The 144,179-nt window shown below is 43.9% G+C and overlaps 6 protein-coding genes and 1 long non-coding RNA gene across 8 annotated transcripts; 4 read left to right on the forward strand and 3 right to left on the reverse strand.

Annotated features, from left to right (window-relative positions):
- Nucleotides 1-4,317: 4,317 nt before the first annotated feature.
- Nucleotides 4,318-12,509, reverse strand: rgrb (retinal G protein coupled receptor b). Its single transcript, XM_067430079.1, has 7 exons — nt 12,229-12,509; nt 11,458-11,614; nt 9,226-9,347; nt 8,745-8,904; nt 5,100-5,217; nt 4,876-4,989; nt 4,318-4,793 (listed from the first exon to the last, which is right to left on the reverse strand). Exons 1-7 carry the CDS (start codon nt 12,302-12,304, stop codon nt 4,665-4,667), a joined length of 876 nt encoding a protein of 291 aa, XP_067286180.1. The 5' UTR covers nt 12,305-12,509; the 3' UTR covers nt 4,318-4,664.
- Nucleotides 12,212-20,162, forward strand: lrit1b (leucine-rich repeat, immunoglobulin-like and transmembrane domains 1b). The gene is made up of 5 exons (XM_067430078.1): nt 12,212-12,349; nt 14,885-15,069; nt 15,768-16,228; nt 16,887-17,192; nt 18,970-20,162. Exons 2-5 carry the CDS (start codon nt 14,960-14,962, stop codon nt 20,043-20,045), a joined length of 1,953 nt encoding a protein of 650 aa, XP_067286179.1. The 5' UTR covers nt 12,212-12,349; nt 14,885-14,959; the 3' UTR covers nt 20,046-20,162.
- A 3,093-nt stretch (nt 20,163-23,255) lies between these two features.
- LOC137055520 (cadherin-related family member 1a) lies at nt 23,256-33,960 on the reverse strand. 2 transcript variants are annotated; one of them, XM_067429333.1, is made up of 17 exons: nt 33,724-33,960; nt 33,208-33,303; nt 32,767-32,912; nt 32,622-32,672; nt 31,348-31,437; nt 31,146-31,232; nt 29,448-29,558; nt 29,133-29,276; nt 28,976-29,054; nt 28,734-28,834; nt 28,432-28,635; nt 27,443-27,595; nt 27,195-27,359; nt 26,666-26,733; nt 25,437-25,665; nt 25,019-25,273; nt 23,256-24,553 (listed from the first exon to the last, which is right to left on the reverse strand). In XM_067429333.1, exons 1-17 carry the CDS (start codon nt 33,842-33,844, stop codon nt 23,957-23,959), a joined length of 2,697 nt encoding a protein of 898 aa, XP_067285434.1. In that variant the 5' UTR covers nt 33,845-33,960; the 3' UTR covers nt 23,256-23,956. The 2 variants fall into 2 exon arrangements, with proteins under 2 accessions (XP_067285434.1, XP_067285433.1); XM_067429332.1 differs by having other exon boundaries at nt 29,448-29,594.
- On the forward strand, nt 29,912-43,738 carry LOC137055521 (uncharacterized). The gene is made up of 3 exons (XR_010900020.1): nt 29,912-30,314; nt 30,713-30,807; nt 43,458-43,738. It is a non-coding gene; the product is annotated as an uncharacterized lncRNA (long non-coding RNA).
- An 8,161-nt stretch (nt 43,739-51,899) lies between these two features.
- Nucleotides 51,900-62,703, reverse strand: ghitm (growth hormone inducible transmembrane protein). Its single transcript, XM_067429345.1, has 9 exons — nt 62,569-62,703; nt 62,047-62,180; nt 61,827-61,929; nt 56,871-56,982; nt 56,329-56,470; nt 56,001-56,109; nt 52,624-52,812; nt 52,374-52,545; nt 51,900-52,275 (listed from the first exon to the last, which is right to left on the reverse strand). The coding sequence occupies exons 2-9, from the start codon at nt 62,176-62,178 to the stop codon at nt 52,188-52,190; spliced, it is 1,047 nt and encodes a 348-aa protein (XP_067285446.1). The 5' UTR covers nt 62,179-62,180; nt 62,569-62,703; the 3' UTR covers nt 51,900-52,187.
- Nucleotides 62,704-63,382: 679 nt separating this feature from the next.
- chst3b (carbohydrate (chondroitin 6) sulfotransferase 3b) lies at nt 63,383-81,937 on the forward strand. Its single transcript, XM_067429983.1, has 3 exons — nt 63,383-63,677; nt 72,705-72,847; nt 73,829-81,937. Exons 2-3 carry the CDS (start codon nt 72,768-72,770, stop codon nt 75,045-75,047), a joined length of 1,299 nt encoding a protein of 432 aa, XP_067286084.1. The 5' UTR covers nt 63,383-63,677; nt 72,705-72,767; the 3' UTR covers nt 75,048-81,937.
- Nucleotides 76,410-85,881, forward strand: LOC137055726 (mucin-2-like). The gene is made up of 2 exons (XM_067429604.1): nt 76,410-76,460; nt 83,107-85,881. Exons 1-2 carry the CDS (start codon nt 76,410-76,412, stop codon nt 85,879-85,881), a joined length of 2,826 nt encoding a protein of 941 aa, XP_067285705.1.
- The last annotated feature ends 58,298 nt before the right edge of the window (nt 85,882-144,179 follow it).

Consider the following 144,179-nt stretch of genomic DNA (forward strand, 5'->3'; position numbering starts at 1 on the left):
ACCAGAGCACATTACAAGCGTAACAGAGTACATGTGCTATAGTGTGGCAGGAGACAGTTAATGATCACACACACACACACACACACACACACACACACACACACACAACCTTTATCCTCAGATCCTGAATGGACTCTTTACGCAACGTCTCATTTTCTTTTAGATCTCACATTTGAACAATTATAAGACACTGAACTAAATCATTATCATTATGAGGGAAACCACATCAATCCTGCAGAGGTCGAGCAGAGCTTGTCCCCAACCCTTGACCCATTAACACACACACACACACACACACACACACACACACACACACACACACACACACACACACACACACACACACACACACACACACACACACACACACACAGACAGACAGCTCTGGCACATTATTGCGCTTTGGTTTGTTTCAACAGCGTCTATTAAGTGGCTTAAATGTAAAAGAGTTAAATCCTCCCCATGACAGGAAGTGTGTGTGAGGCTGGCTCCGATCTTCAGCACTGTGATGTAATCTTCAGGAGTGTGTGAAAGTTTCTCACTCTACTCATCTATTCAGAGACAGTTTCAGAGAAGAGCTGATCCTGCTTACTGACAGAGAGAGAGAGAGAGAGAGAGAGAGAGAGAGAGAGAGAGAGAGAGAGAGAGAGAGGGAGAGTGTGTGTGAGAGAGAGAGAGAGAGAGAGAGAGGGAGAGAGTGTGTGTGTGTGTGTGAGAGAGAGAGAGAGAGAGAGAGAGAGGGAGAGAGTGTGTGTGTGTGTGAGAGAGAGAGAGAGGGAGAGAGAGAGAGTGTCTGTGTGCTGCTTACGAAGTCAGACAGACAGAGATAAAAAGTGTGTGTGTGTGTGTGTGTTTGTGTGAATGAGAGTGCGTGATTGTGTGTGAGCTGCTTATGGGGTCAAAGATAGAGTGACCCACAGCCGTGTGAATGAGTGTGTGTGTGTGTGTGTGTGTGTGTGTGTGTGAGAGAGAGAGTTTGTGTGTGTGTGATTTTGTGTGTGAGAGAGTGTGTGTATGTGTTTGTGTGACTTTGTGTGTGAGAGAGTGTGTGTGTTTGTGTGTATGTGTTTGTGTGACTTTGTGTGTGAGAGAGTGTGTGTGTGTTTCTGTGGGTGAGAGTGCGTGAGTGCGCGTGTGCTGCTTATGGGGTCAAAGATAGAGTGACCCAATGCCGTGTGAATGAGTGTGTGTGTGTGTGTGTGTGTGTGAGAGAGAGAGTTTGTGTGTGTGATTTTGTGTGTGAGAGAGTGTGTGTATGTTTGTTTGTATGTGTGTTTGTGTGATTTTGTGTGTGAGAGTGTGTGAGTGTTTGTGTGAGTGAGAGTGCGTGAGTGTGTGTGCGCTGCTTATGGGGTCAAAGATAGAGTGACCCACAGCCGTGAACGAGTGTGTGTGTAAGAGTGTGTGTGTGAGTGTGTGTTGTCCCTCCACAAATAGAGCTCAAGGTGTTATTTAATCTGCTTGAGCTTAATCAGAGCTGACAAAACCAGTGTTTTGAAAACCTTTAAATATCTTTAGAACAGCTTAAAGAGCAAATATCAGGAAAAAAGACAAAGCATTCCTAACCCAGACCCAGATTAGCTGCGTCCGCTTTATCTGCAGTTAGGGTCAAACGTTCCTTATATTCGTTAGGGTTAGGGTTAAACGTTCCTTATATTCGTTAGGGTTAGGGTCAAACGTTCCTTATATTCGTTAGGGTTAGGGTTAAACGTTCCTTATATTCGTTAGGGTTAGGGTTAAACGTTCCTTATGTTCGTTAGGGTTAGGGTTAAACGTTCCTTATATTCGTTAGGGTTAGGGTCAAACGTTCCTTATATTCGTTAGGGTTAGGGTTAAACGTTCCTTATATTCGTTAGGGTTAGGGTTAAACGTTCCTTATGTTCGTTAGGGTTAGGGTTAAACGTTCCTTATGTTCGTTAGGGTTAGGGTTAAACGTTCCTTATATTCGTTAGGGTTAGGGTTAAACGTTCCTTATATTCGTTAGGGTTAGGGTTAAACGTTCCTTATATTCGTTAGGGTTAGGGTTAAACGTTCCTTATATTCGTTAGGGTTAGGGTTAAACGTTCCTTATATTCGTTAGGGTCAGGGTTAAACGTTCCTTATGTTCGTTAGGGTCAGGGTTAAACGTTCCTTATATTCGTTAGGGTTAGGGTTAAACGTTCCTTATATTCGTTAGGGTTAGGGTTAAACGTTCCTTATGTTCGTTAGGGTTAGGGTTAAACGTTCCTTATGTTCGTTAGGGTTAGGGTTAAACGTTCCTTATATTCGTTAGGGTTAGGGTTAAACGTTCCTTATATTCGTTAGGGTTAGGGTTAAACATTCCTTATGTTCGTTAGGGTTAGGGTCAAACGTTCCTTATATTCGTTAGGGTTAGGGTTAAACGTTCCTTATATTCGTTAGGGTTAGGGTTAAACGTTCCTTATATTCGTTAGGGTTAGGGTTAAACGTTCCTTATATTCGTTAGGGTTAGGGTTAAACGTTCCTTATATTCGTTAGGGTTAGGGTCAAACGTTCCTTATATTCATTAGGGTCAGGGTTAAACGTTCCTTATATTCGTTAGGGTTAGGGTTAAACGTTCCTTATATTCGTTAGGGTTAGGGTTAAACGTTCCTTATATTTGTTAGGGTCAGGGTTAAACGTTCCTTATATTCGTTAGGGTTAGGGTTAAACGTTCCTTATATTTGTTAGGGTCAGGGTTAAACGTTCCTTATATTCGTTAGGGTTAGGGTTAAACGTTCCTTATGTTCGTTAGGGTTAGGGTTAAACGTTCCTTATGTTCGTTAGGGTCAGGGTTAAACGTTCCTTATATTCGTTAGGGTTAGGGTTAAACGTTCCTTATATTCGTTAGGGTTAGGGTTAAACGTTCCTTATATTCGTTTAGCCAATGTTCAGTGTTAAATAAACCAGGGGTCTCATTTATAAACTGCTGCTACATTTGATCTTTGATCATTTCTCACGTGTGTGTGTGTGTGTGTGTGTTTAACAGGCAGCTCTTCCAGATGTGAAGTTCATAAATCGCCAGTGATCTGGCAATAGTGTGTGTGCGTGTGTTTAACACTTTAGTGTTGGGGACACTAAAATTATGATCAAAGTTATTCAACTAGTTATACAGATAAAATTAATGAATTAGGTCTTATTTAATTCTATAAACTCTAATCCTGATCTGCCAACATTGTCTCTCTATGATAAATTAAAATAAGCTGATAACATCACTGTTTACTCCAGAACGACTGTACAGCCAAATCTAATTCTGCGTCAGTATTGTCCTGTTTAACACTGAAGCTGCTCTGACACAATCGGCGCTGGAGAAGAGCGATAGAAATAAAGATGACTGATTGATTGATTTAACGGGCAGCTCTTCCAGATGTGAAGTTCATCAATCGCCAGTGATCTGGCAATAGTGTGTGTGTGTGTGTGTGTGTGTGTTTAACGTGCGGCTCTTCCAGATGTGAAGTTCATCAATCGCCAGTGATCTGGCAATAGTGTGTGTGTGTGTGTGTGTTTAACGGGCAGCTCTTCCAGATGTGAAGTTCATCAATCGCCAGTGATCTGGCAATAGTGTGTGTGTGTGTGTGTTTAACGGGCGGCTCTTCCAGATGTGAAGTTCATCAATCGCCAGTGATCTGGCAATAGTGTGTGTGTGTGTGTTTAACGGGCGGCTCTTCCAGATGTGAAGTTCATCAATCGCCAGTGATCTGGCAATCGTGTGCAGCTGAAAGCTTTCGGAGCTCGCCTTGTGAACCCAGCCTAATCAATGTCATAAACGATCGCAGATCATGATGACCATCCAGGAGCCGCTGAGATCTCCAAACACCGTCTGTCAGAGCCTGACGTGGCGCTCAGCACTTCACCTAAGATGGTTTCTATGAATATGAACATTGGTGTATTTAGCGTAGCTTAACTCTGCACTTGTCTAGTATTTGAGAGAGCTGCAGGGTCAGCGGGTCTTAGAGTCACCCCATGACCGGACGCATTAATGCGGTCCTGATCCGCTTTGGGCTCCAAACATACGTCACAAACCCAAATCTACTGATATGAGAGCAGCTCCTTGTGCAGAGGAATTACTGAAGATTACAAAAGCCTCCAGAACTCTTAATCCTACATGTGCATGTTGGTTATTAGCCCAGAGCTGAGCCATGAAGATCTCGCTGCATAATTAGCCATTGGGACTAACCTAACCCAAACCCAAACTAACACACACATAGAGCAGCGTTTCGGGAGTCAGCTGACTGATTATGGAGGAAACCGGAGCAGAAGAAAGGACTCTTCAGTTAAACTAGTTGAGTTACTGTGCCCCACAAGAATCTGTGACAACCGTCTTATGCCTCACATTTATTCTGCGGATTAACAAAGAAAGACCCTTTTGTTATCAGAGGTTCATTCACTGGATTCAAGTTTTGTTTATGAAAATCCTCTTTCTTCATAATTCACACATGAACACTCATTAGTCTACTGAGACAGTAAGGCAACAGCAATGCAATCGCTAAACGACATTAGTCCGGAATGAATTGTGGGAACGGTAAGTCATCTCTCACTCTTAATAAGGCTTCGCACTGAATGTCAGTCTTCAATTAATAATACATGGAAATTCTGGACAAACATCTCCAAATGTGTTAGGCACTGATTGGACATAAACATCTGAATATAAGGTTACACTTTCACTCTTATTTCTTCTTGTCCACAGGTTTCTGTCCGGTGAGGAACTGCCAGATCCCTCCGCGGTAGAACTCGTTCCCGTACGCGTACAGCACGGCGTGGAAGATTGGAGACGTTTTAGCGAGCACCGGCAGGACCTGAGGATTGAAGATTAGAGACTGAGCGGCTGAGCTAATGTTCCTCAAGACAACATCGATCAGTGTTTTATTATTCTCTCACCATTCTGAGTTTGGGTGACAGGAGACTGGCGTTCTCGAAGCAGGCGTATGTGCACATCAGAACATATGGACCCCAGCAGAACAGCAGAGCCTTCAGCGGCAGACCTGTGTTAAACTACAGCACAGACAGAAAGAGACGTGAGATCCTGGGCCTGATCTAGGGCCGAGAGAGACTAACAGTCCCTTTATAACTAGAATGAGTATTAGGAGAGAGTGTGTGACTACCTTAAAGTGGTGTGTCTTTTTAAAGTATGCATAGATGGCACTATAGGAGGACTGCAAGATGAGAACAGGGAAGGCTAAATACAGCACAGTGATGGTCACCATGTAGGTGATGTAATTCCTGAAGATGACAACAGATAAGAGTCAGGTGTGTGTGGTGATGAGTCAGGTGTGTGTGGTGATGAGTCAGGTGTGTGTGGTGATGAGTCAGGTGTGTGTGGTGATGAGTCAGGTGTGTGAGGTGATGAGTCAGGTGTGTGTGGTGATGAATCAGGTGTGTGTAGTGATGGGTCAGGTGTGTGTGGTGATGAGTCAGGTGTGTGTAGTGATGGGTCAGGTGTGTGTGGTGATGAATCAGGTGTGTGTAGTGATGAGTCAGGTGTGTGTAGTGATGGGTCAGGTGTATGTGGTGATGGGTCAGGTGTGTGTGGTGATGGGTCAGGTGTGTGTGGTGATGAGTCAGGTGTGTGAGGTGATGAGTCAGGTGTGTGTGGTGATGAATCAGGTGTGTGTAGTGATGGGTCAGGTGTGTGTGGTGATGAGTCAGGTGTGTGTAGTGATGGGTCAGGTGTGTGTGGTGATGAATCAGGTGTGTGTAGTGATGGGTCAGGTGTGTGTGGTGATGGGTCAGGTGTATGTGGTGATGGGTCAGGTGTGTGTGGTGATGAGTCAGGTGTGTGAGGTGATGGGTCAGGTGTGTGTGGTGATGAGTCAGGTGTGTGTGGTGATGGGTCAGGTGTGTGTGGTGATGAATCAGGTGTGTGTAGTGATGGGTCAGGTGTGTGTGGTGATGGGTCAGGTGTATGTGGTGATGGGTCAGGTGTGTGTGGTGATGGGTCAGGTGTGTGAGGTGATGGGTCAGGTGTGTGTGGTGATGAGTCAGGTGTGTGTGGTGATGGGTCAGGTGTGTGTGGTGATGAGTCAGGTGTGTGTAGTGATGGGTCAGGTGTATGTGGTGATGGGTCAGGTGTGTGTGGTGATGGGTCAGGTGTGTGTGGTGATGAGTCAGGTGTGTGTAGTGATGAGTCAGGTGTGTGTAGTGATGGGTCAGGTGTGTGTGGTGATGGGTCAGGTGTGTGTAGTGATGAATCCGGTGTGTGAGGTGATGAGTCAGGTGTGTGTGGTGATGGATCAGGTGTGTGTAGTGATGAATCCGGTGTGTGAGGTGATGGGTCAGGTGTGTGTGGTGATGAGTCAGGTGTGTGTGGTGATGAGTCAGGTGTGTGTGGTGATGAGTCAGGTGTGTGTGGTGATGAGTCAGGTGTGTGAGGTGATGAGTCAGGTGTGTGAGGTGATGAATCAGGTGTGTGTGGTGATGAGTCAGGTGTGTGTGGTGATGAGTCAGGTGTGTGTGGTGATGGGTCAGGTGTGTGAGGTGATGGGTCAGGTGTGTGTGGTGATGAGTCAGGTGTGTGAGGTGATGAATCAGGTGTGTGTGGTGATGGGTCAGGTGTGTAAGGTGATGAATCAGGTGTGTGTGGTGATGAATCCGGTGTGTGTGGTGATGGGTCAGGTGTGTGAGGTGATGGGTCAGGTGTGTGTGGTGATGAATCCGGTGTGTGTGGTGATGGGTCAGGTGTGTGTGGTGATGAATCAGGTGTGTGGTGATGAGTCAGGTGTGTGTGGTGATGAGTCAGGTGTGTGTGGTGATGGGTCAGGTGTGTGTGGTGATGGGTCAGGTGTGTGTGGTGATGGGTCAGGTGTGTGTGGTGATGAGTCAGGTGTGTGTGGTGATGGGTCAGGTGTGTGAGGTGATGAATCAGGTGTGCGGTGATGAGTCAGGTGTGTGTGGTGATGAGTCAGGTGTGTGTGGTGATGAATCCGGTGTGTGAGGTGATGGGTCAGGTGTGTGTGGTGATGAGTCAGGTGTGTGTGGTGATGAGTCAGGTGTGTGGTGATGGGTCAGGTGTGTGTGGTGATGGGTCAGGTGTGTGTGGTGATGAGTCAGGTGTGTGTGGTGATGGGTCAGGTGTGTGAGGTGATGGGTCAGGTGTGTGAGGTGATGGGTCAGGTGTGTGTGGTGATGAGTCAGGTGTGTGAGGTGATGGGTCAGGTGTGTGTGGTGATGGGTCAAGTGTGTGAGGTGATGAGTCAGGTGTGTGTGGTGATGAGTCAGGTGTGTGTGGTGATGGGTCAAGTGTGTGAGGTGATGAGTCAGGTGTGTGAGGTGATGAGTCAGGTGTGTGAGGTGATGGGTCAGGTGTGTGTGGTGATGGGTCAGGTGTGTGTGGTGATGGGTCAGGTGTGTGTGGTGATGAGTCAGGTGTGTGTGTTGATGAGTCAGGTGTGTGTGGTGATGAGTCAGGTGTGTGTGGTGATGAGTCAGGTGTGTGTGGTGATGGGTCAGGTGTGTGTGGTGATGAGTCAGGTGTGTGAGGTGGTGAGTCAGGTGTGTGAGGTGGTGAGTCAGGTGTGTGAGGTGATGGGTCAGGTGTGTGGTGATGAGTCAGGTGTGTGTGGTGATGAGTCAGGTGTGTGTGGTGATGAGTCAGGTGTGTGTGGTGATGGGTCAGGTGTGTGTGGTGATGGGTCAGGTGTGTGTGGTGATGGGTCAGGTGTGTGAGGTGATGGGTCAGGTGTGTGTGGTGATGAGTCAGGTGTGTGTGGTGATGGGTCAGGTGTGTGTGGTGATGGGTCAGGTGTGTGAGGTGATGGGTCAGGTGTGTGTGGTGATGAGTCAGGTGTGTGTGGTGATGAGTCAGGTGTGTGTGGTGATGAGTCAGGTGTGTGTGGTGATGGGTCAGGTGTGTGAGGTGATGGGTCAGGTGTGTGAGGTGATGAGTCAGGTGTGTGTAGTGATGGGTCAGGTGTATGTGGTGATGGGTCAGGTGTGTGTGGTGATGGGTCAGGTGTGTGTGGTGATGAGTCAGGTGTGTGTGGTGATGAGTCAGGTGTGTGTAGTGATGAGTCAGGTGTGTGTAGTGATGGGTCAGGTGTGTGTGGTGATGGGTCAGGTGTGTGTGGTGATGAGTCAGGTGTGTGTGGTGATGAGTCAGGTGTGTGTAGTGATGAATCCGGTGTGTGAGGTGATGAGTCAGGTGTGTGTGGTGATGGGTCAGGTGTGTGTAGTGATGAATCCGGTGTGTGAGGTGATGAGTCAGGTGTGTGTGGTGATGGGTCAGGTGTGTGTAGTGATGAATCCGGTGTGTGAGGTGATGGGTCAGGTGTGTGAGGTGATGGGTCAGGTGTGTGGTGATGAGTCAGGTGTGTGTGGTGATGAGTCAGGTGTGTGTGGTGATGAGTCAGGTGTGTGAGGTGATGGGTCAGGTGTGTGTAGTGATGGGTCAGGTGTGTGTGGTGATGAGTCAGGTGTGTGTGGTGATGGGTCAGGTGTGTGAGGTGATGAGTCAGGTGTGTGTGGTGATGAGTCAGGTGTGTGTAGTGATGAATCCGGTGTGTGAGGTGATGGGTCAGATGTGTGTAGTGATGGGTCAGGTGTGTGTGGTGATGAGTCAGGTGTGTGTGGTGATGGGTCAGGTGTGTGAGGTGATGAGTCAGGTGTGTGTGGTGATGGGTCAGGTGTGTGTGGTGATGGGTCAGGTGTGTGTGATGATGAGTCAGGTGTGTGAGGTCAGGTGTGTGAGGTGATGGGTCAAGTGTTTGAGGTGATGAGTCAGGTTGTGTGAGGTCAGGTGTGTGAGGTGATACCTGTCTCCGAGAGTGTAGTCGAGTGTGCAGCAGGTTCTCATTGGCTCAAAGTCAAATACTCCCCAGCCAATGGCAGGCAGGGGTAGAGCCGCCCAGAACACAGCCAGGATCCAGATGAGGGCGCTCATGGTGCCAGATGTGCTCCAGAACATCTTCTGCTCTGGAAATAAACTCCACTAACTCATCATTAACTCAAACTCTATTAACTCCACTAACTCATCATTAACTCAAACTCTATTAACTCCACTAACTCATCATTAACTCAAACTCTATTAACTCCACTAACTCATCATTAACTCAAACTCTATTAACTCCCATAACTCACCTGGCGATTAACATCTGGGCACTGAACACATTAACCCATTATAAACACTGAATGCAAGGGTTAAAGAGATGAAGGCACCATTAATACCTGCTGTGTGAACCCTGAAGGGTAGTTCAGTAATATTGTGTGGATGGAAGATGTTCTGTTTGTACTCACTGGTGCAGTACTGATGATATCTGTCCCAAGCAATGGCCCCCAGAAAACTGATGCCGGCGAGAATCGACACCATTCCCTGAAACGCGTGAATCTGACAGCCTTCTGACCCGAACGGCCAATATCTTACAGAGGTCAGAGTTCAGAAAACACACAAACACACAATGGCATTTCAATATAATATATATATGCAGAGGTGGACAAAATACACAACTTCACTACTTGAGTAAAAGTAACAGTACTGCTGGTCAAAGTACAGCAGTACTGTTACTTAAGTACAGCACTCAAGTAAAGCACAGATACTCAAAAAGTGTGCTTAAGTACAGCACTCAAGTAAAGCACAGATACTCAAAAAGTGTGCTTAAGTACAGCACTCAAGTAAAGCACAGATACTCAAAAAGTGTGCTTAAGTACAGTACTCAAGTAAAGGACAGATACTCAAAAAGTGTGCTTAAGTACAGCACTCAAGTAAAGCACAGATACTCAAAAAGTGTGCTTAAGTACAGTACTCAAGTAAAGCACAGATACTCAAAAAGTGTGCTTAAGTACAGCACTCAAGTAAAGCACAGATACTCAAAAAGTGTGCTTAAGTACAGCACTCAAGTAAAGCACAGATACTCAAAAAGTGTGCTTAAGTACAGTACTCAAGTAAAGGACAGACACTCAAAAAGTGTGCTTAAGTACAGTACTCAAGTAAAGCACAGATACTCAAAAAGTGTGCTTAAGTACAGCACTCAAGTAAAGAGCACAGATACTCAAAAAGTGTGCTTAAGTACAGCACTCAAGTAAAGGACAGACACTCAAAAAGTGTGCTTAAGTACAGTACTCAAGTAAAGCACAGATACTCAAAAAGTGTGCTTAAGTACAGTACTCAAGTAAAGGACAGACACTCAAAAAGTGTGCTTAAGTACAGCACTAAAGTAAAGCACAGACAGTCAAAAAGTGTGCTTAAGTACAGTACTCAAGTAAAGCACAGACACTCAAAAAGTGTGCTTAAGTACAGTACTCAAGTAAAGCACAGACACTCAAAAAGTGTGCTTAAGTACAGCACTCAAGTAAAGCACAGACACTCAAAAAGTGTGCTTAAGTACAGTACTCAAGTGAAGTACAGACACTCAAAAAGTGTGCTTAAGTACAGTACTCAAGTAAAGCACAGACACTCAAAATGTGTGCTTAAGTACAGCACTCAAGTAAAGCACAGACACTCAAAAGACACTGTGCTTAAGTACAGTACTCAAGTAAAGCACAGACACTCAAAAAGTGTGCTTAAGTACAGCACTCAAGTTAATGCACAGACACTCAAAAAGTGTGCTTAAGTACAGTACTCAAGTAAAGCACAGACACTCAAAAGACACTGTGCTTAAGTACAGTACTCAAGTAAAGCACAGACACTCAAAAGACACTGTGCTTAAGTACAGCACTCAAGTAATGCACAGACACTCAAAAAGTGTGCTTAAGTACAGTACTCAAGTAAAGCACAGACAGTCAAAAAGTGTGCTTAAGTACAGTACTCAAGTAAAGCACAGACACTCAAAAAGTGTGCTTAAGTACAGTACTCAAGTAAAGCACAGACACTCAAAAAGTGTGCTTAAGTACAGCACTCAAGTAAAGGACAGACACTCAAAAAGTGTGCTTAAGTACAGCACTCAATTAAAGCACAGCTACTCAAAAAGTGTGCTTAAGTACAGCACTCAAGTAAAGCACAGACACTCAAAAAGTGTGCTTAAGTACAGTACTCAAGTAAAGCACAGACACTCAAAAAGTGTGCTTAAGTACAGTACTCAAGTAAAGCACAGACACTCAAAAAGTGTGCTTAAGTACAGTACTCAAGTAAAGCACAGCTACTCAAAAAGTGTGCTTAAGTACAGTACTCAAGTAAAGCACAGACACTCAAAAAGTGTGCTTAAGTACAGCACTCAAGTAAAGCACAGACACTCAAAAAGTGTGCTTAAGTACAGTACTCAAGTAAAGCACAGACACTCAAAAAGTGTGCTTAAGTACAGTACTCAAGTAAAGCACAGACACTCAAAAAGTGTGCTTAAGTACAGTACTCAAGTAAAGCACAGACACTCAAAAAGTGTGCTTAAGTACAGCACTCAAGTAAAGGACAGACACTCAAAAAGTGTGCTTAAGTACAGGACTCAAGTTAATGCACTTAGTTACTGTCCAGCTCTGAATATATTTGTAGCGAGAGTTCTGTCTGATATCCTGAGATGTTTTGCGGGTCAGTCTTACCTCATGTAACTGGCGTACGCAGCCACCAGCCCGTTGATATTGAGGCTCAGGTCAGCCACTGCCAGGTTAAAGATGAAGAAGTTATTGGGCGTCTGCATCTCTCGCACTCGCAGGAACGCCATGACTGAGATAATATTAAGGAAGAAGCCGAGAAGGCCTAAAAGAACATATTAAGATATTCAGAATGTATGGAATTCATAAAGCTGTGCACAGCAATACACAGACTGAAATAACATAAAGCGCTTTTATAAGAGTTAGAAGTCCAGACTAATAAAGTTCTGATAATCACCACATCAGATCAAGTCTTTATTTCTGATGCGCATTATACAATACAGAGAGTTTCAAAGCAGCCTCACAGAGATAAACCGGAACATATTCAGGCTGAAGTCAGTTCAGATTATTGATCATCAGTTATTAAATGAGTTAATGTAATCTATACAGCAGTTCTGCAGAAGCAGTGTCATCAACAGCTGATCAGACACATCACTGATCCAATCTAACGCAGAGACTCCGTTTATTTATGTAACTTTCTTTTTAAAATAAGTTATCCTTTTGCGAACTCTATAAACAAACAATAAACAAGCAGAGAACTACAGATCCCGTCATTAATCGATAAATCAGCCTTCACTGATCAATCAAACACAATGGCAATCCTGAACCGCACCATGCAGTTATGATTGTGAATACATTCATCGTTGAAGGACTATCCCCCCTGGATGAATTTATCGATGGATTGATTGATTGATGGACTGATCGATCAGCTTCACTCACCGCCGACCAGCAGCGCCGACCCGAAGGCGAACATGTCGAAGTCGCTGAACCCGTCCGGTAACGCGTATGAAGCCATCTCTGCGGTTTCTCTGCGGCTGCTTTACACGGACAGGCTTTATATGTGAGTGTTTCTTTCACCGAGAAAGCGCGTGTGAGATTTAAAGCCTCTGAAATCCCCGCAGGAATGTTTTAATGTTTTAATACCGCAGAAGTTTGAGAAATAAGAGCAGCTGCGCTCATTCGCCTCAGTCATGCGTCCGAACTGCGCAGGAAGAAGAACAAACAATCACAATCTAATGCTAATAACAGCCATTAAACACACAACACCACAGCTAACCTGTGTTTTAGATCTCCAGCAAGAAGGGTTATTTTAGTTTAGTTGTTTAGGTTATTTTTTGTTATTTAAGGTTAGTTGTTTAGGTAAGCTGTTTAGATTAGTTTATGTTATTTTAGGTTAGTTATGTTATCTGTATTGTTTTGTGAAGACACTTTTAAACGAGACTGTTGAACAGTTTGCTGCTGAATTTAAAATGTTGCAATTAGGAAACAAATTCTTTGTTCTCAGATTTCAGATGTTAATGCCATTGGGAAATAATGCAGGCCCACATTGTACAAAACTTGACTAAAATGGGTTCACTGTAATCTCTAAAGTCCTTTAGCTGACACACTCTTCAGAGAACAAGTGCGTTTCAGTGCAGCGTTTGCAGTTATTTTCCTCTGCTCGGGAAAAGGGTTTCTTCTAAATTAATACATTTAAATTTACAATTCTGAGAGCACATCAGAAACTAGCTCACTACACTCAGATCTGTTTAATAAAGGCAGTTTATTCAAAGATTAATTATGTCTTTACAGGAAAGAATGAGGAACAAATATAGGCTATACTGTACACATATGTTTGTAGATAATGTATAAAATATAATATTTTCTGAAGAAATGTGCACATGAATGTCTGTAAAGAAGACTCTTTACTGCCACCAGCTGTTCCACATGACGTATACACTCGCTTTTAATATTGTACAATATCACCATCTGCATGTTTTAGTTATGTAAGCATTATAGGCCAAACAGATTGCTAACCATTATAACAACATTTAGAAAAATGCATCTTTCATATTATCCTCAAGTTCACGCACCACTAACACTTTTGCTAAAGTGAAAAGTCCTGCTGATCATTGAATTCGACTGCAGTCAAAGCTCAAAATAACAACACTGATCATTTAGGCCAGGGGTTTTCAAACTGGGGTCCGGGGCCCCCAGGGGTCCTCCAGAGGGTTCTAAGGGGCCCCCAGGGGTCCTCCAGAAGGTTCTAAGGGGCCCCCAGGGGTCCTCCAGAAGGTTCTAAGGGGTCCCCAGGGGTCCTCCAGAAGGTTCTAAGGGGTCCCCAGGGGTCCTCCAGAAGGTTCTAAGGGGCCCCCAGGGGTCCTCCAGAAGGTTCTAAGGGGCCCACAGGGGTCCTCCAGAAGGTTCTAAGGGGTCCCCCAGGGGTCCTCCAGAAGGTTCTAAGGGGCCCCCAGGGGTCCTCCAGAAGGTTCTAAGGGGCCCCCAGGGGTCCTCCAGAAGGTTCTAAGGGGTCCCCAGGGGTCCTCCAGAAGGTTCTAAGGGGTCCCCCAGGGGTCCTCCAGAAGGTTCTAAGGGGTCCCCCAGGGGTCCTCCAGAAGGTTCTAAGGGGTCCCCCAGGGGTCCTCCAGAAGGTTCTAAGGGGTCCCCAGGGGTCCTCCAGAAGGTTCTAAGGGGCCCCCAGGGGTCCTCCAGAAGGTTCTAAGGGGTCCCCAGGGGTCCTCCAGAAGGTTCTAAGGGGCCCCCAGGGGTCCTCCAGAAGGTTCTAAGGGGCCCCCAGAAAAATGTTTGATAATTAAAAGATAAAGCTAAAATTGATAAAGTCTCCTGGCCAATCTAACTGTTTAATTTCTAAACGTTTCTCACCTTGTTCACCTTTCAGAATTGTATATGTTTGCTTTGTATCTTGCTAGTGAATTTTTCTCACTATAGTCCCCTTTATCTCGCTCACTGGGTTCGTAGAGCAGAACGCTTAATGCGGTACACAATCTGCTTACAAGTACATACATTTATTGTGAAAGTTGCTTATACAAGCCATTTTTAATTGAACACCTACGTCAGGTTTATACGTCCAACATTAAGTACATCCAATTTAAATTAGGAAACAATGTTGTATTTAAAATGTCATACTTACTATTTATCTAACAGTTTAAATGTTTTTCAATAAAGCTATATCGGTGGATTTAAGGGGGTCCCCCATAAAGGGGCATCATATATGGCGGTCCTTGGCATGGTAAAGTTCGAAAACCCCTGATTTAGGCTACATGTATCATATTTTTTCATTTATATATCTATTACAAAATATTTTCACTTTAAGTCGTCTCTAAAAACGCAACAAAAATACAGAATTGTGTCCCCACTGTATGGGTTACTCAGCATGTGTGATGAAAATAAAATAATAAAAGAAAGCCGTTCACTAAACCGAAAACTTCTGTCCAATCCCACGTCTAAAATTAACCCTCCAATCAAAAGAAGAAGTGTCTGTTCTGTATATATACAAAAGGCAAGCTCACAGCCTATGGGCTTCCAGGAAGGAATAATCGTGTGAATGAAAATACCCAAGTCCTTCCTCTAATCTGCTCTATCCCTCTTATCTGAGGATTGGGAGCCGAGCGAGCAGAGCCTCAGAGATGCAGCAGGAGTGAGAGCTTCAGGATCTGCTGGAGAACTGAAGATGTTTTGGGCTTCGGCGCTGGTTCTGGCGGTGCTTCCCTCGCTCTGCAGCTCCTGTCCGGCTCAGTGCAGCTGCTTCTACCACAAGCTGAGCGACGGATCCAGGTCCAGGTATGAGTTCACACACACTCCGATCTGTGCTTAACTCCAGTGATGTGACTGTAGGGTTCGGGTTCATATGGACCGCTGTCTGCAGAATACTGACCCGCCAGATTGACCCGCTCTTTATTTAGTCTTTGGATTAGCGCGTGTGTGCTTTTTAATCTTCTCTGCAGTTTGTCGCAGTGTTTCAGGCACACAGTGGAATAATAATACACAATAAAAGTAAACCCAGAATAGTGCACTGCAACAATCAATCAGTCATCTTTATTTCTATCGCTCTTCTCAAGCGGCGATTGTGTCAGAGCAGCTTCAGTGTTAAACAGGACAATACTGCAGCAGAATTAGATTTGGCTGTACAGTCGTTCTGGAGTAAACAGTGATGTTATCAGCTTATTTTAATTTATCATAGAGAGATAATGCTGGCAGATCAGGATTATAGTTTATAGAATTAAATAAGACCTCATTAATTATTTTTATTGTTATATTTAGGATCATAATGTTAGTGTCCCCAACTGAGCAAGCCAAGCCAAAGGCGACCAAAGGAACCGAAACTCCATCAGGGCATGATGGAGAAAAATAAACCTTAGAGAAACCAGACTCAGTTCTCCTCTGGCCTATTAACACACCGTGGAGGATTATTATATATAGGATTATTTGTGTTTGATCATAGTGATTGTCCTGATCATATCTGTGCTGTGTTGTTATAGGAGCGTCCTGTGCAATGGCCCCGATCTCACTGCCATCCCAGAAAACTTCCCCTCAGACACGTCCAAACTGCGCATCGAGAAGACGAGCATCAGCCGCGTGTCCAGCGAAGCCTTCCTTTACCTCAGCAGCCTGGAGTATCTCTGGGTCTCCTTCAACTCGCTCTCCTCCCTCAGCGCCGACAGCTTCAGGGGACTTTATGCCTTGGATGAACTGCGGATGGATGGGAATGTTCTCACTTCCTTCCCATGGGAGTGCTTGACGGACATGCCCAGCCTTCGGCTTCTGGATCTGCACAATAATAAAATCAGCAGCATCCCATCCGAAGCAACGCTTTACATCAGAAACTTGACTTATCTGGACCTGTCCAGCAACAGTCTGGCCACTGTTCCGGCCGAGGTTCTGACTTCATGGTTCTCTCTAAAACCTCCTCAGGAGACAGAGAACGCCAAAATGATCCTCGGTGAGTTTCTTTCTTAAAGCGATAGTTCAGCCAGTAATGTAAATTGTGTGATTAATTCCTCCTGTGGTTGGCCAGCCGTCAGACCTCCACTCATCTTCACACACAGATGAAGATATTAGTGTTGAAATCCACGAGGATAGTTAATGTGCACAAAAAAACAAAATAACGACTTGTATAGTAATGGGCTGATTTCAAAACAAAGATTTGAACCGTTATGAATCAGTGAATCGGTTCATGATTCAAATCACCAAAGTCTCGAGATTTCAGCAGGTTCGAAGCTTTGTTCTGAAATCGGCCATCACTATATAAGTCGTTATTTAGTGTTTTTGCGCACTAACTCTATTCTGGCCTCTTCATCAATGATTGTAGAGCCGCTGTAGTGAGATGGGCTTTGTAACGACGTCTTTAGTGCCTTTATGGGTCTTGAGAGAGGAAATGACATTGGTGTCAATGAAGGCCTTTCTGAGCCATCGGATTTCAACACTAATATCTTCATCTGTGTGTGAAGATGAGCGGAGGACTGACGGCTGGCCAACCACAGGAGGAATTAATCACACAATTTACATTACTGGGTCAACTTACCCTTTAAACCATTTCAATCGGCCATAGAGTTTTAGTCATTATCCATTAGATGATGAAGTGTGTTTTGTTTGCGCAGGTCTTCATGATAACCCGTGGCAGTGTGACTGTCGTCTGTTCGATCTGGTGCAGTTCCAGAAGTTTCCTTCTTCTTCTGTGGCGTTTATTGACACGCGTCTGCGGTGCTCCGAGCCGGAGAGCCTGTCCGGAGTCCTGTTCTCCGACGCTGAGCTCCGCAAGTGTCAGACTCCTCGAGTGCACACGGCGGTGGCCAGAGTCCGCAGCTCCATCGGGAATAATGTGCTGCTGCGCTGCGGCACCATCGGTGTTCCCGTTCCGGAGCTCAGCTGGGCCAGGGCCGACGGAAAGCCCATGAACGGCACCGGTGAGCTTAGAAATATTCTCATCTCTGCTAAACAAATAAATAAATGCAATCTGCTGCTTGTGCAACAGGAAAGATGCAAAATATGCAAGCATGCAAGTTAAAATTTGTAATGTGATTTGTCTTGTTTCTAGTCCAAACATCTAAAAATTCTTAAAACAAGAAGTATTTACTAGACAAGCAAAAGTAATTGTCTCTCTTCAAAATAACTCAAAATGAAGAGAGTTTTTGCTTAAAATAAGATAAATAATCTGCCAATGGGGTGAGAAAAATAATCTTAATTCAAACAGAAAACAAAATTATTTTTCTTACACCAGAATAATTTTCCCCCCAAACAACACATTTTGTACTTTTCTAATGTAATGTAATTCTATTCTAATGTAATTCTTAATGTAAGATATTTTGACTGGAAACAAGACTATACTAAGCAAGGAAATATTTTTTGCAGTGTGTGTGTAATTGCACAGCTAGATTGATTAATTGATTTATTTTTTTATATTTTATTTTGGGCAATTGAACATTTTTATACAATGAAACATAAATAGCATCTTTTTTGAAAGTTTGTGTGGTAATCCACACATGCAGTAACAAAAAAACTTGCATGTAATGTGCAAGGTTATTTTCCCATTTCCCAAAAAGGAGTGGGAAGAACTTCTTTTAATCCCACCCCCATTTCACATAAATCACATAACATAACACATAACATATAACATAACATAACACAACACAACACAACACAACACAACACAACACAACACAACACAACACAACACAACACATAACATATAACATATAACATATAACATAACACATAACATAACATATAACATATAACATAACACATAACATATAACATAACATAACATAACAACATAACATAACATAACATAACATAACATAACATAACATAACATAACATAACATAACATATAACATAACATAACATAACATAACATAACATAACATAACATAACAACATAACATAACATATAACACATAACATATAACACATAACATATAACACATAACATATAACATAACATAACATAACATAACATAACATAACATAACATAACATAACATAACATAACAACATAACATAACATATAACACATAACATATAACACATAACATATAACACATAACATATAACATAACATAACATAACATAACATAACATAACACATAACATAACATAACATAACATAACATAACATAACATAACACATAACATATAACATAACATAACATAACATAACATAACATAACATAACATAAAATAACATAACATAACATAACATAACATTAACATAACATAACATAACAACACACAACACACAACATAACATAACATAACATAACATAACATAACATAACATAACATAACATAACATAACACATAACATATAACATAACATAACATAACATAACATAAAATAACATAACATAACATAACATAACATTAACATAACATAACATAACAACACACAACACACAACATAACATAACATAACATAACATAACATAACATAACATAACATAACATAACATAACATAACATATAACATATAACATAACAAATTTCCTTTTTGTTTTCAAAATATTACTTCATATCATTCACACTTGAGGACAATAACTAACTGTAATATCTTTGGTAACCTAATCAATACATTGCAATAATAATTATAAGAAACCAACAATGGTAAGGACATTTTTTCAGATACCGACACATAACATCAGAACTCATACTAAAGTAAATGTTTTTTATTTTATCTTACAGTTCAACAGGAAGTCTCTAAAGAGGGCATCATCTGGTCCATTCTCAGTGTTCCTGCTGTTTCATACCGAGATTCAGGAAAATATGTTTGCAGAGCCACTAACTTTGTGGGGAGTGCCGATGCCATCATCTCGCTGGTCATTTCTGATACATGGCAAATCGATGAAGCGGTCGCCAAAAGAAGCCACGGAAAGAAGAATGCTGGATTTGGTCGCGCGGCATATCAGGAGAAGCTGATTGCCAGATACGTGCCGCCTGCCACATCCGCCGCGGTGCCCATTATCGAGCCTCTAAACGGGCCCAAGAACTCGCCCTCCATCCAGATCGAAAGCTACAGCGTTTCTGACGGAGCTTCTAAAGCGAAGGCCACAGCGGCTCCTGCACCCCGCGCTGAAACGGACAGCGGCGTCGGCGAGCTTCAGAAAGACGTGCTGAGTAACCTGGAGGCGAACGCTTCGTCCCAACAGCAGGGCCCCGAGCGGAGAGTTGTGCGGTCAGTAAAGGTCATCGGAGACACCGACCACACCGTCTCCCTGAACTGGAGAGCCCCCTCCGCCTCCAACACCACGGCATTCAGCGTACTCTACGCTGTCTTCGGGGAGCGAGACATGCGCCGCATTAACGTTGGGCCGGGCAAGAACCGCATCACGATTGAAGGCCTCGTGCCCAAGACCAAGTACATCGCGTGTGTGTGTGTGAAAGGCCTCATCCCTAAGAAAGAGCAGTGTGTGATTTTCTCCACGGACGAGGCGGCCAGCGCCAGCGGAACGCAGAAGCTCATTAATGTGGTGGTGATCACGGTGGCCTGTGTCATCGCGGTTCCTCTGACCCTGATCGTGTGCTGCGGGGCGCTGAAGAGGAGGCTGCAGAAGCTGCTGGGCCGCAAGTCCAAAGACATTCAGGACTCATATGTGACGTTTGAGACTCTGTCTCCTGGCACCAAAGCTAAAGGCATGGAGGGAGAATACCTCAGCAGACTCAACCCAGATGAGTCAAACCGTCTGCTGTCGGCCCGCTCCAGCGTGGACTCGGAGGCCACAGCCCGGACCGAAGGACAGCCCAATGAGTACTTCTGCTGACCAACGAGTACTTCTGCTGACTAATGAATATGAGTACTTCTGCTGACCAATGAGCACTTCTGCTGACCAATGAGTATGAGCACTTCTGCTGACCAATGAGCACTTCTGCTGACCAATGAGTATGAGCACTTCTGCTGACCAATGAGTATGAGCACTTCTGCTGACCAATGAGTATGAGCACTTCTGCTGACCAATGAGTATGATCACTTCTGCTGACCAATGAGTATGAGCACTTCTGCTGACCAATAAGCACTTCTGCTGACCAATGAGTACTTCTACTGACCAACAAGTACTTCTGCTGACCAATGAGCACTTCTACTGACCAACGAGTACTTCTGCTGACCAATGAGTACGAGTACTTCTGCTGAACAACGAGTACTTCTGCTGACCAACGAGTACTTCTGTTGATCAGTGAGCACTTCTACTGACCAATGAGTACTTCTGCTGACCAATGAGTACTTCTGCTGAACAACGAGTACTTCTGCTGACCAACGAGTACATCTGTTGATCAGTGAGCACTTCTACTGACCAATGAGTACTTCTGCTGACCAATGAGTACTTCTGCTGAACAACGAGTACTTCTGCTGACCAACGAGTACTTCTGTTGATCAATGAGCACTTCTACTGACCAACGAGTACTTCTGCTGACCAATGAGTACTTCTGCTGACCAATGAGTACTTCTGCTGACCAATGAGTACTTCTGCTGAACAACGAGTACTTCTGCTGACCAACAAGTACTTCGGCTGACCAACGTGTACTTCTGCTGACCAACGAGTACTTCTGTTGATCAATGAGCACTTCTACTGACCAACGAGTACTTCTGCTGACCAATGAGTACTTCTGCTGACCAATGAGTACTTCTGCTGACCAATGAGTACTTCTGCTGACCAACAAGTACTTCTGCTGACCAATAAGTACTTCTGTTGATCAATGAGCACTTCTGCTGACCAACAAGTACTTCTGTTGATCAATGAGCACTTCTGCTGACCAATGAGTACTTCTGCTGACCAATGAGTACTTCTGCTGACCAATGAGTACTTCTGCTGAACAACGAGTACTTCTGCTGACCAACAAGTACTTCTGTTGATCAATGAGCACTTCTGCTGACCAATGAGTACTTCTGCTGACCAATGAGTACTTCTGCTGAACAACGAGTACTTCTGCTGACCAACAAGTACTTCTGCTGACCAATAAGTACTTCTGTTGATCAATGAGCACTTCTGCTGACCAATAAGTACTTCTGTTGATCAATGAGCACTTCTGCTGACCAACAAGTACTTCTGTTGATCAATGAGCACTTCTGCTGACCAATGAGTACTTCTGCTGACCAATGAGTACTTCTGCTGAACAATGAGTACTTCTGCTGACCAACGAGTACTTCTGCTGACCAATGAGTACTTCTGCTGAACAATGAGTACTTCTACTGACCAACAAGTACTTCTGTTGACCAATGACCAACGAGTACTTCTACTGACCAACAAGTACTTCTGTTGACCAATGACCAATGAGTACTTCTGCTGACCAACGAGTACTTCTGCTGACCAATGACTAACGAGTATTTCTGCTGGCTGGTCAAAGAGTACTTCTGCTGACCAATGAGCACTTCTGTTGACCAATGAGTACTTTAGCTGACCATTGAGTACTTCTGTTGACCGATACTCACAGCTTAGTGTGCGGTGGAGCATATCAACTGCTCGCAGCCCCGAAAGGGAACAAACCACATCGGCGAAAGCTCAGTTTTCAAAAAGGGAAAATATGCACACAAGAATTAAATAATAATGTCTTTATTTTTTATTTTTGTCATGTACTTTTCCAATGAAATGTTTATTATTGGTGCATTTGTCATGCATATCGAATACAGTGAAAATGCAACACGTAATACCCATCTGTCTAATAGAGAAAGGGTGAGCATAAGACTTTCTGTTCGGAGCGCCAGGGATGTTGCAGAAAGAGATGGTTAGTGACGCACATGCTTAATCTTTTCTTTTTTTACTTGTTTTTCTTTATACTGTTATCTTGGGTGAGTTTTTTCCACTTCATCTCCAAACTGTACTTATAATCTGTCACATCAGAATATGTTGATGTCTGTATGTACTAAAATATTTGTGTTTAAGAAAATTACTGAATAAAAACATTTTTTATATAGTTCTTGATTTCTGAGTGCTAAGTGAACATGTAGAAGCACATTATCTGTTCTATTCATAGTTTGTCTGAATGCTCAGAGTATTATTTAGAGACTTTAGTTTGCTCTTTAAGGATAATAGGATTGTCGGAACCAGTGATGCGGAGCTGCCATGTGTTTAATGTCTGAGATCCCAAATGTAATTCTTTATTAAAGCTATTTACATGATTGAGAAAGGGACTTAGAGAATTAGTATTTCTTGTTTTATCTTGTTTTCTTAAAACTGTTTTTAATTCATTACTTCACAGCAACTGAACAAAAGTAAATAAGTTCATTATTTACTGCTGATTAGCACTGATCACTGTGTCAGGATAGATCGAGTGTAACGAGCTCATGTGGAGCAGGACCACAGATAAAGGCTCTTCCTGCGGATCTGACCGGATGCTCCTGCACGGACCAGCCCTTATCACCATAACTCAATGTGTAGCTCCAGCTTATCTAGGGTAAGATCCAGAAGTAAAGTCTTTTATGTGTATTGATGCGTTCTGATAAACACAGACCATAATGTTTATTTTTCTGCTAATGTACAGGGCACCTAATGCATTCAGTACCATGGACTGCTCCGGACCTTGACATTTGGGATCTGAAGCACAAGCAGATAAACGTGGTTGGCGCGGAGCACAGGCGTCAAAAAGAACTAAAGACATGCTTAAAGCCAGAAAACTTCAGGCCTCACCAAACATCGCCCTCCCTCTGGGGTCAAATGTCACCCTCAGAAGTAGCCGTCCGCCGGCGCTACAGTCCCAAACGCAGCAGATTTTGACAGGTAAGCACTTTTCTGGTCTGCAGGTCTGACGGTCTGCATTGTTTTAAATGTCTGAATAAATCACACATTAAAGCGCTGAAGACTATTATTCCTATTATTCCATTTCCTGCAGTGTGCAATATCGCTCTCTGTCAATGTAAATGTTCTGCAAAGTTGTACATTTAAAAGTGCTTGATAAATAATGATATTGTCTCCCAAAAAAACAGTTTAGTTTAATAACATTGTTCATGTAATTGTAACAGTAGGATTTGATTAATTGAAAAATGGATTGTTTTTCTTTTTTTAAATAACACTTTAAAAATGTTTTATTTCTACATGGATTTATAGCACATAGTTTACATGATAAACACACCTGACATTTTGATATTTTGTACAAATAGCACATGGGTTTTCATCTGCTCTTAAATCACTTTCAAAATATCAGTGAAAAACAGTCTTTACAAAACAATACAAATAATAATGATAATAAAAAGGTTTGACAGTAATAACTACAGATGAGAGTCTGGTTTCAGATGTCCGTAAAGTCAGACTTTCACTGAAGATCCTCAAGGCCAAAGTTCAAAGAAGAAATATAGTCAGACAGTAGGACATGCTGTTCATGTACATCTACACAGAGGGAAGTCTGAGGCGTTAATGACCGTTTAAGACCTAAAGGTGGCAGTGTGGGGCTAATTATGAGATTACAGTGAGCTGACTAAAGCTGGTGTAAGAAGCACAGACGCTGTACGCTACTCTCGGTTGACAGACACTGGCAACTTACGTAACATTCTTTATGTTTTTTTTGTAAGAATACAAGCCAGATCATATAATTATAATGACTGTACACCATGAAAAACAGAAACACTTTAGGTGAACCAGATGGCCACTTTAAAAACACTTTCACACAAACATTCTTCACCAAGAGCTGTTTGTAACATCAAATGTCTGGTCCATCTAAAACACACGTAAACATGTCGAGTGTGTCAGTAATAATAACCTTTATTTGCCTCAATGATTTTCTGTTCTATTCTCATCTTCAGCTCGGATACGAGAGCGGAGCTGATGCCGTCTTTATTTCGGCCTTCTGTGCTGGAGCTGCGACTGAGTGAGCCGGACACCGAGGGCACGGGCCGGGGACGCTCACTGGATCTGGATACTGAGGGCTCAGCCCGCCTGGACCCGGATACTGAGGGCTCGGTTCGGGGACGCTCGGCCGGTCTGGACCCAGCTGGAGGCGGAGGCGGGAGGGCCGGAGCGTTGGGTGTGGGGGGCTTGGCTCTGGAGCTCTGGATGTTTCCCTTGTCTTCTTCTTCTTCATCGATGAATCGGCCGGAGTCGCGGTCGCTCTGCCCAAATGCTGGCCTGAAGTTCCAGTTGCGCTGCTCTTTGGCCCTCCTGCGTATGATGCGCCGTGCTGGCGTGATCCTATTGGACTTTGTGTTGCGAAAGTACAGAACCGTGGAGATCACAACAGTCACCAAAACCATAACCGAGATGACGGCCGCCGTCAGGCCCAGAGCTTTCAGAGGATTGTCTCGACTCTGCATTAGAAAGGCAGCCATGGGTCCTTTGAATCCATTCTGCAAAAAAAGAAAGAAAGAAAATTACTATAAAGGGTTGAAAATAATGCACACATAATGAAGTAAAATGTACAGAACAAGAAGCACTGTGGCTGTACATGGTACAATAAAACAGGTGCTGGTCATATAATCAGAATATCATCAAAAGGTTGATTTATTTCACAAATTCTATTCAAAAAGTGAAACTTCTATATTATATTCATTCATTACACACAGACTGATATATTTGAAATGTTTATGTCTTTTAATTTTGATGATTATAAATGAAAACTAAGGAAAATCCAAAATTCAGAAAATTAGAATAATGTGAAAAGGTTTTGAATGGAATTAGTGAAATAAATCAACTTTTTGATGATATCCTAATTATATGACCAGCACCTGTATATACACACTCCCTATTCCTAACCCAAGGCATTGGCATCCAAACCCGAGTGCTGTAGATGCGAGTGATGTGGGATTGCTCACCGCCTCTGTGATGTCGATGTTCACGACCGCTGTGGTGCTAAAGGACGGAGAGCCGCGGTCTCGAGCCTGGACCAACACTGACCACCGGCAGTCCTTCTGTCGGGTGATGTTCTGCACAATCTCCAGAGACTTGATGTACGGCTTCAGCTTGATCTCGCCTGTGGATGTGTTAATGTCGAAGATGTTGTCTGGATCTGCTTTCATGATGGAATATTCAATGATGTTATTGGGTTCCTCTGCATCCTCATCCACAGCCTGAACACAAACCAGAATCAAGTCCAAATCATCTCATTCACAACATTAGTGACAATCTTGTTCAGTTGAAGAACTGTGGGGTCAGAGTTCATGAGAGATAATCTTTTTATCATTGGTCTAATCCACCATGGGGTGCCAATTTGGTAAAAGATCCAAAACAAACCTGTATTTGCACTGGTGCTCCAATGATCATGGTCTTCTCCAGGAAGTTCTGGTTGAACTCTGGCCGATGGTCATTTTGGTCTAGCACAGTGACAAAAACCTCCGCGAGGCTATATTTCCCCTCCGTGTCTTCAGCTTTTACATAAAAATTATACTTTGACTTCACTTCAGCATCTAGAGATGCCCAGGGCTGCGTGTAAATGATGCCAGACGTGGGGTGGATGAGAAACCTGAAACAGACAAATAGACTTTACTCAAGAGAAGTGTCCAAAATACCATCATGCAATGGACAAGACCCGTTTGACCGCGGTAATGACGGGTTCAAATAGAGAAGCTCCAGTCACTGGTCGCTTTAAGATCAAGATAAACATGCAAGCCTGATATTAGAAGAACTTGCCATGAAGTCTGGATTTTAAGCAGCTGCTTTTTTCTTGTCAGTGTGAAAGTTAACAGTCAGACAAAAACTTGTGATTTTTCACACCATTATAATTTGCCTCCTGCATTGAGGAAGAATCAAGGCATAAATTTACAGGTTTTGCATTACCCGTGTGCGCTCTACCTCCAGCTGTCAAATCGCTCGCTAATTGGGCCCTGACTCACTAGCGGGGTGTGGAGAGGCTATTTTTATTCCTCCAATCCCATAACAAGATTAGCCGGCTCCCTCGCTGGAGTCTGTCTGTAAGCTGTTTTGTGCTTGTCCTTTAGTCCTTTACAGACCTTATAAACACAGGCGAGAGTGAGGGCATCTGTGCCACCATAAACCAACATCACACACTAAATCACAGGCGTAGGCTTAGGGTTAGACTTGAGTCCATAATTTGATGTATCTTAAGTGAAAAAATAAAAAAATGTTTAGAGAGTGATATCTATTATTAATTAAAGCTTAATCCAAACAGAAGACTGAACCAAACGTTATGTGAAGGCAGAACATCTCTGTTATTGGAGCTCTGAATGTGTCTCAGCAGAAGGATCCAGTGTTCAGCTGCCGCAGTCGCCTTTGGCTTGCTCAGTTCGGGACGCTAAATATTCAACTTTATTACTGATCTGCCAGCATTATCTCTCTATGATAAATTAAAATAAGCTGATAACATCACTGTTTACTCCAGAACGACTGTACAGCCAAATCTAATTCTGCTGCAGTATTGTCCTGTTTAACACTGAAGCTGCTCTGACACAATCGGCGCTGGAGAAGAGCGATAGAAATAAAGATGACTTGACTTCAGGACTCACAGATCAGCTCCAGAGCCGTAGATGGAGTATTTCACTTCCCCCCAAAGCCCAGAGTCCGGGTCCGTGGCCTGTCAAAACACCAAAAATACGCATCAGTGCTCCAAACCTGACACAGAATACACAGATACAGCAAACCACTCAATATAAGACCTGGAGCTGGAACATATTCCCCTGCTGTAAGAGCACGAACCGGAGCTTTAGCTCGGGAAAGCTCATTTGTATACAGCTGTTAGCATCTGCCTAAATCTAGCTCCTGGGGCCTATGGCACAAAACTAGGATAAGGGATTAAGCCGGGATATCTTGGTGATCTTGTCATTTTTATGCAACATTTTGTACACCGCTGTCATGTAAACGTACCCTGAAGGCAAACTCATACCAAGAACGATAACGATAACGAAAGACAACTGTATATTAGCGGATAAATTGAGCCAGGATCACCAAAATATCCCGGCTCAATCCCTTATCCTAGTTTTGTGCAATAGGCCCCTGGTGTTTTTGGTAAAGGTTAGACATCATTTCATTGCTCACGGTCACGGAGACGACGTTGGAGCCTCCGGGGGAGTTTTCAGGGATCCTGGCGATGTAAAACTCGGAGGAAAACTTAGGAACGTTGTCGTTTGAGTCCAGAAGATTGATCACAATATCTGCGGTGGCACTGAAGCGTTCTGGAGTGTCGATCTCCACGGCTATGAGCTGGAAAACAGCACGAAACGCTCAACAATCTGAGACGACACACTGAAGGATCTTCAGGAGCAAAAACAGGACGAGGATCAGACCTTGAATGTTAAGAACTGGTATTTTTCGTAGTCGATGGCGGCTGAGTTTTCCACAATGATGGTGACTTGAGCTTCATTGAGAACCGTCTGAGGAACCACACGGAGAACTCGGGACGCTCCTGCCAGCAGAAGCCTGAATTTAGCATTAGCTCCCTGAATGAAACAGGAGAATAGAATACGGTACATTAGTAGAGAAAAAACACTAAAACATCAAGAAAACAGTTTCAAAGAAGACAACTAGAATAAGCTTAAAAATTTGAGACAGTAAGGTTAGGTTGCAATTGAAAAGACTTAAAAGATAAAAGTGAGTGTGTGTGTGAGTGCACACGCACACGCACACGCACACGAACACACACACACACGCACACGCACACGCACACACACACACACACACACACACACACACACACACACACACACACACGTATGTCACTGAGGAAACAAGCTTATAAATCACAGAATGAGGGTTATTTTGGTGAAAATGGAAAAAAATACCTGTAGTTTTGTAAAACTGCAGAAAGTTTTGTCTAATGTGTGTGTGTGTGTGTGTGTGTGTGTGTGTGCACAGATGAAACCTGATGGAAAAACCCAAATCAACCATTAGTGCAGATTATTGTTTTAAACTTTACAAAATGCCAAAAATCTGTTTAAATTAGACGTTGATTTCCAGTGTGATGTGTGTGTGAATGTTGTAGTTTTAGTGTCACGTCATTGGGATTTGTGTGTATAATGTGTACAACATTAGGAGTGGTAATTCAAGCAAAACCTGAATTGTGTGATTCACAGCGAAGTACAGCATCTGCTCTTTAATTATCACACTCTCTTAGTATTTATAGCTCTGCACCTAATATCAAAATGTGTATCCAGGGACGTGATCTAAATGAAGTACTCGTTTGTCTCCGCAGTAAATGTCCGCGTCCGCTATAAGGCGAAGGTTAGGTTAGGGTTAGATGACCTGAAACAAGGTGAAGGTTAGTGCTAATGTTGACCTGGTCGGAGTCGTTGACCGTGATCTTCAGGCCCCTGAGAATCTCTCCCTCCGCCGGGTGTTCGTATAGGGTCATCTCGAACCGGTTCTGCGGGCCGTTCTCGCCGTAGAAAGTTGGCGGATGGTTGTTCAGGTCCACCACGCGAATACTGACGGAGGTCACGGCGGTGTCAATAACACGACTGTCAGGTCCAATCTCAGAAGCCTTGAGGTAAAGTGAAAAAAGCCTTATTACACCATGCAACACTACTTATAAATACATACTCGATCTTTACTGATACTCATATTATAGCCACAGCCCACCTTGACGTTTAACTCGTATAACTCATTCCTCAGCTGCACAGGGAAGGATGTCAAGCTGATACAGCCGCTGCTGCTGTTGATGCTGAAGAAGCCGTCGCTGTCTTTAATGAACAGAGGACGAGAGGATGTGTGAAGCTCTTAGTTTAGCACAATATAACATTATTAAGATCCTGATAACTAGATAACAGGCATGCAGATGTTCTGGTGTTAAAGTGAGCACTGAAGTAATAAACACAGCTGACCGTTCAGAATGGAGTAATGGATGGGATTGGGGCTGTTCTGGTCCCCGTCCTTGGCAAAAACTGTGAATATCTCTGAACCCTGGACACAACACAGACCATCATCATGAAAGCTCATGGATTTCAGAAATGTAGAAATGTGAAATAGTGTCACACTTACTGGTACAGAGACTTCATAGACAAATCCAAAATAGGGAGTACCAACAAACACTGGAGGAGAGTCCTGAGTGTCCAGGACGTTGATGGTCACGATGGCTGTTGAGGTCATTACCTGATATTTCCCATGAAATCTCCCGCCTCCATCCTGACATACACACACACACACACACACACACACACACACACACACACACACACACACACACACACACACACACACACACACACACACACACACACACACACACATATGGACTTTAATGAGGCATTGATGAAAGCTGAAAGCAAGCACCCAAACGAGGATGTTTCTGCTCACCTTTGCTACAACAGTGACGTAATGAGTCCTGGCGAGCTCGTAATCGAGCGATTCTCCGGGTCTGATGCGCAGAACGCCACTGTGGCCGTCGATGCTGAACTTACTGCTGGACTGCAAACGAAACGACAACGGATGAAGGTTTCTTTCCTGAAATATATAACACGTCTCTCATAATTACAATCACTTCTCTCCACAACTCGACCATTTCAGACCAGTCTGCTCCAAAAGATGACCAAATAAAACTCTCCAACGACACACACCGCCAATCCAGCAAGAATGAGATGTGTGAGGAGAATACATTATTTACCACAGGCTTTAATGAACACAGAGAGCTATATAACCACTGCATCTTTTACTGCAGGAAACAGTTTGTGTTAGAAGAAAACCGAAGGCGTAAATAACCTAAACGAATTAGGAACAATGGTAACGAATTCAGGTGACCGGGACGCTGACACTAACCCGAATGTGACACTGTCATATGTCTGTTTTGTGTTGTTGAGCACATGTGGTGCTGTTGTTGTTTTCCACCATGTGCTCTGGTCTGTTGTCCTGACTCCGCCCCTCTTGTTATCTCATTATTGATTATTTGCCTCACCTGTTCTCCCTCTTCACCTGCCTGATTTGTCACCCCTTTAATCCTCGTGTTTGCAGTCCTGTGCTGGGTTGTTGTCTGATGTTTCTCTTCCTGTTTTCTTCACGAGTCCCTACGCCTATGCTTTTTAAGTTTTAGTTTAGTTTCCCCCTCATGGGTTGTTTCTGTTTATATTATTATTTATTAACATACCATTTCTTCATGCATTTGATTCCTCGCTGCTTTTCACGTGACAGACACTGGATGATCTGAAGCAATGTGATCATGAAGTTTGGGTTAGCATCAGGGGCGTGGGACTGGGGGGATAAAGGGTACTGAGTAACCAGGGCCCAAGGCAGGGAAGTCCGTTTTCTATACATACACATACATGGTACGGGGGCCCAGCAAGATGGTTTGTACCCAGGGCCCAAAATTTGGTGCTACGCCCCTGGTTAGCATGATGAAGGTTTCTCAACACTGCCTCCAGATCCTGTGTGTGTGTGTGTGTGTGTGTGTGTGTGTGTGTGTGTGTGTGTGTGTGTGTGTGTGTGTGTGTTCTATCACTGGCTCATGGTAATGTCCTGTATTGAAGCACTCCTTGTATTCTTTCTATTAATGTAAGCTCATAAAAGCTTCATGTAGAATAATAATATCAGGAATGATGAAAGAGTTTTAATAGACGTCCCTTTTGTAGTTTTTCCTGTGAGGAACCAGTCGGTGTGGGACGTGCTGAGAATCGTCTGACCGCTCATAAACCCACGGCTGTGCGACATGTGGCCGAGCGCAGAGGTAAGCCACGCTAAGCCCCAAACCTGCCTAAATGTAATTGAAATTTAATCCAGAAGCAGCACATTTTCTGCTGGTGTCACGGTCTGTTCGACAGCGTCCCACATGACCTCTACAGACACAGTTTACACTGGCATTAGCACATCTGATCCTCACCGGCCATCAGTTAAACCCATTCCCTGGAGAAAGGGACTAAAGCCATCTTTTAGAAGAATGACCACCGGCAGGAAGTAGTTTAGTCTGACCTGCAGGAAGTAGTTTAGTCTGACCTGCAGGAAGTAGTTTAGTCTGACCTGCAGGAAGTAGTTTAGTCTGACCTGCAGGAAGTAGTTTAGTCTGACCTGCAGGAAGTAGGTGACACTTCCTCCGGAGCCGATGTCTCTGTCGACGGCCTGGACTCTGTAGATGCTGCTGCCTGAGGCGGTGTCCTTCAACACAGATCACAGACGCTTCACACATGGCCTTCAGGAGAGCTTGGCCAATAATGCTCACACTATATTAGGACACGTATAGAGTCATTTCCAGACTGATTTTCATTCTTACCTCTGGGACGTCCACTATGAATGGGCGATTCAAAAACTCTGGCTTTTCATCATTAGCATCTGTGATGAATACTCGAACATTTTCTACAACCTGGAGAAACGAGGTATAAAATGAATTTAACCTGACAAAATGCATATACATAGTCAAAACTGTACACTAAAGCACATTAAAGACAGTAATACACATAACACGCAGAAGACTAAATAATAATTAATGAAGAATTATAATTGTAGTCTAGCATCAGGCTAGTTATACCACTTCTTAAAGGGGAAATGTGTAATTTTGGCACCAATAGCAGAATTAAAAAAATCCTAAAATAATGTTTATTTTCTTAATTTATAAACATGAAGTTTACCAGAGGCCTATTACACAAAACAAGGATAAGGAACTAAGCCCGAATATCTTGGTGATCTTGTCATCTGTATGCGAAATTGAGTTCACCGCTGTTGTGTAAACGTAGCCTGAAGGCACACTCACCAAGAACGATAATCATAAAAAAAGATAACTGTATATTAGCTGATAAATAGAGCCAGGATCACCAGGATAACCGATTAATAGAGGGCAAAAGGCGGTTTAATACTAAAGATGTGCCGATATTAAGTCAAAGAAGGAGATAACAGAGTGTGTTAGCAGAAACAGCGAGCTAGCTTTAGCTCTGTTCTTGCAATGTCTGCAAAATCCCCTATTTTGATGCTCAATGTACGTGCTTCTGTCTCTGTTTGATAGCTGTGCTTTACTGGAAGTTTTACTCTAAAATATCTTTAATGTAATATAAAACAAAGTGTTCACTGGGTGGATGAGATATTTCATGGATTGGAAATGGATTCACTGTATAACCTGACCCTTTTAGGACTGGCCTTTCTGCTGGGAGTCATGCTTTCTTTGGACTATTGTGGATTATTACCGAGAATTAGTGTCGGATCAAACTCAAACCTAACCAGGCTACAGAGAGATGTTCTGTGGTCAGGGTTAAACTGCGTCCAGTGGTGAAACTGCTGTGGTCATTGCAGACTGAGATTCGCCACAGTGACGGGAACACACACACACACACACACACACACACACACACGCGCGCACACCGATCGGTCTGCGCAGCAGTCGAACATGATCGTACTTTACTTTACGAGCTATCTTTACAAGACTGCACGACTGACTGACAATGACTGAACATCGAACGGACTCGGCCACTAACTCGCTGAACATACTAACAATGACACACGTCGCTTTAAGAAGTAAGCCTGTTATTGAAACGTATTGTAATCATGTTTTATCACCTTGTTTCTGCCATCTGTGATGGTCACACATGCAACGATCTCATCCTGAAACTTAACAATCAAAACAAGTTTAATAGTTAACACAAATCTCAGACAGCAGGAATTCGTCCTTATATTGTGCCATTTTAATAACATGTACACTCACCTCTCTGTCCAGACTTTCAATGAGAGTCACATTCCCTGATTTGGGCTCAACACTGAAACATTCTTTGGAGCCCTTATCAAAGGTCATGCCGTAGGTCACGGGTTCCCCTTCCGGGTCGGAGCCGTTCAGAGTGTACACATGAGTCCCTGCGAAAGGGAGAGGAAGAACAAATTATTATCTCAGTCCAAGTATGGGTTCATCCAGCTAACATAAAGCCCTAAAGCAATTGCCAGAAATTCTCTGTCACTCATATTGCATTATAATTAGCTAAATATCTGATTTCATAAAAATGATTTGGAAAAATGTTTTTCTGCACACAACAAATATGAATTCAGCATGATGAGAGATTTGGCAGATTATATCTCTGCATATGGTACTCCAGCATGTACATTATTTGATGTTCTGACAGCTTGTGTTAGAGAAGTGCGCTTCAACACTGACCAACAGCTGTGTCTTCAGCGAGACTGAAAAGAGCCATGTTTCCGTTGCTGCTGCCAGATCCATTATCATAGAAATACGGTGCGAAATCAGATTTCCCTGAAAACACAGATTCAAACACGGCATCAAATAACACAGAAATACACATCAAACCCTTTGAACAATAAGCATCAGGATGTTCACACAAAAAAACCCGAGACTGTGGTGAGAAATAAAGTGTAGGTTGTGATGTCTTTGTTAGATTCAGAGAAATCACTGACACAGAAATCATTTCTGTTTCAATGAAACTCATAATTCAGTCTTAGTAAGTGAGAATCACATGCATTTTAGAAAACTACTCTAAAAATAAAACAATAGCTCTACTGCAAATGTTTAAAGGTAAAGGTTTATATTAAAGGACAAATAACCAAGTAGCACAGCTCTGCTCAGTCCTTAAAGGATTATTGAGACAATCACAGGTCTGAAGCTGATTACACAAACAGTCTCGTCTCTAAACCAGGCAAACACTCAGTAACTCACCCATAGACATGCACAGTGAGATGAGAAGAATTAAAGTCTGTTTTCTCCTCATACTCTTCATACTGCAGAAGAAGTGTGAGCGATGCATCCGCTGCCCATCTGAAGACGTCTTTAAGCGCATCTGAGTGCAGGAGCTGCAGTAATCCTGTGACTCAACCCACTGCAGCTCATGACTCAAAGCCCCAAACACAGACACAACCTGGAGTAACTCAAGCCCCAAACACAGACACAACCCGGAGTAACTCAAGCCCCAAACACAGACACAACCTGGAGTAACTCAAGCCCCAAACACAGACACAACCCGGAGTAACTCAAGCCCCAAACGCAGACACAACCTGGAGTAACTCAAGCCCCAAACACAGACGCGACCTGGAGTAACTCAAAGCCCCAAACGCAGACACAACCTGGAGTAACTCAAGCCCCAAACACAGACGCGACCTGGAGTAACTCAAGCCCCAAACACAGACACAACCTGGAGTAACTCAAGCCCCAAACACAGACACGACCTGGAGTAACTCAAGCCCCAAACACAGACGCGACCTGGAGTAACTCAAAGCCCCAAACACAGACACAACCCGGAGTAACTCAAGCCCCAAACACAGACACAACCTGGAGTAACTCAAGCCCCAAACACAGACGCGACCTGGAGTAACTCAAAGCCCCAAACACAGACACAACCTGGAGTAACTCAAGCCCCAAACACAGACACAACCTGGAGTAACTCAAGCCCCAAACACAGACACGACCTGGAGTAACTTAAGCCCCAAACACAGACACAACCCGGAGTAACTCAAGCCCCAAACACAGACACAACCTGGAGTAACTCAAGCCCCAAACACAGACACAACCTGGAGTAACTCAAGCCCCAAACGCAGACACGACCCGGAGTAACTCAAGCCCCAAACACAGACACAACCCGGAGTAACTCAAGCCCCAAACACAGACACGACCTGGAGTAACTCACGCCCCAAACACACACACAACCTGGAGTAACTTAAGCCCCAAACACAGACGCGACCTGGAGTAACTCAAAGCCCCAAACACAGACACAACCTGGAGTAACTCAAGCCCCAAACACAGACACGACCTGGAGTAACTCAAGCCCCAAACACAGACACGACCTGGAGTAACTCAAGCCCCAAACACAGACACGACCTGGAGTAACTCAAGCCCCAAACACAGACACGACCTGGAGTAACTCAAAGCCCCAAACACAGACACAACCTGGAGTAACTCAAGCCCCAAACACAGACACAACCTGGAGTAACTCAAGCCCCAAACACAGACACGACCTGGAGTAACTCAAGCCCCAAACACAGACACGACCTGGAGTAACTCAAGCTCCAAAAACAGACACGACCTGGAGTAACTCAAGCCCCAAAAACAGACACGACCTGGAGTAACTCAAGCCCCAAACGCAGACACGACCTGGAGTAACTCAAGCCCCAAACACAGACACAACCTGGAGTAACTCAAGCCCCAAACACAGACGCGACCTGGAGTAACTCAAAGCCCCAAACACAGACACAACCTGGAGTAACTCAAGCCCCAAACACAGACACAACCTGGAGTAACTCAAGCCCCAAACACAGACACAACCTGGAGTAACTCAAGCCCCAAACGCAGACACGACCCGGAGTAACTCAAGCCCCAAACACAGACACAACCCGGAGTAACTCAAGCCCCAAACACAGACACAACCTGGAGTAACTCAAGCCCCAAACACAGACACAACCTGGAGTAACTTAAGCCCCAAACACAGACACAACCTGGAGTAACTTAAGCCCCAAACACAGACACAACCTGGAGTAACTCAAGCCCCAAACGCAGACACGACCCAGAGTAACTCAAAGCCCCAAACGCAGACACAACCCGGAGTAACTCACGCCCCAAACACAGACACGACCCGGAGTAACTCAAGCTCCAAACGCAGTCACGACCTGGAGTAACTCAAAGCCCCAAACGCAGACACAACCCGGAGTAACTCAAAGCCCCAAACGCACACATAACCCGGAGTAACTCAAGCCCCAAACGCAGACAAAACCTGGAGTAACTCAAGCCCCAAACACAGACACGACCTGGAGTAACTCAAGCCCCAAACACAGACACGACCTGGAGTAACTCAAGCCCCAAACGCAGACACAACCCGGAGTAACTCAAGCCCCAAACACAGACACAACCCGGAGTAACTCAAGCCCCAAACGCAGACGCAACCTGGAGTAACTCAAGCCCCAAACACAGACACGACCTGGAGTAACTCAAGCCCCAAACGCAGACACGACCCCAAGTAACTCAAAGCCCCAAACAGAGACACGACCTGGAGTAACTCAAGCCCCAAACGCAGACACAACCCGGAGTAACTCAAGCCCCAAACACAGACACGACCTGGAGTAACTCAAAGCCCCAAACACAGACACAACCCTGAGTAACTCAAAGCCCCAAACAGAGACACGACCTGGAGTAACTCAAGCCCCAAACGCAGACACAACCCGGAGTAACTCAAGCCCCAAACACAGACACGACCTGGAGTAACTCAAAGCCCCAAACACAGACACAACCCTGAGTAACTCAAGCCCCAAACGCAGACACAACCTGGAGTAACTCAAGCCCCAAACACAGACACGACCCGGAGTAACTCAAGCCCCAAACGCAGACGCAACCTGGAGTAACTCAAGCCCCAAACACAGACACAACCTGGAGTAACTTAAGCCCCAAACACAGACACAACCTGGAGTAACTCAAGCCCCAAACGCAGACACGACCCAGAGTAACTCAAAGCCCCAAACGCAGACACAACCCGGAGTAACTCACGCCCCAAACACAGACACGACCCGGAGTAACTCAAGCTCCAAACGCAGTCACGACCTGGAGTAACTCAAAGCCCCAAACGCAGACACAACCCGGAGTAACTCAAAGCCCCAAACGCACACATAACCCGGAGTAACTCAAGCCCCAAACGCAGACAAAACCTGGAGTAACTCAAGCCCCAAACACAGACACGACCTGGAGTAACTCAAGCCCCAAACACAGACACGACCTGGAGTAACTCAAGCCCCAAACGCAGACACAACCCGGAGTAACTCAAGCCCCAAACACAGACACAACCCGGAGTAACTCAAGCCCCAAACGCAGACGCAACCTGGAGTAACTCAAGCCCCAAACACAGACACGACCTGGAGTAACTCAAGCCCCAAACGCAGACACGACCCCAAGTAACTCAAAGCCCCAAACAGAGACACGACCTGGAGTAACTCAAAGCCCCAAACGCAGACACAACCCGGAGTAACTCAAGCCCCAAACACAGACACGACCTGGAGTAACTCAAAGCCCCAAACACAGACACAACCCTGAGTAACTCAAAGCCCCAAACAGAGACACGACCTGGAGTAACTCAAGCCCCAAACGCAGACACAACCCGGAGTAACTCAAGCCCCAAACACAGACACGACCTGGAGTAACTCAAAGCCCCAAACACAGACACAACCCTGAGTAACTCAAGCCCCAAACGCAGACACAACCTGGAGTAACTCAAGCCCCAAACACAGACACGACCCGGAGTAACTCAAGCCCCAAACGCAGACGCAACCTGGAGTAACTCAAGCCCCAAACACAGACACGACCTGGAGTAACTCAAGCCCCAAACACAGACAAAACCTGGAGTAACTCAAGCCCCAAACGCAGACATGACCTGGAGTAACTCAAGCCCCAAACGCAGACACAACCCGGAGTAACTCAAGCCCCAAACGCAGACGCAACCTGGAGTAACTCAAGCTCCAAACACAGACGCAACCTGGAGTAACTCAAGCCCCAAACACAGACGCGACCTGGAGTAACTCAAAGCCCCAAACGCAGACACAACCTGGAGTAACTCAAGCCCCAAACACAGACACAACCTGGAGTAACTCAAGCCCCAAACGCAGACACAACCTGGAGTAACTCAAGCCCCAAACACAGACACAACCTGGAGTAACCCATGCCCCAAACACAGACACAACCTGGGGCCTGTACCATGAAGCTGGTTTAGCAGGTTATCCAGATAAGTTTAAGCTTAGTTTGTGCTAATCCTGGGTTTTAGGTACCATTAAAGTGGTTTGGCTTTTAGCTGTGTTCATCGCCATAGTAACTTACACTCCACGGCTAACCTGCTCCAGGGCAGGTTATGTTCTGGATAAGAGATCTCAACCTGAAATTGGGCCAATCAGCTGTGAGTAAATTGACGCACCTCTGATGCAATAAAGTCACTCCCCCTGTTTCTACTTCAAATTAAAGGTCACTACATAGCAAATGTTTTTAAAGACTAAAGCGTCTGGCTTTTACCCATGCTTATTTATAAAAATGATAATTTTTAATGATTTAGATATAATTTATGTAATTATTATACCCTTACTTAATTACACATTTATCATTTTAGTTAATCAATCATTAATAGGCACTTTGTTAAAATTAATATAAATAGCCTACATAAAGTCATACAAATATGATTAAAATCAATAAATAAAGCTATTTAAAAAAAGAAGTTTACTGAGCTTAAATGTTAAATTTTCTTTATCAACTAAACTAACTTCATAACTTTTTTATCAACTAAACTAACTTGTATTGACATATAATATTGTTTCTTTAGTTGTCCTCTTTCATAGACAGCTCTTTTCTTCTTGCTGTGTAATTTTTTTTTTAAATTCTTAATATTTTTCAATCATGTAATAATCTGCAGAAGAGAGAAATGAATCTCAGTTTCGCTGATCCACAGCGTGTGATTGGCTGTCCCCTGCTGATGTCACAGCTAAACTCCTGAACTCAGGATCAAAGCCTGACTTGACAGAGCGAGCTGATGATCAGCATCATGGGACCAACAAAGCCAGAATAGATTGGTTTGGTTTTGTCAACTCAAAACTAATCCTGTAACCCTGAGTTTGTTAAACTACCATCATGGTACAGGCCCCTGGAGTAACTCAAGCCCCAAACACAGACACAACCTGGAGTAACTCAAGCCCCAAACACAGACACGACCTGGAGTAACTCAAGCCCCAAACACAGACACAACCTGGAGTAACTCAAGCCCCAAACACAGACACGACCTGGAGTAACTCAAGCCCCAAACACAGACACAACCTGGAGTAACTCAAGCCCCAAACACAGACACAACCTGGAGTAACTCAAGCCCCAAACACAGACACAACCTGGAGTAACTCAAGCCCCAAACACAGACACAACCTGGAGTAACTCAAGCCCCAAACACAGACACGACCTGGGGCCTGTACCATGAAGCTGGTTTAGCTAGCTAGCCAGATTTGTTTAGGCTTAGTTTGTGCCAATCCTGGGTTTTAGGTACCATTAAAGTGGTTTGGCTTTTAGCTGTGTTCATCGCCATAGTAACTTACGCTCCACGGCTAACCTGCTCCAGGGCAGGTTATGTTCTGGATTAGAGATCTCAAACTGAAATTGGGCCAATCAGCTGTGAGTAAAGTGACACACCTCTGATGCAATAAAGTCACTCCCCCTGTTTCTACTTCAAATTAAAGGTCACTACATAGCAAATGTTTTTAAAGACTAAAGCGTCTGGCTTTTAACAATGCTTATTTATAGAAAATAATAATTTTGAAGGATTTAGATATAATTTATGTAATTATTATACCTTTAATCAATTACACATTTATCATTTTAGTTAATCAATCATTAATAGGCACTTTGTTAAAATTAATACATAAGTCATATAAATTACATCCACTGCATAAAGTCATATGGATAAGCTTTAAAATCAATAAATAAAACTAGCCTATTAAAAAAATGTTCAATTTTCTCTATATCAACTAAACTAACTTCATAACTTTTACTTGCATTGCCGTATACTATTTTTTCTTAAAGTTGTCCTTTTTCATAGACAGCTTTTCTTCTTGCTGTGTATTTTTTAAAATTTTAATTCTCAATATTTTTCAATCATGCAACATTCTGCAGAAGAGAGAAATTAATCTCACTGATTGTCTCGCGAGAAGTTCATCTCAGTTCCACAGCGTGTGATTGGCTGTTCACTACTGATGTCACAGCTAAACTCCTGAACTCAGGATCAAAGCCTGAGTTGACAAAGAAAGTTGATGATCAGCATCATGGGACCAACAAAGCCTTAATACTATGGTTTGGTTTTGTCAACTCAAAACTAATCCTTTAACCCTGAGTTTGTTAAACTACCATCATGGTACAGGCCCCCGGAGTAGTAGTATTACATTTGTTTAGTATGACCGAAGATGCAAAATCAAACAAAATATCTGCATTTGAAAAATATTGATCAAACCTTCATTAACCCTCAAGGTTAGGGTTCTCAACTTGGAGAGCTGATGTGGCTCTGAAGTTACTCATAAGTCATATAAGTTATGAAGTCATAACTTAGGGTTGGTGTTCTTCAACTCATTTGTATGATCTCTCCCAAAGCATGTAAAGCCATCATTTCACATTTAATACATGTACCCCATCATCTCACAAGAGATGAGAGCTCCAGAGGACAACAACCACAGTTTCCTTACAAATAGTTAATTAGACAGTATTCAAATGCCAATATAGCAGAAAGTTTAATTAGAAATGGCAATGAAACAAAACAAACAACTCACAATTTTAACCACAAGATTCCCCAAACATATAGAATGGCAAAGAAGTGCACACTCAATCACAAAAACAAAAAAAACAGACTACATTTCACTACAAACTCCAAAGCAAAACGATCACAAAAATAAACCACTACAAAGCCTTCCTCGCAGAGTTAACCATATTCAAAGAAAGGGGGATTTAAGAACAAACCCTCCTTAGTTCATCTCTGGGCTGCTATTAAACCTGGAACCCATGCTAACATATTGTGTATTATTCCCATATCTTTCTATGGCAGAAATAGTAGGAGTAGTATGTTAGTAAGCAGTTCCTATTCAGCAACAGCTTTAAACACCAAACGCTTCTACTCAAAGAGGAAGTTTGGTTTCCTCTCTATAGTGTCAGGAATGATGGGGTTTGTAGTCCAGCTCAATTGTAATCATACACCAGTTTAACCAGATTGTTAAATCCCTTAATTCTGATTGGATAAATAACGTTTGAAGCCTGTGACGCGCACAAACCCAACTGTGAACAGTCACAGCTAATGAAAGATATTACTAGACAGAATCGTTTCTCTAAATCATTTACATTAATTTAAATTAATCAGAATAATTTACTCCAAATATTGGTTATGTTGAGTAGGATATATTTTTATTAAATTGCTGTTTCTGCCATTTAAAAAAACAAATGAAACAAAAACTTTAAAAAAAAAGAAAAAGCAGCAGTCATTCTGCAAGAACACCGGCTGGCCTGTCTCTCACTTCCCTGAAATATATGGAAGATTGAGTTTGCCATGCCTTTCCTCATTGATCCTCTCCCTGTCCGGATACTCCTGCCCTGTTTCTGTGAGCTGTGTGGTTGAGCAGAGATCTGTGATCTGATTATGTTTTTATATTTTAGGGCATCAAAAAGCAGCTCCATCAATCCAACACTCGTTCTCACTGAACCAGTTCAAGTTTCAGATCCAGTTTTGTGCAGAAATCCAGTCTACTCTACTAAACGTCTAACACTGTGATCTAGTCAGAGTAAAGCTGTTGAGGTCATATCGTTCAGTTACTCGTTTGGTGTGTGTTCGCTCTGTGATGTGTCTGCAGTGGATATAAGCACAAGATTCTGCTCTTCCTGCAACACTCTTTATATAGCGGAGCGATTCTCGTGACGTGTGAACTACATAAAACCCCAATGTACGTCACACTCACCCCTTAAAATAGCCCAGCGACAGATGTGCTTTATCAGGAGCGGATGCAAATGTACACTTTATAGGAAAAGAATGAAAGAATTGAAGGTTCTGTCCTTCCATTTAATTTTGTCCTGAAGTTAAAGAACTAACTGTCTAAATCTACATAACCCTCAATAATATTAAAGTCTGGCCTTGAATGAATAACTTGAATGTTAAGTTTAAAAAAGAAAATGTCACTTTGTTACTTAACTCCTAAATTATTATATTAACCTTTCTTCTGTGAGATTAGGTGCTGTTACTCCAGTCAAGTCAAGTCAACTTTATTTATAAAGCGCTTTTACAAGGCCGACTGTTTCAAAACAGCTTCACAGTGTTAACAGGACAATACTGCAGGGGAATTTGCTTCGGCTGTCCAGCCGCTCTGGAGAAAACAGTGATGTTGTTTCAACTGGCCAGAGTTTAGACCGCAATAGACGTGATGGAGTATAATGTGTTAAGAGCTCGCTTAAGTACTGGAGCTAAACCATTAGTGCTTTGAGTAATTAGCAAGATTTTAAAATGTGTGCGATGTTTAATAGGGAGCCAGTGCAGTGTTGACAGAACTGGACTAATATGATCATACTTCCTGGTTCTAGAAGAACTCGAGCTGCTGCGGTTTGGACCAGCTGGAGTTTGTTTATTAAGCGAGCAGGGCAACCACCCAGTAGAGCATTACAATAATCAATCTATCTATCTATCTATCTATCTATCTATCTATCTATCTATCTATCTATCTATCTATCTATCTATCTATCTATCTATCTATCTATCTATCTATCTATCTATCTATCTATCTATCTATCTATCTATCTATCTATCTATCTATCATGGACCAGCTGGAGTTTGTTTATTAAGCGAGCAGGGCAACCACCCAGTAGAGCATTACAATAATCTAGCCTTGAGCTCATGAACGCATCGACTAACTGTTCAGCATTTGGCACTGAGAGCATGTGCCGTAATTTAGATATATTTTTAAGATGGTAGAATGCGGTTTTACAGATGCTAGAAACGTGGCTTTCAAATGAGAGGTTGGTATCAAAGAGCACACCCAGGTTCCTCACTGACGACGAGGGCTTGACAGAGCAGTCATCAAGTGTTAGACAGTATTCTAGGTTACTACTTATACTAAATATACAAATAAAATAAAATAAATTAAAATTAATGAATTAGATCATATTTAATTATATAACCTATCCAAATCAATCTAGCCAAATCAAATTTTGTTGCAATATTGTCCTGTTTAACACTGTGAAGCTGCTTTGAAACAATCAGCATTGTAAAAGCGTGATATAAATAAAGTTGATTGATTGATACTGGAGTTTAGTCCAATAATTAAAAATTCAGTTTTATCTGAATTAACTTGCAGGAAATTACTATTCATCCAGTGTTTTATATCAGCTCTGCATTCTGTTAATCTTGTGAATTGGTAGGTTTCGTCAGGGCGTGAAGAAATATAGAGCTGAGTATCGTCAGCATAACAATGAAAACTAACGCCATGCTTCCTAATGATATCTCCCAGTGGAGCAGATACAGGGTGAAGAGCAGCGGTCCTAACACTGAGCCTTGCGGTACCCCATACTGAACTCGTGATCGGTGTGACATCTCTTCATTTACTGCTACAAACTGATAACGGTCAGATAAGTACGATTTAAACCATGCCAAAGCAGTTCCACTAACGCCAACATAACTCGAGTCTATTCAGAAGAATATTGTGATCGATAGTATCGAATGCAGCCAATCACAGACGAGTGTTTCACTGATTGTTACAATATCACCGAACAGTCTAAATCTTATTTTTTGTTAATTTAGCTACTGTATTGAATAAATACCTAAGGGTTGCGTTTGTTTTCTTTTAAAAGAGTTGAGAAATAAGGCCTTTCTGTATGCAGTCATGCTCTCTTTCCATGAATTGAGAAAAACCTCCAGTTTTGTTTTCTTCCAGCTGCGCTCCATTTTTCTGGCTGCTGTTTAAAGGGCCCGAGTGTGCTCGTTATACCACGGCGTTGGACGAGAGAGAGTCAATAGTTTCTGTTGCAACATCAAGTTCCTCCAGGATGGAACTGATGAGGAAGATTATTTACAAAGCGTATGAAGCTCATTTGGACTTTATATTTTGGAATTATATTACAAATACAGTATCCTGAAAAAGGGTTGTTTGCTTATTTGAGTCTCTTCTGCTCACCAAGGCTGCGTTTATGTTATTAAAAATACAACCAAACTGTGAAATATTCCTCCAGTGTAAATCAGCTGTTCCTTATGTGATTATATATAAACTATCCTAATCCTTCACATAGAGAACAGATGATTTACTATTTTATTATTATTGCTATTATTATTTTAATAATATTACTTTTGTTGTATTTTTTATAACAAATTCAGCCTTGGTGAGCATAAGAGACTCTTCTAAAACATTAAAATCTCACTGATCAAAACCTTTTAAATGGCTGTGTGTGTGTGTGTGTGTGTGTGTGTGTGTGTGTGTGTGTTTTCCCCCTTTGAACTTCTATGTGTGTGTGTGTGTGTGTGTGTGTGTGTGTGTGTGTGTGTGTGTGTGTGTGTGTGTTTTCCCCCTCTGAACTTCTGAACGGCCGTTAAAAGTTAAGCAAACCGGCCAGGTTGCACATGAATAAACATGTAAATGGCAGATAAAAAAACAGACTTGCGGCTTGGAAGTTCCCGGTAAACTGGACATTAGTCATGCAGCTTCAGAGCTGGTGACGGGTTCAGTATACCTATATGCAAATGATATGCAAACTACGCTCTACTTACCCCTCCCCTCAGACCCCGCCCCTCTCCACGCCAAAACAGTGACAGAAAGTTGAAACTGAAAATCAGTGACATTGAAAAAAAACTGACATTGTAAAAAAAAACTGTCACTGAAAAAGAGTGACATGAAGAAAAAATCAGAAGATTGTCATTGAAAAATACAAATAAATCCCAATTCAATAAAAGAATACGATTGTAATATTTTAATAATTTAATTTTTTCAGTGCCAATACTTGTTTCAATGCCAATACAACTGTTTTCAATGCAAATGTTTCAATGCCAATGTTTCCTTTTTCAGTTCTGCTTTTGTTTTCAATGACAATTTTAATTTGTGATGCCAAATTTTAAAGTCACCATTCTGGCTCCATACTTGGTGAGCATAAGAGACTCTTCTAAAACATTAAAATCTCACTGATCAAAACCTTTTAAATGGCTGTGTGTGTGTGTGTGTGTGTGTGTGTGTGTGTGTGTGTGTGTGTGTGTTTTCCCCCTCTGAACTTCTATGTGTGTGTGTGTGTGTGTGTGTGTGTGTGTGTGTGTGTGTGTGTGTGTGTGTGTTTTCCCCCTCTGAACTTCTATGTGTGTGAGATTGTGTGTGTGTGTGTTTCCTCTGAGCTTTGGTATGAGAGAGAGATTGTGTGTGTGTGTGTGTGTGTGTGTGTGTGTGTGTGTGTGTGTGTGTGTGTGTGTGTGTGTGTGTGTGTGTGTGTGTGTGTTTCCTCTGAGCTTTGGTGTGAGAGAGAGAGATTGTGTGTGTGTGTGTGTGTGACTCCCTCTGCTGGCTGACAGCGGTCATGACTCTGATCACACTAACCCTGCCAGAGGAGCGTCATCTGTTTTTAAAACTAATCCTTTTTGTTTTTTGCAGACCTATGGATACTGACAATCACTTCATATGAATGGGGTTTAACTGCTGTGGGAGTGAATGTGACCGGTAATCATTATTGAATATTTCCTAATGTTAGAGTTTTTAAAGTAAGTTGCACCTGTGAGCAGTGCTGATGTTCCCAATGGCCTCCTTTCAGGATTTAATCAGAATACAGATGGCAGACACCAGGATTACTCGCTAATCTCACTGTCATCTGCCGCTGGTCAGAGCTCAGATAAAACATGCCTAGATCCTCCCATAACCACACAAACATCACGAACATGCTTTCACCCTCACAGCTGCTGCACGATCTGCCCAAAAATCACCATAATCTGGATCATAGGCTATAATCGATGTGAACACTGAAATCATCTCACAGAAAGCAGTTAAACTAAAATGTGAGTTTTTAATACCCTGTGAAATGTTAACCCTTTAGGCCAATATGTCTGCGCCATTAAATCTCCAGCGGCCAGTGTTTTCTCACACACATCTCCAGTTGTGTGTAACTTAGGTCCAGATCTTCTGGTTCCGGGTCAGGGTTCACTCCATCAAGGACAGCTGTGCTCCTTTTAAACCCAAGCCTCAGCCATGGATCAATCATGAAAGTGGCAGGTGTCTTATTAAAGAAGCTGTGATTAAATATCAGAAATCATTTAAGGTGCAAAGGTCAAATATTTCTGTGTTCTTATTAATAAGAATCCTAATGATCCTAAAGCGTTATTTAAGACAACAGACTCCTAAAAAATCCTGTCGTGATATCAACATGTGAACTTTTTAGTGTTATTCATAAATAAAATTGATGTTCTTCGAGCTGGTGTTTTATCTTCTGCTGATTTCCTGTCACTGTGAATGGGAGCCTAGAATTAATTTAATTTTAGCCCAAAAAAGTGCATCCATCCATCATAAAAGTCATCCCTATGGCTCCGGGAGTTAATTAAGGCTTTCTGAGGCGGTCTGGCAGGAGCTAGATATTTTACTTTATAAAGTTTTAAATATGGTTATTTCTAAACCCGTCTCAGGGTTTATGTTCTCTTTCATTTCAGTAAACATGCCAAAGTATGGGTCAGCCTCACTAAGGATGAGCTGTCCGGAGATAGTTTATCTAATTATACCCCGCTTTTATCTAATTATACCCCGCCTAATTAAGCCCCGCTTGCAATCACCTCCTAAAAATACAGGATTTAATCAGCCGGCCCTTTCTCTCTTATGCCTCTGGGCTATCGATTGGGTTGGTTAAAACGGTAAATTTAGCTTTATTTAATTAAAATAGCTGGCTGACGGCTATCTCACCTCTTTGCCTGTGAGGGTGAAAGTTAACCACATTGCCGTCTGTTGTTTGTGAATGAGCCTCTTAGCCGAGAGGGCTAAAGCTACCTCGTTAAGTTTGTTTGGGCCTGTTTAAAGAAAGGTAAGTATTATTAGTTAACACAGATTGTTCGGTAAGGGGGCCTCTTCACCGGAAAAGGTGAAAGCTACCAAGTTGAAGTACGTTGTTTGAAAACACAGCGGGAAGGTATTTCGTTTGTCTTTTTTTAGCAAAATAAGTAAATAAATAAATAAAAAGCCTCTTTGTATGTGAAGACAAAAACTATTTTTCATTTCCCTATCAGGGTGCAAGAGTAAGACAACATTTGTTTTCCAGCAGAGATCCTGCAGGACAAGGGCAACATCGGCCTGAGCAGGATCTTCAAGAGAAAGGTGTCAGGCTTAAGCAATCTCTCAAGCGCAAACATGTAGAAGGGGATGCGGATCATCTTCAGAGGCAAATGCAAGGAATGCAAGAGACTCTGAATAATTTGTTACAGGCACAACAGTGGCTGGTTGGGCTCCCCGGCCCTGGGGAACTGCTACAAAAACAGCCATGCCGCCACCCAGATAAGATATCTGTGATAGCATCCGGAGTGTTTGGAAGGGAAAGCAATTCTATGGTATCAGACCAAGAGGACATCTCTGATTCAGAAATTGAGGATTATTCTTCTCAGATCCTGTTCCTTTGGATCCATCAGATAAGGCAGCGATTGCTAGAGCAGCAGAGCGGGCAAGCCTGACTTCACAACCTGCCTCAACATCAACTTCAGTGTTTGATGGAGGCTCTCAGTGCCAAAAAACAGAAGGTTTGCCTATACTTCCAGACTTTGTGATGGAAGGCCCCAAGTTCCACTGCTCTCCCTAGGACACAGCTGGGCAACCTGGCAGGCGTGGCAGCTTACAGGCTTGCTTCAGCCCTTTAGATTGGGCCAACGTTTGCTATGATGGCGGGAGAAACCGCCAGGGCTGCCAAAGATGCTAAACACTCTAACAAGCATTGTAGGTTAGTTGACAGTCAGCTGAGAAAAACCTATCATGCCTTTGCCTTGTCTGCAAGACTGGCATGCACCAATTCCATCCTGCTGGTTTATTTAGAGGCTATACTGCAGGATTTGTCCTCTACCTTGATGACGGACGGCATTGCAGAGGCATTACGGGTGGTGGACATGCTGATCCGAGGCACAAGTGCACATGCCCAAGCTCTGGGACAATCAATGGCTTGTGTGTTGCGAGCACATCGTCAAGTATGGCTGTCTCAGGCCAATCTTTTAGACCAAGACTGCATGGTAGTCGTAGCAGCTCCATTAATACCTGGCGAGGTCTTTGGGGCTCCTTCAGAGGTAGAATTGGAGCAGTCCCGTAGGACAAGGGAGTAGACATGCTCTGTGCGTCGAGCACTAGTTATCCTTGGGCCTCGGACATCAGCGGGGAGCAGTAGCTGGACTCGCCCAGAATCGTTATTCCAGGCCTACCCAGGTCAGCGCAGAACTGCGGGCCAAGGGGCTCTATTAGGATCAGGCTAAAGAGTACGAAACAGTCCTTTCGTTAAGGCAGACAGGCAGAGACTTCCATCACACTGTTGCTGACGGTTATCAGCCTCCTGCCACACACTTCTCCAGTCAACAGCTCATCCACTGGCGCCAATGCACTCAATGTCCATGGGTGCTAAGCACCTTTGAGTTCGGATACAGGCTGATCCAAAACCACCTAAAATTTCAAGGGATTGTCCCTACTGTTTTGGGAGACGAAAAACAGTGCAAGTCTCTCACAGCAGAGAAATCGGTTCTTTTAGGAAAAGGAGCAAATACACACCTGCCTTTGGGAACAATAGACTAGGAGTTTTATTCCACCTATATTTCCTGATTCCGAAAAAGGATGGGGGTCTTCATCCCATCCTCAATCTCAAAGGATTCAACCGTCATTTAAAACGACTGCCTTTCCATATGCTCAACATATCAACTCTCTTAACCTTCATCAGACAAGGGGACTGGTTCACAACAGTAGACCTCCAGGATGCTTATTTTCATGTCCCAATTCACAAGGACCACAGTAAGTACCTAAGGTTCTATTTTCAGGGCAACGCATACGAGTACAATGTTATAATAAAAAATAATAATAATTCATTACATTTATATAGCGCTTTTCTAGGCACTCAAAGCGCTTTACATAAAAGGGGGAATCTCCTCAACCCACAATGTTCTCCCCTTCAGTCTGTCATTGGCCCCCGACACCTTTACAAAACGTATGGATGCAGAACTCATCCCCCTTCGTCGTCAGGGCATATGTATAGCGAATTACCTGGACAATTGGGTAATTTGTTCCCCTACAGAACAGCAAGCCAGGAATAACACAAAGCTGGTCCAAACCCATTTAAGCCTAATTCAGACTGTACGATTTTCAAACTCGTCGGGTCACTGCTCTTTTCACACTGCATGACTATCTGGGGTATCATTCAGTCACTGCTCTATTCACACTGCAGGACTATCTGGGGTATCATTCAGTCACTGCTCTATTCACACTGCAGGACTATCTGGGGTATCATTCATTCACTGCTCTATTCACACTGCATGACTATCTGGGGTATCATTCAGTCACTGCTGTGTTCACACTGACCGATGGTTTGACGACAGAGGAGTTCACACTGCATGACTGAACAAGAGGAAGAATCGCCTACAACTCTCTCTCTCTCTCCGGTGCGCAAACTACGTTTCCCAACTACACGTGTGATGTGACAAGTAAACAACGCGAGATCACACGTGCGTCAGACCAGAGTTCTCGAACGAGACTTGGAATTGTTATTAAAAATTATAAACTGCACAAAGTTTGTTTTAAATTGTATGTGCGCTGATTTGTGGAGAAAAAGAAAAAAGATTATGGCGGAAAAAATTGTTGGAGAGACAGAGGGAGCCAGGATTGTGTTCTGCAAAGACAGTTTGAGGTAAATAAACAATTGTGTAATGTGCTGCTGCTGTGGCTGGATGTGCAAATGTTTGGCCTTTGTTTCTCTTTGATAGATTTGTAAATATATCTATTAAAATACTGATATTCCGCTCTATAACTCCTCCCTGAACCTCCCGCTGCCCTGTATCTCACCCTTTCATTGGCTGTCGGTCATCATCAATGTAATTTTCAGTCAGAACGCAGTTCACACAGCAGGAGTTTGAATCGCCGACAGGTAGTTAGCATGCCAAATATCTCATGGGCATCGGCGACTCGTCGGCGATTCTCTTTGATTATTCACACTGCGGGATTGTCACTCGCGGGCACGAGCACCGAGTTGCCTATGATCTAGGCTTTACAGAGCTTGGGGCTGAAGCTGTACAGTGGGAAGAGTTGTATCATTCCCACCAGGGCAGAGACATACCTAGGTTTGACCTTGGATTCAACAACAATGAGAGCATCTCTGACTTCCCAGAGGCAATTGGTGTTGGCTGCTTGGTCTGTTGACAGCAGCCAGTCAGGTGGTACCATTGGGATTGCTTCACATGCGCCCACTGCAGCTATGGTTAGAGAAATACAAAGTGAGTCTGTGTGAGAATGGACAGCAACTGATTCCAAGGGATTGTCTTCCAACAGTTCAGTGTTGGTCCTAGCCAAGATACGGATCTTGAAGGCCAAAGTCCTGCTGGAGGCACCAGATTGGCCTCAGAAGCACAGTTGGTGTCCATCCTCTTGTGAAATGTTTTCTGAAAGGAGCTTATATATTATGCCCATCTCAAGCTCAGTTAGTTCCCTCATGTGACTTGGGCATCATCCTAAAAGCTCTGACAAGACGAAGTTAGAACTTCTTACGATGAAGATAGCCTTTCTCTTGTTTATTGCTTCAGTAGGGAGGGTAAACGAATTGCATGACTTGTCAGTACACCCGGCATGCTTGAGATCATGGGAAGAAGATTCATCTATTTCACTCCTTCCAAACTCATCCTTCCTGCCAAAAGTTTACCTCGTTCTTATGTCTCCAGACCATTGGTACTAGAACCCTTTCATCCCCCTCCTCATGATTCAGCAGAAGCAGCCAGATTGCATCTAACCTGCCCAGTCAGAGTACTGAAGCGATACATTGCTTGCACTCAACAGATAAGACAGACTAATCAGCTGTTTGTCTGTTTCAGGAACTCAGTGCGAGGCCAGGCGATGTCCAAGCAGCGGCGTGATAGAAAGGCTGTGGGTGGTAAGGCTGATAGAACTAGCCTACCACAGCATAGGAAGTCCTCTACCCAAAGGGGTGGTGGCCCACGCTACCAGAGGAGTGGGGGCCTCTTGGGCATTATTTAAAGGCCTCTCTGGATGAACTGTGTGCAGCAGCAGGTTGGTCAGGATAACAACTTTAACATTTGCCAAGTTCTATCGTCTGGATCTTGCAAAGACAGTTTCATCTATTATTCTGCAAACAGCAGAATGGGAATAAACTGCTTTATGTTAAGTTATGTCAAGGTATTATTACCTGTTGGTTTTGTTGTAAGTTATATGAAGAACTAATAAAAGGTTGAGTTGCATTAATCATTTCCTGGTTATTGCCTCACTAGATTTCCCCTCATAACCTTTATCTGGGACACAATTGACCCATACTGTGGCGTGTTGACTGAAATGATATAGAACCTAGGTTCTGTGAATGAAGTCAACACGCCACGAGGCGTGGTCACTCTAGGATTGCTTTGAGCCAGTCAGAAAAAGAGAAAGGGCCGGCTGATTAACACCTGTATTTATAGGTGATGATTGCAAGCCAGCGTGGTTAGTTTATTATACCATCTCCTGACACCCCATCCTTAGCAAGGCTAACCCATTATTTGGCGTGTTGACGTCATTCACAGAACCTAAGTTACCTGTGTAACGCTTTGTTCTCTAGCGTTAAAATGGTGTTGTGTAAGTGACCAAAAGTAAATAACTAATGATTATTCACAACTGAAATGAATTAATCAAAAACTTAAGATGGACAGTGACTTTCTAATCTCTCTTCATTAATCTCCTGTTGTCACTCTGAGACAATCCATATTGTAAGAGCGCTGTATAAAGGAAGGGGATGATGTTTTTGAGTTAATGTTAGACAAGCATTTAAAAGGAAACCTTTTGTGTCTTTTAATGATTTGGAAATTGCTATGCATTTTTTTTTTATTGTGCCCAGACTGGACTGCAGTAATCAGGAATGGCCTGCTGGGCTTCTGACAAGAACAAGGACATGTGCAAGTATTTCACCCCTTTCAGCTCCAGTTGGGTGAAATGTTCAGGTCCTGGTATGTTAGGCCAACACGTGTTGTTTTTAAATGGGCTATAGAAATAAATGTGATTTATTCAACATCAATCTGCTCTAAAGTTCAGTGATATTTCTAATGTCTTTAGCTATCACTGTACCAAAGATAAAAACAGTCCCACGTAATGTTGTTAAATTATCTTATAAAATGGCACTTGATGTCTGTTGAAAAGCAATAAATTGTACAATTAAGATGTAGTAAATGTAGATGCAAATAAAGTTTATTGAACCATGAGTGTCAAACTGTAAGAACACAAGAATCACAGCGACACAATCTCTGCTGTAAAATAAATAGACAAATGTTTGTTGTAATTACACCAAATGTGGAACTGATTAAGATCTGCATTCACCCTCATTTGATAAGAAACATTAACCTGCTGTCCTTTTACTGTCTGAAAATAATCCACACTTTTTTGTTTATAACAAATAAACCCTTTAAAGCAACCCTTTGAGCTACATCTTCTCGTCTTGTCTCTTCACAGCTACTTCCTTCTGTTTCCGCCGCCATTGGCCAGAATCATCACCAAGCGCATGAAGATGTTGAGCGTGTCCATGTAAATGCCCATGCATCTGTAAGAGCAGAGAAACGCATGTGAAGGAGGGTCATCTGTGCATGAAATCACGTCTCCTCACACTAATCACACTAAAAATGAACTATATTAACTTACGCATTAATGGGGTCATATTTCTGAACACCATAAAGAGGGTGCGTCTCGGCCCGCTTGACGACTTTCTGTGTGTCGTAGAGCAGAAACATGCTGAACAGAACCAGACCTCCATAAACGGCCACTGAGTACAGACCAGCCCCCAAGGCGGAGGAGGGCGGCAGGAACATGGAGCCTGTGGAGGCGAGAGGAAAACAGGTTAAACTCCTGCAGTCTGTGAGAAACCGTCCAGAAACCTTGCGAGCGATCTTACCCAGAGAGGAGGCGAACACCAGCCCAAAGCCCACGGCGAGCGGCCCGCCCATGCTGAGGAACTTCTCACTCGGAGCACACATGGCCACGGTCGACAAACCGCCCACTATTCCTGCAGTGTACCAGGCAGCCCGAACCATCAATGGCCCTCCTAGCAGAGTCAGTGGAGCGATCACAGCCCCCATTACTCCTGCAGACAGGGGATATAAAACTCTCAGTGAGTGTGTGTAAATGTGTGAAAGAGAGAGAGGACCTAACCCTAACCCTCAGCGGCCCACCTAGCAGAGTTATCGGAGCGATCACAGCTGGAGACTGGAGGAGCGGAGCTAACCCCAACTCCTGCACACGGAGAATATATGACTGGAGGAGCGGCGCTAACCCTAACTCCTGCAAACAGGGAATATAAGACTGGAGGAGCAGAGCTAACCCTAACTCCTGCACACAGGGAATATAAGACTGGAGGAGCGGCGCTAACCCTAACTCCTGCAAACAGGGAATATATGACTGGAGGAGCACAGCTAACCCTAACTCCTGCACACAGGGAATATAAGACTGGAGGAGCACAGCTAACCCTAACTCCTGTACGCAGGGAATATAAGACTGGAGGAGCGGAGCTAACCCTAACTCCTGTACGCAGGGAATATAAGACTGGAGGAGCGGAGCTAACCCTAACTCCTGCACACAGGGAATATAAGACTGGAGGAGCACAGCTAACCCTAACTCCTGTACGCAGGGAATATAAGACTGGAGGAGCGGAGCTAACCCTAACTCCTGTACGCAGGGAATATAAGACTGGAGGAGCGGAGCTAACCCTAACTCCTGCACACAGGGAATATAAGACTAGAGGAGCGGCGCTAACCCTAACTCCTGCAAACAGGGAATATAAGACTGGAGGAGCAGAGCTAACCCTAACTCCTGCACACAGGGAATATAAGACTGGAGGAGCAGAGCTAACCCTAACTCCTGCAAACAGGGAATATAAGACTGGAGGAGCAGAGCTAACCCTAACTCCTGCACACAGGGAATATGAGACTGGAGGAGCGGAGCTAACCCTAACTCCTGCACACAGGGAATATAAGACTGGAGGAGCGGCGCTAACCCTAACTCCTGCACACAGGGAATATAAGACTAGAGGAGCGGAGCTAACCCTAACTCCTGCACACAGGTAATATGAGACTGGAGGAGCGGCGCTAACCCGAACTCCTGCACACAGGGAATATGAGACTGGAGGAGCAGAGCTAACCCTAACTCCTGCACACAGGGAATATAAGACTAGAGGAGCGGAGCTAACCCTAACTCCTGCACACAGGGAATATAAGACTGGAGGAGCGGAGCTAACCCTAACTCCTGCACACAGGGAATATAAGACTGGAGGAGCACAGCTAACCCTAACTCCTGCACACAGGGAATATGAGACTGGAGGAGCGGCGCTAACCCTAACTCCTGCACACAGGGAATATAAGACTGGAGGAGCGGAGCTAACCCTAACTCCTGCACACAGGGAATATGAGACTGGAGGAGCGGCGCTAACCCTAACTCCTGCACACGGAATATAAGACTGGAGGAGCGGAGCTAACCCTAACTCCTGCACACAGGGAATATAACACTGGAGGAGCAGAGCTAACCCCAACTCCTGCACACAGGGAATATAACACTGGAGGAGCAGAGCTAACCCTAACTCCTGCACACAGGGAATATGAGACTGGAGGAGCGGAGCTAACCCTAACTCCTGCACACAGGGAATATAAGACTGGAGGAGCAGAGCTAACCCTAACTCCTGCACACAGGGAATATAAGACTGGAGAAGCGGAGCTAACCCTAACTCCTGCACGCAGGGAATATAAGACTGGAGGAGCGGAGCTAACCCTAACTCCTGCACACAGAGAATATAAGACTGGAGGAGCGGAGCTAACCCTAACTCCTGCACACAGGGAATATAAGACTAGAGGAGCGGAGCTAACCCTAACTCCTGCACACAGGGAATATAAGACTGGAGGAGCGGAGCTAACCCTAACTCCTGCACGCAGGGAATATAAGACTGGAGGAATGGAGCTAACCCTAACTCCTGCACGCAGGGAATATAAGACTGGAGGAGCGGAGCTAACCCTAACTCCTGCACACAGGGAATATAAGACTGGAGGAGCGGAGCTAACCCTAACTCCTGCACGCAGGGAATATAAGACTGGAGGAGCGGAGCTAACCCTAACTCCTGCACACAGGGAATATGAGACTGGAGGAGCGGAGCTAACCCTAACTCCTGCACACAGGGAATATAAGACTAGAGGAGCGGAGCTAACCCTAACTCCTCGCACAGAGAATATAAGACTGGAGGAATGGAGCTAACCCTAACTCCTGCACACAGGGAATATAAGACTAGAGGAGCGGAGCTAACCCTAACTCCTCGCACAGAGAATATAAGACTGGAGGAATGGAGCTAACCCTAACTCCTGCACACAGGGAATATAAGACTAGAGGAGCGGAGCTAACCCTAACTCCTCGCACAGGGAATATGAGACTGGAGGAGCGGAGCTAACCCTAACTCCTGCACGCAGGGAATATAAGACTGGAGGAGCGGCGCTAACCCTAACTCCTGCACACAGGGAATATAAGACTGGAGGAGCGGCGCTAACCCTAACTCCTGCACACAGGGAATATAAGACTGGAGGAGCGGCGCTAACCCTAACTCCTGCACACAGGGAATATGAGACTGGAGGAGCGGCGCTAACCCTAACTCCTGCACACAGGGAATATAAGACTGGAGAAGCAGAGCTAACCCTAACTCCTGCACACAGGGAATATAAGACTGGAGGAGCGGAGCTAACCCTAACTCCTGCACACAGGGAATATGAGACTGGAGGAGCGGCGCTAACCCTAACTCCTGCACACAGGGAATATAAGACTGGAGGAGCGGAGCTAACCCGAACTCCTGCACACAGGGAATATAAGACTGGAGGAGCGGCGCTAACCCTAACTCCTGCACACAGGGAATATAAGACTGGAGGAGCGGCGCTAACCCTAACTCCTGCACACAGGGAATATAAGACTGGAGGAGCGGCGCTAACCCTAACTCCTGCACACAGGGAATATAAGACTGGAGGAGCGGCGCTAACCCTAACTCCTGCACACAGGGAATATAAGACTGGAGGAGCAGAGCTAACCCTAACTTCTGCACACAGGGAATATAAGACTGGAGGAGCAGAGCTAACCCTAACTCCTGCACACAAGGAATGTAAGACTGGAGGAGCTACAGGGAATTCGGGAGCATGAGCAGGAGAGAGGGAGCCATAACTGCAGTGCTCCACTAAAGAGACAGAGTCCAGTGCCCTCTAGGGGTCAGCTCAAGCATTGGCACGTCCTGGCTCTGTGAAAGCTCTTTACCTGCGTGCAGCGCCCAGGCCAGGTGTTTCGGCAGGGGACTGTTCTCGTACGAGATCGACCTCACCAGCATTCCTGCGCCGATCATGGCAGCAAACGTCGCACCGATAGCCTGCGGACCAGTCATAGGGTTTTACAGCATTGATCAAAAAGTTCAGCAAAAAACAGGAAACACCACTTACATATCCAATCAGCCTCTCCATACGAGTATTAAACTAAAGGCTGGATTATTACATCAGATAAAGAGGTACAGTACACTTGCAGTCAGAATGTGGGATGTATTTACAGGGCCATGAATAGAAAGCATGTTTGTTAATTGCTGTGCTCGTACCATCCAGGATCCCCTCATCATGAGCCCCATGAGCACCGGCGTTCTGCTGACGGCCACAGCGGACAGCGCTGTCAGACCCACAGATCCGGAGAAATACAGGTACGTGGAGTGGATTCGGTCCTTCACGTACTGAGGCCAGATCCTGCAAAACACACAGCTTCAGTTTCTACTAATGGAGCACAAGTCACTGTTTCAAGAGATGTGATTCAAAGAGATCAGATCGAGCCGTTTACACAACATCATTTACAACTAGAAGCACAAAACTTTACAAAATCACTGACTTAAGTTTTCAAGTTTTTGTAAATAATACAGTTATCGCCTCCATATAAACTACAAAAACATGAATGTAATGTCATGCGTGTCACATGTTCAGTTTACAGGCATGTAGAGTTTCTTTATACAGCGCCACCTACTGGCCTGGCACAGAATACAGCGTTTATAGCCGCTTCCTGGATCAGTGTGTGTTGTCTGTAAGAGGAAATGCGAAGGAAAAGCTGTTCTTTCAGTACTTCGCTGTGGTGTGAACTGTATAAAACTCTTACACTGCTTTCTCGATCGCTCCCATCTCATTGGACATCCCGAAGCCGTAATAACACAAAGCTCCTAAACCCACGGCGGCGCCTCCGGCCAGGAAGATCCGGCCCATGTTGTCAACTGTGAAGGAGAAAATCCAGCAGGACACTCAAACATCTTTTCTCTTATTCATTCTTCTAACCCTAACCCCTAACCCTAATCCAGCAGGACACTCAAACATCTTTCCTCTTATTCATTCATCTAACCCCTAACCCCTAACCCTAATCTAGCAGGACACTCAAACATCTTTCCTCTTATTCATTCATCTAACCCCTAACCCCTAACCCTAATCCAGCAGGACACTCAAACATCTTTCCTCTTATTCATTCATCTAACCCCTAACCCCTAACCCTAATCCAGCAGGACACTCAAACATCTTTCCTCTTATTCATTCATCTAACCCCTAACCCCTAACCCTAATCCAGCAGGACACTCAAACATCTTTCCTCTTATTCATTCATCTAACCCCTAACCCCTAACCCTAACCCAGCAGGACACTCAAACATCTTTCCTCTTATTCATTCATCTAACCCCTAACCCCTAACCCTAATCCAGCAGGACACTCAAACATCTTTCCTCTTATTCATTCATCTAACCCCTAACCCCTAACCCAGCAGGACACTCAAACATCTTTCCTCTTATTCATTCATCTAACCCCTAACCCCTAACCCTAATCCAGCAGGACACTCAAACATCTTTCCTCTTATTCATTCATCTAACCCCTAACCCTAACCCAGCAGGACACTCAAACATCTTTCCTCTTATTCATTCATCTAACCCCTAACCCCTAACCCAGCAGGACACTCAAACATCTTTCCTCTTATTCATTCATCTAACCCCTAACCCCTAACCCTAATCCAGCAGGACACTCAAACATCTTTCCTCTTATTCATTCATCTAACCCCTAACCCCTAACCCAGCAGGACACTCAAACATCTTTCCTCTTATTCATTCTTCTAACCCCTAACCCTAATCCAGCAGGACACTCAAACATCTTTCCTCTTATTCATTCATCTAACCCCTAACCCCTAACCCTAATCCAGCAGGACACTCAAACATCTTTCCTCTTATTCATTCATCTAACCCCTAACCCCTAACCCTAATCCAGCAGGACACTCAAACATCTTTCCTCTTATTCATTCTTCTAACCCCTAACCCTAATCCAGCAGGACACTCAAACATCTTTCCTCTTATTCATTCATCTAACCCCTAACCCCTAACCCTAATCCAGCAGGACACTCAAACATCTTTCCTCTTATTCATTCATCTAACCCCTAACCCCTAACCCTAACCCAGCAGGACACTCAAACATCTTTCCTCTTATTCATTCATCTAACCCCTAACCCCTAACCCTAATCCAGCAGGACACTCAAACATCTTTCCTCTTATTCATTCATCTAAGCCTTGTTTCCCAAAAACATGGTGAGCGAAGCTGACCTACAGACTGAGCTTCCATGATCCACTTCCAATGCTTTTGGGAAACGCAGCCCAGACTGGCATTCACATCCGTCTCAGCCTCTAAAGCGTTTAGTGATTGGGTTACTCAGACCACAGGTTCTGCAGTCCAGGTCAAGGGTCAGAGGTCATTCTCCACAGCGCCACTCTAGCACACACACCTGTGGTTTTCAAGTAAGCCTGAAGCTAACTCTCCTGAACCAGCTAACCCGGGATCGCTTGGAGATCACAGGCCAGCTGAGCTGAAGCCTAACCCTCCCTGACCCTCTCTTACCCCTTTTCCACCAAGGCAGTGCTGGTGCTAGTTTGGAGCCAGCGCCTAGTTTTAAATTGGTTCTTTGTCTATCCACACCCAAAGCACCAACTCCAAGCCAGAAAAAGTGGTTCTTCAGTAGCACCAAAAAAATGCCGTGCTAGAAGTAAGAACCGATTGCGTGACTTGTGACTAGGGCTGTAACGATACACCAAACCCACGATTCGGTTCGTATCACGATTTTTGACCCACGGTACGATACAAACCTCGATATGGGGGGGGACAAAACAGTTTTATTCTGTACAGTATTCTGTAGCCTATTTTGCCGTCAATACCATATATCTGTATGGTCAATAGGCTACTGCCGACATTTTCTTTGCGGTACCAATAGGCAATATATATTTAACATGAAGTATAGGGCCTCCTGTACATCAATACCAACAGAAGCGCCGCGTCAGACACGCTTCTGGTGTGCAAAGAAAGAGAAAACGCCCCGCAGATGACACCCAACAGAAACGCCACGCTCACACCACGTTGCCAGCCGGTTGGGGAAGCTTCTTGAAACACTTACGGCAAATTGTGTGGGTCTTGTCAACTACACGATTGCCAGCCTTGTTCTCCACCGGGTAGCTGAAATGTTGCCATACTGCTGACTTAAAAGTTGGACCTGGACAGGAAGGATAATTCTGGGAGTTGAAAGGGGTGTGTCGCGATTTAGCCTCCTCACATCGCGATACAGGTTCGTGGACCTGCGTATTGCGATTTCGATTTCATATTGCATATCGTTACAGCCCTACTTGTGACTGCCATTTTTTAAATAGCAGCTAATCAAGCTAACAGCTGTTCGATTGTAATCTCCATCTATACAAATCACAGTCAGCTGCACGAATGCGTTGGATTCACGGCGTTTTGATGCCGATGTAGGATCATAAGCCATGAGACATTGTTGATGGAAGGGTTGTTCGAGATGCACCGGCGTTGTGCAGCCCGATCGCCGTATGACATCAAATTAGCGTTACAGCAAGATGCAAACGACTCCTTATGCTTTTGAACCGCTCCCGCGGTATTTTGATCTCATACGCGGACAGCGCCGATTCATCTCGAACAAGCCTGGTGTGTTTGTGTTTCCCGCTGCCTCGTTAGCGTTGCTGAGAAACATGAGACGTATACAGTGAGACCTAGCTCTGTGCTGGCTCTCAGCATGTGGCGGGCCAAACCGGTTCTTAAAGGCTAGTCAGTCAAACCAACTTAGAACTGACACTAGCACTGGCTCTGAACTAGGGCTGGGATAAACGATTATATCCTAAACGATTAATCTAGCGATTTTTTTTTTGGTGCATCGATTAATCTAATAGTTAATTTTTCCTTTCCGATTCGGTTACGATTCGATTATCGATTATCTCCCAATTAATTGCCTAATAGCAATTTATACATGTTGATTTAATTATCTGAATGAAAAAACTAATTCCTTAAAATTGCAATATATGTTTATTGCTCTTAAAATTCCAAAGTAAGACTACACAAGAGCAATGCATTCAATAAAACCTTAAAAACAAAAAGTACACGTGTACACACACACACACACACACACACACACACACACACACACACACACACAAATAAGTATAAACCAACAACAAAGAAACACAATATACGATTTTTCTATGTATGCTACTCAGCCTACAGGCTATGCCCATCGATTAAATATCAACAAGTTGGTTAATCAAATCCGGGGACACACTGCAAGCGTGAGCGTCTCGGCTGCGTGGCCTGTCCGTTTTTGTTTCGGCTCCCATGTTAACAGGTTCTGCACACTGCCTGTGAAGCGCGGAAAACGCGTGCATGCTAGAAATAGAAGAGCGCCTATTTTTCACGCGTGTTGGGAGCGTCTCCAGGCACAATAGAATAGGAAAAGATGTTTATATATCATTTTGACACGAATACATATTATTAAATTACATTTTCATGTTTGAAAGTCTGTAGGTTTACATAAATGCAGATATAGGCCTAATTGTAATAATAAAAAAACGACAATTATCGATTTTGAAATATTGCAACTGTCAATACAGAACTAAATATTCTGTAGCCTATTTTGCCGTCAATACCATAGATATGTGATCAATAGGCTACTGCTGACGTTGTCTTTGCTGTATCAGTAGGCTATTTAATGTTTAACATTAAGAACAGGTCTTCCCTCCGCATCAATAACCGCAGCAGTGCCGCGTCAGACACGCTTCCAGTGTGCAGAGGCAGAGAAAACGCCACGCATTCACTTGATGCAAACGTTTGTTTTTGTGATTAAAATACATAAAATATTACCAAAACATCTGTCTTCCTGTGTGCAGAAATGTGTTTATGTAGCCGTGACAACAAAACGAGTGCATGCGCGCCTGTGTTAAGAGTGCTCCGTGTGCGCCGCGCGCCAACCCGCAAGCCTTGACCTTCTGAAAGTCTGAGGAGCCACTCGTGTTGCTACCATAGATATACATATTACATAATATACTTAATTACATAATATACTTAATTACATAATATACTTAATTACACAATATACTTAATTACACAATATACTTAATTACACAATATACTTAATTACACAATATACTTAATTACACAATATACTTTATTACATAATATAAATTATGTATATCTATGGTTGCTACTACTCTCCGGCGCCGCCATCTTTATTTTGAGTCTGACGAATCGACGTGCATATTTTGCGTCAACGCCTTGTCCCAGCCCTACTCTGAACTGGCACCCGGCTCATTCTGGTGGAAAAGGGGTATCTGACCCTGACCCTCACCCTCTGACCCTCTCTGACCTCTCTCTGACCCTCACCCTCTCTGACCCTGACCCTCTCTGACCCTGACCCTCACCCTCTGACCCTCTCTGACCTCTCTCTGACCCTCACCCTCTCTGACCCTGACCCTCTCTGACCCTGACCCTCACCCTCTGACCCTCTCTGACCTCTCTCTGACCCTCACCCTCTCTGACCCTGACCCTCACCCTCTCTGACCCTGACCCTCACCCTCTCTGACCCTGACCTCTCTCTGACCCTGACCCTCACCCTCTCTGACCCTGACCTCTCTCTGACCCTAACTTCTCCTCTCTGTATTGGGCACAGGGTAATAATGGTGTGGTCAGATCTCCGAGACAGATGTCAATGCCAGGCTGAAGTGCTGAACTCTCTACAGAAGAACATGTTGACAGAATGTACTTTTAATGGCCGTGTCAGTGGCGGGTTCAAGCGCTGCGTTCTGGAGCCGCTCTGCTGAAGTCTTGCTGCGCCGGAGCCCCAGTCTGGCCTTGGTGGAGTAACCCTGAGCAGACACAACACAACACAACATATATTATAACACAACACACCCTTTATAACACAACGCACTCTTTATAACACATGACGACTTATGTCTGTCCGTGTGGGGTGCGGTCGGTACCTGCTGCGCTCTCATCAGGGGTGAGCGGGTCAGGGGGGTCAAAGGTGAGCGGGTCAGGGTGGGCTGACCCAGGGCTGACCGGAGCCCGGCCACAGGGACTGACCGCAGGCATGACAGCCGTGACACCAGCATCACTGGGTGTTAAACACACACACACACACACACACACACACACACACACACACACACACACACACACACACAGGAGAATAGAAACATTTGATTCAACTACAAACTCATGTGGAATTGTACAGATGTTCGATTTGCTTCACGGCAGAGCCTGGAGTGTAAAACAATCCTATAGAGCGACATGTACTCTGCAATTACTGTAAAACACTCCTATAGAGCGACATGTACTCTGCAATTACTGTAAAACAATCCTATAGAGCGACATGTACTCTGCAATTACTGTAAAAGAATCCTATAGAGCGACATGTACTCTGCAATTACTGTAAAAGAATCCTATAGAGCGACATGTACTCTGCAATTACTGTAAACATTGCGTTTAAAAGTAAAACTCACCAGTTGGTTTGTTTGTTAATTTCACCTTCGATGCGCGTCTTCAGCACTGACGCAACAGCACAGAAAACCCTTCCTGAACCTTCCGGCGTGACGTCACATAACCGCGACAGCCGCGCAATGCACTGTGGGCCTTGAAGTTCTTCTTCTTCGTCTTCTTCTTCTTCGTCTTCTTCTTCTTCGTCTTTCTCTTCTTCGTCTTCTTCTTCTTCTCGCCTTGGCTTAACTTATCATTTATGCTCAACTTATTATTATTATTATTATTATTATTATTATTATTATTATTATTATTATTATTATTATTATATGCATACACTGGGATAACCAGTGGGAAGAACTCAGTAAATAAAACGTTTAAATAAAACGTTGGTCTGATACTGTTAAGGAGGAACAATGTTCAAAATAATTAATTAGAAATTATTTACAAATAACCAGTATTTTCACTGCTTTCCTGTTGATTTTTGTATATAAAACTTAGCAAGTAACAAAATGTAATTTTGTAAAAATAATTTGTACATTTTATAATACATTTAGTTTTTTAATTTCTCTTTATGTATTCATGATAAAGAGACAATTGGACCTAATAGAAGTTTTAAACTTATTCACATGTAATATAACAATGAAACCAGTTGTTAGATTTGAGCCATTATCAGCCCCAGACATGAGTGAATTATTATCCAATATTATTCATTATTATTAGAGTTTTAAATGTTATTGGTGAATGAAATCACTGGGAGACTCGCTGACGTCATAGCTCACGTGACGCGCGGCGCTGTTCAGTGTTTCTCTCTCTCTCTCTCACACACACACACACACTCGCGCTCGCGCTGCTGAGAAGCGCATCTCGTCTCTGTGAACCCTTTGCGTTTAAAACGAAATGCATTTCGATCGGTGTATATATTAATCTATATTTTAGAGTTTTGTTTGAATCCTCCGTCACTGGCAGACCTTTGTGTTGGTCACTCTCTCATTTATTATTTTTAATAACGCCGGTCGTGAATGATTTTTGAATGATGGATTCGCATGTTTTGAAACTATTGAACATTGAATTTTACACACCATGATCTGGATTGTTCTGCATTTTCCCATCAACTGCAGGAGGAAACATAATGGTACAGTATCAGCAGCAGATGCTTTATTTGATCCGTCATGAATGATTTCTGTCTGTGTAACGATCGTCTGTGATTGGCTGATATAATGCCGTGGTTTAGAGTGTTCGGTGATATTGTAACGGAATCAGCGTAACGCTCGTCTGTGATTGGCTGATATAATGCCGTGGTTTAGAGTGTTCGGTGATATTGTAACGGAATCAGCGTAACGCTCGTCTGTGATTGGCTGATATAATGCCGTGGTTTAGAGTGTTCTGTGATATCGTAACGGAATCAGCGTAACGCTCGTCTGTGATTGGCTGATATAATGCCGTGGTTTAGAGTGTTCGGTGATATTGTAACGGAATCAGCGTAACGCTCGTCTGTGATTGGCTGATATAATGCCGTGGTTTAGAGTGTTCGGTGATATTGTAACGGAATCAGCGTAACGCTCGTCTGTGATTGGCTGATATAATGCCGTGGTTTAGAGTGTTCGGTGATATTGTAACGGAATCAGCGTAACGCTCGTCTGTGATTGGCTGATATAATGCCGTGGTTTAGAGTGTTCGGTGATATCGTAACGGAATCAGCGTAACGCTCGTCTGTGATTGGCTGATATAATGCCGTGGTTTAGAGTGTTCGGTGATATCGTAACGGAATCAGCGTAACGCTCGTCTGTGATTGGCTGATATAATGCCGTGGTTTAGAGTGTTCGGTGATATCGTAACAGAATCAGCGTAACGCTCGTCTGTGATTGGCTGATATAATGCCGTGGTTTAGAGTGTTCGGTGATATCGTAACGGAATCAGCGTAACGCTCGTCTGTGATTGGCTGATATAATGCCGTGGTTTAGAGTGTTCGGTGATATCGTAACGGAATCAGCGTAACGCTCGTCTGTGATTGGCTGATATAATGCCGTGGTTTAGAGTGTTCGGTGATATCGTAACGGAATCAGCGTAACGCTCGTCTGTGATTGGCTGATATAATGCCGTGGTTTAGAGTGTTCGGTGATATTGTAACGGAATCAGCGTAACGCTCGTCTGTGATTGGCTGATATAATGCCGTGGTTTAGAGTGTTCGGTGATATTGTAACGGAATCAGCGTAACGCTCGTCGGTGATTGGCTGATATAATGCCGTGGTTTAGAGTGTTCGGTGATATTGTAACGGAATCAGCGTAACGCTCGTCTGTGATTGGCTGATATAATGCCGTGGTTTAGAGTGTTCGGTGATATTGTAACGGAATCAGCGTAACGCTCGTCTGTGATTGGCTGATATAATGCCGTGGTTTAGAGTGTTCGGTGATATCGTAACGGAATCAGCGTAACGCTCGTCTGTGATTGGCTGATATAATGCCGTGGTTTAGAGTGTTCGGTGATATTGTAACGGAATCAGCGTAACGCTCGTCTGTGATTGGCTGATATAATGCCGTGGTTTAGAGTGTTCGGTGATATTGTAACGGAATCAGCGTAACGCTCGTCTGTGATTGGCTGATATAATGCCGTGGTTTAGAGTGTTCGGTGATATTGTAACGGAATCAGCGTAACGCTCGTCTGTGATTGGCTGATATAATGCCGTGGTTTAGAGTGTTCGGTGATATTCTAACGGAATCAGCGTAACGCTCGTCTGTGATTGGCTGATATAATGCCGTGGTTTAGAGTGTTCGGTGATATCGTAACGGAATCAGCGTAACGCTCGTCTGTGATTGGCTGATATAATGCCGTGGTTTAGAGTGTTCGGTGATATTGTAACGGAATCAGCGTAACGCTCGTCTGTGATTGGCTGATATAATGCCGTGGTTTAGAGTGTTCGGTGATATTGTAACGGAATCAGCGTAACGCTCGTCTGTGATTGGCTGATATAATGCCGTGGTTTAGAGTGTTCGGTGATATTGTAACGGAATCAGCGTAACGCTCGTCTGTGATTGGCCGATATAATGCCGTGGTTTAGAGTGTTCGGTGATATTCTAACGGAATCAGCGTAACGCTCGTCTGTGATTGGCCGATATAATGCCGTGGTTTAGAGTGTTCGGTGATATTGTAACGGAATCAGCGTAACGCTCGTCTGTGATTGGCTGATATAATGCCGTGGTTTAGAGTGTTCGGTGATATTCTAACGGAATCAGCGTAACGCTCGTCTGTGATTGGCTGATATAATGCCGTGGTTTAGAGTGTTCGGTGATATCGTAACGGAATCAGCGTAACGCTCGTCTGTGATTGGCTGATATAATGCCGTGGTTTAGAGTGTTCGGTGATATCGTAACGGAATCAGCGTAACGCTCGTCTGTGATTGGCTGATATAATGCCGTGGTTTAGAGTGTTCGGTGATATCGTAACGGAATCAGCGTAACGCTCGTCTGTGATTGGCTGATATAATGCCGTGGTTTAGAGTGTTCGGTGATATCGTAACGGAATCAGCGTAACGCTCGTCTGTGATTGGCTGATATAATGCCGTGGTTTAGAGTGTTCGGTGATATTCTAACGGAATCAGCGTAACGCTCGTCTGTGATTGGCTGATATAATGCCGTGGTTTAGAGTGTTCGGTGATATTGTAACGGAATCAGCGTAACGCTCGTCTGTGATTGGCTGATATAATGCCGTGGTTTAGAGTGTTCGGTGATATCGTAACGGAATCAGCGTAACGCTCGTCTGTGATTGGCTGATATAATGCCGTGGTTTAGAGTGTTCGGTGATATTCTAACGGAATCAGCGTAACGCTCGTCTGTGATTGGCCGATATAATGCCGTGGTTTAGAGTGTTCGGTGATATTGTAACGGAATCAGCGTAACGCTCGTCTGTGATTGGCTGATATAATGCCGTGGTTTAGAGTGTTCGGTGATATCGTAACGGAATCAGCGTAACGCTCGTCTGTGATTGGCTGATATAATGCCGTGGTTTAGAGTGTTCTGTGATATCGTAACGGAATCAGCGTAACGCTCGTCTGTGATTGGCTGATATAATGCCGTGGTTTAGAGTGTTCGGTGATATCGTAACGGAATCAGCGTAACGCTCGTCTGTGATTGGCTGATATAATGCCGTGGTTTAGAGTGTTCGGTGATATCGTAACGGAATCAGCGTAACGCTCGTCTGTGATTGGCTGATATAATGCCGTGGTTTAGAGTGTTCGGTGATATTGTAACGGAATCAGCGTAACGCTCGTCTGTGATTGGCTGATATAATGCCGTGGTTTAGAGTGTTCGGTGATATCGTAACGGAATCAGCGTAACGCTCGTCTGTGATTGGCTGATATAATGCCGTGGTTTAGAGTGTTCTGTGATATCGTAACGGAATCAGCGTAACGCTCGTCTGTGATTGGCCGATATAATGCCGTGGTTTAGAGTGTTCGGTGATATTGTAACGGAATCAGCGTAACGCTCGTCTGTGATTGGCTGATATAATGCCGTGGTTTAGAGTGTTCGGTGATATCGTAACGGAATCAGCGTAACGCTCGTCTGTGATTGGCTGATATAATGCCGTGGTTTAGAGTGTTCTGTGATATCGTAACGGAATCAGCGTAACGCTCGTCTGTGATTGGCTGATATAATGCCGTGGTTTAGAGTGTTCGGTGATATCGTAACGGAATCAGCGTAACGCTCGTCTGTGATTGGCTGATATAATGCCGTGGTTTAGAGTGTTCGGTGATATCGTAACGGAATCAGCGTAACGCTCGTCTGTGATTGGCTGATATAATGCCGTGGTTTAGAGTGTTCGGTGATATTGTAACGGAATCAGCGTAACGCTCGTCTGTGATTGGCTGATATAATGCCGTGGTTTAGAGTGTTCGGTGATATTCTAACGGAATCAGCGTAACGCTCGTCTGTGATTGGCTGATATAATGCCGTGGTTTAGAGTGTTCTGTGATATCGTAACGGAATCAGCGTAACGCTCGTCTGTGATTGGCTGATATAATGCCGTGGTTTAGAGTGTTCGGTGATATCGTAACGGAATCAGCGTAACGCTCGTCTGTGATTGGCTGATATAATGCCGTGGTTTAGAGTGTTCGGTGATATTGTAACGGAATCAGCGTAACGCTCGTCTGTGATTGGCTGATATAATGCCGTGGTTTAGAGTGTTCGGTGATATCGTAACGGAATCAGCGTAACGCTCGTCTGTGATTGGCTGATATAATGCCGTGGTTTAGAGTGTTCGGTGATATCGTAACGGAATCAGCGTAACGCTCGTCTGTGATTGGCTGATATAATGCCGTGGTTTAGAGTGTTCGGTGATATTGTAACGGAATCAGCGTAACGCTCGTCTGTGATTGGCTGATATAATGCCGTGGTTTAGAGTGTTCGGTGATATTCTAACGGAATCAGCGTAACGCTCGTCTGTGATTGGCTGATATAATGCCGTGGTTTAGAGTGTTCTGTGATATCGTAACGGAATCAGCGTAACGCTCGTCTGTGATTGGCTGATATAATGCCGTAGTTTAGAGTGTTCGGTGATATTGTAACGGAATCAGCGTAACGCTCGTCTGTGATTGGCTGATATAATGCCGTGGTTTAGAGTGTTCGGTGATATTGTAACGGAATCAGCGTAACGCTCGTCTGTGATTGGCTGATATAATGCCGTGGTTTAGAGTGTTCAGTGATATTGTAACGGAATCAGCGTAACGCTCGTCTGTGATTGGCTGATATAATGCCGTGGTTTAGAGTGTTCGGTGATATTGTAACGGAATCAGCGTAACGCTCGTCTGTGATTGGCTGATATAATGCCGTGGTTTAGAGTGTTCGGTGATATTGTAACGGAATCAGCGTAACGCTCGTCTGTGATTGGCTGATATAATGCCGTGGTTTAGAGTGTTCGGTGATATTGTAATCGTTACTTTTCAGGAGTGAGGGGGACAGAAATGTTGTAATACCATTTTTTTTTTTGGACCGCTATAATTTATTGCATCTCTTGCTTTTATTTTGGTAAGATATCAAATACACTGCTGAACAATAACCTCTAATATCTATAATATTATTCTCCTGTATTTTATGCCAATTTTATGATTGGTTTACTACAAACACTTGTGCATTAAGTCTCCATAGATTTTATGTAAAGTAAAAATATATATATATTCTGATGTAAACCAGCTGTTCTGTCTGTGAATATATCGTAACGTGTGATTTATTCCTGAGTTTATCATCATTACTCCAGTCTTCAGAGTCTCATGATCCTCCACTGATCATTCTCAGATGAGGATCTGATCATCAACACACACTTAGGATTATTATCATGTGCTGCTTTGTGGAAAAATGCTTTGTGCCATTTTTGTGGAAACCATCTAAACATTTGTGGTAAAATTAAAAAATAGAGAAATTAATACTTTTATTGATCAGACATGCATTAAATTGATCACAAGTGATATTTTTTATATTATAAAAGATCATCATTTATTTAATAAATGCAAATAAAAGCTGTCCATTGAACTTTCTATTCATCAAAGAATCCTGAAAAATAAAATGATTGGTTCCCACAACATTTTGAAGCAGCACAACTGTTTTCGACACTGATAATAATCATAATTGTTTCTTGATTATGAAATCCTCATCTGAGAATGATTAGTGAAGGATCAGTGACACTGAAAACTGGAGCAATGATGATAAATTCTGCTTTGATCACAGGAATAAATTACTGTATATTCACATAGAAAAAAAGCTGTTTTAATCTGAAATAATATTTCACAATATTACTGTTTAACTATTTTTTATTAAATAAATGCAGCCGTGGTGATCAGAAGACAGACTAAAAGCTGCATTATTCATATGATACTTTATTGTCAATAAATAGGCTACATTGAGATGGCTTGAAAAACACACACATAAATAATATAATCGTCTGATTGTCGTCGTCACGTTTCATCACAACGATTGTTGTCCTTCAGCTGCAGTCCGCTTTTGGACTTTCCGTGAGAGCGTCCTCCTCATATTTGGCGAATAAAATGACAGCAGGTCATGCATAGATTATTTTTTGTCTCTGAATTTAAATCTTGATGTATTCACATTGGTTTCTATATGTAAATACACTTGACCGTGACGCGTAAAGCGCGCCATCAACCGAGATTAGAGAAGGCTGTCTTTAGCGTCCCTGTTCACTTGCCCGCCGCCGCGCAGGGTAACGCCGGCTCGAATCCCGCTCGGAGCGGGTCGACTAGCATCGGTGAGACCCAGTAAAAGTGCGGGGGACACATCCCCCCGTCTCCCGCGTAATCTACGCCCATGTGTGTGTGTGTTTCAGTCTCTCTAGTGTGTGTGTTTCAGTCTCAGTCTCTCTAGTGTGTGTGTGTGGAATGTGACACTGATGTGAGAAGATCAGAGAAATCCAGAGAGTTGATTTTATTGATGAAAGTCAGGGATCTTTTCTGGTTTCATTGATTTTGAATATAGATGGCTAGGGATGAAAAGTGTGAGAATATGAGCATACACTGATTTTTTGGTGATGATGTAGAATGTCTCCTGTTTCTCATGCCAGTCAGGACTTGTTTCCTAAGCTCCATCTGCCGCTGGACACCTTCTCTCCTCTCACCGTGTTATTATCTCCATATGTGCCATATTTCACCGCTTCTGACTGAGGCCTGTTATCTGTGCACTGAGGAAACTATCTGTGGAAAGTTGGCCATCTATGAACTCTGGCTCATCAGTAAAGGACAAACGCATTAATTATTATTTTTTGATAACTTATAGATTACTTAAATCATTCCAGACCTTCGTTGGTCTTCAGAACACTTGAAGATTATTGCTGAAGTCGGCCAATAAGAGTTCTGATGTCTAATAGCGCCAAAGACTGAGACTGAACAGAAGAAATGCTTGAATAAAGTCTTTATTTTTTTTATTTTTTTGTGCACCAAATAGTATTCTTGTCGCTTCACAACATTAATGCTGAACCACGGGAGTCACATGGACTGTTTTATGTCTTTACTGCGCTTTGGGCCCTGAACGTGGTAATAACATTGCAGTCTACGGCGGTCAGAGAGCTCTCGGACTTCATCAAAAATAAGAGGAAATAATGACAGAATTGTCAGTTTTGTGTGAACTTTAACTGAACTGTGCGCACGTATTCTAGACACTAACGCTGTTAATGCTGGGGCTGGTGGGTTGAAGACTGCTCTGAGATTTAGTGCAACCATATCGTGACAGTAATTAAGTATTTAATTGGCACTGATTACTGTGTCTGAGACATTTTGTTGAATCAAATAATCAGTCTGGCGAATTTTTAAAATGAGCTTTTTGTGTTACTTATTCTGTTTTTCTCTTTATATTTATGACATGAAGCAGCTGACCCCAGAACCTTCCATGAGCACTTAATCTTACATTAAAAAAAAGCTCTTTCCTCCTCTATTTCTCCTTTCTTCTTCCCTTTTCTGGTCTTTGCTACTCTGAGCAGTGTACAAATCTTAGTATTTAGGGCACTTTTTGTGTTTCGTTGCCTCTTCTTGACGGATCGCTTCCTGTTCTCCTGAGTTGTAAGTCGCTTTGGATAAAAACGTCTGCTAAATGCATAAATGTAAATGTAAATGTAGAACGCTCTTTTACACAGAACGGATCTGATCTCCACTCAGCAAAACTCTTTCATGAGTGAAAATCTGACAGAATCATGTTTACTTCTCTAAATAACAGACATTTGCTCTGTGTGAAGCTTTAAGAGTTAAGATCGCTGCTCTCAAACGGGGTTTTGTTTCAGCCATATGCAAATTTACTCCATCTATGGGTAATTGCAGACACAGGAAATGTAAAGACTTAATAATAATAATAATAATAATAATAATTAACAGTAATATAAATGCATAATGAAATATGAATAATAATAATAATAATAATTAATACGTCAACACACCTGCCTGCATGGAGCAACACTGATCCCCTCAGATGTTAGCGGCGTATTCAGTCGATTTCACGTTTAATGTTTGTTGTTCTGTGCCGTTTCTGTGAACGATTTCAATAGTTTCTGTGAGAAAATGCTCATGAATTCACAGATTTACAAGGCAGATACTCATGATAAGGTGATATTAATTTCATCATTACACTTTACATTTATGCATTTGGCAGGCGCTTTTATCCAAAGCTACTTAAATTGCATTCAAGGTTCACATTTTAAATGATTGTGAGTTCTTGCTTTCCCTGGGGATCGAACCCATGGCCTAGTGTTGCTAGCGCCACGCTCTACTGGTTGAGCTCTACAGGATCATCTGCACTCTTTCTGAAAATGGCTTGTGTCGACCATGATAACCCCTTTCTGTTGTTTATATTCAGGCAGAGGTTATTTGCTTGTGAAACAGACTGACTCATTTTGTTTGAGGGTTAGTGTTACATTTTAGGAAAGTTTTAAGCTTTTAATTTAAACCCTACCCAACATCCTCTGCTGTGGGGTCAGTATTCACAGTGAGTGTTAATTAGCGGTGTTTACTGAAACTACAATCACTGTTATTACTACTCGTTTTTTGTCTTTTGCTTCCAGAGAAACCTTCGGTGTGTAAGTCTTCTCACAGCGTTTTGTGCTGTGAATACATTTCAAATTATGCACAGTAATAATAGCTATAATAATAGGATAGTAATAATAGCACAGTAATAGATGCCTATAGCAGCAGCATAGCAATGCAGCTGAATCCACTCAGAACGCCATAGCAACGCCATAACAACGCTATAGCAACACCCTGGCAACCTGCCAATCCCCCACAGCACCCGAAAGCATCATTACACACACTAACTCTAAACCCTTCCTTAGAAAATATACAGATCTAGCCATTGCATTTGAAAGACTCTTTCTGCCTTAAGGAAAGATTTAATCAGATCATTTATAAAAACCAAACCTGTCGTAATATGTCGGATTGTGAAGCATAACCCATACATACTTTACTCCATACTTACCTGCAGTCCATGTCTGAAGAGATTAATGAAACACAAAATACCAGACATGGAGAAGACCAGGGTTAGATGAACTAATGATTAAGCTCATGCTATAAAACGGGGAAATACTATATACATTATGATTTGAAGTGGAGAGATTATAGCAGAATAATAACTCAAGATCAGCGTGGTATTACTGTCATAACTCATGTGTTTTATATTTCAGAGTCCAATCAGAGGAAAAAGATGAAGGAATGATCCGAGAGTGAGAAACCTGCTGAACACAAGAATGCGCATTAAATACACCATTTCTGTCATCTTTATCGTGACTCTGGTCATCATAGAAAAGGAAAACAACATTATTTCAAAGTAAGTATTCTCTCAATCTCTTCCTCTCTTTATTCATGTGTGTGTGTGTGTGTGAATACAGTCAGAGAACACTTTAAAATCAAACGTTGTCTGGTGTTATTTATTTTTCAATGGCTTCTTTGAGAAGAGATGAGACATTAAAGGGATAGTTGACCCAGAAATGATCATTCTGTCTCATCATTTGCACTCTCATGCCGATCCTAACTTCTGTGGAAAACAAAAGAAGATATTTTCTGTTGTATGAACAAAATCCCCCACAAAATATTTGTAGTATTGCTAAAGAAAGTCGTACATGCTTTGAAGACAAACTGTCCTCCAAAAAAAAAAAAAAAAAAAAATCTATAGGTCGTTTTTAAAGCACCTTATTACAACATATTTACATTTTAAAGTCATGCGTCCTCTAGCTGGCTTACAAATAATGACAGTGTTGTGTTACGTCTGACGTCATGAAATTACATATGACTGTCGTTACCAATCAAAATGCGTGTTCATTTTAGTGCAATGTGTGGACTTCTTACCACCATTTGTCATATTTCCATTTAGCAAAAATATATATATTTTAATTTAAAACTACACCCACCCTATCCCTAAACCTACCCAGTGATTTATAGAGCATACACTCTTTATGAGCACATGTTCCCAGGGATCAAACTCATGATCGCATGATCACATGTTGTTGTATAGTGGAATGCTTTACGAACTGAGCTATGCAAAACCTGAAATATTGCGCAGATAAAAGGGAAAAATGCTTTCAAATGAAAGTATCCTGCTGTCAATAGGAGCACAACTGTAGTAAATGCTCCTATGGGTCGTATTTCAAGGAAGTGACAAATGACCTGTATGGGCATATTGGTTGGAGGACATGTTGTTTGAAGGACATGTGGTAGAGTAAACGATGACAGAAGGATCATTGTGAGGTCAACTGACCTTTTAGCAGCAATAGCAGCTATTGTACCGTTCACGGTTTCTTGTCCTTTTCAGGGTGTCTGATAAACTGAGCACGAAGCTGACCCCGCTGACCCCACTGACCTCACTGACCCCGCTGCTGTTCGGCCCGTCTCTCTCTCCTGATCCGCAACCCAATGTCTCGTCCGACCCGCACCTGAATCTGGAGAACTGGACCTGGTCCACCCCGGAGCGAGTCAGGCCCACGGCTGGAGGACCGAAGCACATCCTTCTGCTGGCTACGACCCGCACTGGCTCCTCTTTCGTCGGGGAGTTTTTCAACCAGCAGGGATCCAACATGTTCTACCTGTTTGAGCCGCTGTGGCACGTGGAGCGCATGCTATCGGTGGAGCGTGGCGGCACGAATGCCTCCGTCTCGGGGCCGGCGTATCGAGATGTTCTGCATCAGCTGTTCCTCTGTGACTTTTCTCTGTTGGAGAGCTTCATCGAGCCTCGGCCGGAGGGTCATGTGACCGCCGCGCTCTTCCGTCGCGAGTCCAGCCAGTCTCTGTGTGAAGAGCCCGTCTGCACGCCGCTAGTCAGGAAAGCGTTCGAGCGTTACCATTGCCGAGTGCGGCGCTGCGGGCCGCTAAACCTGACGCTAGCGGCTCAGTCCTGCCTGCAGAAGGAGCATCACGCCATTAAATCCGTCCGCGTGCGGCAGCTAGAGACGCTACGGCCACTAGCCGAGGATCCACGGCTGGACATGAAGTTCATCCAGCTGGTCAGGGACCCGCGCGCCGTCCTCGCCTCACGAATGGTCGCCTTCTCCAGCAAGTACAAGATCTGGAAGAGGTGGGCCATGGGCGAAGACCTTCCAGTGGATGAGGATGAAGTGAGAAAACTCAAAGGAAACTGCGACAACATCCGCATGTCCGCTGAGATCGGACTCAAGCAGCCAGCATGGCTTCGTGGACGTTACATGCTAGTGCGCTATGAGGACATTGCACGATTCCCAATGCGCAAGGCTGCAGAGATGTACAGCTTTATAGGCATTCCCTTCAGCACAACGGTGGAAGAGTGGATCCTAAAGAATACTCAGGCATCGAAGGAGGTCAGTGGAGTTTATTCCACCCAGAAGAACTCCTCTGAACAGGTGGAGAAATGGAGGCTCAGCATTCCCTTCAAACTGGTTCAGCTGGTGCAGAAAGTGTGCGGCCCCACCATGACTCTGTTCGGCTACAAGTTTGCGGAAAACGAGGACATGTTGATCGATAAATCTGTAAGCCTGATCGAAGAAAGAACATTCTTATGATACTAAACATACTTCATGAAGAAGAATGCTGGGATATATCAGGACAATTGTGACATGATTGAAACACTATGCAAATAATGCATTTACTTGCATAACCTCCTTAAACAGTACTGAACATTTCTTTTTATTTATTATATTATTATTATTTGGATGGGTGGTTTATAAGTCAAAAGTGCTGTGTTTGTTAAAAATGCATAGTAGAAATAATAATTGAGTTATACAGCAGGTGTATATACACTCACCTAAAGGATTATTAGGAACACCATATTAATACTGTGTTTGATGCCCTTTTGGCTTCAGAACTGCCTTAATTCTACGTGGCATTGATCAACAAGCTGCTGAAAGCATTCTTTAGAAATGTTGGCCCATATTGATAGGAGAGCATCTTGCAGTTGATGGAGATTTGTGGGATGCACATCCAGGGCACAAAGCTCCCGTTCCACCACATCCCAAAGATGCTCTATTGGGTTGAGATCTGGGGACTGTGGCGGCCATTTTAGTACAGTCAACTCATTGTCATGTTCAAGAAACCAATCTGAAATGATTGGAGCTTTGTGACATGGTGCATTATCCTGCTGGAAGTAGCCATCAGAGGATGGGCACATGGTGGTCATAAAGGGATGGACATGGTCAGAAACAATGCTCAGGTAGGCCGTGGCATTTAAACGATGCCCAATTGGCACTAAGGGGCCTAAAGTGTGCCAAGAAAACATCCCCCACACCATTACACTACCACCACCAGCCTGCACAGCGGGAACAAGGCATGATGGATCCATGTTCTCATTCTGTTTATGCCAAATTCTGACTCTACCATCTGAATGTCTCAACAGAAATCGAGACTCATCAGACAGGCAACATTTCTCCAGTCTTCAACTGTCCAATTTTGGTGAGCTTGTGCAAAATGTCGCCTCTTTTTCCTATTTGTCAATCAATCAACTTTATTTATATCGCGCTTTTACAATGACGATTGTTTCAAAGCAGCTTCACAGTGTTAAACAGGACAATATTGCAACAAAATTAGATTTGGCTAGTTTGATTTGGCTAGCTTATAGAATTAAATATGACCTAATTAATACATTTTATTTGTATATTTAGTTGAATAACTTGGATCATAATTTTAGTGTCCCCAACTGAGCAAGCCAAGCCAAAGGCGACAGTGGCAAGGAACCAAAACTCCATCAGGGCGTGATAGAGAATAATAAACAGAGGGAGAAACCAGACTCAGTTGGGGTGGCACTTCCCCTCTGGCCTATTATTAAACAGTGTATAATTATTATTCTGCCAACCCTGCAAGTCATAAATCATATTAGATAGGAATATTCGAAATTTTGGGTATCACACAAGAGACTATTTGTAGTAGAGATGGGTTGGAGCCGGTGGGGTCTTCTGCTGTTGGAGCCCATCCGCCTCAAGGTTGTGTGTGTTGTGGCTTCACAAATGCTTTGCTGCATACCTCGGTTGTAACGAGTGGTTATTTCAGTCAAAGTTGCTCTTCTATCAGCTTGAATCAGTCGGCCCATTCTCCTCTGACCTCGAGCATCAACAAGGCATTTTCTCCCACAGGACTGCTGCAGACTGGATGCTCTTCCCTTTTCACACCATTCTTTGTAAACCCTAGAAATGGTTGTGTGTGTAAATCCCAGTAACTGAGCAGATTGTGAAATACTCAGACCGGCCCGTCTGGCACCAACAACCATGCCACGCTCAAAACGGCTTAAATCACCTTTCTTTCCCATTCTGACATTCAGTTTGGAGTTCAGGAGATTGTCTTGACCAGGACCACACCCCTAAATGCACTGAAGAACTGCCATGGGATTGGCTGATTAGATAATCGCATTAATGAGAAATTGAACAGGTGTTCCTAATAATCCGTTAGGTGAGTATATATAGCAGGTGTTTAAAGTCTTTTTTACTGTATGTGTGTTTGTTTAGAGGGACATCAGATGTTTCTGATCTGCTTCTGTGTGGTCAGATATTCTGTCCGCTTGTCCAATGATGAGATATCAAAGACAAAAGGGTTAGACCAAACTCATGCAGTTCTTCACCAAAACAAGGGCTCTTTCATTTCAGAATTAAATTCATGCTATGATCGGTTTGTTAAGAACATATAGTCTCTTGTAATGCAGCTTAAACCTCCTCTTAAGGGATTAATACAATTCTTATATAATAATCTTTAATAATCTTACCCTAAATTCTTGATGCCTTTTTTGTGTTGTAAAGATTTGATCATGCTTTAGTTACTATACTTTGAGTGGTATTGCAAAGCCTAAACAAATGGGACGTGTGAACAAAGATCTTTTTCAGTGCTTTTGTAAAAGAATTCTTGAATTCAGAAATGCAGGAGCTGTGTTGGAAAACAGGAAAAGTTGCATCTAAATTCGCAAGTAGTAATTAGTGTCTACAGTCCAGGAATACACAAACCTCAGTGGTGGCCCTGAAACCCTTCGTGGGATGGAAGTGCTGAAGCCTAACTCTGTCTCTGGTTGTATCTGCGCTCCAGATCTGCTAACCCTGGGTCGGGTCGGTCATGTGCTGACATTTACCATTGGGTTAGCCTAACCCTAACCTAGCCCTTAGCATTGGGTTAGCCTAACCCTGGGGGTCATTCATGTGCTGACCCTTAGCATTGGGTTAGCCTAACCCTAACCTAGCCCTTAGCATTGGGTTAGCCTAAGCCTAACCTAACCCTAACCCTGGGTCAGGTCGGTCATGTGCTGACCCTTTGCATTGGGTTAGCCTAACCCTTAGCATTGGCCTGCCTTCGAGGCGGAAGAACCTGCTCACTGTAGCCTCCGCTAATCAGCTGTTGCCTTTATTACTGTGCCGTCTGCTATTTAGAGTGCCAGTGAAACTCTAACATGCTCATTTAGGCAGAACCCCTCCTGTATGTGGTACAGCTGGTTTACTCTATCGGACCTCGCCCTCACCCACACACATTGAGGCAGATCTCAGAGGAATGGCTCATGCCTCCAGATGGACGCTCATGCTCAGATGCAAGCTTAGGTTCAGCATACACATTCTATAACCCTAGCTTTTGGTCTACAGCTTGTGTGACAACATATGAGGGAATCTTGCATCAAGAAATGTATAGCTTAAGGACATTTGAAGCGTCATGAGCCTTCAGGAACGGTGTGGTTTCTGTGGGCTGTGTGCAGAGGGTGGAGCATGTGTGTATTTGGTCAGAGCAAATATAGAAGATCCCAACCGCGCTCCTCAGTCTCAGAGGGCCTTTTTCCTAGGGAGTAAAATAAGGCCATTAAGCTCCACTCGGCCTCCAGACCACCACATCACATAAGAACAGGGCTTTAATATAAACCCCTTTCAGAAGAACAGGTCAGGGCACTGAAAAAAACCTATTTACATTAGGTTATACCAACAAAACTATTGTTTATTGGTTAAATCATGTATACATAGCTAAATATGATGTTACCATAGATAGAAAAGTCTCAATATTCTTTGTACACTATATCAAGTTAAAAGTAAAATCAAGGTAAGTGAACCTCAGAATGGCCCGCATCTGGGAATGAGGCAACCGGAGAGAGAAAACTGATGGCCATGATGAAATTATATAACGGACAACAGCATAAACAAAAAAAAAAATAAATAAAATGTTGCTGGCTGATTAAATTAAGAATCACACTCCAACATGTCATTCAACATGAGTGTAATTCTCAATTTAATTAGCCAGCATTATTTTATTTACATTTTTTCTAATTTATGCTGTTGTACGTTTGAACAGGCAACCCAACCCCACCCCTAAACCCTAACCCATTTGTGTATTATATAATATAAAACAGGATATAACAGGGAAATACGACTATGTGCACAACTTATTAAAAAAGCACAAATATTCCAAGTGTTCTGAGTCCAACCTTTGATTTGTGTGAAGAAAAGACCCGAAGCGATCGCCGGCTCCATCTGCCGTAGATCATGCACACATTCAGAACACGCCACCCAAAGAAACATTACGTCAGCTCTGATTATTAACTGGTACTCAATCTAAAACTTGACCAAGTGTTAATATGTGACGAGTTGGGACTGAGAACGTGTTGCAGGAACATGATGCATCAGGACTGTACTCGACTGTACAGCAGCTCAGGAAGAAAGTCATTGTCTAGTTTAAGTAATTTCAGAGTTGATTGATTTCTGTTGTAAAACTCATTAGTTATTAACTTATGTTTACATGACACCGTTTTCAGCTAAAAACAGAAAGCTATGGCCGTCCATTTACACGACAAAAGTATTTATGTGGCCTGAGAACCCAAACGCGGCACACGTGTGTATTACGTGTTCAGTCCATATGAGCGTTTAAATGTGTCCGAGCGCGGAGCCGTTCTTTACAAAGGGACATCTCCAATCACTTTTCTGGGATGTGGAATACAACATTTTATTCGTTTCCGCGGATCTGTGTGATAGGAATCATTTTGATAACATTATCATCTGTACAGAAGAAACCCTAACCCATCATGTAAATGTACCTTTAGTTCATTTATCGAGACAGCAGCTCTGCAGAAAGTCCTCGTCCAGCTCAGTGTGTTCAACAGGCAGATCCAAAGGTTGTTGAATATTCCACTCATTTACAGCTGAGGGGAATAATTCATGAAAGTCAAATAAGGTTTTTGTCAGATAATTAATTACCAATATGCTTTGTGTTTTAAAGCATTAAAGAAGCAAACAGATTAAATACAGATCCAATCGTGTAAAGATTTACAAAGAACAACTGTAAGAGCTTCAGTCGCAGTTCACTCCATTCCCACATCTGTCCTCAGGAAGTGACCTCTAACCTCAGGGCCGGCCGCGTCTGGGATGAGGCATCCGGAGACAGAAAATAGGCACAGGTACCTGAGCGTGACTGAGTATATAAACAGCTCTGATTCACCTGCTTTTATAAAACAGCCCCTTCATAAAGGTTTAACCAAAAGAATTAAAAGCCCTGAATCAGCGAAAGCAATGCCATGGATCAGACTGAAGGAAAACCACAAATGTTTTTTATGCTTCAACATCATTTTGTTCTGTTTATAATTGCAGATCTTCTTCCATCCTCTCAGACATCTCAAGGCATTTTTATAGCTGCCTCCTTTTCACTTTAAGTGGCTTTGCTGTTTTTTCCTCTGTTATATTCACGGTGACTCTCTGTTTGTCTTTTAGCTCAGAATAGATTTTGCTGCAAACATCTCACATTCCTTTGTGTGTGTGGCAAATGCCATGTGTGTTAGTGGCCACTTCATGCCCAGAGTTAGTGAAGACTATTTTATCTCTCTCTTTGTATAACTTTCAGTTTAGTACAAATGGAAGCAAATATATTTCATAAAGCACAGGAAAAATGCACGCTCTCCCTGCAAAGCATTTAATAATGCAGTCTTTGTGTCCCATAAGTGTACGGTACTATCTATACACTCCTGAAGAGCTTATGATTGACTCTGGGCAGATACAAACTAACCTAACCCTAAAGCAAAGCACGGTTAGTGCCATCACCCAAATTATTTTCTTAGCAAAGTTTCTAAACGATAACCAATGAGAGTTTTAAAAAAAAATTTTTTTTTTTACTGCAGTAACACACACATCATTTACTCCCTTATTACTACTACCTAACCCTAACAGAGTTTGTGTAAAGAGACATTTTTTCCTGACTAATTGCTCCGTGTTGATCTAAAGTCTAAAGTCACCCTGCAGTCAATAATTGTAAAAAACTCATCCCTTAAAACTCATCACTGATCACCAAAATCATTTTTCATGCCTTAAAATAGTTTGCATGTAACTCTGCACCCTTGCTTCATTTAGTATTCGTGGATCCATGAATATACAAATGAGCTCTGAGAGCCACTCACTCAACTTTACTGTAGTAAACGTTATACGACGGCAAGTGGAAATACTGCTTTAATTTATCTACATGTGTCTGAAGCAGAGACTGATTCAGAAGAAGATGTGGAAGAGTGAATTATACAGGCTCGTACCAGAATGAAAATCGTTTATGTATCGCTCTCTTCAGCGTGGGACACATAACAGTAATTTATACGATTAGCCTTTTGCTTAGTTATATTATCAAACAGCTACCAATGTGTCCCGTTGAACATCTCATCTAAATCGGCATCATTAGAAATGCTTTGACCATCTCAGTGGAGAAAGGCTCGTAGCTCATCATAACATCGCAATACACATCATAGACATAAATTACCCACTACATTGCTGATTCTACCCAATATTTTTTCATGTCCTAACAGAGAAATATTCTGGGATATCCTGCGGTCTCCGAGTCTCTCCTGATTTTCAGCAGAGGAAATGATTGTCATCTGATGTCCTGCGTCACATGATCCACACAAGCCTCTGCTTAAGTCTTTGTGCTGCTGGGATTTTCTCATCTTCAACACTGTGCCACATAAACTAAAGATTTCACAGAGCAGCGATTAAAGTTATTAAACTATATATGTTCGAGTCTCTCAGCCACAACCTAAGAAACCCTCTCATTTAGTAGTTAAAGTCCCTATTTTTAAAGAGCAGGCACGGCTGTGGTCGGCCTATCTGAGGAGTTAGTAGCAGCAATAAAGCACACACACACTTCATCTGCAATAAATCACACACACATACACACACACACACACTTCATCTGCAATAAATCACACACACACACACACACACACTTCATCTGCAATAAAGCACACACACACTTCATCTCCTTCACTTCCATTCTCACACATTACATCATTGCACAACACAAACACAACAACAGCCATTTCTAATATCAATGTGCAAAGCTTCCGTATCTAGTTATTTTAACGGTACGACACAGCCCGTTTTGCTGCTTGATATGCATCTCATGAAAGGGAGTCTAAATGATCTCAGTCAGTGTTATAATATCAGTTCATTTATAATAAATTTAATGAATCGTAATATTTCACTGCTTCTGACTGACTTACTTTTGCAAGCCGTGTCTAATAACACACACACAACAAGAATGACTCATTGAATAACACGAATGTCACAGAATAAATCATATTTAAGGTCATTTAATTATTTGTATTAATTCGTTTTCGTTGCATTTAACCCCTTTTGACCATCAGATGTGTATTTGGTGCCATCTTGTGGCTGTTCTTTTCAAACAGCGGGTTATTTTGTGAAGCATTTGGTTATAATTGATTCAGAGTTTAGAAAAGCATTATTTATCTCATAACTTATGCTATGTAGTTTTTTTTCAAGTGATTAGGACTAGCTGAATCCAGTTAAAAACCCACAGCAACTTCTGTGCTGTTATATCTGTGCTGTCGTGCATCGTGGGTAAGATGGGAGAAACCAAGGGTAACTTTTGTTGTTTTAAAATTGAACAGTTGTATAAAGGTGAAATATAAATACATAGCTGTTAATTATTATATTATACATAATTTATATTGATTAGAGGAAGTACAAAAACATTTGATAAAATTGAGCTTCATATGTTTGGTGAATTTGGTTAGGGTTTGCTTACTGGACTCTTCTTCTAACGGTCGTGCCATGGGTACACATCCTCACAGTTTGGCTGTGCTTTGGCAGACTCAGATGGAAGTTAAATGTGAAGCTGCTTTGAAACAATCGTCATTGTAAAATCGCTATAGAAATAAAGTTGATTGATTGAATGACTGAATGAGATTGATCGAAAGAAGATGAACTTTTATTGGGAAACGTCAATCAATAGGTATATTCACATCCTATCTTAATTTTCTTTTTTAAATATTCGCCCTGTTTGTGTATTTAAATATATTTTGTTTTCCAATGATTCTGAAACCTCTGAACAATGGAATGAATGCTTGAGTATGAATAAATAAAATGAGATGTAGAAAGAAATTTTACCATTTCATCTGTAGATAAACATATAAAATACCAAGTTAAAAAAGATTAGCTTTCTTGGCATTTTCAAATAAGTGTTGGATGTTATATTAAAAGACTGCCTTTTTTTATTTTAAGTTGTGAAATAACCACGGGACGTTTGTCCCGAATATGCAGTTTATTAGAGGTCATTCATGCAACAGGAAGTCATTGTGAAATCATAGAAGAGCAGAGAGTCCTTCATCGATGACCTCATCAAAAGGCACCTGAAGACGGTGGGACTACACCAACGTCAGACCTGAAGACTACACCAACGTCAGATCTGAAGACTACACCGAAGTCAGATCTGAAGACTACACCAACGTCAGACCTGAAGACTACACCAACGTCAGATCTGAAGACTACACCAACGTCAGATCTGAAGACTACACCAACGTCAGACCTGAAGACTACACCAACGTCAGATCTGAAGACTACACCAACGTCAGATCTGAAGACTACACCAACGTCAGATCTGAAGACTACACCGACGTCAGATCTGAAGACTACACCAACGTCAGATCTGAAGACTACACCAACGTCAGATCTGAAGACTAGCCCAACGTCAGATCTGAAGACTACACCAACGTCAGATCTGAAGACTACACCAACGTCAGACCTGAAGACTACACCAACGTCAGATCTGAAGACTACACCAACGTCAGATCTGAAGACGACACCAACGTCAGATCTGAAGACTACACCAACGTCAGATCTGAAGACTACACCAACGTCAGATCTGAAGACTACACCAACGCCAGATCTGAAGACTACACCAACGCCAGATCTGAAGACTACACCAACGTCAGACCTGAAGACTACACCAACGTCAGATCTGAAGACTACACCAACGTCAGATCTGAAGACTACACCAATGTCAGATCTGAAGACTAACCCAACGTCAGATCTGAAGACTACACCAACGTCAGATCTGAAGACTACACCAACGTCAGATCTGAAGACTAACCCAACGTCAGATCTGAAGACTACACCAACGTCAGACCTGAAGACTACACCAACGTCAGATCTGAAGACTACACCAACGTCAGATCTGAAGACTACACCAACGTCAGATCTGAAGACTACACCGACGTCAGATCTGAAGACTAACCCAACGTCAGATCTGAAGACTACACCAACGTCAGACCTGAAGACTACACCAACGTCAGATCTGAAGACTACACCAACGTCAGATCTGAAGACTAACCCAACGTCAGATCTGAAGACTACACCAACGTCAGATCTGAAGACTAACCCAACGTCAGATCTGAAGACTACACCAACGTCAGATCTGAAGACTAACCCAACGTCAGATCTGAAGACTACACCAACGTCAGATCTGAAGACTACACCAACGTCAGATCTGAAGACTACACCAACGTCAGATCTGAAGACTACACCAACGTCAGATCTGAAGACTACACCAACGCCAGATCTGAAGACTACACCAACGTCAGATCTGAAGACTAACCCAACGTCAGATCTGAAGACTACACCAACGTCAGATCTGAAGACTACACCAACGTCAGATCTGAAGACTACACCGACGTCAGATCTGAAGACTACACCAACGCCAGATCTGAAGACTACACCGACGTCAGATCTGAAGACTAACCCAACGTCAGATCTGAAGACTACACCAACGTCAGATCTGAAGACTACACCAATGCCAGATCTGAAGACTACACCAATGTCAGATCTGAAGACTACACCAACGTCAGATCTGAAGACTACACCAACGTCAGATCTGAAGACTACACCGACGTCAGATCTGAAGACTACACCAACGTCAGATCTGAAGACTAACCCAACGTCAGATCTAAAGACTACACCAACGTCAGATCTGAAGACTACACCAACGTCAGATCTGAAGACTACACCTACGTCAGATCTGAAGACTACACCAATGTCAGATCTGAAGACTACACCGACGCCAGATCTGAAGACTACACCAATGTCAGATCTGAAGACTACACCAATGTCAGATCTGAAGACTACACCAACATCAGATCTGAAGACTACACCACCGTCAGATCTGAAGACTACACCACCGTCAGATCTGAAGACTAACCCAACGTCAGATCTGAAGACTACACCAACGTCAGATCTGAAGACTACACCGACGTCAGATCTGAAGACTACACCAACGTCAGATCTGAAGACTAACCCAACGTCAGATCTGAAGACTAACCCAACGTCAGATCTGAAGACTACACCAACGTCAGATCTGAAGACTACACCAACGTCAGATCTGAAGACTAACCCAACATCAGAACTGAAGACTACACCAACGTCAGATCTGAAGACTACACCAACGTCAGATCTGAAGACTACACCAACGTCAGATCTGAAGACTACACCAACGTCAGATCTGAAGACTAACCCAACGTCAGATCTGAAGACTACACCAACGTCAGATCTGAAGACTAACCCAACGTCAGATCTGAAGACTAACCCAACATCAGAACTGAAGACTACACCAACGTCAGATCTGAAGACTACACCAACGTCAGATCTGAAGACTACACCAACGTCAGATCTGAAGACTACACCAACGTCAGATCTGAAGACTAACCCAACGTCAGATCTGAAGACTACACCAACGTCAGATCTGAAGACTACACCAACGTCAGATCTGAAGACTACACCAACGTCAGATCTGAAGACTACACCAACGTCAGATCTGAAGACTAACCCAACGTCAGATCTGAAGACTAACCCAACGTCAGATCTGAAGACTACACCAACGTCAGATCTGAAGACTACACCAACGTCAGATCTGAAGACTACACCAACGTCAGATCTGAAGACTACACCAACATCAGATCTGAAGACTACACCAACGTCAGATCTGAAGACTACACCAACGTCAGATCTGAAGACTACACCAACGTCAGATCTGAAGACTACACCAACGTCAGATTTGAAGACTACACCGACGTCAGATCTGAAGACTACACCAATGTCAGATCATTGCTCTAAAAGCTGCGATCCGTAACTTTTAATTTGTTTAATTTTTTTTAAAATTTAGTTTTGTTAAACATGTCAATTTGAGCAAGTCCATGAAGAGCCAAATGATCTTCTTCCCTTAGCCCGATCCACCACCGTAAACTTGTAAAATTTCTTGTATTGCTGTAATTTGAGCGGTACTGGAAACTTTCAGTGGGAAATGTGCTTCGCCATTCGTCTTCACAAGGCAAGTTTATTTATATAGGACATTTCATACACAATGGCAATTAAAAATGCGTTACATAGAAATGAATTAAAATACCACATGCATAAGAAATAAGAATGCCATGTGTAAGAATTAAAATAAAAACAAGGATAATTAGTTGTAAAGAGATTTTTATTTAAAAAATAAAAATAAAATGGTGAGAAATAGATCCCTATCTGCCGGATTCTTAATTCGGGTCGCCCTATCTGACATGGAAGAGATGGAGAAGATTCGCAATATGTCCTGGACCAAGACGGGCTCCTGTAGGGGTCGTGACCTCTACCCCGTAGGGCCTCCCCTTTCTTGAGTCTGCTTCTTTACACCCAAGCAGAATGAAGTGAAGCACACTGCTCCCCTTTTCCAATCTCTTCCAGTCAGACAGCCCTAACCAAAAATAAGAATCAACAGATGCAGAAGAAATAGAAATATACAGCTGTAAAAATAATAAAAATAATAAAATGATGATCTATAGATATCATCGTCATTACGACATTACGTCTCATCTGTGTCCATCAGGAGTCCGGGCTCGTAGGCTTTATCTCACTATATATATATATCACCAGATAGTGAAGTACTCTAGGTAGTGATGTACACTAGGTAGGGTTCAGTGGGGGCTACTGGTCTGTCAGAGAGGGGACGCTCATTTTCGGCCTAAATATAAATAAATATATATTTATAATATAAAATATTAAACTCTGTAAAACTGAAACAAGGAATGTGGTGTATAATTGTGTGAAATGTATGATGAAAATCAAGCAATTTCGCCAAGCAAATATCAAGCAAAGAAACAGCCTATTTCAAATATCAAAGAAATAGGCTGTTTTTATTTCGACTGAACTTGAGAAATCCGCGATGGGACTGAGCGCGAATAGCTTCAGTGATTCCTTATAGTACAGAATCGCTGTCAGTCAAAAGGAGATGCAGTCTTTTGACAGACCCTCCAATCATCACGCAGAAGCTCAGCGTCCGGGCCAGCCCACTCCCCATTCACCCCCAGAGACGCTGAGCGTCCGTGGGCGGGACATAATCGCAGCGTTTATCCAATGACCGTCTAGTTTCGAAGCGCTGAAAAAAAAAGTTTAAAGCAGCCCCATTGAAGTCAATGGACGCTGGGCTTCAATGGGGAAATACACTGTGACGCTGCGGGAATGTATGATAAGGAAATCGAGTCAGCCGACCTGCTATATGAATCAATCAATCAATCAATCAACTTTATTTATATAGCGCTTTTACAATCACGATTGTGTCAGAGCAGCTTCAGTGTTAAACAGGACAATACTGCAGCAGAATTAGATTTGGCTGTACAGTCGTTCTGGAGTAAACAGTGATGTTATCAGCTTATTTTAATTTATCATAGAGAGACAATGCTGGCACATCAGTATTAGAGTTTATAGAATTAAATAAGACCTAATTCATTAATGTTATTTGTATATTTATCATAATTTTAGTGTCCCCAACTGAGCAAGCCAAGCCAAAGGTGACTAAAGGAACCGAAACTCCACCAGGGCATGATGGAGAAAAATAAACCTTGGGAGAGATTATGTTATTATGAGAGTATGCCTACTTTTGTTATTAAATTGATATTACATTAATTTGTACCCCCCAACAATTTCTTAATGCATTATCGACACACTGCATAATAAAATAATAGATAGATTACTCCTCACTATTTAAAAACATTTAGCCCGATTAAACAAGGAATTAAAGGTCTATAATGAAATGATTATCAGTCTGTAATATGTCAGAACTGCAGTAATATCAGTCTCAATGAAAATCAAGAGCAGCTTTATCTAAAAACAACACCAAATGGGTTTACTTCTCTTCTATTTTTCTCACAATATGGACCAAAAGTGAAATATTAAGAAAATAAACTAAGAGAATTTTAGGCTATATTATCAGCATGTTGTAGTAGATTTATCTCTCGTTGTCTGAGAATATGCGCCGAAAGCTTGTCAGATTTTACTTTCGCTTTCTGTAGTGAATAATTGACTGGGTTTAGACTGCGTTTGCACAATCCGTGATATCCACTGACTCGCGTTCATGAATTAAAAATAAAAAATATATACAAAAATGGCAAATTACATTGTCAAATGATGGACAACGGTTCTAATGTCCCGTCATAATAAAATTAAGTAGGTAGGCTAAATATGAATTAATAGCCTATTAAATAAAAGTAAATAAACAAATAAAGTGTGACAGTAAAACAACTAGCCTTAAATTACTGATCAACTACCTAAACGGATAAGAGGCGCTGGATATGCTGGATATACATGGTGCTTCAGAATAATAATCATCTATTTTACAACACAAACTGGAGGCACAACAGTTTACTTAATTTCTGCTGTTTGACAGCTGCCTACAGAACTTAAAGATCTTTTTTTTGTTTTCTTTCTTGCTGCTTTTAAAAATGCGCAGTCGAAGATAATAGGGCAGTCGGTTCGTGGCTCTGCTTCAGCTGTGCGATAACCTCATGAGGGCCGACCAGAATTACTGACACGCCAGAAATGAATCCGACCATCCGACTGCGGATCGGGAGAGGTTTAATCGCCTCTCGTTTCCCCTGTACACTGCACGAACACCTCACGACAAACCACACACGATAAACCTGAAAATCGACGCGATCCAAAATAGAGTCGCACGAGTCAGAATTTTGGCTCGAAATCGGACTATAATCGCAGTGTACACACAGCTTTATGTCATGTCTTGATAAAACGGTCCATATGGAAAGGCAGCAAATCCTGATTGGCTCAAAATGCCCCATCAGAATGAGCTACCACCTGTATTACATTACAGTGTACTCAAACTATAGCAGCTCTGTCCCACATATTCTGCTAGTGTGAAAACACCCTACTGGCCTCACTAAATAATCTTCAAGTGTTCATCAAGTGTTCAAGTGTTTCCAAAAATGGTCTCCAATTCACTTCAGAGCCTGGCTAGAACCCTCTTCCTTTCGGTGGGTAGCCAGGCTATGGGACGCTGCAGTAGAACAGGTGATAAAACAATCCTTATGGAGAGGGAGCAAATCCTGGGTGCACACAAACTAGGTAGTGCACACTAGATAGTGAAGTACACTAGGTAGTGTAATACACTGGGTAGTGAATTAAACTGAGTCTGGTTTCTCCCAAGGTTTATTTTTCTCCATCATGCCCTGAGCAAGCCAAGCCAAAGGCGACCAAAGGAACCAAAACTCCATCAGGGCATGATGGAGAAAAATAAACCTTAGAGAAACCAGACTCAGTTCTCCTCTGGCCTATTAACACACAGCGGAGGATTATTATTCTGGACACCGCACAGGTCAGAAATCATATTAGATTGGAATATTCAAAATTTCAGGGTATCCCGGAAGAGACGGATTTATTTAGGATGGGGCGTCGATTACACAAGAGTATGAATACATGAAAGATCGGGATTATTGCGCCGAAGACGGGTTTATTGAGGATGACGTGCCGGTAAGGCAAATTCGGAGGAGATACCAATTGACACGGCTCAGCAGACACTATTAATTAGGTCTGATTTAATTCTATAAACTCTAATACTGATCTGCCAACATTGTCTCTCTATGATAAATTAAAATAAGCTGATAACATCACTGTTTACTCCAGAACGACTGTACAGCCAAATCTAATTCTGCTGCAGTATTGTCCTGTTTAACACTGAAGCTGCTCTGACACAATCGCCATTGGAGAAGAGTGATATAAATAAAGATGATTGACTGATTGATTAAACTGAAGTACACTAGATAGTGAAGTACAGTAAGTAGTGTAGTACACTGGGTAGTGAATTAAACTGAGGTACACTAGATAGTGAAATAACCCACACTAGGTTGTGCACACTTGGAAATGCACACTAGGTAGTGAAGTGCACACTAAATAGTGAAGTGCACACTAGGTAGTGCAAACTAGATAGTGAAGTAAACTAGGTTGTGTAGTACACTGAGTAGTGAATTAAACTGAAGTACACTAGATAGTGAAGTACAGTAAGTAGTGTAGTACACTGGGTAGTGAATTAAACTGAGGTACACTAGATAGTGAAATAACCCACACTAGGTTGTGCACACTTGGAAATGCACACTAGGTAGTGAAGTGCACACTAAATAGTGAAGTGCACACTAGGTAGTGCAAACTAGATAGTGAAGTAAACTAGGTTGTGTAGTACACTGAGTAGTGAATTAAACTGAAGTACACTAGATAGTGAAGTACAGTAAGTAGTGTAGTACACTGGGTAGTGAATTAAACTGAAGTACACTAGATAGTGAAGTACAGTAAGTGGTGTAGTACACTGGGTAGTGAATTGAACTTAGGTACACTAGATAGTGAAATAACCCACACTAGGTAGTGCACACTTGGAAATGCACACTAGTTAGTGCACACTTGGTAGTGCACACTTGATGGTGCACACTAGATAGTGAAGTGCAGTAGGCAGTGTAGTACACTAGATAGTGAAGTAACCCACACTAGGTAGTGGACACTTGGAAGTGCACACTAGATAGTGTAGTGAACACTAGCTAGTGCACACTATATAGTGAAGTACACTAGATAGTGAGTTAAACTGAAGTACACTAGATAGTGTAGTAACCCACAATAGGTAGTGGACAGTTGGTAGTGCACACTAGATGACGAAGCACACTAGGTGGTGAACACTAGATAGTAAAGTACACTAGATAGGGAAGTACACTAAAGTACACTAGGCGCACGTCACATGAACTCTGATATAAAGAGATTTTATATTAATATATTATAGGCAAGGCAAGTCAAGTGTTGATTTGAGAGACTAAATTGATCAAAGATGAGTTGACTGGACGCTTGGTCACTTTAAAAAACAAAAACTTTAATTTAACAAACCAAAATTGCTGCAAACTTTGTCGATGCAATGTCGATATTTCGTGCATTGAAAATCATGGTTATCGTCAATGCCGGTATACACTAGGAAGTGTACACTAGGTGAAGAACACTAGATAGTGCACACTAGGTGAAGTGCACTAGGTAGTTTACACTAGGTAGTGTACACTAGGTAGTATACACTAGGTAGTATACACTAGGTAGTGCACACTAGGTAGTATACACTAGGTAGTGCACACTAGGTAGTATACACTAGGTAGTGCACACTAGGTGAAGTACACTAGGTAGTATACACTAGGTAGTGCACACTATGTAGTATACACTAGGTAGTGCACACTATGTAGTATACACTAGGTAGTGCACACTAGGTGAAGTACACTAGGTAGTGCACACTAGGTGAAGTACACTAGGAAGTGTACACTACGTAGTGCACATTAGGCAGTGTACACTAGGTGAAGTACACTAGATAGTGCACACTAGGTGAAGTGCACTAGGTAGTGTACACTAGGTAGTATACACTAGGTAGTGCACACTAGGTAGTATACATTAGGTAGTGCACACTAGGTAGTATACACTAGGTAGTATACACTAGGTAGTGCACACTAGGTGAAGTACACTAGGTAGTGCACACTAGGTGAAGTACACTAGGTAGTGCACACTAGGTGAAGTACACTAGGTGAAGTACACTAAGAAGTGTACACAAGGAAGTGTACACTACGTAGTGCACATTAGGTAGTGTACACTAGGTGAAGAACACTAGGTAGTGCACACCATAGTGTACACTACCTAGTGTTCTTCACCTAGTGTACACTATATGAAGTACACTTTGTAGTGTACACTATGTGAAGTATACTAGGTAGTGTACACTATGTAGTGCACACTACCTAGTGTACACTAGGTGAAGTACACTAAGAAGTGTACACTAGGAAGTGTAGACTACGTAGTGCATATTAGGTAGTGTACACTAGGTGAAGAACACTAGGTAGTGTACACTAGGTGAAGTACACTAGGTGAAGTACTCTAGGTAGTGAAGTACACTAGGTAGTATACACTAGGTAGTGCACACTAGGTGAAGTACTCTAGGTAGTGTGCACTAGGTGAAGTACACTAGGTAGTGTACACTAGGTGAAATACTCTAGGTAGTATACACTAGGTGAAGTACTCTAGGTAGTGTACACTAGGTGAAGTACTCTAGGTAGTGTACACTAGGTGAAGTACACTAGGTAGTGTACACTAGGTGAAGTACTCTAGGTAGTGTACACTAGGTGAAGTACTCTAGGTAGTGTACACTAGGTGAAGTACTCTAGGTAGTGTACACTATGTGAATTACACTAGGTAGTGTACACTAGATGAAGTACATCAAACAAAAGAGATGACTTGACAGCATAACTGAACAAAGCAAACTAAGAAACATGACAGAGAACATGATCTCAAAAACATGAACATGAAACATGAACACAAACGCACCCTGTGACAACTTGAGTACATACATGGCATGAATAAAATATTTACATTACCAGCACATAATTCCAAACTTTTTTGAAAAGTGTGAGACTGCATTTGTGTTAATGTACATACTTCAATCAAAATCAAAGTTGAACTTGATTCATGTAAAAACATCGGCAAAGAAGCATCGTGTGTATTCGTTTAATATCATCCTTTACATGAGTATTGTAATGTTTGACTCAATCATATCACTGGGATAATAATCCTCCGGTCTAAAGTGAACACTACACACACACACACACCACTGCGTGTTTTAAAGCAGAAGCTGAAGTGAACACACCACACACACACACACACACCACTGCGTGTTTTAAAGCAGAAGCTGACGTGAACACTACACACACACACACACACCACTGCGTGTTTTAAAGCAGAAGCTGACGTGAACACTACACACACACACACACACCACTGCGTGTTTTAAAGCAGAAGCTGAAGTGAACACTACACACACACACACACACCACTGCGTGTTTTAAAGCAGAAGCTAAAGTGAACACACCACACACACACACACACACACACACCACTGCGTGTTTTAAAGCAGAAGCTGACGTGAACACTACACACACACACACACACACACCACTGCGTGTATTAAAGCAGAAGCTGAAGTGAACACTACACACACACACACACCACTGCGTGTATTAAAGCAGAAGCTGAAGTGAACACCACACACACACTCACCACCGCGTGTTTTAAAGCAGAAGCTGAAGTGAACACTACACACACTCACCACCGCGTGTTTTAAAGCAGAAGCTGAAGAGAACACTACACACACTCACCACCGCGTGTTTTAAAGCAGAAGCTGAAGTGAACACAACACACACACACCACTGCGTGTTTTAAAGCAGAAGCTGAAGTGAACACCACACACACACACCACTGCGTGTTTTAAAGCAGATGCTGAAGTAAACACCACACACACACACCACTGCGTGTATTAAAGCAGAAGCTGAAGTGAACACTACACACACACACCACCACGTGTTTTAAAGCAAAAGCTGAAGTGAACACTACACACACACACCACTGCGTGTATTAAAGCAGAAGCTGAAGTGAACACAAATTTCCCCCAAGAAACACAAAGGGTTAGAAAATTAAGTTTCTCAGATCTTCTCGAAACTATGGATTCTGATAGAGGGCATTGAGATATAGACAGGAGTGCAAGTCCGGTGGCCCTAGAGCCTTCAAGAGCTGAATGGGAGCCAAAAACACAACATACAACTTCCCATTTATTTAGAGCTGCCAGATAACCGGTCTGAAGACAGTGTTTATAGATTATATTTCACATTTAATATCATATTACATTTGGAAATATGAAATGGATGAAACTGATAACAGGGTGGATGAACTCTGCCGGCCGCCCCAGCCTCCTGAACTTTCTGTCTCACCCTGGTCTGTCCCTACCGTCACTCACTGGTCTGCCCCTGCCGTCCCTCCCTGGTCTGCCCCTGCCGTCACTCCCTGGTCTGCCCCTGCCGTCACTCCCTGGTCTGCCCCTCCCCTCCCTCCCTGGTCTGCCCCTCCCGTCCCTCCCTGGTCTGCCCCTGCCGTCCCACCCTGGTCTGCCCCTGCCGTCCCTCCCTGGTCTGCCTCTCCCGTCCCTCCCTGGTCTGCCCCTCCCGTCCCTCCCTGGTCTGCCCCTGCCGTCAATTCCTGGTGTGCCCCTCCCGTCCATCCCTGGTCTGCCCCTCCCATCCCTCCCTGGTCTGCCCCTCCCATCCCTCCCTGGTCTGCCCCTCCCGTCCCTCCCTGGTCTGTCCCTCCCGTCCCTCCCTGGTCAGGCCCTCCTGTCCCTCCCTGGTCTGCCCCTCCCGTCCCTCACTGATCTGCCCCTCCCGTCCCCCCTGGTCTGCCCCTCCCATGCATCCCTGGTCTGCCCCTGCCGTCCCTCCCTGGTCTGCCCCTCCCGTCCCTCCCTGGTCTGCCCCTGCCGTCCCTCCCTTGTCTGCCCCTCCCGTCCCTCCCTGGTCTGCCCCTGCCGTTAATCCCTGGTCTGCCCCTCCCGTCCATCCCTGGTCTGCCCTCCCATCCCTCCCTGGTCTGCCCCTCCCGTCCCTCCCTGGTCTGTCCCTCCCGTCCCTCCCTGGTCAGCCCATCCTGTCCCTCCCTGGTCTGCCCCTCCCGTCCCTACCTGGTCTGCCCCTCCCGTCCCCCCCTGGTCTGCCCCTCCCGTCCCTCCCTGGTCTGTTCCTTCTGTCCCTCCCTGGTCTGTCCCTCCCGTCCCTCCCTGGTCTTTCCGTCCCATCCCTCCCTCGTCTGCCCCTCCCGTCCCTTCCTGGTCTGCCCCTCCCGTCACTCCCTGGTCTGCCCCTCCCGTCCCTCCCGTCCCTCCCTGGTCTGCCCCTCCCGTCCCTCCCAGGTCTGCCCCTCCCGTCCCTCCCTGTTCTGCCCCTCCCGTCCCTCCCTGGTCTGCCCCTCCAATCACTCCCTGGTCTGCCCCTGCCATCCCTCCCTGGTCTGTCCCTCCCTTCCCTCCCTGGTCTGCCCCTCCCATCCCTCCCTGGTCTGTCCCTTCCGTCCCTCCCTGGTCTTTCCCTCCCGTCCCTCCCTGGTCTTTCTCTACAGTTTTCTTGTGATTCATTTTTGGTATGTTTGAGTTGTGTTTTGTTATTTCTGATTGTGTATTTCCCCTCTGTGGGTTATTGTTTTTGTGTTTGTTTATTTTATTAATAAATATACTCTTTCTAAACTTGAGTCCTCACATCATTACCCTGAATGTAACATGTAGTGGCTGCCATATAACTGACTCCAGGACACAGTGTTTATAGATGATATTTTACATTTAATAACAATTTTTATGGATGAAAAACCTCTACTGTACTGGGCATACTAAACCGAACAAACACATCCATGTAACTTTCAGGTGATTTAAGCGCATAATTTGCATAGAAAAGGCAGTTCTCGTGGACCCGTTATTTGGGGGCCACTACGTAAATGAGAGCTGGTACATTTTTGTGTTTTGGGCTCCTGTTTAGCTCTGGAAGGCTCTAGGGCCACCAGACCTGCGCTCCTGTCTATGACTCAGCACCCCCTATCTGATTCCAAAGTTTGGAGAAGATCAGAGAAACGTGAAAATTTCCCCCCAAAAAACACAAAGGGGTACCACTTATTGATTTTTTGGGTCAGAAAATAAAGTTGCTCAGATCTTCTCGAAACTATGTAGTCTGATAGAGGGCATTGATATATAGACAGGAGTGCAAGTCTGGTGGCCCTAGAGCCTTCAAGAGCAGAAAGGGAGCCAAAAACACAACATACAACTTCCCATTTATTTAGAGCTGCCAGATAACCGGTCCGAAGACAGTGTTTATAGATTATATTTCAAATTTAATATCAATTTGCATTGGAAATATGAAATGGATGAAACTGATAACAGGGTGGATGAACTCTGCAGGCCGCCTCGGCCTCCTGAACTTTCTGTCTCACCCTGGTCTGCCCCTGCTGTTCCTCCCTTGTCTGCCCCTCCCGTCCCTCCCTGGTCTGCCCCTCCCGTCCCTCCCTTGTCTGCCCCTGCCGTCCCTCCCTGGTCTGCCCCTCCCGTCCATCCCTGGTCTGCCCTTCCCGTCCCCCCCTGGTCTGCCCCTCCCGTCCCTCCCTGGTCTGCCCTTCCCGTCCTTCCCTGGTCTTTCCGTCCCATCCCTCCCTGGTCTGTCCCTCCCATCCCACCCTGTTCTGTCCCTCCCATCCCTCCCTGGTCTTTTTCTACTGTTTTCTTGTGATTCATTTTTGGTATGTTTGAGTTGTGTTTTGTTATTTCTGATTGTGTATTTCCCCTCTGTGGGTTATTGTTTTTGTGTTTGTTTATTTTATTAATAAATATACTCTTTCTAAACTTGAGTCCTCACATCATTACCCTGAATGTAACATGTAGTGGCTGCCATATAACTGACTCCAGGACACAGTGTTTTAGATGATATTTTACATTTAATAACAATTTTTATGGATTAAAAAAACCTCTACTGTACTGGGCATACTAAACCGATCAAACACATCCATGTAACTTTCAGGTGATATAAGCGCATAATTTGCATAGAAAAGGTAGTTCTCGTGGACCCGTTATTTGGGGGCCACTACGTAAATGAGAGCTGGTACGTTTTTGTGTTTTGGGCTCCTGTTTAGCTCTGGAAGGCTCTAGGGCCACCAGACCTGCGCTCCTGTCTATGCCTCAGCACCCCCTATGTGATTCCAAAGTTTGGAGAAGATCAGAGAAACGTGAAAATTTCCCCCCAAAAAACACAAAGGGGTACCACTTATTGATTTTTTGGGTCAGAAAATAAAGTTGCTCAGATCTTCTCAAAACTATGGATTCTGATAGAGGGCGTTGAGATATAGACAGGAGTGCAATTCTGGTGGCCCTAGAGCCTTCAAGAGCTGAACGGGAGCCAAAAACACAACATACTACTTCCCATTTATTTAAAGCTGCCAGATAACCGGTCCGAAGACAGTGTTTATAGATTGTATTTCACATTTAATATCATATTGCATTGGAAATATGAAATGGATGAAACTGATAACAGGGTGGATGAACTCTGCGAGCCGCCCCAGCCTCCTGAACTTTCTGTCTCACCCTGGTCTGTCCCTACCGTCCTATCCTAGTCTGTCCCTCCCGTCCATCCCTGGTCCGCCCCTCCCGTCCATCCCTGGTCCACCCCTCCCTGGTCCCCCCCCATCTCTAAATGGTCTGTCCCTCCAATCAATCCCTGGTCTGCCCCTCCCATCCCTCCCTGGTCTGCCCCTCCCGTCCCTCCCTGGTCAGCCCCTCCTGTCCCTCCCTGGTCTGCCCCTCCCGTCCCTCCCTGGTCTGCCCCTCCCGTCACTCCCTGGTCTGCCCCTCCCGTCCCTCCCTGGTCTGCCCCTCCTGTCCCTCCCTGGTCTGCCCCTCCCGTCCCTCCCTGTTCTGCCCCTCCCGTCCCTCCCTGGTCTGCCCCTCCCATCCCTCCCTGGTCTGCCCCTGCCGTCCCTCCCTGGTCTGTCCCTCCCGTCCCTCCCTGGTCTGCCCCTCCCATCCCTCCCTGGTCTGTCCCTTCCGTCCCTCCCTGGTCTTTCCCTCCCGTCCCTCCCTGGTCTTTCTCTACAGTTTTCTTGTAATTCATTTTTGGTATGTTTGAGTTGTGTTTTGTTATTTCTCATTGTGTATTTCCCCTCTGTGTGTTATTGTTTTTGTGTTTGTTTATTTTATTAATAAATATACTCTTTCTAAACTTGAGTCCTCACATCATTACCCTGAATGTAACATGTAGTGGCTGCCATATAACTGACCCCAGGACACAGTGTTTATAGATGATATTTTACATTTAATAACAATTTTTATGGATGAAAAACCTCTACTGTACTGGGCATACTAAACTGAACAAACACATCCATGTAACTTTCAGGTGATTTAAGCGCATAATTTGCATAGAAAAGGCAGTTCTCGTGGACTCGTTATTTGGGGGCCACTACGTAAATGAGAGCTGGTACGTTTTTGTGTTTTGGGCTCCTGTTTAGCTCTGGAAGGCTCTAGGGCCACCAGACCTGCGCTCCTGTCTATGCCTCAGTGCCCCCTATCTGATTCCAAAGTTTGGAGAAGATCAGAGAAATGTGAAAATTTCCCCCCAAAAAACACAAAGGGGTACCACTTATTGATTTTTTGGGTCAGAAAATAAAGTTGCTCAGATCTTCTTGAAACTACGTATTCTGATAGAGGGCATTGAGATATAGACAGGAGTGCAAGTCTGGTGGCCCTAGAGCCTTCAAGAGCTGAACGGGAGCCAAAAACACAACATAAAACTTCCCATTTATTTAGAGCTGCCAGATAACCGGTCCGAAGACAGTGTTTATAGATTATATTTCACATTTAATATCATATTACATTGGAAATATGAAATGGATGAAACTGATAACAGGGTGGATGAACTCTGCAGGCCGCCCCAGCCTCCTGAACTTTCTGTCTCACCCTGGTCTGTCCCTACCGTCCCATCCTAGTCTGTCCCTCCCATCCATCCCTGGTCTGCCCCTGCCGTCCCTCCCTGGTCTGCCCCTGCCGTCAATCCCTGGTTTGCCCCTCCCGTCCATCCCTGGTCTAACCCTGCCGTCAATCCCTGGTCTGCCCCTCCCGTCCATCCCTGGTCTGCCCCTCCTGTCCCTCCCTGGTCTGCCCCTCCCGTCCCTCCCTGGTCTGTCCCTTCCGTCCCTTCCTGGTCTGCCCCTCCCGTCACTCCCTGGTCTGCCCCTCCCGTCCCTCCCTGGTCTGCCCCTCCCGTCCCTCCCAGGTCTGCCCCTCCCGTCCCTCCCTGTTCTGCCCCTCCCGTCCCTCCCTGGTCTGCCCCTCCAATCACTCCCTGGTCTGCCCCTGCCATCCCTCCCTGGTCTGTCCCTCCCTTCCCTCCCTGGTCTGCCCCTCCCATCCCTCCCTGGTCTGTCCCTTCCGTCCCTCCCTGGTCTTTCCCTCCCGTCCCTCCCTGGTCTTTCTCTACAGTTTTCTTGTGATTCATTTTTGGTATGTTTGAGTTGTGTTTTGTTATTTCTGATTGTGTATTTCCCCTCTGTGGGTTATTGTTTTGTGTTTGTTTATTTTATTAATAAATATACTCTTTCTAAACTTGAGTCCTCACATCATTACCCTGAATGTAACATGTAGTGGCTGCCATATAACTGACTCAAGGACACAGTGTTTATAGATGATATTTTACATTTAATAACAATTTTTATGGATGAAAAACCTCTACTGTACTGGGCATACTAAACCGAACAAACACATCCATGTAACTTTCAGGTGATTTGAGCGCGTAATTTGCATAGAAAAGGCAGTTCTCGTGGACCCGTTATTTGGGGGCCACTACGTAAATGAGAGCTGGTACATTTTTGTGTTTTGGGCTCCTGTTTAGCTCTGGAAGGCTCTAGGGCCACCAGACCTGTGCTCCTGTCTATGACTCAGCACCCCCTATCTGATTCCAAAGTTTGGAGAAGATCAGAGAAATGTGAAAATTTCCCCCCAAAAAACACAAAGGGGTACCACTTATTGATTTTTTGGGTCAGAAAATAAAGTTGCTCAGATCTTCTCGAAACTATGTAGTCTGATAGAGGGCATTGAGATATAGACAGGAGTGCAAGTCTGGTGGCCCTAGAGCCTTCAAGAGCAGAAAGGGAGCCAAAAACACAACATACAACTTCCCATTTATTTAGAGCTGCCAGATAACCGGTCCGAAGACAGTGTTTATAGATTATATTTCAAATTTAATATCAATTTGCATTGGAAATATGAAATGGATGAAACTGATAACAGGGTGGATGAACTCTGCAGGCCGCCTCGGCCTCCTGAACTTTCTGTCTCACCCTGGTCTGCCCCTGCCGTCCCTCCCTTGTCTGCCCCTCCCGTCCCTCCCTGGTCTGCCCCTCCCGTCCCTCCCTTGTCTGCCCCTGCCGTCCCTCCCTGGTCTGCCCCTCCCGTCCATCCCTGGTCTGCCCTTCCCGTCCCCCCCTGGTCTGCCCCTCCCGTCCCTCCCTGGTCTGCCCTTCCCGTCCTTCCCTGGTCTTTCCGTCCCATCCCTCCCTGGTCTGTCCCTCCCATCCCACCCTGTTCTGTCCCTCCCATCCCTCCCTGGTCTTTTTCTACTGTTTTCTTGTGATTCATTTTTGGTATGTTTGAGTTGTGTTTTGTTATTACTGATTGTGTATTTCCCCTCTGTGGGTTATTGTTTTTGTGTTTGTTTATTTTATTAATAAATATACTCTTTCTAAACTTGAGTCCTCACATCATTACCCTGAATGTAACATGTAGTGGCTGCCATATAACTGACTCCAGGACACAGTGTTTTAGATGATATTTTACATTTAATAACAATTTTTATGGATGAAAAACCTCTACTGTACTGGGCATACTAAACCGATCAAACACATCCATGTAACTTTCAGGTGATATAAGCGCATAATTTGCATAGAAAAGGCAGTTCTCGTGGACCCGTTATTTGGGGGCCACTACGTAAATGAGAGCTGGTACGTTTTTGTGTTTTGGGCTCCTGTTTAGCTCTGGAAGGCTCTAGGGCCACCAGACCTGCGCTCCTGTCTATGCCTCAGCACCCCCTATCTGATTCCAAAGTTTGGAGAAGATCAGAAAAACGTGAAAATTTCCCCCCAAAAAACACAAAGGGGTACCACTTATTGATTTTTTGGGTCAGAAAATAAAGTTGCTCAGATCTTCTCAAAACTATGGATTCTGATAGAGGGCGTTGAGATAAAGACAGGAGTGCAATTCTGGTGGCCCTAGAGCCTTCAAGAGCTGAACGGGAGCCAAAAACACAACATACAACTTCCCATTTATTTAAAGCTGCCAGATAACCGGTCCGAAGACAGTGTTTATAGATTATATTTCACATTTAATATCATATTGCATTGGAAATATGAAATGGATGAAACTGATAACAGGGTGGATGAACTCTGCGAGCCGCCCCAGCCTCCTGAACTTTCTGTCTCACCCTGGTCTGTCCCTACCGTCCTATCCTAGTCTGTCCCTCCCATCCATCCCTGGTCCGCCCCTCCCGTCCATCCCTGGTCCACCCCTCCCTGGTCCCCCCCCATCTCTAAATGGTCTGTCCCTCCCATCAATCCCTGGTCTGCCCCTCCCATCCCTCCCTGGTCTGCCCCTCCCGTCCCTCCCTGGTCTGTCCCTCCCGTCCCTCCCTGGTCAGCCCCTCCCGTCCCTCCCTGGTCTGCCCCTCCCGTCCCTCCCTGGTCTGCCCCTCCCGTCCCTCCCTGGTCTGCCCCTCCCGTCACTCCCTGGTCTGCCCCTCCCGTACCTCCCTGGTCTGCCCCTCCCGTCCCTCCCTGGTCTGCCCCTCCCGTCCCTCCCTGTTCTGCCCCTCCCGTCCCTCCCTGGTCTGCCCCTCCCATCCCTCCCTGGTCTGCCCCTGCCGTCCCTCCCTGGTCTGTCCCTCCCGTCCCTCCCTGGTCTGCCCCTCCCATCCCTCCCTGGTCTGTCCCTTCCGTCCCTCCCTGGTCTTTCCCTCCCGTCCCTCCCTGGTCTTTCTCTACAGTTTTCTTGTAATTCATTTTTGGTATGTTTGAGTTGTGTTTTGTTATTTCTGATTGTGTATTTCCCCTCTGTGGGTTATTGTTTTTGTGTTTGTTTATTTTATTAATAAATATACTCTTTCTAAACTTGAGTCCTCACATCATTACCCTGAATGTAACATGTAGTGGCTGCCATATAACTGACCCCAGGACACAGTGTTTATAGATGATATTTTACATTTAATAACAATTTTTATGGATGAAAAACCTCTACTGTACTGGGCATACTAAACTGAACAAACACATCCATGTAACTTTCAGGTGATTTAAGCGCATAATTTGCATAGAAAAGGCAGTTCTCGTGGACTCGTTATTTGGGGGCCACTACGTAAATGAGAGCTGGTACATTTTTGTGTTTTGGGCTCCTGTTTAGCTCTGGAAGGCTCTAGGGCCACCAGACCTGCGCTCCTGTCTATGCCTCAGCGCCCCCTATCTGATTCCAAAGTTTGGAGAAGATCAGAGAAACGTGAAAATTTCCCCCCAAAAAACACAAAGGGGTTCCACTTATTGATTTTTTGGGTCAGAAAACAAAGTTGCTCAGATCTTCTTGAAACTATGTATTCTGATAGAGGGCATTGAGATATAGACAGGAGTGCAAGTCTGGTGGCCCTAGAGCATTCAAGAGCTGAACGGGAGCCAAAAACACAACATAAAACTTCCCATTTATTTAGAGCTGCCAAATAACCGGTCCAAAGACAGTGTTTATAGATTATATTTCACATTTAATATCATATTACATTGGAAATATGAAAGGGATGAAACTGATAACAGGGTGGATGAACTCTGCAGGCCGCCCCAGCCTCCTGAACTTTCTGTCTCACCCTGGTCTGTCCCTACCGTCCCATCCTAGTCTGTCCCTCCCATCCATCCCTGGTCTGCCTCTGCCGTCCCTCCCTGGTCTGCCCCTGCCGTCCCTCCCTGGTCTGCCCCTGCCGTCCCTCCCTGGTCTGCCCCTCCCGTCCCTCCCTGGTCTAACCCTGCCGTCAATCCCTGGTCTGCCCCTCCCGTCCATCCCTGGTCTGCCCCTCCTGTCCCTCCCTGGTCTGCCCCTCCCGTCCCTCCCTGGTCTGTCCCTTCCGTCCCTCCCTGGTCTGTCCCTCCCGTCCCTCCATGGTCTTTCCGTCCCATCCCTCCCTGGTCTGCCCCTCCCGTCCCTCCCTGGTCTGCCCAATCCCGTCCCTTCCTGGTCTGCCAATCCCGTCACTCCCTGGTCTGCCCCTCCCATCCCTCCCTGGTCTGCCCCTCCCGTCCCTCCCTGGTCTGCCCCTCCCATCCCTCCCTGGTCTGCCCCTGCCGTCCCTCCCTGGTCTGTCCCTCCCGTCCCTCCCTGGTCTGCCCCTCCCATCCCTCCCTGGTCTGTCCCTTCCGTCCCTCCCTAGTCTTTCCCTCCCGTTCCTTCCTTAGTCTTTCTCTACAGTTTTCTTCTGATTCATTTTTGGTATGTTTGAGTTGTGTTTTGTTATTTCTGATTGTGTATTTCCCCTCTGTGGGTTATTGTTTTTGTGTTTGTTTATTTTATTAATAAATATACTCTTTCTAAACTTGAGTCCTCACATCATTACCCTGAATGTAACATGTAGTGGCTGCCATATAACTGACTCCAGGACACAGTGTTTATAGATGATATTTTACATTTAATAACAATTTTTATGGATGAAAAACCTCTACTGTACTGGGCATACTAAACCGAACAAACACATCCATGTAACTTTCAGGTGATTTAAGCGCATAATTTGCATAGAAAAGGCAGTTCTCGTGGACTCGTTATTTGGGGGCCACTACGTAAATGAGAGCTGGTACATTTTTGTGTTTTGGGCTCCTGTTTAGCTCTGGAAGGCTCTAGGGCCACCAGACCTGCGCTCCTGTCTATGCCTCAGCGCCCTCTATCTGATTCCAAAGTTTGGAGAAGATCAGAGAAACGTGAAAATTTCTCCCCAAAAAACACAAAGGGGTACCACTTATTGATTTTTTGGGTCAGAAAATAAAGTTGCTCAGATCTTCTTGAAACTACGTATTCTGATAGAGGGCATTGAGATATAGACAGGAGTGCAAGTCTGGTGGCCCTAGAGCCTTCAAGAGCTGAACGGGAGCCAAAAACACAACATAAAACTTCCCATTTATTTAGAGCTGCCAGATAACCGGTCCGAAGACAGTGTTTATAGATTATATTTCACATTTAATATCATATTACATTGGAAATATGAAATGGATGAAACTGATAACAGGGTGGATGAACTCTGCAGGCCGCCCCAGCCTCCTGAACTTTCTGTATCACCCTGGTCTGACCCTACCGTCCCATCCTAGTCTGTCCCTCCCATCCATCCCTGGTCTGCCCCTGCCGTCCCTCCCTGGTCTGCCCCTCCCGTCCCTCCCTGGTCTAACCCTGCCGTCAATCCCTGGTCTGCCCCTCCCGTCCATCCCTGGTCTGCCCCTCCTGTCCCTCCCTGGTCTGCCCCTCCCGTCCCTCCCTGGTCTGTCCCTTCCGTCCCTCCCTGGTCTGTCCCTCCCGTCCCTCCATGGTCTTTCCGTCCCATCCCTCCCTGGTCTGCCCCTCCCGTCCCTCCCTGGTCTGCCCAATCCCGTCCCTTCCTGGTCTGCCAATCCCGTCACTCCCTGGTCTGCCCCTCCCATCCCTCCCTGGTCTGCCCCTCCCGTCCCTCCCTGGTCTGCCCCTCCCATCCCTCCCTGGTCTGCCCCTGCCGTCCCTCCCTGGTCTGTCCCTCCCGTCCCTCCCTGGTCTGCCCCTCCCATCCCTCCCTGGTCTGTCCCTTCCGTCCCTCCCTAGTCTTTCCCTCCCGTTCCTTCCTTAGTCTTTCTCTACAGTTTTCTTCTGATTCATTTTTGGTATGTTTGAGTTGTGTTTTGTTATTTCTGATTGTGTATTTCCCCTCTGTGGGTTATTGTTTTTGTGTTTGTTTATTTTATTAATAAATATACTCTTTCTAAACTTGAGTCCTCACATCATTACCCTGAATGTAACATGTAGTGGCTGCCATATAACTGACTCCAGGACACAGTGTTTATAGATGATATTTTACATTTAATAACAATTTTTATGGATGAAAAACCTCTACTGTACTGGGCATACTAAACCGAACAAACACATCCATGTAACTTTCAGGTGATTTAAGCGCATAATTTGCATAGAAAAGGCAGTTCTCGTGGACTCGTTATTTGGGGGCCACTACGTAAATGAGAGCTGGTACATTTTTGTGTTTTGGGCTCCTGTTTAGCTCTGGAAGGCTCTAGGGCCACCAGACCTGCGCTCCTGTCTATGCCTCAGCGCCCTCTATCTGATTCCAAAGTTTGGAGAAGATCAGAGAAACGTGAAAATTTCTCCCCAAAAAACACAAAGGGGTACCACTTATTGATTTTTTGGGTCAGAAAATAAAGTTGCTCAGATCTTCTTGAAACTACGTATTCTGATAGAGGGCATTGAGATATAGACAGGAGTGCAAGTCTGGTGGCCCTAGAGCCTTCAAGAGCTGAACGGGAGCCAAAAACACAACATAAAACTTCCCATTTATTTAGAGCTGCCAGATAACCGGTCCGAAGACAGTGTTTATAGATTATATTTCACATTTAATATCATATTACATTGGAAATATGAAATGGATGAAACTGATAACAGGGTGGATGAACTCTGCAGGCCGCCCCAGCCTCCTGAACTTTCTGTATCACCCTGGTCTGACCCTACCGTCCCATCCTAGTCTGTCCCTCCCATCCATCCCTGGTCTGCCCCTGCCGTCCCTCCCTGGTCTGCCCCTGCCGTCCCTCCCTGGTCTGTCCCTCCCGTCCCTCCCTGGTCTGCCCCTGCCGTCAATCCCTGGTTTGCCCCTCCCGTCCATCCCTGGTCTGCCCCTCCCATCCCTCCCTGGTCTGCCCCTCCCGTCCCTCCCTGGTCTGTCCCTCCCGTCCCTCCCTGGTCAGCCCCTCCTGTCCCTCCCTGATCTGCCCCTCCCGTCCCTCCCTGATCTGCCCCTCCCGTCCCCCCCTGGTCTGCACCTCCCGTCCCTCCCTGGTCTGTCCCTTCCGTCCCTCCCTGGTCTGTCCCTCCAGTCCCTTCCTGGTCTTTCCGTCCCATCCCTCCCTGGTCTGCCCCTCCCGTCCCTTCCTGGTCTGCCCCTCCTGTCACTCCCTGGTCTGCCCCACCCATCCCTCCCTGGTCTGCCCCACCCATCCCTCCCTGGTCTGCCCCTCCCGTCCCTCCCTGTTCTGCCCCTCCCGTCCCTCCCTGGTCTGCCCCTCCCATCCCTCTCTGGTCTGCCCCTGCCATCCCTCCCTGGTCTGTCCCTCCCGTCCCTCCCTGGTCTGCCCCTCCCGTCCCTCCCTGGTCTGCCCCTCCCGTCCCTCCCTGGTCTGCCCCTCCCGTCCCCCCCCGGTCTGCCCCTCCCGTCCCTCCCTGGTCTGTCCCTTCTGTCCCTCCCTGGTCTGTCCCTCCCGTCCCTCCCTGGTCTTTCCGTCCCATCCCTCCCTCGTCTGCCCCTCCCGTCCCTTCCTGGTCTGCCCCTCCCGTCACTCCCTGGTCTGCCCCTCCCGTCCCTCCCTGGTCTGTCCCTTCCGTCCCTCCCTGGTCTTTCCCTCCCGTCCCTCCCTGGTCTTTCTCTACAGTTTTCTTGTGATTCATTTTTGGTATGTTTGAGTTGTGTTTTGTTATTTCTGATTGTGTATTTCCCCTCTGTGGGTTATTGTTTTGTGTTTGTTTATTTTATTAATAAATATACTCTTTCTAAACTTGAGTCCTCACATCATTACCCTGAATGTAACATGTAGTGGCTGCCATATAACTGACTCCAGGACACAGTGTTTATAGATGATATTTTACATTTAATAACAATTTTTATGGATGAAAAACCTCTACTGTACTGGGCATACTAAACCGAACAAACACATCCATGTAACTTTCAGGTGATTTAAGCGCATAATTTGCATAGAAAAGGCAGTTCTCGTGGACCCGTTATTTGGGGGCCACTACGTAAATGAGAGCTGGTACGTTTTTGTGTTTTGGGCTCCTGTTTAGCTCTGGAAGGCTCTAGGGCCACCAGACCTGCGCTCCTGTCTATGCCTCAGCACCCCCTATCTGATTCCAAAGTTTGGAGAAGATCAGAGAAACGTGAAAATTTCCCCCCAAAAAACACAAAGGGGTACCACTTATTGATTTTTTGGGTCAGAAAATAAAGTTGCTCAGATCTTCTCAAAACTATGGATTCTGATAGAGGGCGTTGAGATATAGACAGGAGTGCAATTCTGGTGGCCCTAGAGCCTTCAAGAGCTGAACGGGAGCCAAAAACACAACATACAACTTCCCATTTATTTAAAGCTGCCAGATAACCGGTCCGAAGACAGTGTTTATAGATTATATTTCACATTTAATATCATATTGCATTGGAAATATGAAATGGATGAAACTGATAACAGGGTGGATGAACTCTGCAGGCCGCCCCAGCCTCCTGAACTTTCTGTCTCACCCTGGTCTGTCCCTCCCGTCCATCCCTGGTCCGCCCCTCCCGTCCATCCCTGGTCCACCCCTCCCTGGTCCCCCCCCCCATCTCTAAATGGTCTGTCCCTCCCATCAATCCCTGGTCTGCCCCTCCCATCCCTCCCTGGTCTGCCCCTCCCGTCCCTCCCTGGTCTGTCCCTCCCGTCCCTCCCTGGTCTGTCCCTCCCGTCCCTCCCTGGTCAGCCCCTCCTGTCCCTCCCTGGTCTGCCCCTCCCGTCCCTCCCTGGTCTGCCCCTCCCGTCCCTCCCTGGTCTGCCCCTCCCGTCACTCCCTGGTCTGCCCCTCCCGTCACTCCCTGGTCTGCCCCTCCCGTCCCTCCCTGGTCTGCCCCTCCTGTCCCTCCCTGGTCTGCCCCTCCCGTCCCTCCCTGTTCTGCCCCTCCCGTCCCTCCCTGGTCTGCCCCTCCCATCCCTCCCTGGTCTGCCTCTGCCGTCCCTCCCTGGTCTGTCCCTCCCGTCCCTCCCTGGTCTGCCCCTCCCATCCCTCCCTGGTCTGTCCCTTCCGTCCCTCCCTGGTCTTTCCCTCCCGTCCCTCCCTGGTCTTTCTCTACAGTTTTCTTGTAATTAATTTTTGGTATGTTTGAGTTGTGTTTTGTTTTTTCTGATTGTGTATTTCCCCTCTGTGGGTTATTGTTTTTGTGTTTGTTTATTTTATTAATAAATATACTCTTTTTAAACTTGAGTCCTCACATCATTACCCTGAATGTAACATGTAGTGGCTGCCATATAACTGACCCCAGGACACAGTGTTTATAGATGATATTTTCCATTTAATAACAATTTTTATGGATGAAAAACCTCTACTGTACTGGGCATACTAAACTGAACAAACACATCCATGTAACTTTCAGGTGATTTAAGCGCATAATTTGCATAGAAAAGGCAGTTCTCGTGGACTCGTTATTTGGGGGCCACTACGTAAATGAGAGCTGGTACATTTTTGTGTTTTGGGCTCCTGTTTAGCTCTGGAAGGTTCTAGGGCCACCAGACCTGCGCTCCTGTCTATGCCTCAGCGCCCCCTATCTGATTCCAAAGTTTGGAGAAGATCAGAGAAACGTGAAAATTTCCCCCCAAAAAACACAAAGGGGTACCACTTATTGATTTTTTGGGTCAGAAAATAAAGTTGCTCAGATCTTCTTGAAACTACGTATTCTGATAGAGGGCATTGAGATATAGACAGGAGTGCAAGTCTGGTGGCCCTAGAGCCTTCAAGAGCTGAACGGGAGCCAAAAACACAACATAAAACTTCCCATTTATTTAGAGCTGCCAGATAACCGGTCCGAAGACAGTGTTTATAGATTATATTTCACATTTAATATCATATTACATTGGAAATATGAAAGGGATGAAACTGATAACAGGGTGGATGAACTCTGCAGGCCGCCCCAGCCTCCTGAACTTTCTGTCTCACCCTGGTCTGTCCCTACCGTCCCATCCTAGTCTGTCCCTCCCATCCATCCCTGGTCTGCCTCTGCCGTCCCTCCCTGGTCTGCCCCTGCCGTCCCTCCCTGGTCTGCCCCTGCCGTCCCTCCCTGGTCTGCCCCTCCCGTCCCTCCCTGGTCTAACCCTGCCGTCAATCCCTGGTCTGCCCCTCCCGTCCCTCCCTGGTCTGTCCCTTCCGTCCCTCCCTGGTCTGTCCCTCCCGTCCCTCCATGGTCTTTCCGTCCCATCCCTCCCTGGTCTGCCCCTCCCGTCCCTTCCTGGTCTGCCCAATCCCGTCCCTTCCTGGTCTGCCAATCCCGTCACTCCCTGGTCTGCCCCTCCCGTCCCTCCCTGGTCTGCCCCTCCCGTCCCTCCCTGTTCTGCCCCTCCCGTCCCTCCCTGGTCTGCCCCTCCCATCCCTCCCTGGTCTGCCCCTGCCGTCCCTCCCTGGTCTGTCCCTCCCGTCCCTCCCTGGTCTGCCCCTCCCGTCCCTCCCTGTTCTGCCCCTCCCGTCCCTCCCTGGTCTGCCCCTCCCATCCCTCCCTGGTCTGCCCCTGCCGTCCCTCCCTGGTCTGTCCCTCCCGTCCCTCCCTGGTCTGCCACTCCCATCCCTCCCTGGTCTGTCCCTTCCGTCCCTCCCTGGTCTTTCCCTCCCGTTCCTTCCTTGGTCTTTCTCTACAGTTTTCTTGTGATTCATTTTTGGTATGTTTGAGTTGTGTTTTGTTATTTCTGATTGTGTATTTCCCCTCTGTGGGTTATTGTTTTTGTGTTTGTTTATTTTATTAATAAATATACTCTTTCTAAACTTGAGTCCTCACATCATTACCCTGAATGTAACATGTAGTGGCTGCCATATAACTGACTCCAGGACACAGTGTTTATAGATGATATTTTACATTTAATAACAATTTTTATGGATGAAAAACCTCTACTGTACTGGGCATACTAAACCGAACAAACACATCCATGTAACTTTCAGGTGATTTAAGCGCATAATTTGCATAGAAAAGGCAGTTCTCGTGGACCCGTTATTTGGGGGCCACTACGTAAATGAGAGCTGGTACATTTTTGTGTTTTGGGCTCCTGTTTAGCTCTGGAAGGCTCTAGGGCCACCAGACCTGCGCTCCTGTCTATGCCTCAGCGCCCCCTATCTGATTCCAAAGTTTGGAGAAGATCAGAGAAATGTGAAAATTTCCCCCCAAAAAACACAAAGGGGTACCACTTATTGATTTTTTGGGTCAGAAAATAAAGTTGCTCAGATCTTCTTGAAACTACGTATTCTGATAGAGGGCATTGAGATATAGACAGGAGTGCAAGTCTGGTGGCCCTAGAGCCTTCAAAAGCTGAACGGGAGCCAAAAACACAACATAAAACTTCCCATTTATTTAGAGCTGCCAGATAACCGGTCCGAAGACAGTGTTTATAGATTATATTTCACATTTAATATCATATTACATTGGAAATATGAAATGGATGAAACTGATAACAGGGTGGATGAACTCTGCAGGCCGCCCCAGCCTCCTGAACTTTCTGTCTCACCCTGGTCTGACCCTACCGTCCCATCCTAGTCTGTCCCTCCCATCCATCCCTGGTCTGCCCCTGCCGTCCCTCCCTGGTTTGTCCCTCCCGTCCCTCCCTGGTCTGCCCCTGCCGTCAATCCCTGGTCTGCCCCTCCCGTCCATCCCTGGTCTGCCCCTCCCATCCCTCCCTGGTCTGCCCCTCCCGTCCCTCCCTGGTCTGTCCCTCCCGTCCCTCCCTGGTCAGCCCCTCCTGTCCCTCCCTGGTCTGCCCCTCCCGTCCCTCCCTGATCTGCCCCTCCCGTCCCCCCCTGGTCTGCACCTCCCGTCCCTCCCTGGTCTGTCCCTTCCGTCCCTCCCTGGTCTGTCCCTCCTGTCCCTCCCTGGTCTTTCCGTCCCATCCCTCCCTGGTCTGCCCCTCCCGTCCCTTCCTGGTCTGCCCCTCCCGTCACTCCCTGGTCTGCCCCTCCCATCCCTCCCTGGTCTGCCCCTCCCGTCCCTCCCTGTTCTGCCTCTCCCGTCCCTCCCTGGTCTGCCCCTCCCATCCCTCCCTGGTCTGCCCCTGCCGTCCCTCCCTGGTCTGTCCCTCCCGTCCCTCCCTGGTCTGCCCCTCCCGTCCCTCCCTGGTCTGCCCCTCCCGTCCCTCCCTAGTCTGCCCCTCCCGCCCCCCCCCCCGGTCTGCCCCTCCCGTCCCTCCCTGGTCTGTCCCTTCCGTCCCTCCCTGGTCTGTCCCTCCCGTCCCTCCCTGGTCTTTCCATCCCATCCGTCCCTGGTCTGCCCCTCCCGTCCCTCCCTGGTCTGCCCCTCCCGTCCCTCCCTGGTCTGCCCCTCCCGTCCCTCCCTGGTCTGCCCCTCCCGTCCCTCCCTGGTCTGCCCCTCCCGTCCCCCCCCGGTCTGCCCCTCCCGTACCTCCCTGGTCTGTCCCTTCCGTCCCTCCCTGGTCTGTCCCTCCCGTCCCTCCCTGGTCTTTCTATCCCATCCCTCCCTGGTCTGCCCCTCCCATCCCTTCCTGGTCTGCCCCTCCTGTCCCTTCATGGTCTGCCCCTCCCGTCACTCCCTGGTCTGCCCCTCCCGTCCCTCCCTGGTCTGCCCCTCCCGTCCCTCCCTGGTCTGCCCCTCCCGTCCCTCCCTGGTCTGCCCCTCCCGTCCCTCCCTGTTCTGCCCCTCCCGTCCCTCTCTGGTCTGCCCCTCCCATCCCTCCCTGGTCTTTCCATCCCATCCCTCCCTGTTCTGCCCCTCCCGTCCCTCCCTGGTCTGCCCCTCCCATCCCTCCCTGGTCTGCCCCTGCCATCCCTCCCTGGTCTGACCCTCCCGTCCCTCCCTGGTCTGCCCCTCCCGTCCCCCCCCTGGTCTGCCCCTCCCGTCCCCCCCCTGGTCTGCCCCTCCCGTCCCTCCCTGCTCTTTCCATCCCGTCCCTCCCTGGTCTGTCCCTCCCGTCCCTCCCTGGTCTTTCCATCCCGTCCCTCCCTGGTCTGCCCCTCCCGTCCCTTCCTGGTCTGCCCCTCCCGTCCCTTCCTGGTCTGCCCCTCCCGTCACTCCCTGGTCTGCCCCTCCCGTCACTCCCTGGTCTGCCCCTCCCGTCCCTCCCTGGTCTGCCCCTCCCGTCCCTCCCTGGTCTGCCCCTCCCGTCCCTCCCTGGTCTGCCCCTCCCGTCCCCCTCTGGTCTGCCCCTCCCGTCCCCCTCTGGTCTGCCCCTCCCGTCCCTCCCTGGTCTGTCCCTTCTGTCCCTCCCTGGTCTGTCCCTCCCGTCCCTCCCTGGTCTTTCCATCCCGTCCCTCCCTGGTCTGCCCCTCCCGTCCCTTCCTGGTCTGCCCCTCCCGTCCCTTCCTGGTCTGCCCCTCCCGTCCCTTCCTGGTCTGCCCCTCCCGTCCCTCCCTGGTCTGCCCCTCCCGTCCCTCCCTGGTCTGCCCCTCCCGTCCCCCTCTGGTCTGCCCCTCCCGTCCCCCTCTGGTTTGCCCCTCCCGTCCCTCCCTGGTCTGTCCCTGGTCTGTCCCTCCCTGGTCTGTCCCTCCCGTCCCTCCCTGGTCTTTCCATCCCATCCCTCCCTGGTCTGCCCCTCCCGTCCCTTCCTGGTCTGCCCCTCCCGTCCCTTCCTGGTCTGCCCCTCCCGTCACTCCCTGGTCTGCCCCTCCCATCCCTCCCTGGTCTGCCCCTCCCGTCCCTCCCTGGTCTGCCCCTCCCGTCCCTCCCTGGTCTGCCCCTCCCATCCCTCCCTGTTCTGCCCCTCCCGTCCCTCCCTGGTCTGCCCCTCCCATCCCTCCCTGGTCTGTCCCTACCATCCCTCCCTGGTCTGCCCCTCCCATCCCTCCCTGGTCTATCCCTTCCGTCCCTCCCTGGTCTGCCCCTCCCGTCCCTCCCTGGTCTGCCCCTCCCGTCCCCCTCTGGTCTGCCCCTCCCGTCCCTCTCTGGTCTGCCCCTCCCGTCCCTCCCTGGTCTGTCCCTTCTGTCCCTCCCTGGTCTGTCCCTCCCGTCCCTCCCTGGTCTTTCCATCCCATCCCTCCCTGGTCTGCCCCTCCCGTCCCTTCCTGGTCTGCCCCTCCCGTCCCTTCCTGGTCTGCCCCTCCCGTCCCTCCCTGGTCTGCCCCTCCCGTCCCTCCCTGGTCTGCCCCTCCCGTCCCCCTCTGGTCTGCCCCTCCCGTCCCCCTCTGGTTTGCCCCTCCCGTCCCTCCCTGGTCTGTCCCTGGTCTGTCCCTCCCTGGTCTGTCCCTCCCGTCCCTCCCTGGTCTTTCCATCCCATCCCTCCCTGGTCTGCCCCTCCCGTCCCTTCCTGGTCTGCCCCTCCCGTCCCTTCCTGGTCTGCCCCTCCCGTCCCTTCCTGGTCTGCCCCTCCCGTCACTCCCTGGTCTGCCCCTCCCATCCCTCCCTGGTCTGCCCCTCCCGTCCCTCCCTGGTCTGCCCCTCCCATCCCTCCCTGTTCTGCCCCTCCCGTCCCTCCCTGGTCTGCCCCTCCCATCCCTCCCTGGTCTGTCCCTACCATCCCTCCCTGGTCTGCCCCTCCCATCCCTCCCTGGTCTATCCCTTCCGTCCCTCCCTGGTCTTTCCCTCCCGTCCCTCCCTGGTCTTTCTCTACAGTTTTCTTGTGATTCATTTTTGGTATGTTTGAGTTGTGTTTTGTTATTTCTGATTGTGTATTTCCCCTCTGTGGGTTATTGTTTTTGTGTTTGTTTATTTTATTAATAAATATACTCTTTCTAAACTTGAGTCCTCACATCATTACCCTGAATGTAACATGTAGTGGCTGCCATATAACTGACCCCAGGACACAGTGTTAATAGATGATATTTTACATTTAATAACAATTTTTATGGATGAAAAACCTCTACTGTACTGGGCATACTAAACTGAACAAACACATCCATGTAACTTTCAGGTGATTTAAGCGCATAATTTGCATAGAAAAGGCAGTTCTCGTGGACCCGTTATTTGGGGGCCACTACGTAAATGAGAGCTGGTACATTTTTGTGTTTTGGGCTCCTGTTTAGCTCTGGAAGGCTCTAGGGCCACCAGACCTGCGCTCCTGTCTATGCCTCAGCGCCCTCTATCTGATTCCAAAGTTTGGAGAAGATCAGAGAAACGTGAAAATTTCTCCCCAAAAAACACAAAGGGGTACCACTTATTGATTTTTTGGGTCAGAAAATAAAGTTGCTCAGATCTTCTTGAAACTATGTATTCTGATAGAGGGCATTGAGATATAGACAGGAGTGCAAGTCTGGTGGCCCTAGAGCCTTCAAGAGCTGAACAGGAGCCAAAAACACAACATAAAACTTCCTATTTATTTAGAGCTGCCAGATAACCGGTCCGAAGACAGTGTTTATAGATTATATTTCACATTTAATATCATATTACATTGGAAATATGAAATGGATGAAACTGATAACAGGGTGGATGAACTCTACAGGCCGCCCCAGCCTCCTGAACTTTCTGTCTCACCCTGGTCTGTCCCTACCGTCCCATCCTAGTCTGTCCCTCCCATCCATCCCTGGTCTGCCCCTGCCGTCCCTCCCTGGTCCCCCCCTCCCATCTCTAAATGGTCTGTCCCTCCCATCAATCCCTGGTTCGCCCCTCCCGTCCCTCCCTGGTCTGCCCCTCCCATCTCTAAATGGTCTGTCCCTTCCATCAATCCCTGGTTTGCCCCTCCCATCCCTCCCTGGTCCGCCCCTCCCATCTCTAAATGGTCTGTCCCTCCCATCAATCCCTGGTTCGCCCCTCCCGTCCCTCCCTGGTCCGCCCCTCCCATCTCTAAATGGTCTGTCCCTCCCATCAATCCCTGGTTCACCCCTCCTGTCCCTCCCTGGTCCGCCCCTCCCCTCTCTAAATGGTCTGTCCCTCCCATCAATCCCTGGTTCGCCCCTCCCGTCCCTCCCTGGTCCGCCCCTCCCATCTCTAAATGGTCTGTCCCTCCCATCAATCCCTGGTTCGCCCCTCCCATCCCTCCTGGTCCGTCCCTCCCATCGATCCCTGGTTCGCCCCTCCCGTCCCTCCCTGGTCCGCCCCTCCCATCTCTAAATGGTCTGTCCCTCCCATCAATCCCTGGTCTGCCCCTCCCATCCCTCCTGGTCCGTCCCTCCCATCAATCCCTGGTTCGCCCCTCCCGTCCCTCCCTGGTCCGCCCCTCCCATCTCTAAATGGTCTGTCCCTCTCATCAATCTCTGGTCTGCCCCTCCCATCCCTCCTGGTCTGTCCCTCCCATCCCTTCCTGGTCAGTCCCTCCCATCCCGCCCTGGTCCGTCGCTCCCGTCCCTCCCTGGTATGTCCCTCCCGTCCCTCCCTGGTCTTTCTCTACTGTTTTCTTGTGATTCATTTTTGTATGTTTGAGTTGTGTTTTTTTATTTCTGATTGTGTATTTCCCCTCTGTGGTTTATTGTTTTTGTGCTTGTTTATTTTATTAATAAATATACTCTTTCTAAACTTGAGTCCTCACATCATTACCCTGAATGTAACATGTAGTGGCTGCCATATAACTGACTCCAGGACACAGTGTTTTAGATGATATTTTACATTTAATAACAATTTTTATGGATGAAAAACCGCTACTGTACTGGGCATACTAAACCGAACAAACACATCCATCTAACTTTCTGGTGATTTAAGCGCATAATTTGCAAAGAAAAGGCAGTTCTTGTGGACCCGTTATTTGGGGGCCACTATGTATATGAGAGCTGGTACGTTTTTGTGTTTTGGGCTCCCGTTTAGCTCTGGAAGGCTCTAGGGCCACCAGACCTGCGCTCCTGTCTATGCCTCAGCACCCCCTATCTGATTCCAAACTTTGGAGAAGATCAGAAAAACGTGAAAATTTCCCCCCAAAAACCCAAAGGGTACCACTTAAGATTTTTTTGGGTCAGAAAATAAAGTTGCTCAGATCTTCTCAAAACTATGAATTCTGAGAGAGGGCGTTGAGATATAGACAGGAGTGCAAGTCTGGTGGCCCTAGAGCCTTCAAGAGCTGAACGGGAGCCAAAAACACAACATAAAACTTCCCATTTATTTAGAGCTGCCAGATAACCGGTCCGAAGACAGTGTTTAAAGATTATATTTCACATTTAATATCAATTTGCATTGGAAATATGAAATGGATGAAACTGATAACAGGGTGGATGAACTCACCCTGGTCTGTCCCTACCATTCCATCCTAGTCTGTCCCTCCCGTCCCTCCCTGGTCTGCCCCTCCCATCCCAATCTGGTCCATCCCTACCATCCCTCCCTGGTCTGCCCCTCCCATCCCTCCCTTGTCCATCCCTCCCATCCCTAAATGGTCTGTCCCTCCCATCCCTCCCTGGTCTGCCCCTTCCACCCCATTCTGGTCCGTCCCTCCCATCCCTAAATGGTCTGTCCGTCCCATCCCTCCCTGGTCTGCCCCTTCCATCCCAATCTGGTCCGTCCCTGCCGTTCCTCCCTTGTCCGTCCCTCCCATCCCTAAATGGTCTGTCCCTCCCATCCCTCCCTGGTCTGCCCCTTCCATCCCAATCTGGTCCGTCCCCCCTTGTCCGTCCCTCCCTTGTCCGTCCCTCTTATCCCTCCTGGTCCGTCCTTCCCATCCCTCCTGGTCGGTCCCTCCCATCCCTCCCTGGTCTGCCCCTCCCTAACCACCCTGGTCCGTCCCTACCATCCCTCCCTGTTCTGCCCCTCCCATCCCTCCCTGGTCTGTCCCTCCCATCCCTCCTGGTCTGCCCCTCTCATCCCTCCCTGGTCCGCCCCTCCCATCCCTCCTGGTCCGTCCCTCCCATCCCTCCTGATCTGTCCCTCCCATCCCACCCTGGTCCGTCCCTTAAAGCAGAAGCTGAAGTGAACACAACACACACACCACCGCTTGTTTTAAAGCAGAAGCTGAAGTGAACACTACACACACACCACCGCTTGTTTTAAAGCAGAAGCTGAATTGAACACTACACACACACCACTGCGTGTATTAAAGCAGAAGCTGAAGTGAACACTACACACACACCACCGCTTGTTTTAAAGCAGAAGCTGAAGTGAACACTACACACACACCACCGCTTGTTTTAAAGCAGAAGCTGAAGCTGATATTCTAATAAAGCAGTGGATATTCTACTAAAGCAGTGGATATTCTAATAAAGCAGTGGATATTCTAATAAGTGGATATTCTAATAAAGCAGTGGATATTCTAATAAAGCAGTGGATATTCTACTAAAGCAGTGGATATTCTAATAAAGCAGTGGATATTCTACTAAAGCAGTGGATATTCTACTAAAGCAGCGGATATTCTACTAAAGCAGTGGATATTCTACTAAAGCAGTGGATATTCTGATAAAGCAGTGGATATTCTACTAAAGCAGTGGATATTCTAGTAAAGCAGTGGATATTCTACTAAAGCAGTGGATATTGTAATAAAGCAGTGGATGTTCTACTAAAGCAGTGGATATTCTAATAAAGCAGTGGATGTTCTACTAAAGCAGTGGATATTCTAATAAAGCAGTGGATATTCTAATAAAGCAGTGGATGTTCTACTAAAGCAGTGGATGTTCTCATAGCTATCAAAATCCAGTGTTCGGCACTTTGCGTACGTGAGTTTTTGTTGTAGATGTCTGTCTTTAAAAAAAAAAAAAAAAAAAAAAAAATGTTGTGTATTGTGCTAATTAATTGAGATTTCTTACAGCTCTTACAGGTTTTTGGCCTTGTCTGTTCCGTTGCTTCTATTACTCTCCCCTTTTTTGTAAGTCGCTTTGGATAAAAGCGTCTGCTAAATGATTAAATGTAAATGTAAATGTAATGTTCTAATAAAGCAGTGGATATTCTAATACGGCAGTGGATATTCTACTAAAGCAGTGGATATTCTAATAAAGCAGTGAATATTCTACTAAAGCAGTGGATATTCTACTAAAGCAGTGGATATTCTACTAAAGCAGCGGATATTCTATTAAAGCAGGGGATATTCTAATAAAGCAGTGGATGTTCTAATAAAGCAGTGGATATTCTACTAAAGCAGTGTATATTCTAATAAAGCAGTGGATATTCTAATAAAGCAGTGGATATTCTACTAAAGCAGTGGATATTCTACTAAAGCAGTGTATATTCTAATAAAGCAGTGGATATTCTAATAAAGCAGTGGATATTCTACTAAAGCAGTGGATATTCTACTAAAGCAGCGGATATTCTATTAAAGCAGGGGATATTCTAATAAAGCAGTGGATATTCTAATAAAGCAGTGGATGTTTTACTAAAGCAGTGGATGTTCTACTAAAGCAGTGGATATTCTAATACGGCAGTGGATATTCTACTAAAGCAGTGGATATTCTAATAAAGCAGTGAATATTCTACTAAAGCAGTGGATATTCTACTAAAGCAGCGGATATTCTACTAAAGCAGCGGATATTCTATTAAAGCAGTGGATATTCTACTAAAGCAGTGGATATTCTACTAAAGCAGTGGATATTCTAATAAAGCAGTGGATATTCTACTAAAGCAGTGGATATTCTATTAAAGCAGTGGATATTCTACTAAAGCAGTGGATATTTTTATAGAGCAGTGGATATTCTAATAAAGCAGTGGATATTCTACTAAAGCAGCGGATATTCTATTAAAGCAGTGGATATTCTAATACAGCAGTGGATATTCTACTAAAGCAGTGGATATTTTTATAGAGCAGTGGATATTCTAATAAAGCAGTGGATATTCTACTAAAGCAGTGGATATTCTAATACAGCATTGGATATTCTAATACAGCAGTGGATATTCTAATAAAGCAGTGGATATTCTACTAAAGCAGTGGATATTCTAATAAAGCAGTGGATATTCTACTAAAGCAGTGGGTGTTCTACTTAATCTGTGGATGTTCTACTAAAGCAGTGGATGTTCTACTAAAGCAGTGGGTGTTCTACTAAAGCAGTGGATATTTTACTAGAGCAGTGGATTTTCTACTAAAGCAGTGGATATTCTAATACAGCAGTGGATATTCTAATAAAGCAGTGTATATTCTAATACAGCAGTGGATATTCTACTAAAGCAGTGGATGTTCTACTAAAGCAGTGGATATTCTAATACAGCAGTGGATATTCTACTAAAGCAGTGGATATTCTAATAAAGCAGTGAATATTCTAATACAGCAGTGGATATTCTAATAAAGCAGTGGATATTCTAATACAGCATTGGATATTCTACTAAAGCAGTGGATGTTCTACTAAAGCAGTGGATATTCTAATACAGCAGTGGATATTCTACTAAAGCAGTGGATATTCTAATAAAGCAGTGAATATTCTACTAAAGCAGTGGATATTCTAATAAAGCAGTGGATATTCTACTAAAGCAGTGGATATTCTACTAAAGCAGTGGATATTCTAATAAAGCAGTGGATATTCTACTAAAGCAGTGGATATTATACTAAAGCAGTGGATATTCTAATACAGCAGTGGATATTCTGATAAAGCAGTGGATATTCTACTAAAGCAGTGGATATTCTACTAAAGCAGTGGATATTCTACTAAAGCAGCGGATGTTCTACTAAAGCAGTGGATATTCTAATAAAGCAGTGGATATTCTACTAAAGCAGTGGATATTATACTAAAGCAGTGGATATTCTAATACAGCAGTGGATATTCTGATAAAGCAGTGGATATTCTACTAAAGCAGTGGATATTCTAATACAGCAGTGGATATTCTACTAAAGCAGTGGATATTCTACTAAAGCAGTGGATATTCTAATAAAGCAGTGGATATTCTAATACAGCAGTGGATATTCTAATAAAGCAGTGGATATTCTAATACAGCAGTGGATATTCTAATAAAGCAGTGGATATTCTACTAAAGCAGTGGATATTCTACTAAAGCAGTGGATATTCTAATAAAGCAGTGGATATTCTACTAAAGCAGTGGATATTATACTAAAGCAGTGGAAATTCTAATACAGCAGTGGATATTCTGATAAAGCAGTGGATATTCTACTAAAGCAGTGGATATTCTAATACAGCAGTGGATATTCTACTAAAGCAGTGGATATTCTACTAAAGCAGTGGATATTCTAATACAGCAGTGGATATTCTACTAAAGCAGTGGATATTCTACTAAAGCAGTGGATATTCTAATACAGCAGTGGATATTCTAATACAGCAGTGGATATTCTAATAAAGCAGTGGATATTCTAATACAGCAGTGGATATTCTAATAAAGCAGTGGATATTCTAATACAGCAGTGGATATTCTAATAAAGCAGTGGATATTCTAATAAAGCAGTGGATATTCTAATACAGCAGTGGATATTCTAATAAAGCAGTGGATATTCTACTAAAGCAGTGGATATTCTACTAAAGCAGTGGATATTCTACTAAAGCAGTGGATATTCTAATACAGCAGTGGATATTCGACTAAAGCAGTGGATATTCTAATAAAGCAGTGGATATTCTACTAAAGCAGTGGATATTCTAATACAGCAGTGGATATTCTACTAAAGCAGTGGATATTCTAATAAAGCAGTGGATATTCTAATACAGCAGTGGATATTCTAATAAAGCAGTGGATATTCTAATAGAGCAGTGGATATTCTAATACAGCAGTGGATATTCTACTAAAGCAGTGGATGTTCTACTAAAGCAGTGGATATTCTAATACAGCAGTGGATATTCTACTAAAGCAGTGGATATTCTAATACGGCAGTGGATATTCTAATAAAGCAGTGGATATTCTAATACAGCAGTGGATATTCTACTAAAGCAGTGGATATTCTACTAAAGCAGTGGATATTCTAATAAAGCAGTGGATATTCTAATACAGCAGTGGATATTCTAATAAAGCAGTGGATATTCTAATAAAGCAGTGGATATTCTAATACAGCAGTGGATATTCTAATAAAGCAGTGGATATTCTAATAGAGCAGTGGATATTCTAATACAGCAGTGGATATTCTACTAAAGCAGTGGATGTTCTACTAAAGCAGTGGATATTCTAATACAGCAGTGGATATTCTACTAAAGCAGTGGATATTCTAATACGGCAGTGGATATTCTAATAAAGCAGTGGATATTCTAATACAGCAGTGGATATTCTACTAAAGCAGTGGATATTCTAATAAAGCAGTGGATATTCTAATAAAGCAGTGGATATTCTAATACAGCAGTGGATATTCTAATAAAGCAGTGGATATTCTAATAAAGCAGTGGATATTCTAATACAGCAGTGGATATTCTAATAAAGCAGTGGATATTCTAATAGAGCAGTGGATATTCTAATACAGCAGTGGATATTCTACTAAAGCAGTGGATGTTCTACTAAAGCAGTGGATATTCTAATACAGCAGTGGATATTCTACTAAAGCAGTGGATATTCTAATACGGCAGTGGATATTCTAATAAAGCAGTGGATATTCTAATACAGCAGTGGATATTCTACTAAAGCAGTGGATATTCTACTAAAGCAGTGGATATTCTAATACAGCAGTGGATATTCTACTAAAGCAGTGGATATTCTACTAAAGCAGTGGATATTCTACTAAAGCAGTGGATATTCTACTAAAGCAGTGGATATTCTAATACAGCAGTGGATATTCTACTAAAGCAGTGGATATTCTAATACGGCAGTGGATATTCTAATAAAGCAGTGGATATTCTAATAAAGCAGTGGATATTCTAATAAAGCAGTGGATATTCTACTAAAGCAGTGGATATTCTACTAAAGCAGTGGATATTCTAATACAGCAGTGGATATTCTACTAAAGCAGTGGATATTCTACTAAAGCAGTGGATATTCTAATACAGCAGTGGATATTCTACTAAAGCAGTGGATATTCTACTAAAGCAGTGGATATTCTACTAAAGCAGTGGATATTCTACTAAAGCAGTGGATATTCTAATACAGCAGTGGATATTCTACTAAAGCAGTGGATATTCTAATACGGCAGTGGATATTCTAATAAAGCAGTGGATATTCTAATAAAGCAGTGGATATTCTACTAAAGCAGTGGATATTCTACTAAAGCAGTGGATATTCTAATAAAGCAGTGGATATTCTACTAAAGCAGTGGATATTCTACTAAAGCAGTGGATATTCTAATAAAGCAGTGGATATTCTACTAAAGCAGTGGGTGTTCTACTTAATCTGTGGATGTTCTACTAAAGCAGTGGATGTTCTACTAAAGCAGTGGGTGTTCTACTAAAGCAGTGGATATTTTACTAGAGCAGTGGATTTTCTACTAAAGCAGTGGATATTCTAATACAGCAGTGGATATTCTAATAAAGCAGTGGATATTCTAATACAGCAGTGGATATTCTACTAAAGCAGTGGATGTTCTACTAAAGCAGTGGATATTCTAATACAGCAGTGGATATTCTACTAAAGCAGTGGATATTCTAATAAAGCAGTGAATATTCTAATACAGCAGTGGATATTCTAATAAAGCAGTGGATATTCTAATACAGCATTGGATATTCTACTAAAGCAGTGGATGTTCTACTAAAGCAGTGGATATTCTAATACAGCAGTGGATATTCTACTAAAGCAGTGGATATTCTAATAAAGCAGTGAATATTCTACTAAAGCAGTGGATATTCTAATAAAGCAGTGGATATTCTACTAAAGCAGTGGATATTCTACTAAAGCAGTGGATATTCTAATAAAGCAGTGGATATTCTACTAAAGCAGTGGATATTATACTAAAGCAGTGGATATTCTAATACAGCAGTGGATATTCTGATAAAGCAGTGGATATTCTACTAAAGCAGTGGATATTCTACTAAAGCAGTGGATATTCTACTAAAGCAGCGGATGTTCTACTAAAGCAGTGGATATTCTAATAAAGCAGTGGATATTCTACTAAAGCAGTGGATATTATACTAAAGCAGTGGATATTCTAATACAGCAGTGGATATTCTGATAAAGCAGTGGATATTCTACTAAAGCAGTGGATATTCTAATACAGCAGTGGATATTCTACTAAAGCAGTGGATATTCTACTAAAGCAGTGGATATTCTAATAAAGCAGTGGATATTCTAATACAGCAGTGGATATTCTAATAAAGCAGTGGATATTCTAATACAGCAGTGGATATTCTAATAAAGCAGTGGATATTCTACTAAAGCAGTGGATATTCTACTAAAGCAGTGGATATTCTAATAAAGCAGTGGATATTCTACTAAAGCAGTGGATATTATACTAAAGCAGTGGAAATTCTAATACAGCAGTGGATATTCTGATAAAGCAGTGGATATTCTACTAAAGCAGTGGATATTCTAATACAGCAGTGGATATTCTACTAAAGCAGTGGATATTCTACTAAAGCAGTGGATATTCTAATACAGCAGTGGATATTCTACTAAAGCAGTGGATATTCTACTAAAGCAGTGGATATTCTAATACAGCAGTGGATATTCTAATACAGCAGTGGATATTCTAATAAAGCAGTGGATATTCTAATACAGCAGTGGATATTCTAATAAAGCAGTGGATATTCTAATACAGCAGTGGATATTCTAATAAAGCAGTGGATATTCTAATAAAGCAGTGGATATTCTAATACAGCAGTGGATATTCTAATAAAGCAGTGGATATTCTACTAAAGCAGTGGATATTCTACTAAAGCAGTGGATATTCTACTAAAGCAGTGGATATTCTAATACAGCAGTGGATATTCGACTAAAGCAGTGGATATTCTAATAAAGCAGTGGATATTCTACTAAAGCAGTGGATATTCTAATACAGCAGTGGATATTCTACTAAAGCAGTGGATATTCTAATAAAGCAGTGGATATTCTAATACAGCAGTGGATATTCTAATAAAGCAGTGGATATTCTAATAGAGCAGTGGATATTCTAATACAGCAGTGGATATTCTACTAAAGCAGTGGATGTTCTACTAAAGCAGTGGATATTCTAATACAGCAGTGGATATTCTACTAAAGCAGTGGATATTCTAATACGGCAGTGGATATTCTAATAAAGCAGTGGATATTCTAATACAGCAGTGGATATTCTACTAAAGCAGTGGATATTCTACTAAAGCAGTGGATATTCTAATAAAGCAGTGGATATTCTAATACAGCAGTGGATATTCTAATAAAGCAGTGGATATTCTAATAAAGCAGTGGATATTCTAATACAGCAGTGGATATTCTAATAAAGCAGTGGATATTCTAATAGAGCAGTGGATATTCTAATACAGCAGTGGATATTCTACTAAAGCAGTGGATGTTCTACTAAAGCAGTGGATATTCTAATACAGCAGTGGATATTCTACTAAAGCAGTGGATATTCTAATACGGCAGTGGATATTCTAATAAAGCAGTGGATATTCTAATACAGCAGTGGATATTCTACTAAAGCAGTGGATATTCTACTAAAGCAGTGGATATTCTAATAAAGCAGTGGATATTCTAATACAGCAGTGGATATTCTAATAAAGCAGTGGATATTCTAATAAAGCAGTGGATATTCTAATACAGCAGTGGATATTCTAATAAAGCAGTGGATATTCTAATAGAGCAGTGGATATTCTAATACAGCAGTGGATATTCTACTAAAGCAGTGGATGTTCTACTAAAGCAGTGGATATTCTAATACAGCAGTGGATATTCTACTAAAGCAGTGGATATTCTAATACGGCAGTGGATATTCTAATAAAGCAGTGGATATTCTAATACAGCAGTGGATATTCTACTAAAGCAGTGGATATTCTACTAAAGCAGTGGATATTCTAATACAGCAGTGGATATTCTACTAAAGCAGTGGATATTCTACTAAAGCAGTGGATATTCTACTAAAGCAGTGGATATTCTACTAAAGCAGTGGATATTCTAATACAGCAGTGGATATTCTACTAAAGCAGTGGATATTCTAATACGGCAGTGGATATTCTAATAAAGCAGTGGATATTCTAATACAGCAGTGGATATTCTACTAAAGCAGTGGATATTCTACTAAAGCAGTGGATATTCTAATACAGCAGTGGATATTCTAATACAGCAGTGGATATTCTAATAGAGCAGTGGATATTCTAATACAGCAGTGGAAATTCTACTAAAGCAGTGGATATTCTAATACGGCAGTGGATATTCTAATAGAGCAGTGGATATTCTAATACAGCAGTGGATATTCTAATACAGCAGTGGATATTCTACTAAAGCAGTGGATATTCTAATACGGCAGTGGATATTCTAATAAAGCAGTGGATATTCTACTAAAGCAGTGGATATTCTAATACAGCAGTGGATATTCTACTAAAGCAGTGGATATTCTAATAAAGCAGTGGATATTCTACTAAAGCAGTGGATATTCTAATAAAGCAGTGGATATTCTACTAAAGCAGTGGATATTCTACTAAAGCAGCGGATATTCTAATAAAGCAGTGGATATTCTAATACAGCAGTGGATATTCTAATACAGCAGTGGATATTCTACTAAAGCAGTGGATATTCTAATACAGCAGTGGATATTCTACTAAAGCAGTGGATGTTCTACTAAAGCAGTGGATATTCTAATACAGCAGTGGATATTCTACTAAAGCAGTGGATATTCTATTAAAGCAGTGGATATTCTACTAAAGCAGTGGATATTCTAATAAAGCAGTGGATATTCTACTAAAGCAGTGGATATTCTACTAAAGCAGCGGATATTCTAATAAAGCAGTGGAAATTGTACTAAAGCAGTGGATATTCTACTAAAGCAGTGGATATTCTACTAAAGCAGTGGATATTCTACTAAAGCAGTGGATATTCTAATAAAGCAGTGGATATTCTACTAAAGCAGTGGATATTCTATTAAAGCAGTGGATATTCTACTAAAGCAGTGTATATTCTAATACAGCAGTGGATATTCTACTAAAGCAGTGGATATTCTAATAAAGCAGTGGATATTCTACTAAAGCAGTGGATATTCTAATAAAGCAGTGGATATTCTAATACAGCAGTGGATATTCTACTAAAGCAGTGGATATTCTACTAAAGCAGTCGATATTCTAATACAGCAGTGGATATTCTACTAAAGCAGTGGATATTCTACTAAAGCAGTGGATATTCTAATACAGCAGTGGATATTCTACTAAAGCAGTGGATATTCTAATACAGCAGTGGATATTCTACTAAAGCAGTGGATATTCTAATACGGCAGTGGATATTCTAATAAAGCAGTGGATATTCTAATACAGCAGTGGATATTCTACTAAAGCAGTGGATATTCTACTAAAGCAGTGGATATTCTAATACAGCAGTGGATATTCTAATACAGCAGTGGATATTCTAATAGAGCAGTGGATATTCTAATACAGCAGTGGAAATTCTACTAAAGCAGTGGATATTCTAATACGGCAGTGGATATTCTAATAGAGCAGTGGATATTCTACTAAAGCAGCGGATATTCTAATAAAGCAGTGGATATTCTAATACAGCAGTGGATATTCTAATACAGCAGTGGATATTCTACTAAAGCAGTGGATATTCTAATACAGCAGTGGATATTCTAATACAGCAGTGGATATTCTACTAAAGCAGTGGATGTTCTACTAAAGCAGTGGATATTCTAATACAGCAGTGGATATTCTACTAAAGCAGTGGATATTCTATTAAAGCAGTGGATATTCTACTAAAGCAGTGGATATTCTAATAAAGCAGTGGATATTCTACTAAAGCAGTGGATATTCTACTAAAGCAGCGGATATTCTAATAAAGCAGTGGATATTGTACTAAAGCAGTGGATATTCTAATAAAGCAGTGGATATTGTACTAAAGCAGTGGATATTCTACTAAAGCAGTGGATATTCTAATAAAGCAGTGGATATTCTACTAAAGCAGTGGATATTCTACTAAAGCAGTGGATATTCTACTAAAGCAGTGGATATTCTAATAAAGCAGTGGATATTCTACTAAAGCAGTGGATATTCTACTAAAGCAGTGGATATTCTACTAAAGCAGCGGATATTCTACTAAAGCAGCGGATATTCTACTAAAGCAGTGGATATTCTACTAAAGCAGCGAATATTCTACTAAAGCAGGGGATATTCTAATACAGCAGTGGATATTCTACTAAAGCAGTGGATATTCTACTAAAGCAGGGGATATTCTAATACAGCAGTGGATATTCTACTAAAGCAGTGGATATTCTACTAAAGCAGCGGATATTCTACTAAAGCAGCGGATATTCTACTAAAGCAGTGGATATTCTACTAAAGCAGCGAATATTCTACTAAAGCAGGGGATTTTCTAATACAGCAGTGGATATTCTACTAAAGCAGCGAATATTCTACTAAAGCAGGGGATATTCTAATACAGCAGTGGATATTCTACTAAAGCAGTGGATATTCTACTAAAGCAGTGGATATTCTAATACAGCAGTGGATATTCTACTAAAGCAGTGGATATTCTAATAAAGCAGTGGATATTCTAATACAGCAGTGGATATTCTAATAAAGCAGTGGATATTCTACTAAAGCAGTGGATATTCTAATACAGCAGTGGATATTCTACTAAAGCAGTGGATATTCTAATAAAGCAGTGGAAATTCTAATAAAGCAGTGGATATTCTACTAAAGCAGTGGATATTCTAATAAAGCAGCGGATATTCTACTAAAGCAGTGGATATTCTAATACAGCAGTGGATATTCTAATAAAGCAGTGGATATTCTACTAAAGCAGTGGATATTCTAATACAGCAGTGGATATTCTACTAAAGCAGTGGATATTCTAATAAAGCAGTGGATATTCTAATAAAGCAGTGGATATTCTACTAAAGCAGTGGATATTCTACTAAAGCAGGGGATATTCTAATACAGCAGTGGATATTCTACTAAAGCAGTGGATATTCTAATAAAGCAGTGGATATTCTACTAAAGCAGTGGGTATTCTAATAAAGCAGTGGATATTCTACTAAAGCAGTGGATATTCTACTAAAGCAGTGGATATTCTACTAAAGCAGTGGATATTCTACTAAAGCAGTGGATATTCTACTAAAGCAGTGGATATTCTACTAAAGCAGTGGATATTCTAATAAAGCAGTGGATATTCTAATAAAGCAGTGGATATTCTAATAAAGCAGTGGATATTGTACTAAAGCAGTGGATATTCTACTAAAGCAGTGGATATTCTAATAAAGCAGTGAATATTCTAATAAAGCAGTGGATATTCTAATCAAGCAGTGGATATTCTACTAAAGCAGTGGATGTTCTACTAAAGCAGTGGATGTTCTACTAAAGCAGTGGATATTCTAATACAGCAGTGGATATTCTACTAAAGCAGTGGATATTCTATTAAAGCAGTGGATATTCTAATACAGCAGTGGATATTCTACTAAAGCAGTGGATATTCTACTAAAGCAGTGGATATTCTACTAAAGCAGTGGATATTTTACTAAAGCAGCGGATATTCTACTAAAGCAGTGGATATTCTAATAAAGCAGTGGATATTCTACTAAAGCAGTGGATATTCTAATAAAGCAGTGGATATTCTACTAAAGCAGTGGATGTTCTACTAAAGCAGTGGATGTTCTACTAAAGCAGTGGATATTCTAATACAGCAGTGGATATTCTACTAAAGCAGTGGATATTCTATTAAAGCAGTGGATATTCTACTAAAGCAGTGGATATTCTAATACAGCAGTGGATATTGTACTAAAGCAGTGGATATTCTAATAAAGCAGTGGATATTCTAATAAAGCAGTGAATATTCTAATAAAGCAGTGGATATTCTAATAAAGCAGTGGATATTGTACTAAAGCAGTGGATATTCTACTAAAGCAGTGGATATTCTAATAAAGCAGTGAATATTCTAATAAAGCAGTGGATATTCTAATAAAGCAGTGGATATTCTACTAAAGCAGTGGATATTCTACTAAAGCAGTGGATATTCTACTAAAGCAGTGGATATTCTACTAAAGCAGTGGATATTCTACTAAAGCAGTGGATGTTCTACTAAAGCAGTGGATATTCTAATACAGCAGTGGATATTCTACTAAAGCAGTGGATATTCTAATACAGCAGTGGATATTCTAATAAAGCAGTGGATATTCTACTAAAGCAGTGGATATTCTACTAAAGCAGCGGATATTCTACTAAAGCAGTGGATATTCTACTAAAGCAGCGGATATTCTAATAAAGCAGTGGATATTGTACTAAAGCAGTGGATATTCTACTAAAGCAGTGGATATTCTACTAAAGCAGTGGATATTCTAATAAAGCAGTGGATTTTCTATTAAAGCAGTGGATATTCTACTAAAGCAGTGGATATTCTAATAAAGCAGTGGATATTCTACTAAAGCAGTGGATATTCTACTAAAGCAGCGGATATTCTAATAAAGCAGTGGATATTGTACTAAAGCAGTGGATATTCTAATAAAGCAGTGGATATTGTACTAAAGCAGTGGATATTCTACTAAAGCAGTGGATATTCTACTAAAGCAGTGGATATTCTAATAAAGCAGTGGATATTCTACTAAAGCAGTGGATATTCTACTAAAGCAGTGGATATTCTACTAAAGCAGTGGATATTCTAATAAAGCAGTGGATATTGTACTAAAGCAGTGGATATTCTAATAAAGTAGTGGATATTGTACTAAAGCAGTGGATATTCTACTAAAGCAGTGGATATTCTAATAAAGCAGTGGATATTCTAATAAAGCAGTGGATATTCTACTAAAGCAGTGGATATTCTACTAAAGCAGTGGATATTCTACTAAAGCAGTGTATATTCTAATACAGCAGTGGATATTCTACTAAAGCAGTGGATATTCTACTAAAGCAGTGGATATTCTAATAAAGCAGTGGATATTCTACTAAAGCAGTGGATATTCTACTAAAGCAGCGGATATTCTACTAAAGCAGTGGATATTCTAATACAGCAATGGATATTCTAATAAAGCAGTGGATATTCTACTAAAGCAGTGGATATTCTAATACAGCAGTGGATATTCTAATAAAGCAGTGGATATTCTACTAAAGCAGTGGATATTCTACTAAAGCAGTGGATATTCTACTAAAGCAGTGGATATTCTACTAAAGCAGTGTATATTCTAATACAGCAGTGGATATTCTACTAAAGCAGTGGATATTCTACTAAAGCAGTGGATATTCTAATAAAGCAGTGGATATTCTACTAAAGCAGTGGATATTCTACTAAAGCAGCGGATATTCTACTAAAGCAGTGGATATTCTAATACAGCAATGGATATTCTAATAAAGCAGTGGATATTCTACTAAAGCAGTGGATATTCTAATACAGCAGTGGATATTCTACTAAAGCAGTGGATATTCTACTAAAGCAGTGGATATTCTAATAAAGCAGTGGATATTCTAATAAAGCAGTGGATATTCTAATACAGCAGTGGATATTCTACTAAAGCAGTGGATATTCTAATAAAGCAGTGGATATTCTAATAAAGCAGTGGATATTCTACTAAAGCAGTGGATATTCTAATACAGCAGTGGATATTCTACTAAAGCAGTGGATATTCTAATAAAGCAGTGGATATTCTACTAAAGCAGTGGATATTCTACTAAAGCAGTGGATATTCTACTAAAGCAGTGGATATTCTACTAAAGCAGTGGATATTCTACTAAAGCAGTGGATATTCTACTAAAGCAGTGGATATTCTACTAAAGCAGTGGGTGTTCTACTAAAGCAGTGGATATTCTAATAAAGCAGTGGATATTCTACTAAAGCAGTGGATATTCTAATAAAGCAGTGGATATTCTACTAAAGCAGTGGGTGTTCTACTAAAGCAGTGGATATTCTAATAAAGCAGTGGATATTCTACTAAAGCAGTGGATATTGTACTAAAGCAGTGGATATTCTACTAAAGCAGTGGATATTCTAATAAAGCAGTGAATATTCTAATAAAGCAGTGGATATTCTAATAAAGCAGTGGATATTGTACTAAAGCAGTGGATATTCTACTAAAGCAGTGGATATTCTACTAAAGCAGTGGATATTCTAATAAGGCAGTGGATATTCTAATACGGCAGTGGATATTCTAATAAAGCAGTGGATATTCTAATAAAGCAGCGGATATTCTAATAAAGCAGTGGATATTCTACTAAAGCAGTGGATATTCTACTAAAGCAGTGGATATTCTACTAAAGCAGTGGATATTCTAATAAAGCAGTGGATATTCTACTAAAGCAGTGGATATTCTACTAAAGCAGTGGATATTCTACTAAAGCAGTGTATATTCTAATACAGCAGTGGATATTCTACTAAAGCAGTGGATATTCTAATAAAGCAGTGGATATTCTACTAAAGCAGTGGATATTCTAATAAAGCAGTGTTACAGCCTTAGCCTCTTCTATGAGTTGAGATCTTTCTTCTTTAAACCAGCACATTTTAAATGTTGGATGGTTTCTGGAAATACACATTTGCTGCACAATCCTGTGTTTACTGATTTAAAAAAATGATTGATTCAAAAGAACCATAACAGCTCCTGGAATGACCTTTGCAGTGGTGCATCATGGGAGGTGGGAGAAACCAAGTGTAGAAGATAAAGGGGAATGTTTAAAAAAGAAAACAAATGAACAGTTTTTCAGTGAGCAAATATGTATGGCTGTAAAATATTAAATTGTAAATTAGTGCATATACAGAAAGGGTTAGTTCTAGGAGGTTATTATGTTGAGATTGGGTTGTTTTAATTAAATTCCTGGCTGTGTGCATTCCTGTCAGTGGTTTAACCCATGAGTATAAATGGCCACAAACTGAAGCTGCACACTATAGTCAGTCTGTGCTGGAAGCTGAAGATGAACGAAGGTGTGACGGGTTTGGAACGACATGAGGGAGAAGAATTGATGACAGAGTTAGTTCACCCCCACAAAAAAAGGTAAATTCTAAGCTATTTTTGTAACTTGTGTAAAATTTCTTTCTCAGTCTCTGTGTAAATGTGTTTTTTTGGTTGTTGTCTTGTGCATTCCTCTTACCATTGTGTTTCAGGCTTTGTCCATTTGTGTATTTATGCATTGTGCTTATGTCTTTTAAATAATCTTTTTGGTGCTTTTTGTATCATGCCACTTTGGTTTACACCTTTTGCTTTTGTGCCATTAGTGTTTTGCTTTTAGTTCTGTCCTTCTCGTTATTATCCCTCTTCATGCGCTTGTGCCCTTATTCCCCTCTGCATTACATCTGTGAAGTTTAAATGTCTTAATGGCTGGCCTTCTAGCTAGTGCCACTAAAACACTGAAGATAATTCTTGAACATAGAAGTGTCTGTTCTTCAATCTACCAAACTCACACCTCTTTATCACACCTGATGTTATTTGACTGGGTCAGTTATTAGCAGAATTAATTAATGCCATGACACTGGCGTTCAGAACCGTATCTCCGCCTCAGCACACTTGTTCTAGCGTAACTGTTCAGAGGGAGTCTGTACAAACATGCCAATGTTCATTCCCATACAGCTTTAAAAACATATCTTTGACTGCATTCGTTAATTTGTCTTAACACCTTCTCTAGGAAAGGGTTGCTTTTTGTATTTGTCTTCACCTCTGGTATCCATTTAAGACTTGTTTGACGTTGTTGTTGTATTTTCTGATTTTTTTTTTCCTTTTCTTTTTATAGCATGTTTTGTCTGCAATATATATTTTTTTTCATACTTTTGTACTTTTTTTTGATCCCAATTTGATTTGATGTCCTTTACTTATGTTCCGTGCATGTACGCAAATATGCTTTTTTTTCATTTCTTTTTTTTCATGACCCTTTCTCCATTGACTTTACTATTTTAAAGCCCCTTCCTATTTTTAATGTGAAACCTTTGCTTTAAAGTACTGTATAAACGTACTGCTCTTGGCTGTATTTTTATATATTTTTTTAAATTATGAACTATTTCTGTCCTTATGCTGTAGTTCCCTTTTTATGCACTTTTCCTTCTTTCTGACTGCCTTGTGTTTGTATTTGTTTTTTAATGCATTTTGTATTGTGCTCCTTTTATTTCTGCTTTATTTGTACCTGTTGGTTTTAATATTTATAAATGTTAAAGAAACAAAGAAATGCAGAAAATAAACTTTAATTCCTCGATTTAAAATGGCCAGTTGTGTTAATTGGGAACTTAATTTATTTGCTTTTACCTTCTGGAAATGTGAAGAACTTTTTAGTGGTCTACCGATTTAACTCATTTGTGACATTGTTTCTTTACTTGTTGAGCAATGTTCGCCACCAGCTTTATGGTGGAGAGTTTGGTCATCCTTCAATGCCGCCTCTTGTTAACCAATGTGAGGTATTCTACTATAACAGCAGAACCAGTGTTTTAATTTACATTTTTAATAAGGCTCTTTTCTATACATTTATGCAACTATTATCTACTTGTGTTTGTGCTCCTGTGCCCTTGTGTCCTCTTATATGCACCACTACATTTTTAAAGCTTGTCATGATTTTTGTCTTGCTTTTTTCATTGTAACTTTTTTTTAAATGGTTTGTTTCATTTATTTATACTCTTGTGCCCTTAGTCTTTATGTATATTTTGCAATTTAGGCTTTTTATTATGCCTTTTAATACTCCTTTGTTTTATGAACACTTTATGATATGATGGCTGTCTTTTCATGGTCCTTTCTATTGGCGTTTCCATTTTTACTCTTGAGTTTCTTACTACTTTTTGTATTTACATTGCCTCTTTTTATATTTTGTATAGTTTAATAGCCATTTTCTCGCAGCATTACATTACCAGAATGACTTTACCAGAAAATATACTTATGTTGTTCCCACAACCAATGGCTTTCTGGCTTTTTACTGTAAGATACCATTTACACAACAGCAGCAAAATACTGGTAACGTTTGTGATATCAGTCATCGGAAATGATCTTTTAACGCCACACTGTTGTCTTCCTCTATTATGCCCCTCACTCACAGCTTTAAAAATAAAAAAAAGCTTACTGTAAACAGTGCGGCATAATTTCCATAACGTATGATTGGTCCAAAGCAGAATTCTTCCAGTATCACATTCTGACTTTATACATGAAAATACCCATAATCTTCATTCCATGTCCACAAAGAGCACATACCAGCAATTTACTAGTAATTTTACAACTTCTCTTACTGGTTAATAGTCAGAGCCAGTTTACCTGTATTTTTGAAAAGGTCCTGTTCACACATGATCTGTTTCCAGTAATTTACCATTAAAGGTTGTACAGGTCCTTCTAAAAAAATTAGCATATGCGATAAAATTCATTGTTTTCCATAATGTAATGATAAATTCAAATTACAGGAATTTTGGGTTTTCATGAGCATTATGCCAAAATCATCAGTATTAAAACAATAATAGACCTGAAATATTTCAGTTGGTGTGCAATAAATCTAAAATATATGAAAGTTTAACTTTTATCATTACATTATGGAAAATAATGAACTTTTATCACATGCTATTTTTTAGAAGGATCTGTATGTGTTAAAGAGGCTAATATTCTAGGTGTTTTTGTTTGTTTGTTGCCCTTTATGTTTTTGCAGGTTTATGATGGTTGAACATGATTGTGGTTGATCATTATGATGGTTCAGCCAAGCATTTTTCAGGGTTTACAAATGTTTTCTGCCTTCCAGCTGTGCTTTCTTGTGTTTGAGACATTATCTGTTTCTGTTTTAGTTAGTGAGGATATGCTGTATCTTCTTTCGGCTGTTCCCTTCAGGGGTTGCCACAGCAAATCATCTTCCTCCATCTAGTCCTAATATCTTCTCTCAGACCGACTACCTTCATGTCCTCCTTCACTGTATCCATAAACCTCCTCTTTGGTCTTCCCTTCAACCTCCTTCCTGGCAGCTCTAACCTCAGGATCCTTTTACCAATATGTTTACTCTCCCTCCTCTGAACATGTCTAACCCATCTCAACCTGGCCTCTCTAAATTTGTCTCCAAAACATCTCACATGTGCTGTTCCTCTGATTTACTCATTCCTGATCCTATCCATCCTCATCACTCCCAAAGAGAACCTCAGCATCTTCAGCTCTGCTACCTCTAGCTCTCCCTCCTGTATTTTCCTCAGTGCAACTGTCTCCAAACCATACAACATCGCTGGTCTCACTACTGTCCTTTACACCTTTCTTTTCATTCTTGCAGGTCCTCTATCACACAACAGACCTGAACTTTTCTCCACCCATTCCATTCTCTGGACTGTTGACCCTAAGTACTTAATCATGCACCTTCTTTACCGCTTCTCCCTGAAACCTCACTGTTCCACTAGGTTATCTGTCATTCACACACATGTATTTTGTCTTGCTGCGACTAACCTTCATTCCTCTTCTCTCCAGAGCAAACCTCCACCTCTCTAGACTTTCCTCCAGCTGCTCCCTGCTCTCACTACAGATCACAATGTAATCCACAAACATCATAGTCCATGCAGATTCCTGTCTGCCCTCTCCTGTCAGCCTGTCCAAAACCACCGCAAACAAGAAGGGGCTCAGAGCCGATCCTTGATGCAATCCCATCTTCACCGTGAAGTCCTCTGTCTCACCTATGGCACACCTTACCCCTGTCCTACTGCTCTCATACATATCCTGCACCACTCTAACAAACTTCTCCGCCACTCCAGACCTCCTCATACAATACCACAGCTCCTCTCTTGGCACTTTGTCATATGCTTTCTCTAAATCTACAAAGACACAATGGAGCTCTTTTTGACCCTCTCTGTACTTCTCCATTAACATTCTCAAAGCAAATAATGCATCTGTAGTGCTCTTTCTTGGCATGAAACCATACTGCTGCTCACAAATGTCCACTTCTCCCCTTAGCCTTGCTATCTTCATCCTCTTCAAAGCTCTCCTAACTTCACCATGGCTAATACTTTCTATTTCCTGGTCAATAATATTTGACTCTACAACTCTTCTCTCTGAGGAACTGATGAATGAGAAAAATGACAGTACTCCTTCCATCTTTCCCTCACCCTCCTGTCAACACACTTCCATCTCAATCTTTAATCACTCTAACCCTGCTGCACATCCTTTCCATCTCTATACCTCTACCTCGCCAACCGATACACATCCCTCTCACCTTCTTTACCATCTAACCTTGCATACATGTCCTAATAAGCTTTCTGTTTGGCCATTGCCACCTCCATCTTAACCTCACGCTGCATCACCCTATATTCCTGTCTACTTTCCTACCTCCTGTCACTTTCCCACTTCTTCCTAGCCAACCTCTTCCTCTGGATACTCTCCTGGACTTCCTCATTCCACCACCAAGTCTCCTTGTCTTCTTTCCTCCTTCCAGATGATACACCTAGCACCTTTCTACCCGCCTCCCTGATCACTTTGGCTGTAGAGGTCCAGTCATCTGGAAGCCCTTCTTGACCACCTAAAGCTTGTCTCAACTCCTCCCTGAAAACTACACAGCTCTCTTCCTTTTCCAACTTTCTCCACTTTGTCTTCTGCTCTGCCTTTAGTCTCTTCATCTTTCTCACCACCAGAGTCATCTTACACACCACCATCCTATGCTGTCTAGCTACACTCTCACCTACCACTAATTTATGTACACGCTGTAATCTGATGGAAATTAGCGATTGTAGAGTATAGTCCACTTGTGTGCTTCTGCCACCACTCATATGTCACCCTGTGTTCCTGCCTCTTCTGAAAGTACATGTTCACCACAGCCATCTCCATACTTTTAGCAAAGTCTACCAACCTCTGTCCTTCTGGGTTCCTTTCCTAAAGATCAAACCTGCCCATCAGTTCCTCGTCCCCAATATTCCCTTCCCCAACATGTCCTTTCAAATCTGCCACTATCACTACCCTCTCACCTCTGGGAACAGTCTGCATCACTTCCTCCAACTTTCTCATTTTGCTTACAACCTACTTGTGGAGCATGGGCACTAACAATATTCAACATCACACCTTCAATATCCAGCTTCAGTCTCATTCTACCTATCTGACACTCTCTTTACCTCCAGAACATTCTTCACAAACTGGAATTGACCAGGTGTTGGCAGCTCGGTTGTACAATGAGCTTATTTAAAAAAAGACTGACCAAATCCTTAATGACCCTGCTCACCCTGTATATCATAAATTCATGAGAAGTAATAGGTCAACTGGTAGAATTTTACAACAGAGAATTAGAACAGAAAGGTATAATAGATCATTTGTCCCCACAGCGATCAGACTGTATAATGATCAAGCACATCGTAAACTATCATAGTTTTAGTTACCTGTTAATATTATATATTTTTAATGTTAAATGTTGGATTGTAATTGTAATTTGGTACTTGGATTGTAATTTTCAATTTTGTAGTATTTCTTTTTTTTGTCTTTATTGTTCTATTTATAGACTGCTGTGTATTGTGTTGTTTTTTGTTTTTGAAGAATATGTTGTGATAAGGGCGCGTAATGAATGAATGACCATATGAATTTCCCCTTGTGGGACAATAAAGTTTACCTTGACCTTGATAAACTCCTTCTTCAGGATCACTCCAACTCCATTTTTATGCCTGTCCACACCATTATAAAAAAGTTTAAACACTGATCCAATACTTTTAGCCTTGCTCCCTTTCCACCTTGTCTTTTCGACACAGAGAATGTCAACTTTCCTCCTCTGCATCATATCTACCAGTTCTCTGCCTTTACCTGTCATTGTACCAACATTCAATGTCCCTACTTTCAGTCCTAAACACGGTTGTTGTTAACCCCTTGACGGGTGTCGGATGCCCTTCCTGACACAACCCTCTCTATTTATCCAAGCTTGGGACCGGCACAAAAGGTACAATGGTTTGTAACCTCCTGTGGCTAGATTCTTGTGAGGATATGCTGTTAAACCTGTCAGCAAACTTAATATTTGTGCCTTGTTCCTTGAAGTTATTCTACTTTTACATGTTTCCTTTACTGTGACTGACTAAATCTAAACTTATGTCTCTTTCAAATGTTCTATGTACCCTTTGTATTAATCTGTGCACTTATTTTATTTTGTGTATTTACTTTTTTACTCCTTGCTTTTATGACTGTCAAACTTATGGCTCAGTGACTGAATCACCACCTGTTCTGCCCAGCTCCTAACCCTTCTGCATTACCATTGGTTTATGCCCAGCTTTAGGTCATCAGTGGTTTCTACACAGCTTCCCTCACCCACTCCCTTTGCCAAAGACAACCAGTCCTTCATCTCCACCTATGTGATTTTTTCATGACAGTTCTACCTCTGGCTTCTTGCTTCCTGCACTCTGGCTCCAATGCAGTCGGTTCTCCCCCATGTCTACCAACCAAGTCTTCACTGCATTTTTGTTTTAATGGTGTTGATTTATGCATGTGTTATTGTATCTAAGCATTTGTTCAGAAAATAAATAAAATATATAAATTTATAACTGTTTTTTTTTTTTTTTGCAGTACGAGGGGTACGAGGGGTACGAGGGGTACGAGGGGTACGAGGGGTACGAGGGGTACGAGGGGTACGAGGGGTACGAGGGGTACGAGGGGTACGAGGGGTACGAGGGGTACGAGGGGTACGAGGGGTACGAGGGGTACGAGGGGTACGAGGGGTACGAGGGGTACGAGGGGTACGAGGGGTACGAGGGGTACGAGGGGTACGAGGGGTACGAGGGGTACGAGGGGTACGAGGGGTACGAGGGGTACGAGGGGTACGAGGGGTACGAGGGGTACGAGGGGTACGAGGGGTACGAGGGGTACGAGGGGTACGAGGGGTACGAGGGGTACGAGGGGTACGAGGGGTACGAGGGGTACGAGGGGTACGAGGGGTACGAGGGGTACGAGGGGTACGAGGGGTACGAGGGGTACGAGGGGTACGAGGGGTACGAGGGGTACGAGGGGTACGAGGGGTACGAGGGGTACGAGGGGTACGAGGGGTACGAGGGGTACGAGGGGTACGAGGGGTACGAGGGGTACGAGGGGTACGAGGGGTACGAGGGGTACGAGGGGTACGAGGGGTACGAGGGGTACGAGGGGTACGAGGGGTACGAGAATGAAAATCCAGGATCCGAATCCCGAAGGATTCGGAAACGGTTATGCACTGTCCAGAGTTGTACTGGCCGCCACGAGTCTCACACATACACCTAAATCATACACGACAGCCAACACTCATCGAGGAAAGCCAGCGCATGGTCGAGACATTTTTGTGGTCACTGTAAAAAATCCCAGCTAGGGCTATGATGACCCGGGCTATTTCAGGGAGGGGTCTGTGCCAAAAAACAGGGGTAGGTTTTAGTGCGTGTCAGGTAAGGGGCATATTCTAATTTATCTCAACGTCTGTATGGACGGGGTTAGGGTTAGGGTTAGGGTTAGGGTTAGGGTTAGGGTTAGTTAGGGTTAGGGTTAGGTTAGGGTTAGGGTTAGGGTTAGGGTTAGGGTTAGGGTTAGGTTAGGTTAGGGTTAGGTTTTTGTAAGAATTACAACAGCTCCCCCGGCCTAGAACTGGTCCAGGTCCAAAGGGAGTCTGAGGAAAGGCACGGGCCAATGCTTGTTTGACCTTACCGGGTTAGGGTTAGGGTTAGGGTTAGGGTTAGGGTTAGGGTTAGGGTTAGGTTAGGGTTAGGGTTAGGGTTAGGGTTAGGGTTAGGGTTAGGGGTTAGGGTTAGGGTTAGGGTTAGGGTTAGGTTAGGGTTAGGGTTAGGGTTAGGGTTAGGGTTAGGGTTAGGGTTAGGGTTAGGGTTAGGGTTAGGGTTAGGGTTAGGGTTAGGTTAGGGTTAGGGTTAGGGTTAGGGTTAGGGGAATGAAATCCAGGATCCGAATCCCGAAGGATTCGGAAACGGTTATGCACTGTCCAGAGTTGTACTGGCCGCCACGAGTCTCACACATACACCCAAATCATACACGACAGCCAACACTCTTCGAAGAAAGCCAGCGCATGGTCGAGAAATTTTTGTGGTCACTGTAAAAAATCCCAGCTAGGGCTATGATGACCCGGGCTATTTCAGGGAGGGGTCTGTGCCAAAAAACAGGGGTAGGTTTTAGTGCGTGTCAGGTAAGGGGCATATTCTAATTAATCTCGACGTCTGTATGGACGGAGAAAAATAAATAAACATTGCGCTCAGACGCATCACACCCTCAAATGATGCCGGCTGCTTATTTATTAATAATTTAATTTGCCATATATGACCTAAAATAGGTCTGTCTCAACGTCTGTGTGGACGGAGAAAAATAAACCGTGTGCTCGGACGCATCACACCCTCAAATGATGCCGGCAGTTTATTTATAAAATATATATTTATATAAGTAGATCGGGCATATCGCGACGTTTCGGCTATTTATCTAGCCTTCTTCAGGCGAGCCCGAATGGCAAAAGGGAATTTGACCCTGTCCCCTCCAGCTTATATAGGCTAGGAGGGCGGGGCCCCTCACCCAGCGACCAATTCCCACGTTCAGCATTGTATAATGCGTCATAAACTGTTTTTAGCACAAACTGATGTTGTTTTTAATTTTTTACAGGGTCCCGTCGAATAATCTGGAGCAGCAGGCACTTACAACGGGTAAGTAGGCACCTTCGTGTACAATTCAGGTAAGTATGTGGTCAACACGAGGTCCAGACGCCTCGGCACGGGCTGAGTTAGGGGAATGAAATCCAGGATCCGAATCCCGAAGGATTCGGAAACGGTTATGCACTGTCCAGAGTTGTACTGGCCGCCACGAGTCTCACACATACACCCAAATCATACACGACAGCCAACACTCTTCGAAGAAAGCCAGCGCATGGTCGAGAAATTTTTGTGGTCACTGTAAAAAATCCCAGCTAGGGCTATGATGACCCGGGCTATTTCAGGGAGGGGTCTGTGCCAAAAAACAGGGGTAGGTTTTAGTGCGTGTCAGGTAAGGGGCATATTCTAATTAATCTCGACGTCTGTATGGACGGAGAAAAATAAATAAACATTGCGCTCAGACGCATCACACCCTCAAATGATGCCGGCTGCTTATTTATTAATAATTTAATTTGCCATATATGACCTAAAATAGGTCTGTCTCAACGTCTGTGTGGACGGAGAAAAATAAACCGTGTGCTCGGACGCATCACACCCTCAAATGATGCCGGCAGTTTATTTATAAAATATATATTTATATAAGTAGATCGGGCATATCGCGACGTTTCGGCTATTTATCTAGCCTTCTTCAGGCGAGCCCGAATGGCAAAAGGGAATTTGACCCTGTCCCCTCCAGCTTATATAGGCTAGGAGGGCGGGGCCCCTCACCCAGCGACCAATTCCCACGTTCAGCATTGTATAATGCGTCATAAACTGTTTTTAGCACAAACTGATGTTGTTTTTAATTTTTTACAGGGTCCCGTCGAATAATCTGGAGCAGCAGGCACTTACAACGGGTAAGTAGGCACCTTCGTGTACAATTCAGGTAAGTATGTGGTCAACACGAGGTCCAGACGCCTCGGCACGGGCTGAGTTAGGGGAATGAAATCCAGGATCCGAATCCCGAAGGATTCGGAAACGGTTATGCACTGTCCAGAGTTGTACTGGCCGCCACGAGTCTCACACATACACCCAAATCATACACGACAGCCAACACTCTTCGAAGAAAGCCAGCGCATGGTCGAGAAATTTTTGTGGTCACTGTAAAAAATCCCAGCTAGGGCTATGATGACCCGGGCTATTTCAGGGAGGGGTCTGTGCCAAAAAACAGGGGTAGGTTTTAGTGCGTGTCAGGTAAGGGGCATATTCTAATTAATCTCGACGTCTGTATGGACGGAGAAAAATAAATAAACATTGCGCTCAGACGCATCACACCCTCAAATGATGCCGGCTGCTTATTTATTAATAATTTAATTTGCCATATATGACCTAAAATAGGTCTGTCTCAACGTCTGTGTGGACGGAGAAAAATAAACCGTGTGCTCGGACGCATCACACCCTCAAATGATGCCGGCAGTTTATTTATAAAATATATATTTATATAAGTAGATCGGGCATATCGCGACGTTTCGGCTATTTATCTAGCCTTCTTCAGGCGAGCCCGAATGGCAAAAGGGAATTTGACCCTGTCCCCTCCAGCTTATATAGGCTAGGAGGGCGGGGCCCCTCACCCAGCGACCAATTCCCACGTTCAGCATTGTATAATGCGTCATAAACTGTTTTTAGCACAAACTGATGTTGTTTTTAATTTTTTACAGGGTCCCGTCGAATAATCTGGAGCAGCAGGCACTTACAACGGGTAAGTAGGCACCTTCGTGTACAATTCAGGTAAGTATGTGGTCAACACGAGGTCCAGACGCCTCGGCACGGGCTGAGTTAGGGGAATGAAATCCAGGATCCGAATCCCGAAGGATTCGGAAACGGTTATGCACTGTCCAGAGTTGTACTGGCCGCCACGAGTCTCACACATACACCCAAATCATACACGACAGCCAACACTCTTCGAAGAAAGCCAGCGCATGGTCGAGAAATTTTTGTGGTCACTGTAAAAAATCCCAGCTAGGGCTATGATGACCCGGGCTATTTCAGGGAGGGGTCTGTGCCAAAAAACAGGGGTAGGTTTTAGTGCGTGTCAGGTAAGGGGCATATTCTAATTAATCTCGACGTCTGTATGGACGGAGAAAAATAAATAAACATTGCGCTCAGACGCATCACACCCTCAAATGATGCCGGCTGCTTATTTATTAATAATTTAATTTGCCATATATGACCTAAAATAGGTCTGTCTCAACGTCTGTGTGGACGGAGAAAAATAAACCGTGTGCTCGGACGCATCACACCCTCAAATGATGCCGGCAGTTTATTTATAAAATATATATTTATATAAGTAGATCGGGCATATCGCGACGTTTCGGCTATTTATCTAGCCTTCTTCAGGCGAGCCCGAATGGCAAAAGGGAATTTGACCCTGTCCCCTCCAGCTTATATAGGCTAGGAGGGCGGGGCCCCTCACCCAGCGACCAATTCCCACGTTCAGCATTGTATAATGCGTCATAAACTGTTTTTAGCACAAACTGATGTTGTTTTTAATTTTTTACAGGGTCCCGTCGAATAATCTGGAGCAGCAGGCACTTACAACGGGTAAGTAGGCACCTTCGTGTACAATTCAGGTAAGTATGTGGTCAACACGAGGTCCAGACGCCTCGGCACGGGCTGAGTTAGGGGAATGAAATCCAGGATCCGAATCCCGAAGGATTCGGAAACGGTTATGCACTGTCCAGAGTTGTACTGGCCGCCACGAGTCTCACACATACACCCAAATCATACACGACAGCCAACACTCTTCGAAGAAAGCCAGCGCATGGTCGAGAAATTTTTGTGGTCACTGTAAAAAATCCCAGCTAGGGCTATGATGACCCGGGCTATTTCAGGGAGGGGTCTGTGCCAAAAAACAGGGGTAGGTTTTAGTGCGTGTCAGGTAAGGGGCATATTCTAATTAATCTCGACGTCTGTATGGACGGAGAAAAATAAATAAACATTGCGCTCAGACGCATCACACCCTCAAATGATGCCGGCTGCTTATTTATTAATAATTTAATTTGCCATATATGACCTAAAATAGGTCTGTCTCAACGTCTGTGTGGACGGAGAAAAATAAACCGTGTGCTCGGACGCATCACACCCTCAAATGATGCCGGCAGTTTATTTATAAAATATATATTTATATAAGTAGATCGGGCATATCGCGACGTTTCGGCTATTTATCTAGCCTTCTTCAGGCGAGCCCGAATGGCAAAAGGGAATTTGACCCTGTCCCCTCCAGCTTATATAGGCTAGGAGGGCGGGGCCCCTCACCCAGCGACCAATTCCCACGTTCAGCATTGTATAATGCGTCATAAACTGTTTTTAGCACAAACTGATGTTGTTTTTAATTTTTTACAGGGTCCCGTCGAATAATCTGGAGCAGCAGGCACTTACAACGGGTAAGTAGGCACCTTCGTGTACAATTCAGGTAAGTATGTGGTCAACACGAGGTCCAGACGCCTCGGCACGGGCTGAGTTAGGGGAATGAAATCCAGGATCCGAATCCCGAAGGATTCGGAAACGGTTATGCACTGTCCAGAGTTGTACTGGCCGCCACGAGTCTCACACATACACCCAAATCATACACGACAGCCAACACTCTTCGAAGAAAGCCAGCGCATGGTCGAGAAATTTTTGTGGTCACTGTAAAAAATCCCAGCTAGGGCTATGATGACCCGGGCTATTTCAGGGAGGGGTCTGTGCCAAAAAACAGGGGTAGGTTTTAGTGCGTGTCAGGTAAGGGGCATATTCTAATTAATCTCGACGTCTGTATGGACGGAGAAAAATAAATAAACATTGCGCTCAGACGCATCACACCCTCAAATGATGCCGGCTGCTTATTTATTAATAATTTAATTTGCCATATATGACCTAAAATAGGTCTGTCTCAACGTCTGTGTGGACGGAGAAAAATAAACCGTGTGCTCGGACGCATCACACCCTCAAATGATGCCGGCAGTTTATTTATAAAATATATATTTATATAAGTAGATCGGGCATATCGCGACGTTTCGGCTATTTATCTAGCCTTCTTCAGGCGAGCCCGAATGGCAAAAGGGAATTTGACCCTGTCCCCTCCAGCTTATATAGGCTAGGAGGGCGGGGCCCCTCACCCAGCGACCAATTCCCACGTTCAGCATTGTATAATGCGTCATAAACTGTTTTTAGCACAAACTGATGTTGTTTTTAATTTTTTACAGGGTCCCGTCGAATAATCTGGAGCAGCAGGCACTTACAACGGGTAAGTAGGCACCTTCGTGTACAATTCAGGTAAGTATGTGGTCAACACGAGGTCCAGACGCCTCGGCACGGGCTGAGTTAGGGGAATGAAATCCAGGATCCGAATCCCGAAGGATTCGGAAACGGTTATGCACTGTCCAGAGTTGTACTGGCCGCCACGAGTCTCACACATACACCCAAATCATACACGACAGCCAACACTCTTCGAAGAAAGCCAGCGCATGGTCGAGAAATTTTTGTGGTCACTGTAAAA

This window comes from Pseudorasbora parva, chromosome 21 (assembly GCF_024679245.1).
Source record: "Pseudorasbora parva isolate DD20220531a chromosome 21, ASM2467924v1, whole genome shotgun sequence".
Lineage (NCBI taxonomy): Eukaryota > Metazoa > Chordata > Actinopteri > Cypriniformes > Gobionidae > Pseudorasbora > Pseudorasbora parva.

What these genes read in the sequence shown, in the direction of transcription:
- rgrb (XM_067430079.1), bottom strand. Translation starts at nt 12,304, where the DNA reads ATGGCTTCATACGCGTTACCGGACGGGTTCAGCGACTTCGACATGTTC. An exon ending in GCGTACGCCAGTTACATGAG is followed by an intron (nt 9,348 to 11,457) that starts GTAAGACTGACC and finishes GACCTCTGTAAG; the next exon opens with ATATTGGCCGTTCGGGTCAG. An exon ending in ATATCATCAGTACTGCACCA is followed by an intron (nt 8,905 to 9,225) that starts GTGAGTACAAAC and finishes GTTTATTTCCAG; the next exon opens with AGCAGAAGATGTTCTGGAGC.
- chst3b (XM_067429983.1), top strand. Translation starts at nt 72,768, where the DNA reads ATGCGCATTAAATACACCATTTCTGTCATCTTTATCGTGACTCTGGTC. An exon ending in GAAAACAACATTATTTCAAA is followed by an intron (nt 72,848 to 73,828) that starts GTAAGTATTCTC and finishes TGTCCTTTTCAG; the next exon opens with GGTGTCTGATAAACTGAGCA.
- LOC137055520 (XM_067429332.1), bottom strand. Translation starts at nt 33,844, where the DNA reads ATGCGCTTAAAGACGTCTTCAGATGGGCAGCGGATGCATCGCTCACAC. An exon ending in TCACAGATGGCAGAAACAAG is followed by an intron (nt 31,438 to 32,621) that starts GTGATAAAACAT and finishes TCGTTTCTCCAG; the next exon opens with GTTGTAGAAAATGTTCGAGT. An exon ending in TCTATGAAGTCTCTGTACCA is followed by an intron (nt 29,055 to 29,132) that starts GTAAGTGTGACA and finishes TGTTGTGTCCAG; the next exon opens with GGTTCAGAGATATTCACAGT.
- LOC137055726 (XM_067429604.1), top strand. Translation starts at nt 76,410, where the DNA reads ATGGGTTGGAGCCGGTGGGGTCTTCTGCTGTTGGAGCCCATCCGCCTC. An exon ending in TGGAGCCCATCCGCCTCAAG is followed by an intron (nt 76,461 to 83,106) that starts GTTGTGTGTGTT and finishes CCTCATCAAAAG; the next exon opens with GCACCTGAAGACGGTGGGAC.
- lrit1b (XM_067430078.1), top strand. Translation starts at nt 14,960, where the DNA reads ATGTTTTGGGCTTCGGCGCTGGTTCTGGCGGTGCTTCCCTCGCTCTGC. An exon ending in GAACGCCAAAATGATCCTCG is followed by an intron (nt 16,229 to 16,886) that starts GTGAGTTTCTTT and finishes TTGTTTGCGCAG; the next exon opens with GTCTTCATGATAACCCGTGG. An exon ending in AAAGCCCATGAACGGCACCG is followed by an intron (nt 17,193 to 18,969) that starts GTGAGCTTAGAA and finishes TTTATCTTACAG; the next exon opens with TTCAACAGGAAGTCTCTAAA.
- ghitm (XM_067429345.1), bottom strand. Translation starts at nt 62,178, where the DNA reads ATGCTGGTGTCACGGCTGTCATGCCTGCGGTCAGTCCCTGTGGCCGGG. An exon ending in GGTGTTCGCCTCCTCTCTGG is followed by an intron (nt 52,546 to 52,623) that starts GTAAGATCGCTC and finishes TCGCCTCCACAG; the next exon opens with GCTCCATGTTCCTGCCGCCC. An exon ending in AAATATGACCCCATTAATGC is followed by an intron (nt 52,276 to 52,373) that starts GTAAGTTAATAT and finishes CTGCTCTTACAG; the next exon opens with ATGCATGGGCATTTACATGG.